Raw genomic sequence first — 144,179 nt, forward strand, 5'->3', positions numbered from 1 at the left:
CTACTTTTCTTTGAGAGCCTTGTCTCCCTGGACTGTTTTCCTCTACGCTTCTTGGTTTTTGGCAGCTGCTTTCCATCCCCAGCCTCCAGTACTGGTGAGACCCGTTTTCTTTACTGGAATGGTAATAAGTATTTTCCATCCCGTATCCGAGGCTTATGCTGAATCTTCGCAACTGTTTCTTTTTACAGCTGGGAGTTAGCAACCCTGTGTCATACCTCTCGAGGACCAGGATCTGTATCAAGTTTACTCCGTTAGGAAATCTGGCTTCACTGCCCCTCAAGTGTCCTTCGCGCCCTATATCGTCGGAAATCCTTTGTCCGGCTCGTCAATCAAGACCACTCAGGCTTGAGGGATCCTTTGCCATTAAATTTATTATTTACAGTTCCAAGATTTGGAGATAGATTCACAGTCACGAACTCATCTGACGTTTCGATTTGCATAAATTGTAGTCCGAGCTGCGTCAAGTTAAAACAATAATGATCTAATTCAGTTCTACGAAACAAATACTTTCCAACTAAAACTGTTCCCCACATACTTACCCCCCCCCCCCCCCCCCCCGTTCCATGAGAATGAGTTATTTATAAAAGTTTTAATAATACACAAGCATCCATTGTTGACAACTTCAAATGCAATGAAAGCTAGTAATTTACAAAGAGTTTTTAATTTCCCGTAGTATTTTTGTGAGAATAAATCTCAGTCTTATTGTCTGAAAGTATTACTGTATGAAAATATAGAAAAATAACTACATACGTGGGTTATTCGGAAAGTAAGGAACGCTCGGTCGCGAAATGGAAACCACAGTGAAAATCGGAAGAAGTTTAGCACAGGTGTGTTGGGAAGTGTCTCTAGTATGGCCGTCGATCGCGTTACGTCGTTCTTCTCAGTTCTGAGCACACAGGCAGCACATAAAGATACCTAGAACAATAGTGTCGTCCGCCCCCGGTAGCTGAGTGGTCAGCGCGACAGAATGTCAATCCTAAGGGCCCGGGTTAGATTCCCGGCTGCGTCGGAGATTTTCTCCGCTCAGGGACTGGGTGTTGTGTTGTCCTGACCATTATGATTTCATCCCCAACGACTCGCAAGTCGCCGAAGTGGCGAACGGTCTACCCAACGGGAGGCTCTAGTCACACGACATTTTATTTACAGTAGTGTCTCCCGCCAAGAACGAGGGCCTGGTGAGTAATTTCACCTGAAGCTATGCAGCCAACATTACATAATAGTCGTGCGTTTTCTTCTTCAAGATAATTCTCAGCAACATTCTGCAGGGGCAATGAAGATGCTCCTGCATCGTTTTCAATTGGAAATGTATGATTACCCACAATACAGCCAGTAATTGTTCCCCTCTGAGTTTCATCTCTGCTCACATGAACCGTTGGCCATGAAGACAACATTTCGGCACAGACAACGAGCTGTAGACAAGTGAACAGTATTGGCGGAAAGCACTGGCGGCTGCCTTCAGCAACGAGGGTATTGTAAAGTTGGTACAATTCTACGACAAACGTCTAAGTCGGAACGGCGACTATGGAGATAAGTAGCTGGAAGTTGTAGCTAACTGTTGCCAATAAAACAGTTTTCATTTTCACTGTGGTTTACATTTCGTGATCTATCGTTCCTTACGCTACGAATAGCCCTCGTAAATACGTAAGTGATTAACAATTACAGAAACTTATTTTGAACTGATAATTTTAAATGTAAATTATTTTCGAAGCGGGTATTAATGTTTTCACAAGGATTTGACTGGTCATTGTTCACAATTCTGTAGAAGCGATTTTTTAGATAATTTCTTTATTTTTCCAGAATGTTTATTCGAAAGTACTGAAAGAATCAGGGCCTTTTATTTACGTACAAATATTAAAGCATCGTAAAACTGTGATATCGCCCAAATATTGAGGCGCCTCCCCAAAGCCAGCAATGCACAACGATACTACATGCGTTACCGAGGACTCACTACAATCATACGTCGCCGCCTACAGCTCGCCTGCTACGAGCTTGGAGCTTGGGCCACCAAATGGCGGCTCAGATTGAACACAGGCAAGAGGCAGGCGCTAATTTTCACAAGGAAGAATGAGCCAGCGGACATCCGGCCGGTGCAGATCACGGATGGCCTCATCCCATGGACACGCACAGGTCGGTACCTTGGCGTTACATTGGACAGGCGCCAGACGTGGAAGGCGCACATCCAGGAGTGCGAGCAGAGGCACTGGCCAGGGTGCGCCTTCTGTACCCACTACTCAACCCAGAGTCGACAGAACCCCCAGAATACGGCAGGACGCTGTACCTAACATTCAACAGGCCAGCGTTGAAATACGCCGCCGAAGTCTGGGGAAGGCGGCCGACACATCAGTGAAGTTGCTCCAAACCGTGCAGAACAAAGCCGTCAGGTTTGCACTGCATTTGCCATGTTTTTCCCCACGACGGAACTGTACCAGCTTGCTGGAATATCGGCGCTTAAACAGCACATTTGATAGCTAGCTACGAGATTCTACGCAGCAACGAGAAAATCCGAAAATCGTCAGTGGCCTGGGAAACCAAGTCCACTGGCGGTCTACCACGCGCTAACCGGACCCGCTGCGCGAGTAGCGAACACACACGAACAGTAAAAGAAGCAACGAAATCAAAAAATCAGTGACACCGAGAAGAAAAACCGAAAAGAGAAGAAACAAAACCCATAAGCAGTTGTAGGAACAGCAGTATAGGCTGCTTAACCTACGGCAGACCGAGGCAGGAGGCTTAATTCACGACAGCGCACTGCAGTCCGTCACGACGAGAGGAAGAGGCTGAGGAAGACATTCTCCCTCTCTCTCTCTCTCTCTCTCTCTCTCTCTCTTCTCTCTTTCCCTCCCTCTCTCTCTCTCTTGGCACAGCAGCGTCCTCGCACAGAGGTCAATAGAATGGCTCTGCCCAGTTCGTGACCTCATCAGAAGCAGTCATCATCATCACCCTCATCAACATCATCGAGTAGGACTAAAGAGTTATTCTAGTAACAGATGTAAATATACTTTGGAAATGGTCAACACTGTACGTCCAGCTAAGATTTTGTGATTCTATCAAGTCAATATTACTACTGTGACAAAGGATTCAATTTTTTAAGTAAATCTTTTTATCGTTCATGTGTTAATGTGAACTAAAATGTCATATTTTGGCAGTTTTGATGAGCCATCTCCCAGAGCAATCAAAGAACCCACAGTTACAGCCGGACAGATGTAGTTTCGTTTGGTCAAAGCGAAACCCTGTAAGACGTGTATATTTCTATTGTCTATTGTCAAACCAAAATTTATGAAAGAAGTTTACATTTTATTAATAGGATTAAGTACGAATAATTAATATTTGTCATGTTGCAAATTATTGTGGTAGCAGGGAATGTCTGCACCAAAATATTGTCGGCAGGAGAGACCGAACATTGATATGATTTTAAAAAGGGCGGGAGAGACCGCGTATGGATACATTTTAAGAAAAGAGCGGGGAAGACCGCGCATTGATACATTTTGTAATGGTATCAGGGAGTGTCTGCACTAGAAAACATTGTTGGCGGGAGAGACCGCACTTTAGCATTCGTAGGAAGTCAGTAGTAGGCGAGATGTGAAGCGAGTCGGTAGCAGGTCTGAAGCGAGGCTGAGAGGAGCGGTGTGCCTGCCAGCGTACAGCTATGATTTACACGAGATTATAAACGGATGTACAGAGACATCAGTTAATTAATATCATAAGAGGAACTAATATTATTGAATTTCTTTTAATTTTTTTTTTATTTTGGGAAACTCAAGACTACTGAAGTTATCTTTGCGCAATGCTAGTTGTAAGATTAATCTAATAAGTAAGTCCCATTTGAATGTTTGTAAAATCATTTCATTCAGAATATAATTAATTTTTGCCAGCAATATTGCATTACTGATTATAATCCATCCCAAAAACCATCAACGTAAAACTTTGCAAAATTTTATTGTTGTCAAGAAAAAGTTTAACTATGAATTACGTAACTTCAGTCAAATTAATTAAAGAATAACGTCCGCTTTGCTATTAAAGAATAACGTCAGCTTTGGTAATAAATACAGCCACTTATTATGACAGCCCTCCAGCAGCTAATAGAGTATAGTAAAACAGAGTAAATATATTCATGTTGCAGTTAGATGTAGCAGTCAGATGCCGATCCAGTAACAGTAAAAAAGGTAAGGAACAGTTTTGGGTTATTGCAGGTAACGACTGAGGGCCACGACGACGACACGTTCTATGTTTCGTCGAAATAATCAGAAAATCACTTTTCATAAATAGCATTTAAATTTGTATGCGAAGATTGAGAATTAATTTCAAAGGGAAGGTTTCATAGGTTATTGTAGAAGGGGAGGTTGCGTAACAAAAGAGATATAGAGGAGACGGGAAGGTTTCGACCCTTGCAAGAAATATTAGAACAAAATAAATATAAATCATACAGAAAACACTACATCACAGCTCAGTGCGCTAAAATGAAACATCTTTTGTTAGTAAATTAATCTACGTACACCAATAAATTCAGGTAGTGTCGCGTTAATTCTCTTATACTACGTACATTGATAGTTGCGTTACGCCACTCAGACTGGTAATAAACTGATCCTACCATTGAAGTACTTTTTTTTAGCAGTCACACATTGTATTCAAATCAGGGTTTTGAATATGGCCGGTCCAAGTTCTGCACTGCTCCCAGAGACCATTGTCGGCCCGAGGTTGGGGCGCGCCTCGGCCGCCCCTTGCCGCTCGGGCCCTACGCTGCGCCACCCCCGCCCGCCCTCTGTGTTGTGCGCCGCGTCCGCTGCCTGAGTGTGAAGAGCCCCGCGCTGTTAGGAAAGCGAAGCCCGCCTGCACGCATTCCGTCCTTTCAGAAGCAATCGAGAAGTCTCGCAGGCTGTCACCCCAGCAGCGAGACGTTTTCCATGCGAGCTCCTCTCCACTTACCCACTTCAAGGAAAACGTTCCGCCAGCGCCGACGGCAGCCTCCAGGAGGGGAGCGACAGCACATATAGGTTCAAGAAAACGTCGCAAATACAACGCCGTGCATTCAGCATACAAATGGCCAAAGCGTGGTCCCCAGATGTTCAATACATTTGACGATCCAAGTACGTAAACATTGCGAAAACTATAAAATTGCTTTCCTAATCTTTATCTACATTTCCATCAACACTTCGCAGGACACCTTATAGAACGTGAAGGAGATTACTTCTAGTATCATTAACTTTTCCCCGCTCAATTGTTCCATTTATGATCAGCGTGCTGAAGATTTGAAGTCGGTGAAGCTCCGTATGAGCCCCAAAGTGTGATTTACTTGTCATGATTATTTTTCGACATGTACACTACTGGCCATTAAAATTGCTACACCAAGGAGAAATGCAGATGATAAACGGGTATTCATTGGACAAATATATTACACTAGAACTGACATGTGATTATATTTTCACTCAATTTGGGTGCATAGATCCTGAGAAATCAGTACCCGGAACAACCACCTCTGGCCTTGATACGCCTGGGCTATGAGTCAAACAGAGCTTGGATGGCGTGTACAGGTACAGTTTTCCATGCAGCTTCAACACGATACCACAGTTCATCAAGAGTAGTGACTGGCGTATTGTGACGAGCCAGTTGCTCGGCCACCATTGACCAGACGTTTTCAATTGGTGAGAGATCTAGAGAATCTGCTCGCCAGGGCAGTAGTCGAACATTTTCTGTATCCAGAAAGACCCGTAGAGGACCTGCAACATGCGGTCGTGCATTATCCTGCTGAAATGTTGGATTTCGCAGGGATGAAATGAAGGGCAGAGCCACGGGTCGTAATACATTCGAAATGTAACGTCCACTGTTCAAAGTGCCGTCAGTGCGAACAAGAGGTGACCGAGACGTGTAACCAATGGCACCCCATACCATCACGCCGGGTGATATGCCAGTATGGCGATGACGAATACACGCTTGAAATGTGCATTCGCCGCGATGTCGCCAAACACGGATGCGACCATCATGATGCTGTAAACAGAACCTGGATTCATTGGAAAAAATGACGTTTTGCCATTCGTGCACCCAGGTTCGTCGTTGAGTACACCATCGCTGGCTTTCGAATGGAAACCGCAAATGTTTGATGACAAGTCAACTGAATCTTCCACCGGATAACACATCTCTTATGTCACACAGGGCATTATTGATAGTACGTATGTCATATGATAGGAATCTCTTATCGACGCACCTAATTTGTACGCCTGGTAAGTCAGCGAGATATGTCTCCATGCCCAGTTTATATGTTCGCATAAATGTGAATGTGATCACTCCCAACAAAACGATGAAAATGTTATAGTTTGTCATACAAGCTGCAAACGAAGGCAGCAGTTTCACAATCACACAGTTTCTCTGTGCTCTGTCAAAACACATGATTTTAACGTTTTGAAGAAGCATTCCGTTTTGGGAACTTTAACTCTTGAATTCCTTTGTTGTAACATAGCTCACACCCGTTTATTTGTTCTTTTAATTACTGTGAGACTTCTGTGTGGTATCTCGCCTGCTGTCACAATTCATTACGTTTACTTGCGACGATAACGTGTTCTTACCACATGACTGATATTCTATAACCAACTGCCAAGACTAAAGAAAGAGAACAATCATTTCAATGACCGGATGGACAGTTCATAATATTAAAAAAAAGCAAATGGAACGAGGGAGTATTGAACACGGCTCACCCGCTTGTAGTCTAACACAGTTATCACTCAACAGCGACGCCATTACGCTCGGAGGGAGCTCTATATTGTATTTCTCATTCTTAGATCATTCAAAGTTTCTATTTTACTTTTCTTCACAGTTCAGTACAGCTTCTTCCTGTTCTCGTACTTGATCTGTGTTTTGTTTTCGATAGGCTATCCACTGGACCATCTTACCACTAAATCCCGTGTCTATCAAATTTTATTGCTCTTTGTTGGATCTTCTCTATCTCTTCTATTAACCCTACTTGGCAAGGGTGACACTGTCGAGCAATAACTCAAGAATGTGTCTAAGAACTCGTTTGTAAATCATATGTTTCCTGGATCAGTTACAGTTCCGTAGCATTCGCCCATGAAACCCGTGGTCTAGGGGTAGCGTCTTTGATTCATAATCAAAACGGCTTCGGTCCCGGGTTCGATCTACGCCACTGCCTTAATTTTGATAAATAATCAGTATTGGCGGCCGAAGACTTCCGGCATAAGAAGTCAGCCTCAATCTGCCAACGGCCTTGTCAAAGAGGGCGGAGGAGGGGATAGAGGTTCAGGACACTCTCTTGTCCTAGGGGTGGGAAATTGCCCCTAAAGGCGGAAGAATAAGCAATGATCAACGACATGAGGGTGCAGAAGGTAATGGAAACCACTGAATTAAAGACACGTAACGTGTCTCCACAGGACATGTGGCCTGTAATTGAAGAAGTGTCATGATGATCTCTCCATTGGCAAAAGATTCCGGAATAGTCCCCCATTCGGATCTCCGGGAGGGGACTGCCAAGGGGGATGTTACCATGAGAAAAAGATTGAATAATCAAAGAAAGGATAACGTTCTACGAGTCGGGGCGTGGAATGTCAGAAGCTTGAACGTGGTAGGGAAACTAGAAAATCTGAAAAGGGAAATGCAAAGGCTCAATCTAGATATAGTAGGGGTCAGTGAAGTAAAGTGGAAGGAAGACAAGGATTTCTGGTCAGATGAGTATCGGGTAATATCAACAGCAGCAGAAAATGGTATAACAGGTGTAGGAATCGTTATGAATAGGAAGGTAGGGCAGAGGGTGTGTTACTGTGAACAGTTCAGTGACCGGGTTGTTCTAATCAGAATCGACAGCAGATAAACACCGACAACGATAGTTCAGGTATACATGCCGACGTCGCAAGCTGAAGATGAACAGATAGAGAAAGTGTATGATGATATTGAAAGGGTAATGCAGTATGTAAAGGGGGACGAAAATTTAATAGTCATGGGTGACTGGAATGCAGTTGTAGTGGAAGGAGTAGAAAAAAAGGTTACAGGAGAATATGGGCTTGGGACAAGGAATGAAAGAGGAGAAAGACTAATTGAGTTCTGTAACAAGTTTCAGCTAGTAATAGCGAATACCCTGTTCAAGAATCACAAGAGGAGGAGGTATACTTGGAAAAGGCCGGGAGATACGGGAAGATTTCAATTAGATTACATCATGGTCAGACAGAGATTCCGAAATCAGATACTGGACTGTAAGGCGTACCCAGGAGCAGATATAGACTCAGATCACAATATAGTAGTGATGAAGAGTAGGCTGAAGTTCAAGACATTAGCCAGGAAGAATCAATACGCAAACAAGTGGGATACGGAAGTACTAAGGAATGACGAGATAAGTTTGAAGTTCTCTAACGCTAAAGATACAGCAATATGGAATAGCGCAGTAGGCAGTACAGTTGAAGAGGAATGGATATCTCTAAAAAGGGCCATCACAGAAGTTGGGAAGGAAAACATAGGTACAAAGAAGGTAGCTGCGAAGAAACCATGGGTAATAGAAGAAATACTTCAGTTGATTGATGAAAGGAGGAAGTACAAACATGTTCCGGGAAAATCAGGAATACAGAAATACAAGCCGCTGAGGAATGAAATAAATAGGAAGTGCAGGGAAGCTAAGACGAAATGGCTGCAGGAAAAATGTGAAGACATCGAAAAAGATATGACTGTCGGAAGGACAGACTCAGCATACAGGAAAGTCAAAACAACCTTTGGTGACGTTAAAAGCAACGGTGGTAACATTAAGAGTGCAACGGGAATTCCACTGTTAAATGCAGAGGAGAGAGCAGATAGGTGGAAAGAATACATTGAAAGCCTCTATGATGGTGAAGGTTTGTCTGATGTGATAGAAGAAGAAACAGGGGTTGATTTAGAAGAGATAGGGGATGTAGTATTAGAATCGGAATTTAAAAGAGTTTTGGAGGACTTACGGTCATATACGGCAGAAGGGATACATAACATTCCATCAGAATTTCTAAAATCATTGGGGGAAGTGGCAACAAAACCACTATTCACGTTGGTGTGTAGAATATATGAGTCTGGCGACATACCATCTGACTTTCGGAAAAGCATCATTCTCACAATTCCGAAGACGGCAAGAGCTGACAAGTGCGAGAATTATCGCACAATCAGCTTAACTGCTCATGCATCGAAGCTGCTTACAAGAATAATAAACAGAAGAATGGAAAAGAAAATTGAGAATGCGCTAGGTGACGATCAGTTTGGCTTTAGGAAAAGTAAAGGGACGAGAGAGGCAATTCTGACGTTACGGCTAATAATAGAAGCAAGGCTAAAGAAAAATCAAGACACTTTCATAGGATTTGTCGACCTGGAAAAAGCGTTCGACAATATAAAATGGTGCAAGCTGTTCGAGATTCTCAAAAAAGTAGGGGTAAGCTATAGGGAGAGACAGGTCATATTCAAGAACGAAGTGCTCGTATTAAGAAGGGTGTAAGACAAGGCTGTAGCCTTTCGCCCCCACTCTTCAATCTGTACATCGAGGAAGCAATGATGGAAATAAATGAAAGGTACAGGAGTGGAATTAAAATACAAGGTGAAAGGATATCAATGATACGATTCGCTGATGACATTGCTATCCTGAGTGAAAGTGAAGAAGAATTAAATGATCTGCTGAACGGAATGAACAGTCTAATGAGTACACAGTATGGTTTGAGAGTAAATCGGAGAAAGACGAAGGTAATGAGAAGTAGTAGAAACGAGAACAGCGAGAAACTTAACATCAGGATTGATGGTCATGAAGTCAATGAAGTTAAGGAATTCTGCTACCTAGGCAGTAAAATAACCAATGACGGACGGAGCAAGGAGGACATCAAAAGCAGACTCGCTATGGCAAAAAAGGCATTTCTGGCCAAGAAAAGTCTACTAATATCAAATACCGGCCTTAATTTGAGGAAGAAATTTCTGAGGATGTACGTCTGGAGTACAGAATTGTATGGTACTGAAACATGGACTGTGGGAAAACCGGAACAGAAGAGAATCGAAGCATTTGAGATGTGGTGCTATATACGAATGTTGAAAATTAGGTGGACTGATAAGGTAAGGAATGAGGAGGTTCTACGCAGAATCGGAGAGGAAAGGAATATGTGGGAAACACTGATAAGGAGAAGGGACAGGATGATAGGACATCCGCTAAGACATGAGGGAGTGACTTCCATGGTACTAGAGGGAGCTGTAGAAGACAGAGATTGGAATCCGTCCAGCAAATAATTGAGGACGTAGGTTGCAAGTGCTACTCTGAGATGAAGAGGTTAGCACAGTAAAGGAATTCGTGGCGGGCCGCATCAAACCATTCAGCAGAAAAAAAAAAAAAGGCATTCTCCCAATAAATCTCGGCCTGGTCTCTGCTTTCCCTGCGGTTTGTTTTATGTGTTACTTACATATTAGATCTTTCCGGATGAATACTGCCAGGTATTTTACCGAAGTTACTATTTCCATTGATTTGAAGTCAATAACGTTAACGTGCAACATAAGATCTCTTCGTCTATTTAAGTACAATACGTTACATTCATTTATCTGAGACAAGACTGCTAGTACTTACATCTATTCCCGACCCTCTGCAGGTCTTCCTGCATTTCACTAGGCTATTCTGGCGTTGCAACTATCTTACAGGCATCATCATCGTTCTCAAATTCCGCCAGCTAGCTTCGAATGGTGCCACCTAGAATATTAATATAAAATTTAAGTAGTATTGACTTTACCTCTGTCGATTTCATTCCGTTAACAGTGGCTTAATCACGCACCCCAAAGGTCTTGACGACAGATACGTACGACATCTATTACGCAGTCAACAGCTAATAGACCCAAGGTGTTAACGGGAAGAATGAATAGACGAATTTAAAAGAAGGTTTCAGATCTGTTAGATGTAAGCAGCTTGGCATTTTTCCTAATGCAAAAGAAACTGTGCAAGACTTGTAGAATCTGAGATTGGAGTGAACGGTCTAATGAGTACGGAATACGGACTGAGCTTTAACCGAACACAGACGGAAATCTCAACATCTGAACTGAAGACCACAAAATAGATGAGGTGAAAGAATCCTGTTACCTTGTAAGCAAAATAAAACATGACGGACAAAGCAGTCAACATATAAACAGCAGAATAGAACATGTAATTAGGGAATACCGGCGCAAAAGAAATCTGTTTCTATCAAACACTCGCCTTCATTTGAGGTACACACGTCTGGCAAAGAACGTTCGGAGTGTAGTACTGTATGAAACTGAATCATAAATTGTCGGTGAAAAGGGTAGAAGAATATCGAAGCATTTCAGATGTTGTGCTATAGAAAACGCGTAAAGATTTGGAAGACTGATGTAAAAAATGATGAGGTACTTCACAGAACAGACGAAGAAATGAACACAGAAAACACTGACAAGAAGAAAGAGAAGGATGATAGATTACGTGTTAATACATAAGGGAATAACCTCCATGTTACTGTAGGGAGCCGTAGAGGGCAATATGTTTAGGGGAAGGCGCATATTGAAGCACAGCCAACAAATAATTCATGATATTGAGAGCCAGTGCTGCTCTGACATAAAGACGTTGGCAAAGAATAGGAATTTCTGGCGGACAGCATGAAACAGGCTAGACATATAATGGTGCATAAAATAAATAACGATAAGTTGTTCACTAACGTAACAGTATCAAATGCGTTTCGGAAGTCAAGAAACTCGGCAGCAATCTGGACATCTTTGCCTCCAGTGCTCTCCACCTCATGCACGAGTTGTCCGTTTTGAGTACCGTGAGAACTCTGTTTCAGGAATTCAAGCTGAGTTTTATAGAAGATGATTTTTGATGACGTATTTGGAACAACCACGATGTAAATTCGACTGAAACAAAAAATCAGTCTTCATCGTAAAAGGATGATCTTTTATAAATGGGACCGGTTTCAATCTATACAGATCATCTTCAGACCACAATACGTCTCGTTCAGTGATCTGAAGAGACACTTAGCAGAGCCGAATTGGATACCGGGAGGCACATTCGAAAACTGATCAGTTGATCAAGTTGCCTTCCAATAGTGTACGCACATGTAGGTCACATTACAAACAAGCTGTGAAAGGCTGGGAATGAAAGGCATATTACTTCATCCAGGACCTCACCTGCAACAAAATTTGAAACAGTTACAAGCCGAAACATTAAACGACTAACATGAATACGTTATTTACTACGTTAGTGCTGTACTACACAACCACAATCAAACTACATACCCTGTGATGAGATTGAGTTATTTGAAGAAAGTAGTGGGAGCAGGGAGAATTAGGTGGGGCAGGTAATAGATAGAATTTGCCTGAGAAAATTTAGTGCATTGCTTTTGACAGATTACGGGCATAGGCCATTAAATAAGTGAGAGAACTAATTTAATCACAAATTCGGCACCCAGTTTATTTCAGATAAACAGAGTATATGAAATGGAAACACAGCAGACGTCTTGCAGCTTATTCGAATATATTCCGCCGTTACCGTCATCTCCAGTTAAGAGCAACACATCAGGTGTACGGTAATTAATTCTGCACCTCTCTGCCTACACACCCTCCCCCTCCAAGAACTGCCATAACGCCGACGCCAACGCCACCGTAGCACAGCCAACACAGGTAAACTTTATTTCGTGGAAAGCGCAGTTCGACAAGCCTACGCGATTTGCACGCTCACGCGTTGCCATTGCCGAGTAGCGCAATGCACCGTCCGGCTAAATACCCACATACAGGGTGAGTCAGTTGCCCTACTTACGGGTTTTACGCAACCCGCAACGCCTTCAAATGCCACGCACGAGGTTTTGATATTCTCTGGCTCGCTAAGAGCAAACTATTAGTCCTGCAGAAGAAATGAGCAGGACCTTTTTGTAGGAAATTCGATTTAGTTAAATTTTGTACCAGGATACATTTTCGCTAGAGGCCGCGGTTTTCTAATTATGCAAGAGAAATGTATAAGAGTGACCATCAAGTGGGATTTTCTTGAATTACTTGAAAACCGTTACTTCCAGTGAAAACGTATCCAAGTACAAAATTTGAGTACATTAAATTTCCTAAGAGAAGATCCCATACATTTTTTGCACATGACGAACAGGAGAAAATGAAAATCTTGCACATTGTTTTTGAAGGTGTTTTGGGTTGCATGAAATCCATAGATACGGGCAGCTGAAAAAGCGTGCATAGCTTTGTACAGCAAATCACACACCACCATCGTACATCCCTCCCATAGGACCGCCCCCCCCCCCCGCCCTCACCCCTCTACGCCAAGGTGCTTGGAACTATGGACTGCACAAAATCCGTATCTGTCACAATACCACAAGTTGCCAATACACGCTGACAACGAGCAAATACTACTAAGCTAAACTAAACGAAACTCCATCTGAAGAGGCATTGGAAGTCCCAATGGCATCGACCGGCCGCCGTGTCAACCTCAGCCCACAGGCGTCACTGGATGCGGCTATGAAGGGGCATGTGGTCAGCACGCCACTATCCCGGGCGTAGGTCAGTTTAAGAGACCGAACGAGCAAATACTGGTAAATAAAATTGGTGAAACCGCTAGCAAACATTTTTGTACCGAAGTTTACCCGCATTTCACATACTGCTTGGACATCATTTGATAATACCAAACAACTTGTCAAGTTGTCTCCTTCGGAAGAAGACAGAAGGCTCTGGCCGGTTAACAACGATTTGTTTGAGAACGACCATCCATCTAATTGAATGTGTACAATGTAGAAATAAACCTACTCGTTGTATCAGTTTATATGACCAATTACGTTCACAAAGACTTATTTTAATATTAATGCTGACAATATTTGAGCCGGCCGGTGTGGCCGAGCGGTTCATGGCGCTTCAGTCTGGAGCCGCGCGACCGCTACGGTCGGAGGTTGGAATCCTGCCTCGGGCATGGATGTGTGTGATGTCCTTAGGTTAGTTAGGTTTAAGTAGTTCTAAGTTCTCGGGGACTGATGACCACAGCTGTTAAGTCCCATAGTGCTCAGAGCCATTTGAACCATTTTGTCCTTAGATTAGTTAGGTTTAAGTAGTTCTAAGTTCTAGGGGACTGATGACCTCCGATGTTGAGTCCCATTGTGCTCAGAGCCATTTGAACAATATTTGAATGTAGGCAGATCAGACGAATACGAAAACTCTGATATCCTAAATAAGCATTGTATACTATAAAGCCTAATTCAGCTACGTCTTTAACATTTGAAGTGGAGGGTGCCAAAATTCTGCACGAGTGCTTTCACGGCGAAAGGGGAGGATTTGTGCATAAACCCCTTAGATCAGTTGTCAAAGCATGAACTGACATCAGGCGTAACTGCAGTAGACTGCGTTAATAATGGAGGACCTCAATGGGCATCATAAACTCACTGTGCAAAAAACTAGTCGCCGCAGTGAAGCAGAGATGAATCGTTAACCCTTTATAGTTGTCACAGCGATCGAGTCAAATGCTCAATCGTACGCGCACTGTCTCTAACGTGGGGTAGTGGGGTAGTAGCAATCAGTGAAACATTTATGTTTCAAGTGGTCGTTATACATAAACATAGGAACTGACTGGTTGGCAACGAGGAAAAACTGTATTTTGCTTTATCCACGGCCATACGGCGTGTGAAGCTGCTGGATTTACTGGTGTTTTGCGGTGGACTGTTCGGCGTGTCTACAAGCAGTGGTGTAAGACACGTGGCCACGAAACACGCCCTCAGAGGTGTGGTCGGAAGAAAAAATACTGAGAGGGACCGGGGACGCGCGCGACGGCTTGTGAATCAAACTCGTTTCCAAACCAGACAGGAATTGCTGCAGGCGGCCAATGTCGGTCCATTCCCAGTTGTTATGAAGAGAATATTGCTAAGGGAACTGCATTAAACCAATACTTGGAGACGTTTACCGCGCAAGAGGCCATTGCTCACGTAAGCACATAAACCTGCGCGTCTTCAGTCAGCTGAAAATCATCAAAAGTGGACAGCAGTTGACTAGTGGAACGTAATGTTATCTGATGAATCTCGCTTTTGCCTACATTCAAATTCCACACGTTGTTGACTGCACCGAAGTCAGAATGAAGCATTTCTTTCTGAAAGTATACAAGGTCATGTGCAAGCCAGAGGTTGATATGTGATTTCTTAGGGGTGTTTTTCTTATAATGAATTGGGCCCGATTACTGACGTGACCACTAAAAGGAACCAGCATGTTTGTTTCAATACTCTGAATGACCAGCTGTTGCCTTACAGTCAACATCTGCATGATGAGTATGCTCTCCGTACCCCTATTCTTCAATACGGTAACAGCAAAATTCATTGACCAGGAAGACTATGTGACTGGTTTTCTGAACACTCCCTCATCCTATTGTATCTCGACTAGCCTGACAAAATCACCTGACTTGCACCCAGTACAAAACCTGCAGGACGTGTAGGAATAATGGGTAATATGCTTACATCATCATCATCCCCGTAGCGAGTCCATTAACCTGAATGTGACGCGCCGCACAGTCTTTTAAACTCACTTCCAGGAGGCTATCAAATCCAAGGACTGAATTACACGGTATTAAATTATGCTTATAACGATTTTCTGTATGTGATTAATTTTCAGTCCTCTGAGTTAACCAGCAGCGATAGCCGACATTAAGACAGGCTATGAAAATTAAGAGCTGTTGTATTAGAAGAGGAAAACGATGGATCATCGACTAGAATAAATCATTGAATAGAAATCAGCATAGCTGTAGGTGCATGTTTCGCCTCTCCAATTGATACTTTGGTATGGAACATCCACATCCCATGCTATATGACAATTACAAACGGGACAGTTTCAGTTAATACAGTCCCAGGGCCTGAAAGAATATATTGTCTTCTACACTGCAGAGCCTAAGAAACTGGTACACATGCCTAATATCGTGCAGTGCTCCCTCGAGCACGAGACGTGCCGCAACACGACGTGGCACGGAATCGACTAACGTTTGAAATAGCGCTGGAGGGAAGTGACACAATGAATCCAGAAGTGCTGTCCACAAATCCGTAAGAGTACGAGGGGGTGAAGAGCTCTTCTGAACAGCACGCTGCAAGGCATCCCAGATAACCTCAATAATTTCCATGTCTGGGGAGTTTGGTGGCATGTGGAAGTGTTTAAACTCAGAAGAACGTTCCTACAACGACTCTATAACAATTCTGGACGTGTGGGGTGACGCATTTTCCTGCTTCCAAGTCCGTTGAAGTGCACAAAGGACATGAATGGAAGCAGATATCAGACAGAATGCTTACGTACGTGACACGTGTCAGAGTCGTACCTAGACGTATCTGGTGTCTCATATCACTCCAATTGCACATGCCCCACACCATTACCGAGCCTCCACCAGCTTGGACAGTCCCCTGCTGACATACAGGGTCCATGGATTCATAAGGTTGTCTCTATACACATACATGTCCAACCACCAGATACAATTCGAATATAGACTCGTCCGACCAGGCAACATGTTTGTAGTCATCAACAGTCCAATATCTGTGTTGACGGGCTCAGGAGAGGCGTAAATCTTTGTGTCGTGCAGTCATCAAACGTACACGAGTGGGTCTTCGGCCCCGAAAGCCGATGTCGATGATGTCGCGTTCTTGCAGGATCTTTTCCGGCCGCAGCGATGTCGGAGATTTGATGTTTTACCGGATTCCTGATATTCACGGTACACTCGTGAAATGGTGGAACGGGAAAATCCCCACTTCATCGCTACCTCGGAGATGCTGTGTCCCATCGATCGTGCGACACCTGTAAGACCACGTTCAGACTCACTTACATTTTGAAAACCTGAACTGTAGCAGCAGTAATCGATCTAACAAGTGCGCCACACACTTCTTATCTTATACAAACGTTGCCGACAACAGCTCCGTATTCAGCCTGTTTACATATCTCTGTGTTTGAATACGAATGCCTATACCAGTTTCTTTCGCGCTCCAGTGTAGTATGTCAGCCGCAATGGAGTCGACCAAACACTTGTGTAATATAAAAACTTTTACCTGCTTGGATCGCAAATCTGTGCAATAATATGACCAGTTTCGAGTGTGCTGGCAATTATCTTTAGATCTGAAACAAACAGAAAAAAATATTGTTCGTAAAATGTTCTGCCTACTTACATAATAAAAAGGAAAGAAAGTGACCGAGAACGTCAAGCCGTGAGTGGAGTTACACCGATTCCTGTGCGTGTGCAAATTCTTTGTCCAGCTTTTCTTAGCTACCGTTTTCTTTGGGTCGGGAGTGGTGATGCGTTTTCGCTTCAAATGGCTGGTTCAAATGAATCTGAGCACTATTGGACTCAACTGCTGTGGTCATCAGTCCCCCAGAACTTAGAACTACTTTAACCTAACTAACCTAAGGACATCTCACACATCCATGCCCGAGGCAGGATTCAAACCGGCGACCGTAGCAGTAGCGCGGCTCTGGACTGGAGCGCCTAGAACCGCACGGCCACAGCGGTCGGCGTTTTCGCTTCGGTAAGGGATTTAAGCACATGCGCTGCTAATACGTGGTCCTCTGGGGTACGTATGTTTTCGTGTAACCTCCTATGGTATCGCGGCTTGTACCAGGTGGTTGTAATTAAAGGGCAGCTTCTCACTCTGAGGTCCAGTGCGGGCTGTATTTTCGTATGGCAGCGAAACTTGCTAGGTGGGCTAACGCGTTAATGCAGAACAGATTTACGCTGGAGAAAATTAGGTCCAATTTTGGCCACCAGGTGCAATCTCATGTTGCACGGCATCTTGTCGACATCTCCGGTACTCATATTGAAGTATTTGTATAATCAGTGGTTAATAATGAAATCAACATTATGCCTTTCTCATACGTCTGACCTTTGACGCCCACATCCCGTTCCTAATCCATTACTTATGAAACCATTTCTATATGCGTTTATTGGATTCAGAGTGCCAGTTTGCAACTAGTGGCCAAAATCGTAACTAAATTTTTTCCAGCGTAAATCGATTCTGGATTTTAGGATATTTACCAAGTTTCGCTGTCATACGACAATTACAGCCCACAGTGGAAATCTGCGAGTAGCTGCATTTCAATTATAACCGTTCATTACCTGTGAGCCGTGATGGTTTTTCAACGTGCCTGCAGGGCTGATGTTTCCTTGTGCGGTGACATACCATATTCTGGAACTGAATATCGTGCCTGTTCCTGTTTAGTTGACAGGAGGATGTGGCCACATACACCGCCCCAGACGCGCTTCGGCCAAATACAGGAACGACAGTGAGCACCATGTTATGTGGGCGTTAAGTATATGTTATGATGCGCGAGCTGACACCAACCCTCCTACATTGTGCAGTCAGTTCTCAGTGTCGTTTGTTATTTGACGGTGAAGTCATTTGTATCGTTCTACTGGGCCTGTTGCCGATGCCTTTATCCGGGTCAGCAGCCTCTCTGAATTTAACACTTATTTAATTGTAAGAGGGTATCAATTTCAGAACTTGTATGTGTTCTTTAAATTAAAGACATTTCCTGTTTTTAAGTGCTTTTGTGTATACATTGTCTTATGTTTGATACAAGGGGCCCCAACGTACCCGGTTGTAAGCCCTCATGCTTCTGTTGTGGTTGGGAGTCCGCGTACTGCCTTCCATTCGCTAGTTGTGTATATTTTATTTGTACTCTGTGTGTGTGTTTTAGAAATCGTTGACCAAGTATCTGGAAGACTTGCCAAAGTTGTACCGTTACTGTAATTACTTAATTAATGTTCGCCAGGCCCTTCGATCGGGTGAGATTTTGTTGCTCATATGGGGGTTGCTGACGTCCTCCGTCTCCTTCAGTGATCTTCACATCTACACCGTCATCAATACTTCGCAAGTCACTTGAGGGTAGGTGGCAGAGGGTACATGTCGTATCATTAACTGACTCCCTCTTATCTCATCCACTTGCGAATGGCACATGGGAACACTGATTGTCGGTAAGCCTCTGAATTTGCTCCAAATTCTCGAATTTTTTTGACATGGTCATTCCGCGAGATATGTATGGGAGGAAGTAATTTGCTGTCAAACTGTTCCCGGAAAGCACTCTCCGGAAATTTACAATAAACCTCTTAGTGATGCACAAAGGCTCTGATGTACGTCTGTTGTGAGCATATCTGCAACGCTCTCGCACCAGCCATACGATTCCGTGACTAAGTGCCACCTTTCGTTGGATCTTCTCTGTCTCTTTTAATCACACTATCTGACAATGATCCCAGAATGATGAACAATACTCAAGACTCGGTCGAACAAACCCGTTGTAAGCCACTTCTTTCATAGATGAAATACATTTCCTTAGACTCTTCCCATGAATCTGCTGTAACTCCTATTTGTCGTTCCACTTAAGGTCGCTCTGGATAGTCCTACATAATGTGTGGTGCATACTTTGTCCAGTGGGGCAACAGCCTTGCCGCAGTGGCTACACCGATTCCCGTGAGATCACCGGAATTAATCGCTATCGGGCGTGGTCGGCACTTGGATGGGTGACCATCCAGGCCGCCATGCGCTGTTGCCATTTTTCTGGGTGCATTCAGCCTCCTGATGCCAACTGAGGAGCTACTCGACCGAATAGTAGCGACTTCGGTCAAGAATACCATCATAACGAGCGGGAGAGCGGTGTGATGACCGCACGCCCCTCCTATCCGCATCCTCCACCGAGGATCACACGGCGGTAGGGTGGTCCCGTTAGGCCACTCGTGGCCTGAAGACGGAGTGCTTTTTTTTAAATACTTTGTCCAGTAATTTTTCGTTAGTAGTGTACCCATACGTTAGTGGATTTCTTTCCTTCCTATGACTTCCTTGGCCAACTCCAAGAGCCTGCACCATTCATTAAATCCTCTTACGTCATTCTGCAAATCAAAAACTGTCTTCTGGCGTTTCTACTTTATTATGGACAACCCTTTCAGTCTTAAGTAACTTCCTACTAGATTATTTATAAAAGTTCTGTAGTAAGCAGTGAAGGTTCTGTAAGGATTCCTTGGGGTACTCAGGATTTTGCATCCTTAGAGACGACGTGTTGAGTTCTGCCTGCAAGGAAGTCTTGAATCTAGTCACAAATCTGGACCTATACTCGCTGAATTATTTTTTTCTACACTAGATGGCAGCGTGGGACTGTGTCAAGGGGCTTCCTGAAGTAAAGGAACACAACATTAACCTGAGCGCCGTTGTCTGCAGCCCCATGGATGTCATACAAGAGTAGAGTAATCTGAGTTTAGCAGGATCTTTGTTTTTGGAATCCACGCTGATTTTTATAGACGTGATTTTGGTTTTCCAAAAACGTCATAATCCTGAAAGTAAAACATGTTCCGTAAGTCTACAGCGGGTTGACGTCAACAAATTATAAATTTTCTTTGATCTATGATTGGGCACATTAGTGAAACAGTAATTTCCTCTCGTGGTTACAAAATTCTAACACGAATTCCTTACAGAAGAATGGAAAAACTCGGAGAAGATCAGTGTGGGATCCAGAGAAATGTAGCCACACGGGAGACAATAATGACCCTACGAGTTATCTTAGAAGGTACGTTAGGGCAAGGAAAACCTATGATTATATCATCTGTAGACTTATAGAATGATTTTGACAATACTCTCTTTGAAATTCTATTGGTAGCAAGAGTAAAATACAAGGAGCGTAATGCTGTTTACAGATTCTACAGAAACCAGACGGCAGTTAGAAGAGTAGAGGGGCATGAAAAGGGAGCAATGATTGAGAAGGCAGGAAAAGAGGGCTGCAGTCTATTACCATTGTTATTCAATCTGTACATTGAGCAAGCAGTTAAGGAAGCCAAAGCAATATTAGTAGACGGAATTAAAGTTTAGGGAGAAGAAATAAGTCTGCTGATGATAATGTAATTCTCTCAGGGACAGTGAAGGGGTTGAAAGATTAGTTGAACGGGTGGTGCAGTGCCTTGAAGGATGGATGTAAGATGAACATCAACAAAAGCTAAACAAGGATAATGGAGCAAAGACGAATTAAATCATGTGATGCTGAGGGAACTACATCAATAAACGTGACAATTAAAGTAGTAGATGAGTTTTGCTATTTGGGCAGTAAAATGACTGATATTGGCCGAAGTAGAGAGGATATAAAATGTAAACTGGTAATGACAAGAAAAGCGTTTCGAAAAAGAGAAATTTACTAACGTCGAATATATTTTCAAGTGTGAGGAAGTCTTTTTTGAAAGTGTTTGTATGGAGTGTAACCATGTATGGAAGTGAAACATGGACAATAAATAGTTTAGACATGAAGAGAACGGAAGCTTTTGAAATACGGTGCTACAGAAGAATGCTGAAGGTGGGTAGAATAGTAACTAATGAGGAGATACTGAATATTACTGCGGAAAAAAGAAGTTAAGGGCACAGCCTGACTAGAAGAGAATAGCGATTGATAGACAACATTCTGGAACCTCATGTGATCATCAGCTTAGTAATGCAGGGAATTGTGGGGATATAAAATGTAAACTGGTAATGACAAGAAAAGCGTTTCGAAAAAGAGAAATTTACTAACGTCGAATATATTTTCAAGTGTGAGGAAGTCTTTTTTGAAAGTGTTTGTATGGAGTGTAACCATGTATGGAAGTGAAACATGGACAATAAATAGTTTAGACATGAAGAGAACGGAAGCTTTTGAAATACGGTGCTACAGAAGAATGCTGAAGGTGGGTAGAATAGTAACTAATGAGGAGATACTGAATATTACTGCGGAAAAAAGAAGTTAAGGGCACAGCCTGACTAGAAGAGAATAGCGATTGATAGACAACATTCTGGAACCTCATGTGATCATCAGCTTAGTAATGCAGGGAATTGTGGGGTGAAGTGGTAAAAGTCGTAGAGAGAGACCAAGGGATGAATACAGCAAGCCGAATCCGAGGGATATAATTTGCAGAAGTTATTCGAAAATAAAGAGTTTTACACAGGATAGAGTAGCATAAAGAGCTGCATAAAACCAGTCTTCGGCCTGAAGACCGCATTAACAACATTCATTCCCTTCCATTAGTTCATAGCTGTGTAAACAAAGTTTTAAATTCACTTTTAAAATAATTTTCTCTGATTCAAAAGTTGTTTCACATACGTGGGCATTTCAAATGATCTGCGTTCCAATTTAATGAGACAACTACACCCTTTGATTGCTTTACAGCTCTCCACGTAAATATTTTTAATTTCTGCTAGGAATTCTAGCTACGCACTTTGGCTGTTAATGACTATACTCCACCTTCTCTGATTCACAAACGTGTGTATTATTTCTTGTTTCCTATGCGTGTTAATGCATTCTGCAGAAATTGTTATTGTAAGGTGCAAACATTTCTTAGAATTTTCTGCTGTACATATTAGCAGGATAACATTCCCCTGGCTGGTTCACGGCCACGTATGTAAATTAACTGCAGTTAATCCTATCACCTTTGTGTTTTGACTTTTACTGGTGCTACAGCCTATTGTGTCTGTTACAGACGTATATGTTATTTCCAGTGTCAGCTATATGCTGATGTGTATTGCAGAAAGGAACATTACAGAATTTTTCGATAAAATTTGGGTTGTTGTTGTTGTGGTCTTCAGTCAAGAGACTGGTTTGATGCAGCTCTCCATGCTGCTCTATCCTGCACAAGCTTCTTCATCTCCAAGTAACTACTGAAACCTACATCCTTCTGAATATGCTTAGTGTATTCATGTCTTGGTCTACCTCTCTGGTTTTCACCCTCCACGCTGCCCTCCAATACTAAATTGGTGATTCCTTGATGCCTCGGAGAGTGTCCTACCAATCAATCCCATCATCTAGTCAAGTTGTTTCACAAATTCCTCTTCTCCCCAATTCTATTCAGTACCTCCCCATTAGTTACGTTATCTACCCATCTAATCATCAGCATTCTTCTGTAGCACCACATTTCGAAAACTTCTATTCTCTTCTTGTCTAAATTATTTATCTTCCCACGTCTCACATCCGTACATGGTTATATCCCATACAAATACTTCGAGAAAAGACTTCCTGACACCTATACCTATACTCGATGTTAACAAATTTCTCTTATTCAGAAACGCTTTTCTTGCCATTGCCAGTATAAATTCTGTGTCCTCCCTACTTCGACCATCATCACTTATTTTGCTCCTCCAATAGCAACACTCATCTACTACTTTCAGTGTCTCATTTCCTATTTTAATTCCTTCAGCATCACCTGATTTAATTCGTCTACATTCCATTATTCTCGTTTTTCTTTGGTTGATGTTCATGTAATATCCACCTTTCAAGACACTTTCCATTCCCTTCAACTGCTCTTCCATGTCCTTTTCTGTCTCTGACCTTCTCGCAGTTTATTCAGTTTTAATCTACAGTTCATAACCAACAGATAGTCGTCAGAGTCCACATCTGCCCCTGGAGATACAGTTTAAAACCTGTTTCCTAAATCTCTGTCTTACCCTTACATAATCTATCCGAAACCTTCGAGGGTCTTCAGGCTTCCTCCATGTATACAACCTTCTTTCATGATCTTTAAACCAAGTGTTAGCTATGATTAAATTATGCTCTGTTCAGAATTCTACCAGGCGGCTTCCTCTTTCATTCTGTATCCCCATTCAATATTCACCTACATTTATTCCTTCTCTTCCTTTTCCTATTATCGAATTCCAGTCCCGCATGAGTATTATTATTATTTCTTTCCTTTCTCAGACGTTATGTCTGGTTAAAAATGGAAAGTGACGCGGACCTTGATCAAGTGTGACATCCTTTTAACTGTACGGTATATGTTACATTGCATTTAGGGGCTTTCGGGTAACTGCACATGTATCAATAACTATAGATTTCTGTAGTTGTATATATACGTATGGATGTAGCTGTATTGCCTTGATGTACTGGTGGATATTGTGTGGTATGACTCCTGTAGTTGATAGCATAATTGGTATAATATCAACTATATCCTTGACTTCCTTAGCCAGTTGGATGTATTTTTCAATTTTTTCTCCTGTTTTCTTCTGTATATTTGTTGTATTGGGTATGGATATTTCGATTAGTTGTGTTAATTTCTTCTTTTTATTGGTGAGTATGATGTCAGGTTTATTATGTGGTGTTGTTTTATCCGTTATAATGGTTCCGTTCCAGTATAATTTGTACTCATTATCCTCCAGTACATTGTGTAGTGCATACTTGTATGTGGGAACGTGTTGTTTTATTAGTTTATGTTGTATGACGAGTTGTTGAAGTATTATTTTTGCTACATTGTCAAGTCTTCTGGGGTATTCTGTATTTGCTAGTATTGTACATCCGCTTGTGATGTGGTCTACTGTTTCTATTTGTTGTTTGCAAAGTCTGCATTTATCTGTTGTGGTATTGGGATCTTTAATAATATGCTTGCTGTAATATCTGGTGTTTATTGTTTGATCCTGTATTGCAATCATGAATCCTTCCGTGTCACTGTATATATATCCTTTTCTTAGCTGTGTGTTGGATGCGTCTTGATTGATGTGTGGCTGTGTTACATAATACGGGTGCTTGCCATGTAGTGTTTTCTTTTTACAATTTACTTTCTTCTCATCTGTTGATGTTATTTGATCTAAAGGGTTGTAGAAGCGGTTATGAAATTGCAATGGCGTAGCCGATGTATTTATATGAGTGATTGCTTTGTGTATTTTGCTAGTTTCTGCTCGTTCTATAAAGAATTTTCTTAAATTGTCTACCTGTCCATAATGTAGGTTTTTTTATGTCGATAAATCTCCTTCTTCCTTCCTTTCTGCTTAATGTGAACGTTTCTGTTGCTGAATGTATGTGATGTATTCTATATTTGTGGCATTGTGATCGTGTAAGTGTATTGAGTGCTCCTAGGTCTGTGTTAATCCATTTCCCTACTGCAAATGAGTAGGCCAATATTGGTATAGCATAAGTATTTAATTTTTCCAGAGGGCATGCAGCTTTACTGTAAGGATAAATGATGATGGCGTCCTCTTGGGTAAAATATTTCCGAGGTAAAATAGTCCCCCATTCTGATCTCTGGGCGGGGACTACTCAAGAGGATGTCGTTATTAGGAGAAAGAAAACTGGTGTTCTATGGATCGGAGCGTGGAATGTCAGATCCCTTAATCGGGCAGGTAGGTTAGAAAATTTAAAACGGGAAATGGATAGGTTAAAGTTAGATATAGTGGGAATTAGTGAAGTTCGGTGGCAGGAGGAACAAGAGTACTGGTCTGGTGAATACAGGGTTATAAACACAAAATCAAGTAGGGCTAATGCAGGAGTAGGTTTAATAACGAATAGGAAAATAGGAATGAGGGTAAGATACTACAAACAGCATAGTGAACGCATTATTGTGGCAAAGATAGATACGAAGCCCACGCCTACTACAGTAGTAAAAGTTTATATGTCAACTAGCTCTGCAGATGACGAAGAAATTGAAGAAATGTATGATGAAATAAAAGAAATTATTCAGATAGTGAAGGGTGACGAAAGTTTAATAGTCATGGGTGACTGGAATTCGGTAGTAGGAAAAGGGAGAGAAGGAAATGTAGTAGGTGAATATGGATTGGGGCTAAGAAATGAAAAAGGAAGCCGCCTGGTAAAATTTTGCACAGAGCGGAAGTTAATCATAGCTAACACTTGGTTCAAGAATCATAAAAGAAGGTTGTATACATGGAAGAATCCTGGAGATACTAAAAGGTATCAGATAGATTATATAATGGTAAGACAGAGATTTAGGAACCAGGTTTTAAATTATAAGACATTTACAGTAGCAGATGTGGACTCTGACCACAATCTATTGGTTATGATCTGTAGATTAAAACTGAAGAAACTGCAAAAAGGTGGGAATTTAAAGAGATGGGACCTGGATAAACTGACTAAACCAGAGGTTGTACAGAGTTTCTGGGAGAGCATAAGGGAACAGGTGAGAGGAATAGTGGAAATAAATACAGCAGAAGAAGAATGGGCACCTCTGAGGGATGAAGTAGTGAAGGCAGCAGAGGATCAAGTAGGTAAAAAGACGAGGGCTAGTAGAAATCCTTGGGTAACAGAAGAAATATTGAATTTAATTGATGACAGGAGAAAATATAAAAATGCAGTAAATGAAGCAGGCAAAAAGGAATACAAACGTCTCAAAAATGAGATCGACAGGAAGTGCAAAACTGCTAAGCAGGGATAGCTAGAGGACAAATGTAAGGATATAGAATCGAGTGTCACTAGGGGTAAGATAGACACTGTCTACAGCAAAATTAAAGAGACCTTTGGAGATAAGAGAACCACTTGCATGAACATCAAGAGCTCAGATGGAAAGCCAGTTCTAAGCAAAGAAGGGAAAGCAGAAAGGTGGAAGGAGTATATAGAGGGTCTATACAAGGGCGATGTACTTGAGGAGAATGGTATGGAAAAGGAAAAAGGATGTAGATGAAGATGAAATGTGAGATACGATACTGCGTGAAGAGTTTGACAGAGCACTGAAAGACCTGAGTCGAAACAAGGCCCCTGGAGTAGACAACATTCCGTTAGAACTACTGACGGCCTTGGGAGAGCCAGTCCTGACAAAACTCTACCATCTGGTGAGCAAGATGTATGAAACAGGCGAAATACCCTCAGACGTCAAGATGAATATAATAATTCCAATCCTAAAGAAAGTAGGTGTTGACAGATGTGAAAATTCCCGAACTATCAGTTTAATAAGTCACAGCTGTAAAATACTAACGCAAATTCTTTACAGACGAATAGAAAAAGTAGTAGAATCCGACCTCAGGGTAGATCAGTTTGGATTCCGTAGAAATGTTGGAACACGTGAGGCAATACTGACCCTACGACTTATCTTTGAAGATAGATTAAGGAAGGGCAAACCTACGTTTCTAGCATTTGTAGACTTAGAGAAAGCATTTGACAACGTTGACTGGAATATTCTCTTTCAAATTCTAAAGGTGGCAGGGGTAAAATACAGGGGGCGAAAGGCTATTTACAATTTGTACAGAAACCAGATGGCAGTTATAAGAGTCGAGGGACATGAACGGGAAGCAGTGGTTGGGAAGGGAGTGAGACAGGGTTGTAGTCTCTCCCCGATGTTATTCAATCTGTATATTAAGCAAGCAGTGAAGGAAACAAAAGAAAAATTCGGAGTAGGTATTAAAATCCATGGAGAAGAAATAAAAACTTTGAGGTTCGCCGATGACATTGTAATTCCATCAGAGACAGCAAAGGACTTGGAAGAGCAGTTGAACGGAATGGACAGTGTCTTAAAAGGATGGTATAAGAAGAACATCAACAAAAGCAAAACGAGGATAATGGAATGTAGTCGAATTAAGTCGGGTGATGCTGAGCGAATTAGATTAGGAAATGAGACCCTTAAAGTAGTAAAGGATTTTCGCTATTTGGGGAGCAAAACAACTGATGATGCTCGAAGTAGAGAGGATATAAAATGTAGGCTGGCAATGGCAAGGAAAGCGTTTCTGAAGAAGAGAAATTTGTTAACATCGAGTATTGATTTAAGTGTCAGGAAGTCATTTTTGAAAGAATGCTGAAGATTAGATGGGTAGAACACATAACTAATGAGGAAGTATTGAATAGGATTGGGGAAAAGAGGAGTTTGTGGCACAACGTGACTAGAAGAAGGGATTGGTTGGTAGGACCAGTTCTGAGGCATCAATGGATCACCAATTTAGTATTGGAGGGCAGCGTGGAGGGTAAAAATCGTAGAGGGAGACCAAGAGATGAATACACTAAGCAGATTCAGAAGGATGTAGGTTGCGGTAGGTACTGGGAGATGAAGAAGCTTGCACGGGATAGAGTAGCATGGAGAGCTGCATGAAACCAGTCTCAGGACTGAAGACCACAACAACAATTTATAGATTCTGTCTGGTTTCTTGCTGTCAATTCTGTTTTCAGTATTTTTTTAGTCTTCGTCTATATTTTTCTTTTAGTTGTTCTTTAATATTTGTAATATGTATTCCTATTTTTTTGTCTGTATCCTAGATATTTATAGGCATCTGTTTTTTCAATCGCTTCTATGCACTCGCCGTGGTTATCCAATATGCAATCTTCTGGTTTAGTGTGTTTTCCATTGACTATGCTATTTTTCTTACATTTGTCTGTTCCAAAAGCCATGTTTATATCATTGCTGAATTCTTCTGTTATCTTTAGTAATTGGTTGAGTTGTTGATTTGTTGCTGCCAGAAGTTTTAGATCATCCATGTATAGCAAATGTGTGATTTTCTGTTGGTATGTTCTAGTAATATTGTATCCATAATTTGTATTATTTAGCATGTTGGATAGTGGGTTCAGAGCAAGGCAGAACCTGAAAGGACTTAATGAGTCTCCTCTGTATATTCCACGCTTAATCTGTATTGGCTGTGATGTGATGTTTTTTGAATTTGTTTGGATATTAAGTGTGGTTTTCCAATTTTACATTACTATGTTTAGGAACTGTATCAATTTAGGATCTACTTTGTATATTTCCAATATTTGTAGTAACCATGAGTGGGATACACTATCAAAAGCTTTTTGGTAATCATAGTATGCGTAGTGTAGTGACTTTGTTTAGTTTTAGCTTGTTATGTCACCTAGACATCTATTATCAGTTGCTCTTTACATCCTCGTACTCCTTTGCAACAGCTTTTTTGTTCTTCAATTATAATTTTGTTCTGTGTTGTATGTGTCATTAATTTCTGTGTAATGACTGAAGTTAATATTTTGTATATTGTTGGTAGGCATGTTGTGGGGCGATATTTAGCTGGGTTTGCTGTGTCTGCTTGATCTTTAGGTTTCAGATAAGTTATTCCATGTGTAAGTGTATCATGAAATGTGTATGGGTCTGCAATATAACTGTTAAATAATTTAGTTAGATGTGAATGTGCTGAGGTGAACTTCTTTAGCCAGAAATTTGCTATTTTATCTTTTCCAAGGGCTTTCCAATTGTGGGTAGAATTAATTGCAAAATTATCACTTCAGGCATTTGTGGTATCATCTTGTATGTGTCTGTTTCTGCTTGTATCCACCGAGCATGCCTGTTATGTTGTACCGGGTTTGCCCATATGTTGCTCCAGAAGTGTTCCATGTCTGTTATGTTTGGTGGATTGTCTAATTTAATGTGTGTGTTATCTATTGTCTGGTAAAATTTCTTTTGTTTTGTGTTGAATGTTTGGTTTTGTTTCCTTCTATTTTCACTTTATTTGTATCTTCTAATTCGTTTGGCCAATGCTTGTAATTTCTGCTTCTTTTCGTCTAATTGATCTATCGCTTCTTGTTGTGAGATTTTACCTAACCTTTTTCATCTTTTGTCTGATATTTCATTTCTTATAAATTGTGTTAGCTGTCCAATGTCTTTTCTCAGTTTTTCTATTCTTATCTGTAGCCTGTGTTGCCATGCTGGTTTTGTGGGTTTCTTCTGTGTGTTGGTCGGTTCTGATCTCTGCCTAGTGTGTATATTTAGTATAGTGAGTGCTTCTATATAAACCAGTAGTTGTAACTCTTCCATAGTTGTATTTTCATTTATTTTGTTGTGTATGATTGACTGATAGTCGTTATTGTTGTTTCGACTTGTGGGTTATTTGGTGGTCTATGCAAGAATGGTGTAATGTCTGTATTTTTGTCTTTGTATTCTATATATGTCAGCTGAAATTTTTCTTCTAAATCTAACATGTGTGTCACTTGGTGTTCTATTTGTGCTTGTTCTGGTGGCTGTCTTAAGATTTCGTTTTCCTCTGATTGTTTAATTGATGCGTGTTGTTCTTTGTTTGTTTGCTCTAGGATGTTTGAGTCCATTAGTGTATTTTCTTCTTCTTCTTATTGCGCATTATTTTGTTCCAGTATTTGTTGTACTTGTTGTTCGATGTTTTCTAATTCTGACTGGGGTATCCTGTTATTTTTGATTACTACACGGATCTGATCAGCTAGTCGTTGTTCTGTTAAAAATTTTAATTCTGGGTATCTGATAATAAATGTTGTGTATACTTGAGATCTGTATCCAGTTGTGTTGGTTCCTACGTTTGTTGCTTGGTAATAACAGAACATGAGGTGTCGGTTAACTTCATCCGACTATTTCATCCTCTGTCTTTGTTTTCCTTCTAGAGTGGTTGCAGGAAGCTTACCCTGCAAAATACCTCTATTTGGATTTAAATCATTTTCAGTGTGGCTAGCACTGTCGTTACCATTGTGGACGGGCATAAGGTTCAAGCGTCGCCCCGACCATGACAGCGCTTGTCCGAGGCTTCATTAGTTCTGTCCTGAACCAACTAATCACACTACAAGGGGGGTTAGCCCTATTCGTGGTTTGTTCTTTCCGTCGCCTTTTACGACTGGCAGAACATACCGGAGGCCTATTCTTTTCCCGGGCCTCCACGGGGTTTGTTATTATTATTATTATTATTATTGTTATTAAATGTATAAATTCCTAAGGAGCCAACCTGCTTAGGACTTCGGTCCCTAGACCTACACACTACTTTAACTTAAACTAACTTATGCTAAGAACAACATACACATACATGCCCGATTGAGGACCCGAACCTCCGGCGGGAGGGGTGGCATGGCTATTAAATTATCGTCTCCCTTCACTATGTGAATAATTTCTTTCATTTCATCAAACATTTCTTCAATCTCTTCGTCATCTGCGGAGCTAGTTGGTATATAAACTTGGACCACTGTGGTAGGCGTGGGCTTCGTGTCTATCTTGGCTACAATAATGCATTCACTATGCTGTTCATAGTAGCATAACAGCATTCTTATTTTTTATTCATTACTAAACCTACTCCTTCATTACCTCTATTTGATTTTGTATTTATAACTCTGTATTCACCACACGAGAAGTCATGTTCCTCCTGCCACCGAACTTTACTATTTCCTCTTTCTAAATTTTCTAACCTACTTACCCGGTTAAGGGATCTGAACTTGGGTGGGGACAATTAATACTTCCAGTTGTAAATTGGATCTTTGGTAAATAAATAAACATCTTTCTCTCAGACATTATTTATTTACGCTCAGGACCTTACCACGACAAGATCCTATCTCTCTATCGGTTCAAACATTCCATAAAATATCGTTACTGTGTGAAACTCATCACAAATACAATTACGTACTGAGCCGTTAAAGCTGCTGTGTATTCTATGATGCTGCTGTTAATGATAAAGAAAAAAGTACGTCTCCTAGATGGCACCACTGTATAAAAAAATTATTAATTAAATTTTCTTACGAAAACAGTAAACGCTAGAAAAAGAAGGCCACAACTCCAGGCGTTAGCTCAGTTATTTCCCCAAATGGCATCGGTGTCATGGTGGCGCACCAGTGAAAACTGACCCTCGTTTGTGAGCGGGAAGGTCAGTTATGAGCCAGAGTATGTCTTCCTGGATACCGGTATCCCGGTAACCACGATAAATGAGAAGTGGTTCCGAACACGCCAAGCAGAGTGCGTACGACATATCTGAGTCAGGTGGCCGTCTCGTATGTTGCTGCTAATTCTAATTCGTTACATTTTCTGGGCTGGGTTGATGTGAAATTAAGAATTCATGATTTAATTTGGAGAATTAATTTGAGGGTTGCTGTAGGTTACTTTCGACTCATCACATTTTGAGGTCTAATGTTATTTGATGGGGTCAACTCCTAGATGGGGAGAGGACCATTTTACACTTCCGTTCTGCAGGAACAGAACATTCTTTTCTTTGTCAGCATTAAAAATTCTCAGTAGTTAGAGTCTAACAGGATGGAGATGGGAGTGATAAGGTGCAATTACATCATTTACTTTTGGGACAAAGGGAACAATTGGTTAAGTTTTGCAGTGAGTCACAGATGTCTTCACAGTCAGGTTATGGCTTTTGAACCTCACGAAGTATTGTATTGAGGTGCCGGATACGGGACCTGTCAGAGTGCCAATTTATTGTTTGTCACTGCCTTACGCGAAGGAGTGGAAGCGGATAGTTGGGTAATTGTTAGAAGGGGCCATCTGACCATCTAACTCGCCGTATTTTTCACTCATATTTTCTACGTCCAGACCCTTCGGTAAGTCAAAACTGGTGGTAGATTATAGGGATCTGAAGACGTTATCCTCTACTCCATACCACTAATGGATTTGCATACCTGTTTTATGTGGTTCGCTGGTACACAGATATTCACTACCATGACCTTTAACCAAACATACTACTAGTGTCTATTGCACAAGGATTCAACTAACATTAAAGTATTTGCACAAACTGGAGCCCCTTCGATGATGATTATGTGCCGTTTGGTCCCACCACAGGTGCTGCCAAACTATCTCTGTTATTGTACTTGTTGTGTTGTGACAAACATAAATGCTTGATGATCTATCCGCCCCCGGTAGCTCAGTGGTCAGCGCGACAGACTGTCAATCCAAAGTGCCTGGGTTCGATTCCCGGCTGGGTCGGAGATTTTCTCCGCTCAGGGACTGGGTGTTGTGTTGTCCTAATCATCATCATTTCATCCCCATCGACACGCAAGTCGCCGAAGTGGCGTCAAATCGAAAGACTTGCACCAGGCGAACGGTCTACCCGACGGGAGGCCCTCGTCACACGACATTTCATTTCATTTCACTTGATGATCTGGTGATTTTTAGTAAGAGTAGGAAGGATCACGTTCGCTAGATTAGGTAGGCGGGACTATTGTCAGATCAGACTAGGTTTAAAGCACATGTCAGGAAAAATTTGTTTTAGTATATCGCCACCCCAGGGGAATTGAGATCAGATTCGGATTCAAACCGAGGCTACTCGAATATCCGCCACTTCAGAAATGTGAGGAGGTGGCTAGAATTGTTAGGATGGTGAAATTTTTCGGGAAAATTTATTTCTTATTTAGCTTTAGTAGTCACACCACTGAATGAACTGCGCAAAAAGTGGTGCAGGTTTGATTGGAGGCAAGCTCGATTGCAGTGGGCAGCCTTGCTTCTACACTAATATCAGTATGCGTCTAGGGGATTATAGCCGATAAACAATGGCCCACTTACGAGGTGGAAGTCTTGGATGTACTAGAAATATAGTAGACATTTACGTTCTACCTAGGACGTAGACCATACCAGTTCGAGATCAACAGTCAGACTCTGAGCTGGTGTTAATGTGACATGGATAACTATGGATGAGAGGCAACAGGCAGATTCCATATTTTTAGATTTCCGGAACGTATTTGACACGCGTGCTCCACTGCAGGCTGTTAACGAAGGTACGAGCATATGGAATAGGTTCAAAGATTTGCGACTGGCTGGAAGACTTCTTAAATAATACAACCCAGTATGTGGTCTTTGACGGCAAGTTTTCATCAGAGACAACGGTATCATCAGGAGAGTCCCAGGGACGTTCGATAGGACCATCGTTGTTCTCTATACATCATACATAAATGATTTGGCCGACAGGGTGCGCAGCAGGCTGCGGTTGTTTTCTGATGATACCTTGGCGTACGGTAAGGTGTCGAAGTTGAGTGACTCTTGGAGGATACAATACGACTTAAAGAAAATTTCGAGTTGGTGTGGTGAACGGAAGCTAGCCCTAAGTGTGGAACAAAACAAGTTAATGCAGGTGAGTAAGAAGAACAAACCTGTAATGTCCGCATACGTAATACTAGTGTCCAGCTTGACACAGTCAAGCCGTTTAAATATCCGGGCATAACGTTGCAAAGCGATATGGGATGGAACGGGAATGTGAAAACTGTGTTAGGGGCGGCAAATGGTCGACTTCGATTTATTGGGGGAATTTTAGGAAAGAATGGTTCACCTGTAAAGGAGACCACATATAGGAAGCTGGTTCGACCTATTCTTGAGTATTGCTCGAGTGTTTGGGAACCGTACCAGGTCGGATTGAAAGAAGACATCGAAGCAATCCCGAGGAGGGCTGCTAGATTTGTTGCCGGTAGTTTCGAACAAAACGTAAGTGCTACTGAGAAGTTTCGGGAACTCAGATGGGAATACCTGGAGAAAAGGCAGCGTTCTTCTTAAGCTATTTGGAGAAGGCATGTGTTTTTACTCAGTGCGCTCGTAAATATAGGTGTTTACCAGTGGAGAAACAATTTATTAAGGCCATATTGTAGCTTACATAATTAAATTAGTATCTATTGTGGTCAATATATTGAAGGTTTCGCTTTTACTTGAGTAGTTTTCTTGAAAAGATAAATGTTGTAAAGTCCAAACCGTTGGCGTGGGTATGATTTGTTATCATCCGCAGGGGAACGTCAGTCTGCAGTAAAGTCGTTAAGTCGTATTTCTGTTTCCATAAGAGAATTTATACATAATGCAGTGATAGCACCTGTTCAAATTTGTTTTTATAAAATATCGATCCTCTTCAGTTTCTTACTCGTTTCGTGATTTCCGCCACTATAACCTACGTCAGCAATTAACTTCGCGTTGTTTACATTCGCCTGCTGCTACTTTCGCATGACGTCTAGAAGTTCTCTGCTCATCTGTAGCAGTATCCAAATAAATAAAATTTGCGTGTTTCACCAAAACATTAGAGGACTGAAAAATAAGATAGATGAGCTTCTTGCATGCCTATAAAATGCGGTAAATTCTGAAGGTATAGATGTTTTGTGTCTCTCTCTGAGCACCATGTAACAGCAGGGAGGGAGAAGTTAAATTTAAGGGATTAAAGATTAGCATCCTATTCATATAGATCAAAATTGAAAAAGGAGGAGTTGCTACATATATAAAAACTGGTCACAAAGTCAAAAATATTGGAGCAAATAGTTTTTGTGTAGATCAGTTCCTTGAGGCATGTGTTTGTGATACGCTACTGCAATATACTTCTATAAGAATTGTAACAATCTACAGATCCCCTCAAGGTAACTTTCAGCTATTCATGAAAAATCTAGAGGCATTATTGAGCTAGCTGTCAGACAAAAAGAAGCAGTTAGTGGTTTGTGGTGATTTTAATGTAGATTTCTTAAATGATACGGATAGGAAAAATAACCCAGAATCTTTGTTTGGTTGTTTAAATCTAGCATCTGTTGTAAATTTTCCAACTCGTGTGCAGCAGGATAGTAGGTCACTTATCGATAACATTTTGGCTCAGGCAGAAACAATTAATGTGTACCCAGTTCTTAATGGGTTATCTGATCATGATGCACAATTAATGGAAATAACACACATAGCACCTTACAGGCTTCAGGCAGGTTCATACAAGGTAGGGAGGCTTATTGATGCGAACCTGATACAGAGTTTTAAGAGCTACCTAGAAGAGGTGGAATGGGATGAAGTATACACATAAAATGATGCTGATGTCAAATTCAATTTATTCCACCGTAAATTTGTCTCAGTATTTGAGAGCTGCTTTCCTGAAACGTTATCCAAAAAAGACATTACAAAGTCAATTAAGCCATGGATTACTAAGGGAATTAAGATATCGTGTAAGAGGAAGAGGGAAATATATGTGCAGGCCATAATAAGTCAGGATCCGACGTTACTTGCTTACTACAAAAGATACTTTAATGTTTTAAGGAAAGTCAGTAAGAAGTCGAGAAACTGATGTGTTCTGACAAAAATTAATAATGAGGATAATAAGATTAAAACGATATGGAATATTGTCAAACGGGAGACGGGGCAACCTGACAATGCACAGCATACTATAGCAATAAAGCGAAATGATGATGTTGTGAGTGATAATGCAAAAGTTGTAAGTGTTTTTAACTATCACTTTCTGAATGTAGCAGCAAAAATAGGGTTTACAGGTTCAGTTGAAGAAGCAGAAAAGTGTCATTCCCCAGGACTCTAGGCTTTAGAGATAGCACCAACATCTCCCACTTAAATAAAGGGAATTATAAATACACTGAATAATAAGAGCTCATGTGGTGTTGATGGAGTCTCGAACAGAATTTTGAAGTGTTGTTCTAATTTAGTAAGTAGACTCCTTAGTGACATACGTTATGTTTCGCTGGCAAACGGAATTTTCCCAGACATATTGAAATACGCAATTGTCAAACCCCTTCATAAGAAGGAAGACAAGAGTGACTTAAATCATTATAGACCAATCTCATTGCTGACTTGATTTTCTAAGATATTCGAAAAAGTTGTGTATTCAAGTGTAGTATCACATTTAAGTGAAAATGATATACTCAGCATGTCACAGTTCGGATTCTGGAAGGGTTACTCGACTGAGAATGCTATCTACACATTTACCCATCAAATAGTACAAGCCTTAAATAACAAATTATCACCAGTTGGTATTTTTTGTGATCTTTACAAGGCATTTGACTGTGTGGATTATGTTAAACTCTTAGAAAAACTCAGGTTTTATGGAATTGAAGGCTCCACACACAACTGGTTTGAATCATACTTAACGAACAGAAAGCAAACAGTTGTGCTGAATAACTCAAATAATGCTGGGAGGATGGTAAATTATATTGAATGGGGAGTTATCACAAAGGGAGTCTCACAGGATTCAATTTTGGGTTCTCTGTTGTTCCTTATTCATGTGAATGACCTCTCACGTAACGTTCAGCAAACAGCACTAGTACTTTTTGCAGATGACACTAGTGTTATTATAAATCCCATTCCAGAAAAAGCAGTTGAAGACATTGTTAAGGAGGTCTTTCAGAGAATTATTAAGTGGTTCTCAGAAAATGGACTCTTCCTTAATTTTGAAAAACTCGCTATATCCAGTTCTGTATACTGAACAGAGTCACACCGACAATTGATGTGGCATATAATCAGGGCTCAGTCAACAGGGTAGATTTCTCCAAATTTTTGAGTGTTCACATTGATGACAACTTGAACTGGAAGAAGCATATTACTGCTTCTTTCGCTCTTCGTATAATCGCTACTCTTGGTAATAAACAGATCAGCCTCCCAACGTACTTTGCATATTTCCACCCAATAATATTTTATGGAATAGTTTTCTTGGGTGACTCACCACATAGACATAAAGTATTGATTGCACAAAAGAGAGCAGTGAGAATAATTAGTGGTGGTAACCCAAGGACGTCATGTAGGCACCTATTCAAGTAATTAGGTATTCTAACTGCACCATCAGAGTACATATATTCGCTAATGAAATTCGTTATAAATAATCCATCTGAATTCCGGAAGAACAGTGATGTTCATACGTTCAACACTAGAGGGAAAGGCCGGTCGCTGTGGCCGAGCGGTTCTAGGGGCTTCAGTACGGCCGCAGGTTCGATTCCTGTCTCAGGTATGGATGTGTGTCATGTCTTTAGGTTCGTTAGGTTTAAATAGTTCTAAGTCTAGGGGACTTATGACCTCAGATGTTAACTCCCATAGTACTTAGAGCCATTTGAACTAGACGTAAAAATGTCCTTTACTATCCGTTATTGAAGCTGTCAGTTGCTCAAGAAGAGTACATTATTCAGCAACAAAAATTTTGATCACTTGCCCAATAACATAGACGGTCTGGCAGGTAGCAGATCAAGCTTTAAATCTAGCTCAAAATCATTTCTTTTGGACAACTCCTTCTGTTCCATGGACGAGTTTCTGTTTCAAAACTGGTAAAAAGAATTGTACGCCTAAATTTAGTTGCATGTGTAGAACTAAAAATTTCAGTAATATTAATTTTAGCACTACTCATGTGTGTATATATATCTTGTAATCTGACTTGTCGCACATCATATCGATTAAATAATCGTGAAAATTATCTACGGAACATGACATAACTAAAATAAACTCAACTTTTCTGGAAAAATTATTATGAACGTTTTAGAGAACAGACATTTGAAGGTGACTGCCGAACAATTCTACTGGCGCCAACATACACCACGCGTAAGGACCACTAAGATAAGATGCGAGAAATTAGTGCTCATACGAAGGCGTGCAGATAGTCTTCCTTCGGTCGCTCTGTTTGCGAGTGGAGCAGAAGGGAAGTAAGTAATGGTACAGGGTACCCTCCGCAACGCTTGCGGAGTATCAATGAAGATGTGGATGTAGGTGTAGGTACACGGGAAGATTTAGGTATACGGATGATTCCATTATCAGCATTTCAAAGTCAAGGGAATCATGTAAGGGGAACTGATTACGTGATCACAGACGGTGTGAGCAGAATCTTCCAAGATGCTGCGGAGGATGGCACCGAGATATTAGAAGGACAGTAAAATAAGGCATCTGTGGTAATGCATAGAAAGTGTATTTTTTGCGAACATTTTCTTTTTTTGAATGGAACAATGCCTATTGCCACTAACAAACTAAAAGTAGGGAAAAATAGAATGAAAGTGGTGTTTGTATCAGGATTGTAGTGCGAGTGGGTTACGGGATATCGTATTTTGAAAAGAGCGTGCACTTACACTTGTGCAATACCTGTGGTAGCACACACTAAATAACAACACAAGTGCATACACTAGTTGTATGGATTCCGACCAGTAAAGAGACAACTGACCATCGCATGTAGTGTTCAAAATTGCGGAGACACGGCTGTCTCGAAGCCGTGTCTCCGCAATATCCTTTCTTTCAGGAGTGCTAGTTCTGCAGGGTTCGCAGGAGAGCTTTTGTAAAGTTTGGAAGGTAGGAGACGAGATACTGGCAGATGTAAAGTCGTGAGGACGGGGCGTGAGTCGTGCTTGGGTTGCTCAGTTAGTAGAGCACATGCCCGCGAAAGGCAAAGGTCCCCAGTTCGAGTATCGGTCCGGCACACAGTTTTAATCTGCCAGGAAGTTTCATATCAGCGCACATTCCGCTGCAGAGTGAAAATCTCATTCTGGAATTGCAGAGATGATTGACGTCCGCTGGGATATCTTGCCGCACGCACTGTACAAGAACGGACTGGTTCTTCCTACATTCTCCATACACCATGAGCATATTGGCTGTTTGTCCGTTGGTAAACCCCATCGTCCACTCACAACCTACTGCTTGAACTGTCACACACTAACTGAATAACAAGTCGTGACGCACTCAAGGAACGCACAAGCTCACTGATAGCAATATAACAACACCGTACCTAGTAACTAGGAAGGTTTAATTGCACAAACAAGTGCTGGTGTAGAAACTTTTGAAAATACGGAATCTCGTAATCGACTTGCCCTAGAATCCCGTAACAAACTCTACAGACATTATGATTTACCCTAGTTTTAGCCTGTCAGTATCAATAGGCATTGTTCCGTTTAAAACAGCGTATTTTTTTACAATAGATTATTACAATCTGTTTATTGGCTAACAACACGACTGCCTGAAAACCAATCCATTGCGTGATAACAGCACATCGATAGCACATTCCATTTCCGCCATACCTGCGGTGTAACTCTTAGGTGAAACACACTGTATACGTTTGAACTTAATCGTTTGGCTCCCTGACGTGCGACGGGGGCTGTGAGGAGTTTCGCTGCTGGAGATGGCGCCATGAACCGCAGCACATTTGTCGTTTCTACTGCTGGCAGTGCAAGGTCAGATTGATTTAAAACGTTGGAGGTATGAAGTAAACAACGCCTTCAGTCACAACTTTTTCCTGTTTTATTAACTACACGATGCATTTCGGACCCTGGTGTAATTTGTCTTAAAACATGTTTTACTTCTTCTCTTTAATGACGTGAAATGCTTATTCCTATCACGAAAAGGTTCGATGTTAGGTTATAAATACGTATTTCTCCTCATTCAAGAGAAGAAATAAAACATGTATTAAGACAAGTTACAGCTGACAATGGACCCACAGGATCCGAAACGCATCGTGTAGTTAATAAAACACCCAAAAATTGTGACTGAAGGCGTTGTTTAGTTCATACCTCCAATGTTTTGAATACAGTCACGATTTAAGCTGCAAAATATGATAAAATTAAATCAAATTGATTTGCCAACGGAACTTGCGAGCGGTAGCGACTTGAGTGTGGCAAGTGCTCAGAACACCAATCTCGGTTGGCGACCGCTAATGGTGGTGAAACAGAGGCAGATGGGAATCAGCCAGCAAACGAGACACTATTAGCAGCTTCTACGAAGAAGGCCACATCTTGGAGAGCTGAGGCAGGAAACGTGTGACTGGACAGATGCCCAAGGCTGGAAGGAGTTTGCTGACAACACGAGGCAGCGGTTAGGCTGGAGAAGCGGGTGGTGCTGGGCTACGCAGGTTTAAAGAATGCACCACGGCCAGGAGAGAGCAGCTGATTACTGCAGCGTGTGTTCGGCCACAACAGTTAGAACAGTTCTGTGGTAAATGCTGGCTATAGTGCATATGAATGAAGCAGAACTCCCTTACTCGATTTCTCTCTCGATTACGCAGCGAAACGCAAGGAGTCCGCTGTTGTGCCTAGGTTAAGTTCCACTGTGAGTTCCGCACACTGATAATGAACGGATGTGCCTAGGTAGCCAGGCACAACTGAATTTTATCAACACATAAAGCAAGTTTAGCATAAAACAGCCTCAGTATAATGCAACCTACAAATTGTTCAGAATGTGAGAATGTCACAGTACACAGTAACACTGTCATAGAAGGTGTGAGTTTTCACGTTTATTTTCTTAGGAGAGGATTGTATTGTAGTTGACGGGTTTTGGTAAAACTCTGTTACCATCATCAGATCTTCGAAGATCTGATGATGGTAACATAGTTTTACCGAAACAGGTCATGCACAACACAGCATTATATTGTGATCTTGGCTAAGAAGTTTATCTTCTCCTAATGAAGTAAATACTGATCGCCGTTTCATTCTCAGTAAGAGTAAACTAATTAACGTTTATGCTAAAGGTATTCACTGAGTTATGTACTCGCATATTGGTCTGTCCTAATAGGGTACCACTGACGTAGCCCATGGTTTATGAGTATGCGATGACTTGGCGTCTGGACGTGGTACACGGCTGTAGGCTCCTACGGGTTGGCCAGTAAGCAGAGCTGGCACATAACCCAAAGGATACTGCGTGCTCGACAAATGGAATTGTGAACTAGCGATGTCAACTGCCTGGAGAACAGCCAGGTAGCTTCGTATATAGTCTTCCGGCAGAAGAATACCAGGAAATTGTGTTGATGGTTCATGACTCGCAGAAGCGAGATGGTACTGACGATAGCACCACAGCGTGTGGCAAATGTAACGCCACCTAGTACCACAGCGGCTGCTAGGGTGTGATCTTCCGCAATAGGTTCATGGCATACTGAAAGTGCTGCAACCTGCAGTACACACCTGAATGGTTGATGGCTGGCCGCTAGTTACTGCGCCCCTCTTTTCGATGGAGGAGGTAGTGGAGTCATCTCGGAGTAGTCGATAGCTGTGACATAGGTGACCAATTAGGTTACTGCGCTTATTTGGATCTGAAAGGGTTCTAGTTGAAGCAAATGCGCATAATCAAAATTACATAGCTGTTGCTGTTAGATTTCATATTATTATACATTGTGTGGGACTAATGTATAGATCGTTTTCTAGATTGTCAGTGTTCTTTTTTATGTTTCTTGGTATTAAGCATAGTGACAGCTCTGGCTTTGTACTTCTGGAAATTTTTGGGAGAGATCTGTTATTGAGTATCCAATATACTGTCACTGAGTATTGCCATTTGCATTTCTTGTTTCATGACCTAGTCTGCAGCATGAAAAAACTCAGAGTCTGAGTTATTGGCATTGAGTCTATTGTATTAGGTAGTATTGGAGTCGTTAAACATGTATATTCAGTTGTGCGACGTTGTTGGAACTTTGACTGATTCGATTGGGCAATTTAGTTAAAAGTGGTTTATCTGCATTAGTTCGTAAGGCATAGTTTGTCATCATGAGCACTGAGCACTTTCGTTGTGTCTCGTTCTGCATTCACTCTGGTTTGATTATACTTTCAGCGCTGCGTTCTTTGGTTGTTGTTCATTCTGTATGTGCTCTGAATCGGTAATATCTCTTAATAAATGCGAGTACACTGTTACGCCAGCTCAACCTCCAGCGTTAGTTCCTATACTACAGTGATATTTCTGTTCTATGACTTTGCACTATTTCGTTGTGCTGTTCTCAGTAAGGGACATCCCATGTGCCGGTTGTTAGAGAAGGGTTGAGTAGGCCTCTTAGGTTGTTATCTGTAGAGAAGCCCCTGCAGGTACGGTGTCAGAACTTACACAACAGCTACAACAAGCGGTAGTGGAGTTTCTGCAGTTCGTAGCACTACCATGACGTGAGTAACGCATTAGTAAGATCTAGTTAGTTGTGAGTGAATGAGAGTGGAGTCATCAATTTAAAGGACACAGATATACATTGTACTCGTGTGAGACAGCATTACGAGCACCTTACAGAGTTTTACATGGGGCTCATTATGACCTCATTGACCAGTTGGTTGAATAGCGCAATACCCAGATTTTTGGACTACATAGGAGTGCACATAAACGAGTAATGGTTCCTTCCAACATCCTGTGTCATCCTTTTCCTTTGGATAAATACTAAGGTCAAATAGTAGCATCAAGCAGACATACTAGATTGTAAGGCGTACCCAGGGGTAGTTAGGTCACAATTTGGTACTGATGAAACGTAGGTTGAAGTTTAAAAGACTAGTCAGGAAGAATCAATACGGAAAGAAGTGGGTTACGGAAGTATTAAAGAGCAAGATGTTCGAAAGTCTGAGAAAAGTTGGGATAAGCTATCGGGAAAGAGGGTAATATACAACGTGTACGAGAACCAAGAGCGAACTATCATAGTGGAAGAACAAGAACGGAGTTCACTTGTTACGAAGGTGTTGGACGGGGTTGTAGTATTTCGACCCGGCTCTTCAAACGGTACGTAGAAGAAGCAATGACGGAAACAAGAGAAAGGTTCAATAGTGAGATGAAAATTCAAGGTGAAAGCACATCAACGTTAAAATTCGCTGATAAGATTGCTATCCTAAGTGGACGTGAAGAAGAATTACATTATCTATTGAATGGAGGGTTATAAATACAAAATCAAATAGGGGTAAGGCAGGAGTAGGTTTAATAATGAATAAAAAAAAATAGGAGTGCGGGTAAGCTACTACAAAAAGTATAGTGAACGCATTATTGTGGCCAAGATAGGCAAGAAGCCCACGCCTACAACAGCAGTTATATGCCAACTAGCTCTGCAGATGATGAAGAAATTGGTGAAATGTATGATGAGATAAAAGAAATTATTCAGGTAGTGAATGGAGACGAAAATTTAATAGTCATGGGTGACTGGAATTCGACAGTAGGAAAAGGAAGAGAAGGAAACTTAATAGGTGAATATCGATTGGGGCTAAGAAATGAAAGAGGAAGCTGCCTGGTAGAATTTTGCACAGAGCTTAACTTAATCACAGCTAACACTTGTTTCACGAATCATGAAAGAAGGTTGTATACATGGAAGAACCCTGAAGATACCAAAAGGTTTCAGACAGATTATATAATCGTAAGACAGAGATTTAGGTTCAAATGGCTCTGAGCACTATGGGACTTAACTGCTGTGGTCATCAGTCCCCTAGAACTTAGAACTACTTAAACCTAACTAACCGAAGGACATGACACACATCCATGCCCGAGGCAGGATTCGAACCTGCCACTGTAGCGGTCACGCGGCTCCAGACTGTAGCGCCTAGAACCGCACGGCCACTCCGGCCGGCACAGAGATTTAGGAACCAGGTTTTAAATTGTAAGACATTTCCAGGGGCAGATGTGGACTATGACCACAATCTATTGGTTATGAACTATAGATTAAAACTGAAGAAACTGCAAAAAGGTGGGAATTTAAGGAGATGAGACCTGGATAAACTGAAAGAACCAGAGGTTGTACAGAGTTTCAAGGAGAGCATAAGGGGACAATTGACAGGAATGGGGGAAAGAAATACAGTAGAAGAAGAATGGGTAGCTTTGAGGAATGAAATAGTGAAGCCAGCAGAGAATCAAGTAGGTAAGAAGACGAGGGCTAGTAGAAATCCTTGGGTAACAGAAGAGATACTGAATTTAATTGATGAAAGGAGAAAATACAAAAATGCAGGAAGTGAAGCAGGCAAAAAGGAACACAAACGTCTTAAAAATGAGATCGACAGGCAGTGCAAAGTGGCTAAGCAGGGATGGCTAGAGGACAAATGTAAGGATGTAGAGGCTTATCTCACGAGGGGTAGAATAGATAGTGCCTACAGGAAAACTAAAGAGACCTTTGGAGGAAAGAGAACCACTTGTATGAGTATCAACAGCTCAGATAGAAACCCAGTTCTAAGCAAAGAAGGGAAAGCAGAATGGTGGAAGGCGTATATAGAGGGTCTATACAGGGGCGATCTTCTTGAGGACAACATCATGGAAATGGAAGAGGATGTAGATGAAGATGAAATGGGAGATATGATACTGCCTGAAGAGTTTGACACAGCACTGAAAGACATAAGTCGAAACAAGGCCCCGTGAGTAGACATCATTCCACTAGAACTACTGACAGCCTTGGGAGAGCCAGTCCTGACAAAACTCAACCATTTAATGAGCAAGATGTATGAGACAGGCGAAATTCCCTCAGACTTCAAGAAGAATATAATAATTCCAATCCCAAAGAAAGAAGCTATTGACAGATGTGAAAACTAGCGAACTATCAGTTTAATAAGTCACAGCAGCAAAATACTAACGCGAGTTCTTTACAGACGAATGGAAAAACTGGTAGAAGCCGAGCTCGGGGAAGATCAGTATGGATTCCGTAGAAATATTGGAACACTTGAGGCAAGACTAACCTTACGACTTATCTTAGAAGAAAGATTGAGGAAAGGTAAACCTACGTTTCTAGCATTTGTAGACTTAGAGAAAGCATTTGACAATGTTGACTGGAATATTCTCTTTCAAATTCTAAAGGTGGCAGGGGTAAAATACAGGGAGCGAAAGGCTATTTACAAATTGTACAGAAAGCAGATTGCTGTTATAAGAGTCGAGGGACATGAAAGGGAAGCAGTGGTTGGGAAGGGAGTGAGAAAGGGTTGTAGCCTCTCCCCGATGCTATTCAATCTGTATATTGAGCAAGCAGTGAAGGAAACAAAAGAAAAGTTCGGAGTAGGTATTAAAGTCCATGGAGAAGAAATAAAAACTTTGAGGTTCGCCGATGACATCGTAATTCTGTCAGAAACAGCAAAAGACTTGGAAGAGCAGTTGAACGGATTGGACAGTGTCTTGAGATGAGGGTATAAGATGAACATCAACAAAAGCAAAACGCGGATAATGGAATGTAATCGAACTAAGTCGGGTGATACTGAGGGAATTAGATTAGGAAATGAGACACTTAAAGTAGTAAAGGAGTTTTGCTATTTGTGGAACACAATAACTGATGATGGTCGAAGTAGAGAGGATATAAAATGTAGACAGGCAATGGCAAGGAAAGCGTTTCTGAAGAAGAGAAATTTGTTAACATCGAGTATTGATTTAAGTGTTAGGAAGTCGTTTCTCAAAGTATTTGTATGGAGTGAAGTCATGTATGGAAGTGACACGTGGACGATAAATAGTTTAGACAAAAAGAGAATAGAAGCTTTCGATATGTAGTGCTACAGAAGAATGATGAAGATAAGATGGGTAGATCACATTACTAATGAGGAGGTATTGAATAGAATTGGGGAGAAGAGGAGTTTGTGGCACAACTTGAGTAGAAGAAGGGATCGGTTGGTAGGACATGTTCTGAGGCATCAAGGGATCACCAATTTAGTATTGGAGGGCAGCGTGGAGGGTAAAAATCGTAGAGGGAGACCAAGAGATGAGTACACTAGGCAGATTCAGAAGGATGTAGGCTGCAGTAGGTACTGGGAGATGAAGAAGCTTGCACAGAATAGAGTAGCATGGAGAGCTGCATCAAACCAGTCTCAGGACTAAAGAGCACAACAACAACAACATTAAATGGAACAAACAGTCTATTGAGTACAGATTATGGATTAAGAGTAAATCGAAGAAAGATGAATGTTACTCGAAGTAGAAGAAATGAGAACAGCGAGACACTTAAAAATGGGTTCGGTGATCACGAAGTAGATGAAGATAAGGAATTCTGCTAACTAGGCAGCATTATATTCCATGACTGATGGAGCAAGTTGACATAAGAAACGGTCTACCACTGGCAAGGAGGACATTCCTGGCGAACAGAATCATAGTAGTGTCGAACAAGCCCTTATTTGAGGGAGAGATTTATGAGAATGTACGTTTGGAACAAGCATTATATGGTATTGAAACATGGACTGTAGGAAAACCAGAAAACAAGAGAATCGAAGCATGCGAGATGTAGTGCTACAGAAGAATATTGAAAATTAGGTGGATTTATGAGGGAAGGAATGAAGACGTTATCCGCAGAATCAGCAAGGAAAGGAATGTATGGTAAACATTGACAAGAAGAAGGGCCAGGATGACAGGATATTTTTTGAGACACAAGGGATACTTCCAGCAAAGAATTCCGGACGTAGGTTGCAAGTGATACTCTGAGATCAAGATGTTGGCTCAGGGGAGCAATTAGTGGCGGTCAGCATCAAACCGGCCAAAGAAAATAAGTCTAACAGCAGTCGATCTACGGAATTTCCACAGCACAAAAGCGGCATTTGGATTGGTGCCATGACAAGGAAGTATGAACCACAGGTGAATGCCGTTGCATTGTGTTCATCGATGAATCACGATTCTACACTAACCAGGAAGACTATAGAAGGCGAGTGTGACAGCGGACCTGAGGATATGGCCCTCTTCCAATATGTTGGTGATATACAGTGGTGTCGCTCCAGGCATCATGGTGTGGAGAGCTATCTGGTGTGACAGAACGTAACGGACGTCCAGAGTCCTGGTGTGTTACCTCTCATGCAACATTATCGTGAAGCCATTTTTCAACTGGACAAAGGTAAGCCACACATGGCATATGTTTCTACGAACTATCTTGGTGATGTCTAGACTTCCTTGTGGCCAATAAGACCTCCAGATCTGTCCCAGATAGAATGTGATTGTGACCACCTCAGACATCAACTCTGTCCCATTTGCAGTAACCAGGATAACAAGGGCCTGTTACAGCAATTGTGTGGCAACTTGGCTCAGGAATGAATACAATGGCTTTGTGACACCCTTCCCAACCGAATTACTACATGAATACATGCGACTGGTGATGATAGGCACAATATCGTACTAGTATAATCGTTACTAGTATTTAACATCCATAGCCGTGAAAACACGTTTTGTGTCAGTATCCGAACATGCCGCACATCATATTCATGTATTATGCTAAAATGGGAAAGATAGGACTGAGGAATATTTACGTCATTCATTCACCGCTCTTTGCATGGTAATATCAATATTATTTTCTAGGCAATGAGGAAAGAGAGTGGGAAAATGCATGAGACAGCATATGGAGAGGAAACATTTGTCTCCATAGATAACAATATCCACTTTGAGTGTTATTTGCAGTCCAAAGTGCAATTGCGTTAAGAGGTCTGATTAGGAAAAAAGTGAAAAATAATAGTTTTATTTTACGTGTACACTATTTCCGGAAATTCATTACATCCTCAGGATATATAGTTATGTAACCGCTTTAGTGAAAAACATTTGAATGATTGTCAGAGGAAGATGGTGTTTAGAGAAGATTACCTGAACGTTATATTTTCGTAAACCTTCGTCCATCAAGCATAAAAGAAGGAGTCTTAAAAGAATTCAACGCGAGATGCGCAATGAACTGATGATTAAATTCTTCATATTCCAGAAAGTTTTCGCTATTTTTTCCTTTTTGTCTCAAAGAACAAAATCTGCAGACCCTTTGCGATAGCAAATTCTGTAGAAAGCCAATATCTGAGAAATATCTTTTAAAGTTATAGTTAAACGCAATAAATAAGGCATAGAGAGTTGTAAGACCGCAAAAATTGTGCCATCGACTAATCATTTCTTCTCGTCAGATCTACATTATGAAGCAGTTTTTAACCAACTGTTTCGCTTAGTTAATCTTGATATGAATCGTGTTCCTTAGAAATAAAGCTAACTTGAAACTTCACCATGTTGAAATTTCAATACCTCTTCTGGTGCTAGTATTAATAAGCAAATACGAGTGTTTACTGAGTCTTAGAATTTGATGCACTTAAGTACGTGGTATTTAGTCTTTGATGATACATCTGAATAGATTCAATAAATCCTGGTTGAACTGGTGGACTATGTATTAGAAGTGCGTGTTTCTATGTGTAATTTACAAATTGTGATACGGCGTCACTTCTGAGCGACGAATCACACGTTCGGCTATTGTACTCGGTCGCATGGTAGGGACGACAGATCTTGATTGAATTCCGTTGTGTTCGTAGTTTGCCGGTCTTCTTCTTCCGCGCAATGCTGAGGGGAAACTCCATTCCGAAACGAATGGAACTGTTGGGTCCATATTGTCTGCGTGCGGCCGTTATCTCGGGCTGGTAAAAAGAAGTTCTCCGTACGTACGCCGTTTATCATTTGTCGATGACGGCAGGTCTGTATTTCCTCGACAAAGTGTTTCTCATTCAGTTATTCAGTTCCGATACAGTTACTAATAACTGTATTCTAAAAATCCATTTCTACACTTCGTAAAAAAAAAAATCTCATCCGCGATGTTTGTTCGTTTTTCATTCCCTTACTTCCTACCTATATATATATATATATATATATATATATATATATATATATATATATATATATATATATATATATATATAAACCCTAATCAGCTGTTCTATCACTGTACCATACTCTTATTACGAGAAAGGACAATTTAGTGTATAGCACCCCGTCGAACACCACGTCATTAGAGAGAGAGAGCAAAAGTCCGGATCAGGTAATGATGGGGGGACAAAATCAGCTGTTCCCTTCAAATGGAAATATCCAAGCAATTTCCGTAAACGGTTTACGGAACTCATGATAAACGTAGGAGAAAGCGGACGGGTGTCATCTCGTATGTGAGTGCAGCGTGCTAGTAAGTGTGCCATCTCGTTCGGTATTTTCCAACTGGTATTATCATACATATAAGCAGTGGTGCCATCGCATAGGTACGTGCAAACTCTCCTCAGAGAACCAATCGTCAGCATTCCCGAGACATACATCGGGTAATGAAGATCTCCAAAAATTGGGAAAGGCTCGTACATCTGGACAAATCAACCATTTCTACAAACACTGAAGCATTATCAGAACCTAAGGAAGAGCAGTTACACAGTCTCTGCCACACTAACAAATGTGACCTACTATGCATCCAAGAATCTTATACGTACTATAACCACCAGCACCGTGCTGTGGTTCCAGGAATGAAACTAATCCAAGGAAGACTTCATTATCACTATGGTGGTGCCACTTATGCCAAACTAGGCCACAAGATTCTCTCAACTTTAGTTACAGAGCACAGTAACATTGAAATTATCACGACAGAAATCAGTAAATTCGTAGTTCCATCCATTTACAAACCCGCATACGAAGACTTTTCTTTCAATACTCCTCCTAATTTCTACAGTAGAAAACATCTCTTGCCATTGGCGATTTCAACAGTCACGGTACGAGGATACCCTGAAGACGACGTAAATGGAGAGGTTATTCTAGAACGGCCAGAACACATCAGCTGTCACTTATCCATGACATAAACTACCGCGATCCTTCAACAGTGGATGATGCCTACGTTGTTATAATCCTGACCTCATTTTAGTTAGTGAAAACATCTCCCAACTAAGCATCAAATCATTATGGTTACCAGTTCCACATGCACAACACTGTCAAGTAATGTACCAGTTAGTACCAGCAGTCCGACCACAAACTATAAATTTCAAGCATACATACAATTTCAAAAAGTCAAAGCAAATTTAATGTAGGATTAGAAGACCAAAACTATACATCCTGTTCCTGGATTACATGAATAATTTGTGAACACTGTCTGGTTCTGCTCCAGCAAAGTTACCCATAGCGGCTGCAGAAATATGCAGACGCGGAATTTCTCCAGAAATGTCCTTTCTGTTGAATGAATGTAAAGACCAATTCGAAGAGAACCCTTTTAGAGCTGCAGCCACTGCAAGCGTCAAAGGCTTCATTTTCTGTATTTCTGAGTCGAAACGTACTTAGTGGATTAAGTTAATGGAGGAGGTGAACATGGGAGGAAGTAGTGACAAGGCTTGGAGGCTACTGAAATGTCTCTGTAATAATCCCCCTAAGATCCAGGTCCAACCAACTTATCTCAAAACAATATTGCAAAAGAACTCATTCAATATTGCAAATGAACTCATTCAAACGGGCAATCCAAACAATACTTCAGACGAATTTAAGTCAAAACCTGCAACATTTAATGAGCATAATGGCACTCTGCATGACTTTCCACCACGAATGTTCCTATCAGAAAACTTAAGAAATGCACAAATAGCAAACCGGCAGGGCTAGTTGACATTTGTATCGAGCAGCTCAAAAGATTTGGCCCCACCAGAAAACTACGGCAAGTGCAAAAGACAGCTGTAAAATTTTCCTGGTAAATACCATAGATCAGAAAATCTCTTTGTTATGTCATCTGTACGAAGTTCTCGAGTGAATGATATTAGATAGACTGTCCCAAATAATAGAACTAGTACTTATACCAAGAAAAGCAGGTTCCTTACCTCGGAACAGCTGCATTTCCGAACTATTACGCGGAACGCAACATATTTTGAAGATGGTTCTGAAAATAATAAAATCACGGGTGTAGTTTTCATCGATCTGACGGCAGCATAAGGCATAATTAACCACAGTGTGGCGCTAAAGAAACTATGAAATAAAGGTTATAAATTAAGCCAAGTACCGGAATGCCTGCTACACAACAGAAGATTTTTGTAGAATTCCAAGGTTATAGAAGTAGATGGAAGAACTACAAAAATGGCCACCCACAAGGAAGCATCTTAGGTCTTATCCTGTTTAACACTTATACTAATAACCAACCATGACAAAAAATAAAAAATCACCCGTGTTGAAGTTGTGACAAACACGAAAAGACCTCAGCGTTTACTAGTGTGACCCCAGTTCATCAAAAACACAGGTGTGCGTGCTCTACGTAAGAAATACACAAGCAAAAACGAAAGTTCAGGTGACATGGAAAGACAGTCAGTCAGAACACAGCACTACATCCCATCTCCTAGGAGTCCCCCTTGCTCGAACACAGTCCACAGAACACCAAAAGAAATGCACCAGAAAGAAATAATATCGTCCGGAAAGTGGCTGGTACAACTGGAGGCACACAGCCTCATGTTGCGACAGCATCAGTCTTAGCCCTCTTTTACTCTGAAGTGGGATTCGCCTGTCCTGCCAAACATAATGACGTTGCCTTAAACGATACTTGGAGAATCATCACTGGCTGCCTGAGATCAACTCCACTCCAAAATATCTCATGTGTGGAAGACATCCTACCCCTGGACATCCGCCGTGAATCTACCGCCCAACTAGAGAGAAGTAACACAATAAATCTGACCCATTGTCTGTGTGGGAGTGTCCGTCTCAGATCAAGTAGTAGTTTCCTCCACACCAGAGGAACCCTCAGTGAACACCGACAGCTTTCAGACTAAATTCCTGGCGTAACCGAGACTGCAGCACCACAAAATACGAGGTGTGGCTAGAAAAAAACCGGACTAGTACTGGTGAAACAATAAAACGAATGCAATAAGGCTGAAAGTCGTGTGGCCTGTCACGTGACTCTCGCTCCGCCTACTGCTCGAGTTTCATCTGCCTCCTGCACTCAGTCTGCCCGTGCCGTCTGTTTTAAGTAGTTGACGTTTTGTCTGTGCGTCGGAAAATGTTGAGTGTACAGAAAGAACAGCGTGTTAACATCAAATTTTGTTTCAAACTAGGAAAATCTGCAAGTGAAACGTTTGTAATGTTACAACAAGTGTACGACGATGATTGTTTATCGCGAACACAAGTGTTTGAGTGGTTTAAACGATTTAAAGATGGCCGCGAAGACACCAGTGATGACACTCGCACTGGCAGACCATTGTCAGCAAAAACTGATGCAAACATTGAAACAATCGGTAAACTTTTTCGACACTTACCTTGTCAACTCCTGTTAACTCAGACACTGCTCTGATTGTTAAACGGCGATCTTGTCGAACAAGTTTACCGATTTTTTCAATGTTTGCATCAGTTTTTGCTGACAATGGTCTGCCAGTGCGAGTGTCATCACTGGTGTCTTCGCAGCCATCTTTAAATCGTTTAAACCACTCAAACACTTGTGTTCGCGATAAACAATCATCGCCGTACACTTGTTGTAACATTACAAACGTTTCACTTGCAGATTTTCCTAGTTTGAAACAAAATTTGATGTTAACACGCTGTTCTTTCTGTACACTCAACATTTTCCGATGCACAGACAAAACGTCAACTACTTAAAACAGACGGCACGGGCAGACTGAGTGCAGGAGGCAGATGAAACTCGAGCAGTAGGCGGAGCGAGAGTCACGTGACAGGCCACGCGACTTTCAGCCTTATTGCATTCGTTTTATTGTTTCACCAGTACTAGTCCGGTTTTTTTCTAGCCACACCTCGTAGATGATACCACGTGAGTACCTACCGTCCGGCCATGAAGAAAGCTGGTCCACATGGAAAACAGCAAGCTACGATCTGGAGTCAGTAGGTGTAAGACCAACCTGAAAAAGTAGGGATTTTCTTGTCAGTCCACCCTATGCGAATATGGAGAAGATTAAAACCATGGATCATCTCCTCAACTGCAAGCTGTGTCCAACTACATGCTCCCTAAAGGAAATGATAGCAGATACCCATGAAGCTCTGAGCTGGATAAATATTGGTCACACAGCTTTTAAAATGCATATTATTATCTAACGTCTATTTGTAGAGAACCTGTCTCATGCTTAAAGTAACAGACTGAAATTGTCTATGTATTGTTTTGACAATATATTGTACGTTTTGTGACACTATTAATTAAAATAAATGCATTTAAACCAGTGTAGTGCGCTGTAATACCTGCTAGCTCCAATAACTGGGGCCTGAACAGATCTTCGTGTAACACTTGTGAGAGAAAGAGAGAGAGAGAGAGAGAGAAGGAGGGAGCCTAATTAAAACGAGATGAGGGGCATATCATAGCTACGAAAGACACAAGTTTTTTAGTACTAGGGAGGAGTTTCATGACGAGATTCCAGAGCTCAGTTGTACCAGTCCGAAATGGTTCGCAGTCTGGAGACACAACCCACGCTTTCAGCACAAAGTTGGCCTGGTATTCCTGATTTCTATTCACACTACCGGCGCGGCACAGCAAGGCTACAGTAAAGGTGCTCTCTGTAGTTTACTATCATCATCTTCCATTCTAGACATTCAAACAATGTGAATAGTAAATTTCGACACAGCAGTACAGATACAGAGGTCAAATAGAATTTATTGAATGAAATGTTCCATTGTACTGACTTGGCTTGAATATTATTAACTTTTTTAATAATATTCTAATATTAGACTGTCGAGCTATGGGCAGGGAGGTTGTAGAAGGTCGCATGAAATCATCGGAGTGAACCATTGTGAGTTCCGAAAGAGTACCAGCAGTCCAGCTAGTACAGCGACTGTGCGTAGGGAGTCAAAAAAAGAATGAGATGCAGTGGTCGAGCAGACCCTCATTAGCCACACATTTCTACAGTCAGTGTTCAGCGACGTTTCAAGTTGCGTAAAAAGTGACATTGAATGATTGGAAACGAGTGATTTGGGGTGACGAAACACGCTGTATTCGGTGGGAATGTTTGGGTTAGGCGAATGTCTGGAGAGTATTACCTACCACCACATTCAGAGCCAAAAATAAAGCACGGATGAGGTTGCGTTACAGTACGTCGACGTTTTCCGTGCTTAAAAAACCGCTAAATGAGGAATGATATGAACAAAGGTAACAGTAGGGTATGCTGCGCACTGCAGAGCCACATTTAGGAGACAAAAATTGTATCAGCATGATAATGCACCCTGTTATAAAGTGGCATCTATAAGGGAATCCCCTGCGCACAATAAAATTCCTGAAATGGACTGGCTTGCCCAGAGTTCCGATCTGAATGCAGTGGAACATGTTTTCGATTAATTCAAAAGTCGATTTTGCTCTAGACCCTTGTGTCTTACACCACTACCTACTCCAGTTTCAGCCCTTGACGAGGAATCGGCTGCTATTCCTCAACAGGTATTAAGACATTTCGTTGAAAGTGTCCCCAGCAGGATTGTGGCCATCATAACATCTACATCTACGTGATTAATATGCTACTCACAATTAAGTGTCTGGCAGAGGGTTCAATGAACCACCTTGAAGCAGTTTCTACTGTTCCATTCCCGAGTGGTGAGCGCGAAAACGAGTGTAATTCTATGGGAGCCTCACTGTCCCCTTTTTTTTAACTTATTTGTGTCTGATTTTATTCTCAGAAGCTCAGAAACGTATGTAAATACCGTAAATGTAAATTTGATTCAAAAAGTACTTGAAGTGAAGTGAAGCGCAGCTGGACAGCACAAAACTCTTTAGCGCGCAATCCCCGCAACGAAAGTAGTTGTGAATTCCTGAGTATTGACTCTAAAACAAAGTCAATTGATTTATTAAACAAAAAGAGAACTGTTAATCTGTATCTTGCGGAAAGAGGACGTGTTGCTAGGCTGTCGCTCAGAACGTATTGTTACTTTTAATGATAAATGATATTTTAGTGATAAAACCGAGTAAGGGATGTGTAAGAGTTGCCAAACATTTATGTATATAGATTTTCTGGAAATGAAGAGTAGAAATATCTTTTATTTGGAAAAGGAGGTGAACTTCATTGTCATTGCCGGCTATCAATCGACAGAACTGTAAGTGTACAAAGTTCACTAAAATACACACCACGCGACCGCTACGGTCGCAGGTTCGAATCCTGCCTCGGGCATGGATGTGTGTGATGTCCTTAGGTTAGTTAGGTTTAAGTAGTTCCAAGTTCTAGGGGACTAATGACCACAGCAGTTAAGTCCCATAGTGCTCACAGCCATTTTTGAGCCACTAAAATACAGGAATAGAAATGCATTCTCTATAGTTTTCATTCAATAAGTAACCATCTCTCATAATTTTTTAATTACAGTAACTGGATTATGTTCTTGTACAATAGTATGGTGCTGAACTCCACTGACCAGTTTTGATGTAGCAGGACGTGTAGTTTGAAGGAAGTTTGTGTGCTAAGCAATCTCCTTTTCTCACGAACAGCAGATTGCTCTTTGATCTTACATACTTAACAACAGTGGCCCCTTAGGTATGAAAAGCTACGAGAACTTTGGCTCAAAGCTATCCGCAATACGGCCAAGTAACTAACAGAATCGTATTTTAAACCCTGAAGAACAATAACTTCCTCCAAATTGTAATACGTCACCAAACACATATATAAATATTCATATTATTTTAAAAAAGTTATTTTATACGAGCACTTAATTTTTTCTGTGCGAGCCCTGATTTCTCTTATTTTATCGTGATGATCGTTTCTCCCTACGTAGGTGGGTACCAACAGAATGTTTTCGGAACCGGAGGGCAAATCTGGTCACTGAAATTTTATGAGAAGATCCCGTCGCAAAGAAAAACTCCTTTGTTTTAATGATTTACACTCCAATTCATTTATCATGTCTGTGGAACTACCTCCCCTGTTTCGCGATAATACAAAACGAGCTGCCATTCTTTGAACTTTTTTGATGTCATCGTCAGTCCCACCTGATGCGGCTCCCACACCGCAGAGCAACACTCCAGAATATGGCGGACATGCGTGGTGTAAGCAGTCTCTTTATTAGACCTGTTGCACCTAAGTGTTCAGCCAATGAATCCCAGTCTTTGATTTGCTCTACCCACAACATTATCTATGTGATCGTTCCTATTTAGGTTATTTCTAATTGTAATCCCTAAGTATTTAGTTCAATTTACAGTCTTCATACCTGTGTGACTTATCGCGTAATCGAAATTTAGCGGATTTCTTTTAGTACTCATACTTTCCTTTATTTAGGGTCAATAGCCTCTTTTCGCACCACACAGATATCTTATCTAAATCACTTTGCAATTTGTTTTGGTAATCTGATGACTATACAAGACGGTACATGACAGCATCATCTGTAAACAATCTAAGAGGGTTACTCAGATTGTCTCCTATGTCGTTAATATACATCATGAACAATAGAGGGCATATAAGACTTCCTTGGGCAACGCCGGATATTACTTCTCTTTTACTCGATGACTTTCCGTCTATAACTACGGACTGTGACCTTTCTGACAAGAAAACACGAATCCTGTCGCACAGCTGAGGCGGTATTACATAGGCACGCAGTTTCGTTAGAAGATGATTGTGAGGAACGGTGTCAAAAGCCTTCTGGAAATCTAAAAATATGGCATCAATTAGACATCACCTGTCGACAGCACTCACTACGTCATGAGTATAAGGAGCTAGTTGTGTTTCACAAGAATGATGTTCCCTGATTTCTCTTATTTTATCGTGATGATCGTTTCTCCCTATGTAGGTGGGTGCCAACAGAATTTTTTCTCAACCGGAGGGCAAATCTGGTCACTGAAATTGTATGAGAAGATTCCGTCGCAAAGAAAAACGCCTTTGTTTTAATGATTTACACTCCATTTCATGTATCATGTCTGAGGAACTACCTCCCCTGTTTCGCGATAATACAAAACGAGCTGCCCTTCTTTGAAATTTTTCGATGTCATCGTTAGTCCCACCTGATGCGGCTCCCACACCGCAGAGCAATACTACGGACTGTGACCTTTCTGATAGGAAATCGCGAATCCTGCCGCACAGCTCAGGCGATATTACATAGGCACGCAGTTTGGTTAGAAGATGATTGTGAGGAACGGTGTCGAAAGTCTTCTGGAAATCTAAAAATATGGAATCAATTAGACATCACCTGTCGACAGCACTCACTACATTATAAGGGGCTAGTTGTGTTTCACAGGAATGATGTTCCAGGAATCCGTGCTGACTATGTGTCCATAAACCGTTTTCTTCGAGCTAGTTTATGTAGTGGACTGACAAGGCAGCCAGTCCACAGTGACGGGTAACCGAAAGGCACGCGTACACACACGCCGACTGGCGTTAAGTCTGAAACAGGATACGTGATGAAAGCTATAAAGAAAAGAACGGAGCTTCTCGTATACTTAACTTTAATTCATTGTGGTACATTTCTCTTGATAATACAAGTGAGACTCTCTCCAGATATGGTTAATGGCGCCTTGCTAGGTCGTAGCCATGGACTTAGCTGAAGGCTATTCTAACTGTCTCTCGGCAAATGAGAGAAAGGCTTCGTACGTGTAGTCGCTAGCAATGTCGTCCGTACAACTGGGGCGAGTGCTAAGTACGTCTCTCGAGACCTGCCTTGTGGTGGCGCTCGGTTTGCCATCCTGACAGTGGCGACACGCGGGTCCGACATGTACTAATGGACCGCGGCCGATTTAAGCTACCACCTAGCAAGTGTGGTGTCTGGCGGTGACACCACAGTTTATAATGTTCGAATACAGTATACGTTCCAAAACCCTACTGCAAATCTGCGTTAGTGATATGCGCCTGTAATTTTCCTTTTTGGGTATTGGTGTGACTTGAGCAATTTTCCAGTCTTTAGGTACGGATCTTTCTGTGAGCGAGCGGTTCTACATAATTGCTAAGTATGGAGCTATCACATCATCATACTCTGAAAGGAACCTGACTGGTATACAATCTGGAGAGGAGGCCTTGCCTGTATTAAGTGATTTAAGCTGCTTTGCTACACCGGGAATATCTACTTCTATGTTTCTCATTTTAGCAGATGTTCTTGACTGGAATTCAGGAATATTTACTTCGTCTGCTTTGCTGAAGAAGTTTCGGAAAACCGTGATTAATAACTCTGCTTTAGTGGAACTGTCATCAGTGACTTCACCGTTGTTATCGCGCAGTGAAGGTTTTGATTGCATCTTGCTACTGGTTTGCGTTATGTATGACCAGAATCTCTTTGAGTTTTTTTCCAGATTCCGAGACAGAGTTTCGTTGTGGAAATTATTAAAAGCAAATCGCATTGAAGTACGCACTGTATTTCGTACTTCTGTAAAACTTTGCCGATCTTGGGGAGTTTGCGTTTTTTTAAATTTGGAATGCCTTTTTCGTTGCTTCTGCAACAGCGATTTAACGCGTTTTCTATACCATGGTGGATCGGTACCATCACTTATTAATTTATGTGGTATATATCTCTCAATTGCCATAGATACTATTTCTTTGAAAACATTCCACATCTTTTCTACGCTTACGTGATCAGATCGGAAGGAGTGGAGACTGTCTCTTAAAAAGGCGTTAAGAGCATTTTTATCAGCTTTTTTAAATAGATATACTTTGAGTTTCTCTTTGATGGTTGTGGGTGTTACAGTATTCAGCCTAGCAGCAACTGCCTTGTGATCGCTAATCCCTGTGTTCGTCATGATTCTCTCTATTTGTCCAGGATTAATAAGGATAAGGGTTCAAGTATGTTTTCGCATCCATTTACGCTTCGAGTGGGATCATGAACTAATTGTTCAAAATAAGTTTCTGAGAAAGCATTCAGTAAAATTTCGGATGACGCTTTATTCCTGCCACCGGCTTTAGGCGTATAATTTTTCCAGCATATCGAGGGTAGATTGAAGTCGCCACCAACTCTAATTGTGTGAGTCGTTTGCCTGTTAGAAATGAGACTCAAGTTTTCTTTGAAATGTTCAGCTACTATATCTTCTGTGTCGGGGGGGGGGTCGGTAAAAACAGTCCAATTAATACTTTAGTACGATTGTCACGTATAGCCTCTACCCATACTATTTCGCAGGAACTATGTAATTCAAGTTCACTACAAGTTAAACTACTTCTGACATCAATAAACGCTCCACCACCAACGGTATCTAATCTATCCTTTCTGAACACTGTTAGGTCGTTTGAAAAAATTTCGGATGAGCTTATTTCCGGCTTTAGCCAGCTTTCCATACCTCTAACTAATTGAGCTTCAGTGCTTCCTATTAGTGCTTGAAGCTCTGGTTCTTTCCCAAAACAGCTACTATAAATTACAACTACAATAACGATCGTTTCTACAACTACCTTAATGTGTTTTACTTGCCTCTTTTTAGACGGACGCCCTATCTGTGGTTTCCTGAGACCCTCTGACCTAAAAACCCGCCCAGTCCCTTCCACACAGCTCCCGCTACCCGTGTAGCCGCTTCCTGTGTGTAATGTACTCCTGCCCTATTAAGCAGAACCCGGAAACCCACCAAATGATGGCTGAAGCCAAGGAATCTGCAGCCTACAGAGTCACGGAACTGCCTGAGCTTCTTATTCAAACCTTCCACACGGCTCTGCGCCAAAGGACCACAGTCGGTTATGTCCACGATGCTGCAGATGCTGAGCTCCGCCTTAATCTCGCAAGCAAGACTGGCAGTCTTTACCATTTCCGTTAGCCACCCGAAACTAAAGAGATCCGAAGCAACACACGTCATTGGTACCGACATGGACCATCACCTGCAGTTGGTTGCACCCCGTACTCTTCAAGGCATCCAGAAGCACCCTTTCCACATCCGGAATGACTGCCCCCAGTTTTCACACGGAGTGCGCATTGGCTTCCTTCTCCTCCATGGCAGCCATGTTCCTAAGGGGCCCCATTACGCGCCTAACGTTGGAGCTCCCAGCTACCTGCAAACCCACCCTCTGTGAATGCCCAGACCTTGCAGGCCGAAGAGCTTCCTTTGGAACAGGATGGCCGACTGCATCCGGCTCAGAGACTTCGTCAGCCGAAACCTGTTTGTCAAACGAACCGGGGAGGCCCTACGATCGGCCCATCGGAAGTTTTTCGCTGCCTGACAGACTCTGGAACGATCTCCCCCTCGACCACAAGTGAGGGGTCAACCTCAATGCAGGCAGTACCCGAGGCGGTCACAGAAGTCGACTGATGGGGAGACATATGGGATGTGCTCGACGTCCCTCTCACCTCCGCTTGCGAATTACCACAAAGATGCCCCTTGGCAGCAGCCTCAAGCTGTGTGACGGAAGCCAACACTGCCTGGAGCTGTGAGCGAAGGTTCACCAGCTCAGCTCACATCTGTTCACAGGAATCATAGTGCCTGTCCATTACTGAAATCGCTCCTGTTTCAAACTCATAAAAATGTGTAACAAACGAATGGTGTACTCGCCTTATTAGCAGCAGGAACTCGTGGTAGTCTCTCACTGACAGTCTAATGGACAAAGTGATGGGTGGGCAAAACGCCTATTACTGTCGAACAAAAAATTTCCTGATACTTTTGGTCTTGTAGTGTAGATGTTTTTATGAAAAAAGTTCGAATTCATAACCGCATAACTGACATAAAGTCTTCCGCAATACATTTTAATACTTTTAGAATGTTTCAACAAAATTAAAATACTATGAGATATCGCGCATATTTTGTCATACATCACTGATTCCGTACGTGTTGTCATTCTTCAAGGATATTCATTTAAAAATACCTTGGTTAGTTGGGTTTTGTTGCTCCCATCGGTTTATGTGTAGAGTTAGATACTATGGGGGTTTTAGGAGCACCTACAAATATAGTGGTACATCCAGACAAAAGTCTGCTGTCTAGACTAGCATTATACAACCGGAATGAAGTAAGTTCCCCACAATTTGTCCGTCGACTACTGTTCCACCTCTAAATCCATTCACGTCATAGGTACATGTCACGCAACCAGGATGAAATTTTTTATTTCCTTTTGATACCGTTCTCGCGATCCGATCGCTGGAACCATGATGCCATTGTGACTGTCAACATTTGAACGCCTTTGCGCATGTTGGAGCATGCACAGAGGATAGGGTTGCACAGGAATGTCTGTGTTAACAGGCGCCAACTCACGAATTCTGGTTCGCCAGACCTAGTCCAAACCAAAACAGTGTGACGTCTACTAGGCGTTCGCCTTTTAATGTGTGGCGCAAGCATGTGTGGATTAAGAAGTGTTACGGGTGAATCGATCATAACCTCAGGCCATGTTTTCTGCTGATATACTATTCTATGAGCTATTTGATAAACTATTAGCTGTCGAAGTCCAATTACATACTACGCACTTTCTAGTAATTTTCAGTAGTGGTTAAGATTCTATGATGTTCTTGGCGTGGAGGATCTTGTGGAAAAGTGGGACCCGTTTGAATTCAAGGAATAGATTTCTTGTACACTTTCAGTTCCATTAGGTGGAAGGGTCATACTAAGCGTCGGGTGTTAAAATCTCTGCAAAATACCCGCAGAAACAGTTATTGCTGCAAAAAAGGCAAACCGAAGCTGACACTTTACTGGAAAATGTGTTTAGAGCTATTTTGCAACCACTGCAGATATTGGGACACCTATTCTGAAGGAAGGTAGACCAAGAGAAGATGAAGCCAAAGGAAACAATGTTGCCATTAAAACAGAAGGAAAAGGTGTATGCGATGTGAAAGATCGTGAAATGATCATGTAGCATCATTTTTTGTTAAACCAAAAGACAAAACACATAAGGGTAGATGGTAGGTGATTCACTGTTATATGAAAGTGGAGATGATTTGATAGTCCACAATATAGGATACCAGGGAACGACTGGATTATATAATCTACTGTTTAAAATTATATCTACTGAGAAGAGTTACACAACACAGTATCTTCAAAATTGTGGTAAAATTCCTGATCCTAGATATGTGCATAAAAATACAAGTAAATTCCAAAAGGGATTATAAATGTATACTTATGGCTGAGCCTGTAGTAGATAAAACTGGAGGATAACTACCTACATACATATACATATCGGTACGGGAGAGAACACAACTTGAGGCCCTGCTGTGGTTGCGCCTGATGTTGCGTACAAAAAATCCCGGCCAGTTTTGCCAGAGGAGACGGTGCAGTTCAAGAAGCATGCACTGCAATTTCCCATCAAACCAGTTTTTCAGAGATTGGCTACTTCTAAAGGAGGCATATCAAGACGAAGAAGATGAAGAGGATAAGTTAACGAGAACAATTTATTTACGAAAGCAGAAAATGGAAAGAAGAAGAAGAAGACGTGCAAGTGAGGAATATGATGCTAATTACAATCCGCAGAAGGAGATTCTGGTTATGATGGCACTTCCTATAGGAAGACGGTCTCCAATGATACAGACACGAATTAATTAATAGAGGAATCAGTCTTCTTGCTAGATTAAAAATCCGTTTCCAATAATTCACATCATAATAAAGTACTGTGAATCTTAGAGGATCTTCGCAAATCGTCAGTTATTGATTCTAGTAACGGATAATAAGACTAGGAAGTCGCCTATGAGCACATTCCAATGGTTGAGGTAAATTCGCAAAAATCGTGAAAAAGTTCACGTACGATTTTGTAGCATGCATTGAATATTGGGCAAGGGATCGCATTCTCTCCCAGATTAGAACTTAAAATATTGTCCCTGTCACGATTATGTCTAAAAGGGTGCAGCGAGCAGCATCCAGGTGCGAGAGGTTATCTCATCACAAAAGGCGGCAACTACCACACAGTGATCTTACGGTTTCTTAAGACACCACCGTATGTGCTAAAAGCGTGGAAAAAATCACTTTTACCGCAAAAATTACAACATAGGGGTGGACGGTTGGTATCTGTTCCCTTCCAGTTGCATGAGATTCACCACACACATTTGTGAGACTGTGTTTCTGGATATATAGGAGTTTTCAATTCGTCTATCTTGTAATGTGTTAAACAACAAGAACGGAAACTTGCTGACTATTGATTAGTAATCACAATTTTTGCTTAGTAATGATTATCTTACCTGTCACCACTTCATAATCGAGCTTAATAAATGCAGGAAGATTCGCTGCAATAGCTTATTCGTTGATATTGCACCATCAGGGACTTTGCCACTATCCTCATCATCCTATCGTCATCTACGCAAAACGATGCAATTACAACGTGCACTACTATTACTGATAGACTTTATATATTTTTTGCTTATAAATTACTTGCTGTATTACAGGAAAACAGGGATTCCATGTTACAGAACAGAATCTGGCCGAGGGTTTGACTGCATTGTGCACTGCGAGACTGTCGACAGTAGAGAAGTGGCGGCGCCATCGAATACCGAGCGCGAGACGCGTCAGCACTAAGTCTGGAGTGGCAGTGCTGGTTCATTTGGAGGCGTGCATAATATATTTACCCTCACGATTCTAGGCCTTGAGTCCTGCTGAAACTGGCTTTTTCAGAAACGATAGCGTGTGAATGATATATCAATGAAGAGTGAATAACAAGGACACAGTTCATTTCGAAAACATCGATAAGTGATTTATTTTACCTAGTAAATGAAAAAAAGGTTGCTGCTTTCTATTCACAGTGTACTTCACAGTGGATCCGTAGGAGATATTAAAATCTGATATCTAAAAGGAGATCATTGTGGCCCCTTGTTTAATTCGCAAGAGCGTTTACTCCTCACACATAAGGTCAATGGTGATCTAAATGTACTTGGGATATGAATAAGAAATTAATCCACATTCTTAATAGGAAGTGCTTAACGGAATTACACTTTATTGTTTTTGAAGTGTACGATAGGTATGAATGTATTTACTACATACAACTGTTTATGTATCAGTATAACAAACTGGTTGACTGTTACATTAACGATATATTATTCATACTTCGCGAGGTAGATAAAATTTTTAAAAGTAACTAAGACGATGTGAGATTTGTGTGAAATGTTTCCACTTTGTGTAACACTATAAATTGTCAAAGTTCACTCAGAAGAATTTTTAAAATAAAATAAGGTTTTAAATATATTTCGTACGTGTTTCCGTATATTCCCTCTGTAATATTTTATAATAAAGAAGGAGATGTGGAAAGAGAGAGGAAGGGGGAGGGGGGAGGGAGAGAGAGAGAGAGAGAGAGAGAGAGAGAGAGTGAGAGGGAGACAGAGAGAGAGGGGGGGGGGGGTATATAGAGCGAGAAATCACAAGTGTACCGGGAACAGTATTTGACATATGAGTTGCTGAGATGTGTGTTTGTGTGTGTGTATGTGTGTGTGTGTGTGTGTGTGTGTGTGTGTTTGCGTTTGCGAGCTCGCGCGTGCGCGCTCGTGCCTCTTTACATGACGTTTACTTAAATATCTTTGAATTTCACTGAAATAATGTAACTTGACCTCATCTATCATTTTAATAAAATGCCAAATGTATGTACGTGCACGCAGTTATCTTTCCATTTCATAGATACACTGCAACTTTGCGCCATTCTTCCGCACCATTATAATATTGCTCTCACATTAGCTGGTGAGGGGCACGGTGTGTGGCGTGTGACTCAAAGCACAACTGGGTGAATTCCGCCATTTCGTAGTTCTCAAATTCTACAACTAGCAGAAATTGGGCTATTGGCGCCATCTTGGTTTTTGACTCGTAGTTTCATTTTAATACTACCCTACGACTACCTGAAGAGACGAGAGGGGGCTTTAGATTTCCCATCAACACAATTCGGCTGGATCCACCATCTAGGATATTGTTTGGCTACTTCTTGATGCCACTGATAAGGATGATGATGTCGCTCATAACACTGTTGATGTCACTGAAAAGGAAGGTCGGGTTGTGAGATCATGGGAAACCGGTAAAATGGTTTGGTTCAGTGTTAATGTTGGTCCCCAACTCTCATTACCAAGCCGCTTCAGTCCGGAACCGCGCAGCTGCTACGTTCGCAGGTTCGAATCCTGCCTCGGGCACGGATGCGTGCGATGTCCTTAGGTTAGTTAGGTTTAAGTAGTTCTAAGTCTATGGGACGGATGACCTCAGATGTTAAGTCACACAGTGCTTAGAGCCATTGGAACCATTTGAACCATCTCATTGCCATCTTCCCTCAGTAGCTGTTTTTTCGGACTTTTGGTTGACTGGTCTGTGGTGTGACTCTGTAGAATCTTTAGGCTGGGTGTTGTGTTCACCACGTCAAGGTTTGGACTGTTCTGACAGCTACCAGTGTATTTTGTTTCATGTAAAGACTAATGAAAGTTACACTTTTGGCTCAGCGACAAGAGGCGATACATTGTTATTCAAAATTCTGCGTGGATCTGTGTGGTGGCCCGCTGTGCATAGTCGTTACCGTTCTGTTTCGCAATCAACCGCTCATCAGCATCTGCCGACAACACTTTTTCATTCATATTTCACCATCCGACGCAGTGTACCGTTCACTGAGGCTCGTACCTGAAACTCCTGTTCCTCTTATGGTGGGGAAACAGATTTAACTGTCACAGTCAGAACGTCAGCAGCAAAGCAGTATGAACTAGGTTTCCACGTGACAAATGAATAATAGGGTACTGCTAAGAGTGTAATTACAACGCACGTAACTGCCGTTCCTCCACAGCTTTCAAAGGAAAATGAAATACTGTATTTCGCTTTAAGCCCTGCCGACAATGAGTTAATTAGAGACGACAGATCACAGGTTCATATTTCATACGGATGTGGAAAGACATCCGCTGTATCCCTTTCAATAGAATCATCTCGAGGTTTACATTAATCGATTAAGAAAAATGACGGAAAAAGGAAACCTCCTCGGTTAGAGATGGGACACGAACACTGCTACTCCAGATAGCAAGGATCTTAACAATTTACAATCTCGGTTTTCGCTCGCGTTTCTTAACTTCATGAAGGCCTTATAACTCATCATAGATGATGATACTGATTTTAGGATCCTGAATGGCTTGGTTATGAGCCCTCGATAAAAATGAATGAGTCATTTTATGTAATGACCGAACATGCTGTTCCTTACCCGTATATACAATGGAATGTTGTATACAATCTGTTGCTTCCATGACAGGATAATTGGTGTCTCGGGATTAATTTATATTTTTTTTCAACAAGCAAGCTGTTTTCACACTTGCTTTCCACACAGCTGTGTGCAGTCGATTTAGAAAAATTTTATGGCTTCAGCTTCAGGCACTTACCCACAGTTATCGATGTGAAATGCACTCGCAAGTTTACGCTTTTTTTTCTGTACCACAGCATCTTTTACCGTAGTAAATTTAAGACGAATGCTCATGATCTTACATTTGCAACAGTAGATCAAAGAAATTGTAAATGGTTGAACAACCAGAAAATAATTACTAAGTCGTTAGAACTCTTTATAATTTAAAATAAGATATATACTAAAACACAAAATAAAACTATGAATGACTGAGTGCATGACATGGTGCACGTATCCTCATACTTACATATTTTTAAGGTTCTCTTACCATTAACTATTACTTCGTGAAATGCAAAGAGAGAGAGATAAAACCACTGTTTAAATATGGTCACTAACTACTTTGGGGTGAGTTTTTGTTTATCACTAAAATTTTAAAACCCTTGATACGTTCGTTCAATCATCACTTCAAATAAAACGAGTTTCTCGCGTCAAACCATCTAAGGCTCTCAGGTCAGATTACGGATAAAATTCAGCTCAAATTCGCAGCAGTGTACCAGTGACGCCACATAAATTACGCTCTGGAGTCTCTTCGTAATGCAGAAGACAGGTGGGTCAAAGGATACTATCCTATACGAATCCGAGCAAAAACGATAATGTTTCGTCTTCGTCTGAGTGACTGGGACGATCATAAAGATGAGCTGTATCTCGAGATGTTTTCCAACAATTCCAAGAGATTTCAAAACGTTCCGTCAACTCTTTGAGTATTAAATTACAATCAACAGCAAGGAAAGATACTCTAGAGTAAGAGGCAAAACAACAGATTTGTTTTTAACCTCAGTACATCTTGATATCGGTTACGGCATCTAACACTGGGTAGGTCAAGGCAGAGATTAAACGTGTGTAAGCTACTGTAATTTTGTGAAAGCTGTGATGCCCGTTTCACTGAGGCCGTCAGGAAAATAAATTAGGCTGTGATGGCATGGACACACTAATGAACATAATTGTGTTTACTAAGGCTGGGTTTCATACGTCTTCGTTCATCGAGCAACCAGCTAATAAGGCAAATCTCTCGCAGTTTCAACTACTACCTTGTACTTAAGCCAGCCCTTCAATCCTAAATTTATACAAGTAAATTCAGCGTAACAGTGTCAGTTCGTAACACAAAAAAAAATCTTAGACTGTTTGGCCACATTTAAAGGGCACAATTGAAACATCGCTGATGAAAACGTATTAAGTTTTATGTTATCACCGTTTGGTAATGAATGCTATTTACTTTAGTAAGGCTTTCTATTATAACACTGACGTTAACACAGTAGCTACGCATCTGTCTTTCTGACTTACAGCAGTGAAATAAAGTGTATGTGGAAACGCCAAACACAACACACTACCAAGCCTATTAAGGTGTATCAAAACCGATGGTCGCCGCTCGGGATTAGCCGAGCGGTCAAGGCGCTGCAGTCATGGAATGTGCGGCTGATCCCAGCGGAGGTTCGAGTCCTCCCTCGGGCATGGGTGTGTGTGTTTGTCCTTAGGATAATTTAGGTTAAGTAGTGTGTAAGCTTAGGGACTGATGACCTTAGCAGTTAAGTCTCATAACTAAATAAAAAAAAAACGATGTTCTTCAAAACAGCTACCAGTCGACCGGAACGGATAAATACAGGACCCGTATGGTTTTCAACTTAATCTTGCACCATTATTTCTGTAAAATAATTGTAAGCTCAGATGACGATGATGTATGTGGATAGGGATCACATGACCTTCTCTCCAAAGTAGAGCCCTAAGGCTCAATAGTATTCAGAAATTGCGAGTGTGGGGCCCCAGAGAACGCGTGACAATTCATCCTCATGCTCACTGAATCAGTCTCGGACGATGCGAGCATTGTCGGAAGGTCTTGGAACACAGATCCACTACTAGTGAACAAACATTGTACGTGGGATGGACGTGATCAGCGAAAATGATCACGCCAACCCTGAGAGTAATTCAGCCTTGGAGAGTGATCATGGGTCAATGGAACACCGTGATATGGTTGCCAAAATCATCACTGAATCCCAACCATATTTCACTCTTGGGACGTAAACTCTGCGATAAGTTGGAAACAGTGTTTAATAAGACTCAGTCGTCCAAATGATTTTTCACCATTGCTCCATAGTCAAGGTCCTATGGCTTTGGAACCACGTTTTACCATAACGTGTGTCGTGAGTCCTTTTGACATTCGAGCTCGCCCTGCAATCCCCTGCTTATGGAACTCGTGTTTTTTTTTGGTGCTGACTGGGTTCGCGAGTGCGATATTCAGTTTTGCGATCTCTTTTGCAGATTCCGCCCCTTATTTTTCGTCATAACCCTCTGAAATGACCGTCTGTCAAGATAATAAACACTTTCGACCACGTTATGACTTACAGGATGATGCGGGATCTACCATGTGTGGGGCACCAAATCCTTAAAATGTATTGCGGTATGGTATAAAAATTCGACACGGTGCCTACTGAAACACCAAACATTTTGACTACCATGGTTTCAGAATCACGCAGCATACGAGCCCTAAAGATTTTCCTGCGTTCGACGTAACGCACTAACAACCACGCAAAACACTTTCTGATCACGACTGACGCATTGAGGATATTGCAGAGGTAGGTGTAGACAGGACACAACAAACTTTCAATAGGAAATTGAAAAAGAATGTAGGAAAGTCATCGAAAAGGAAGAAAGTTTTGTTGTTAGGCAGTTCTCATGCCAGAGGTGTAGGCCAACTTCTGCAGGAGGAATTAGGACCAGAATACCAGGTCACAAATTTTTTCAAACTAAGTGCTAGTCTGGATCAGGTGACAGAGGATTTAGGTTCACTCTGTAAAGGATTTACCAGGGAAGACACCGTGGTTATTGTGGGAGGGCCAGGGAACAGCATCGACAGAGATCCTGGGTACAGTATAGAGTGTGACCTGGTAAAGATTGCGTCGGCATCGAGACACACCAATGTTGAATTTGTATCTGTCCTGAGACGCCATGACCGGCCTCATTTGAACTCTTCTGTTGGGAGAGTTAATTTGGAGTTGGAACGGCTGCTTGGGTCGGGTGCGGGGGCTCATATTGGTGTGGTTCCTGTTGATTATCTCAGTAGGTGGGACTATACCAGGCACGGCCTACATCTCAACAGGAAAGGGAAGGGGAAACTGGCTGGGGTAATAGCAGGAAATTTAAGGGGGGGGAGGCACTGCCATGAATGGTAAAATACCAGTGGTTACAGGTGTTGGAGCAGCACCTTTTTTAGGATAGGTAAGACAGAAAGATGTCAAGTTCTACGAGAGGTCAGGATTGAAACAAATCTTCAGTTTAGGAAAGAAATTAAACAGCACAATTCTAGCACATTGGATCACCAATCACAGCTATCAATTATAAATTTTCACCAATCACCAGAAATTTTATCTCCACCAAGTTGTATCTCAGTCCTAGGTAATTGCATTGATGAATTAAAGTCACCCAACCCAGTTGACATAATCTGCCTCTCTGAACACCGTGTGACCACTGGTATAGGAACTAGGCCTAAGCACAATGAGAAACTCAGACAGGAGAGTACTGCAAATGTTAGAATAAGGAAAGGTTCTCATAAAAGTATAATTAAAAATAATATAAGTATATTTCATCAAAATATTGGGAGTTTAAAGAATAAAGTAGATGAGCTTCTGGTTTGTTTAGAAGATTTAGAAGCTGAGAATGAAATAGATATACTATGCCTGTCTGAGCATCACATTGTTACTGATATGGATAAGGTAAATGTAAGTGGATATAAGCTCTCTGCACATGTAATGAGAGAAAATATGGAGAAAGGAGGAGTTGCCATATATGTCAAAAGTTATCATTGTGCAAAAAGTATAGAAACAAAAAAGTTTTGTGTAGAGAAACATATAGAAGCATGTGCCTGTGAGCGTAAATTAAATAAAGGCACATTTATAATTGTAACTGTATATAGGTCCCCATCAGGAAATTTTCATATGTTTGTGAAAAATTTGGACTCCTTGTTGTGCTATCTGTCAGACAGGGGGAAGCAAATTATTATTTGTGGGGACTTCAATGTAGATTCTCTGAAAGAGGGTAATAGGAAAAATGACCTTGAAGTACTACTCGGTTCTTTCAATTTGACACCCGTTATTGATTTTCCTACTCGGATGGTAAAGGATAGCAGCTCACTGATAGATAACTTCTTTATAGACCAAGATAAGTTTAACCAGATAAATGCTCAGCCTGTTGAGAATGGTCTTTCTGATCATGGTGCACAGCTAGTTACAATATATGACATAGCTCCATTCAGCAATACTAAACAGTCCTCCAAAGTAGTACGTTCAGTCAACGATTTAACAATTGCAAATTTCAGGGAAAGCCTACAGCAGTTAGACTGGGATGAGGTGTACCATGAACCTGATGCCAATTTAAAATATAATTTATTTCATGACATTTTTGTAAAGGCATTTGAAAACTGCTTCCCCAAGAAAATAGTTAAATATACTCGTAAGAAACCTTGTAACAAACCATGGCTTACTAAGGGTATAAAAATATCTTGTAACCGGAAAAGGGAAATGTATCTGACAGCAAGAAAGAGTAGTGACCCAGAAACTATCAAAAATTATAAAAACTACTGTGTTATATTCAGAAAAGTTATTAAAAAATCCAGGAGTATGTGTATCATGTCTGAAATCAGCAACTCTGATAATAAAATTAAAACAATTTGGAATATTATTAAAAGAGAAACAGGTCAACCAAGAGCAGAGGAAGACAGTATTACCATCAAATTGAATGAAAACTTTACGAACAAAATGTCAGAAGTTGAAAATATTTTTAATAATCATTTTCTAAATGTTGTGGATATAGTAGGATCCAGGTGTTCATTAGAAGATGCTAGGCTGTTAATGGAAGAGGCCATACCTATGCAATTTGATACAATTGAAATCTCACCCACTTCTCCCTCTGATATTAGGAAAATAATAAACTTGCTTAAAAGCAAAAACTCACATGGAATTGATGGCATTTCCAGCAAAATACTAAAAGCTTGTTCTCAACAGATAAGTTAGATTCTCAGCCACCTGTGTAATAGCTCTCTGGAACAGGGCATTTTCCCTGATAGACTGAAATATGCTATTGTTATACCTTTGCATGAAAAGGGGGATAGATCTGATGTCAACAATTACCGTCCAATCTCCCTTCCAACAGCTTTATCCTACATTTTTGAGAAAGTAATGTATTCAAGAGTAGCTTCACATATCTGTAAAAATGAAGTACAAACAAAATGTCAGTTTGGTTTCCAGAAAGGTTTTTCAACAGAAAATGCCATATATGCTTTCACCAGTCAAATTTTGAATGATCTGAATAACCGAACACCACCCATTGGGATTTTTTGTGATCTCTCAAAGGCTTTTGATTGTGTAAATCATGAAATTCTGCTAGACAAGCTCAAGTATTGTGGCATGAGTGGGACAGTGCACAAATGGTTTAATTCGTACCTAACTGGAAGAGTGCAGAAAGTTGAAATAAGTAGTTCTCGTAACATGCAAAGATCAGCACATTCCTCAAACTGGGGAACTATCAAGAATGGGGTTCCACAAGGGTCAGTCTTGGGTCCTTTGTTGTTCTTATTATATATTAATGACTTGCCATTCTATATTCATGAAGAGGCAAAGTTAGTTCTCTTTGCTGATGATACAAGTATAGTAATCACACCTGACAAACGAGAATTAACTGATGAAATTGTCAATACTGTCTTTCAGAAAATTACTAAGTGGTTCCTTGTAAACGGACTCTCACTGAATTTTGATAAGACACAGTACATACAGTTGCGTACAGTGAATGGTATGACGCCATTAATAAATATAGACCTTAATCAGAAACATATAGCTAAGGTAGAATATTGCAAATTTTTAGGTGTGTCCATTGATGAGAGATTAAATTGGAAGAAACACATTGATGATCTGCTGAAACGTTTGAGTTCAGCTACTTATGCAATAAGGGTCATTGCAAATATTGGTGATAAACATCTTAGTAAATTAGCTTACTACGCCTATTTTCACTCATTGCTTTCATATGGCATCATATTTTGGGGTAATTCATCACTGAGGAATAAAGTATTTATTGCACAAATGCGTGTAATCAGAATAATAGCTGGAGTCCACCCAAGATCATCCTGCAGACATGTATTTAAGGATCTAGGGATATTCACAGTAGCTTCTCAGTATATATACTCTCTTATGAAATTTGTTATTAACAACCAAACCCAATTCAAAAGTAATAGCAGTGTGCATAACTACAATACTAGGAGAAAGGATGATCTTCACTATTCAAGATTAAATCTAACTTTGGCACAGAAAGGGGTGAATTATACTGGCACTAAAGTCTTTGGTCACTTACCAAATAGTATCAAAAGTCTGACAGATAACCAACAAGTATTTAAGAAGAAATTAAAAGAATTTCTGAATGACAACTCCTTCTACTCCATAGAGGAATATCAGATATAAATTAAGAAAAAAAACAAAAAATATTAAAAAAATAAAAAAAATAAAAATAAAAAATAAAGAAAAACAAAAAAACACAATACAATAAAGTTGTTATATTAACGTAAGTATGTTGTTAAATTAACCTAATTATGTCATGTATTGGAAAATTCGACTCGTTCCACATCATTACGAAATATCGTATTCATGATCCATGGAACTAGTATTAATCTAATCTAATCTAATCTAATAAGTGCTGTTTGGGTCAAATGCCACAGTGTAACATATAGGACTTGTCTAGCACCTGCAATTGTGTTCAAGTGTGCATTCCTCGCGGCGTCTCCATAACATTTTTTCCAAACGTCTATCTGCAAGGACCTGGCATTGTCTTGAGCTTCGTCTTGCAATATGAGTTAGATGTAACTGTTTCCACTCATTACTACACTTACATTTCATATCCCTTTCTGAGACCGATCCGTGAAGTCATTTACACACCCAGTAATAGAGGGACCTACTTTTTAACGTGGAAACCAGAGCGTTGCTCAATTTGCACTTTTTTACAAACGAAGCGTTGCGAGAAATGAATGTAACTTATGACAGAATACATCCCAGGCCCAGTTAAGACCCTAAAACCAGATATGCGAAGTTTTCATCCTAATGTAACATGTAACCGCACATTGGCTCCTTTAACGAAGAAATATATTACGGAAATAAACACGTAAACATTCAACTGTCAATTTTACTGCTGTTCACCGGATACTACGTACACTTAGAATATTGTACAATTAGTTTAATTGTGAAAATTGTTTCCTGCACGCCATACAACTGCGTGTAATTCTTCCGTTATAATCTCCGAGTAAAGTCATTTATCCAATGCAGAATAATTTGTTTCAGAACCAGCACAATAACTATATTGCATTCACTGTCAAATAACAAAGAAGTGGAAGCAAATTAGTGAATCATAAATTTGACCTACACAATATACCTGATTTAATCAAAACGTTAGGTGTAATCGAACGTTTCACAGCCAAGCGACGACAAATAGTCACTGTGTGAAATGTAGCTGCTGTTGCAGGCGTGAAATACAATTACTCTCTCCGCTTATGGATGGGAAGCTACCAAACAACTGCCGCTGTGAGCCACTAAAAACCGTTAGTTCGCAGACACTAACTGTTCTCATCGAAGATTCGTTTTTTAAAATCCGATCACTGCTTCGAAAAAAGTAAATCTTATTGTCTCACTAAAGTAACAGGCATGGAAGGACTACTACGTGAAACAAAATGTAAGGAAAACAATCAGGCTCTTTTTTCGCTTACCAAATTTCGGAGGGCGGAACACCACAAACTACACATCTTTTAGTATCACGTAACACCATACAAAATCGAATTTTGGCACACCAGAACCTCAACACATAACAAGAGGCTAAAAATCTAACATCCATAAAGTAAATACGGGTAGATCAATTGCATTGTGCACGAGTTTCACTCTTGTCCTTCAACGCAAGGGCTGAAGTGTTCCTTAGTATACAATATCTTTACAGAGCGCTGCAGTTTTCGTAGGCGTCTCCTTCATTACATGACTATTTCAGCTCTTAACAGTAAATAACTAGACCCGGTAGTCAATCACCTCTATCAATTGCCGTGCAAACAAAGAGTTTAGAAAGATAAGGTTATGAACTACGATCATAGGATGACTGCAAGGATTAAAAAACAGTAGAAAATAAAGGAGGCGAAAGGAAATACTGACGTATAAAAAAATGAAACAGGCAGGATTTGCAATATGACTAAGCAGGAATGGATGGAGGCAAAACGCAATGCTTTGGAAGCATGCATGAGTGGGAGAAAAACAGATACGACCTGTGGAAAAGTTAAAGTAACCTTTGGAGAAAAGAGAATTGAATATCATGAGCTCAGATGGCAAGCGAATACTAAGCGAAGACAGAAAATCCGAAAAGTGGAAGGAGATATCGAAGGCATATACAAATAAAATGAACCTGAGGACTATATTGTAGAAAGGGAAAACGAAGTATATGAAAATTAGATGTGAGATACGAAACTGCGAGAATAAATTGATGCATCTCTAAAATAGATAAGCCGAAACCAGTCCATGGAGTAGATGATATTTCCTCAGAATTGTTCAGTTTTTGGAGAGACAGCCATGACAACTATTCCAGACAGATGAAATACCCTAACACTTCAGAAGACTGTAATGATTCCAGTTCTAAGGAAGACAGGAGCCGACAAGTCTGAATTTTACCGAACTGTCGGTTTCATAAGTCGAGCTTAAAAAATCGTTACACGAATTATTTACGGAAGAACGGGAAAAGTGGCTCACATCGACAACAGTGACACCTGTGCCTTGGATTCTGAGGCCATCCTCAGTTCATACTGACAGCTGGCGGAAGTGGTGAAGACTGCTGACCTCTCTCGCGGGCAAGCAGAGCTCACAATTTTCAGAACTGATCAATGATTTTTGGTTTGAGTGGAGGCTGTTAACCAAAGACTCCGTCGACTCTGTGACGGCCTTGGCTGAAAATGTCTCAACCTGCGCTAAGAGGTGAAGAATTGTAGGACTTTCCTTGATAAGTACAGGGTGCACTACACAAAGTATGGAACTACTCGGCTAGCAGAGTACTTGCGAAGTGCACTTGGTGTTTTTATAGTCTAGACCATACTCTGAGGTGCTCTCATAAACGCGCGCCAGTGAATACTCAGAGAGCTATATCAGGCCGCGTACGAAGTAGAAACTTCGACTGCCAAAATTTTAACGGTAAATTGTCGAAGTATTCGTAACGAAGTTCCTGAATGTACTGCCGTCCATTAAAATTGTGTCGCTCAAATTATTCTCGGAACCGAAACATACCTGAAATACGATGCAGAAAGCTCTGAAATATTTAATGAGCATTGGAACGTATATCGAGAAGGCTGATCAGACGCCACTCGATGGGGACTATTCACTGCATTTGAAAAAAAATATTGTGTATAACAAGGTCGAAACTGAGTCTGATTGTGAGATTATCTGAACAAGTGTAACAGGTCCAGATGAACTTATGTTGATTATCGAATTGTTCTACCCGATTCCGCAGTGACAGTTTTACAACCAATCGAAGAACGCCTATGCTCAAGTCTGGAATACCCAGATCATAGAATACATCTTTCAGCGACTCCACCCGTGGTTTAGGGGTAGCGTCTTTGATTAATAATAAAAAAAGGCCCTGTCTCGCGTTCGAAACTCGCCACCGCTTACATTATGATTAGTAACCAGTAAGGAGTCACCCTTATTCTGCCAACGGCCTTGTCAAAGAGGGCCGAGGAGAGGACAGAGGTTCTGGGTACTCCCTTGTCCTAGGGATGGGTAACTGCCCCTGAAGGTGGATGAATCAGCAGTGATCAACGCAATGGCATGAGGGTGCAGAAGTCAACGGAAACCATTGCATTAAAGACATGTAACGTGTATCCATCGAATATGTGGCCTCTAATTAAAAAAGTGTCGTGATGATCTCTCCATTGGCAAAAGATTCCGGAAAGCCGCCCATTTGGATCTCCGGGAGGGGACTGCCAAGGGGGAAGTGACCACGAACAAAAGATTGAATAACCAGCGAGAGGATATCGTTCTACGAGTCAGGGCGTGGAAAGTCAGAAGCTTGAACGTGGTAGGGAAGCTAGAAAATCTGAAAAAGGAAATGCAAAGGGAGATGAAAATCTAGTGGAACGCAATAGTAGGGGGAGTAGTAGAAAAGCCGCTTACAGGAGAATATGGGCTTAGGTCAAGGAATGGGAGAGGAAAAAGGCTCATTAAGTTCTGTAATAAATTTCAGCTTGCAATAGCGAATAGTCTCTTTATGAATCACAAGAGGAGGAGGTATACACAGAAAAGTCCGGGTGATATGGGAAGATTCCAGTTAGATCAGGTCAGGCAGAGATTCCGAAAACAGATACTGGATTGTAAGTCATACCCAGGAGCAAATAGAGACTCAAATCACAATCTGACAGTGAAGGTTAAGAGATTAGTCACGAAGAATCAATACACAAACAAGTGGGATACGTAAGTATTAAAGAATGGCGACATAAGCTTGAAGTTCTGTATAGCTACAGCAATAAGGAATAGTTCAGCAGGCAGTACAATTGAAGAGGAATGGACGTCTCTGAAAAGGGCAATCACAGAGGCTGGAAAGAGAAACACTGCTACAAAGAAGGTAACTGCGAAGAAATAATCGGTAACAGGAATATACATCAGTTGATCGATGAAAGAAGGAAGTACAAAATGTTAAGGAAAACTTAGGATTGCAGAAATACAAGTCGCTGAGGAATGAAATAAATAGGAAGTGCAAAGAAGCTGAGACGAAATGGCTGCATGAAAAATGTGAAAAAATCGAAAAAGATATGATTGTCGGAAGGACTGACTCATAATATAAGAAAGTCAAAACAGTCTTCTGAAAATATTAGCAAGGTTGGTTGGTTGATTTGTGGGCGGAGGCTAAACAGTGGCGTCATCGGTCCCATCGGATTATGGAAGGATGGGGAAGGAAATTGGCCGTGCCTTTCGAAGGAACCATCCCGGCATTTGCCTGACACGATTTAAGGAATCACGGAAAACATAAATCAAGATGGCCGGACGCATCTTTGAACCGTCCTCCTCCCTAATGCGAGACCAATTTGTTAACCACTGCACCCACCTCGCTTGGTGTGCAAGATTGATAACATTAAGAGTACGACGGGAATTTCACTGTTAAATGTAGACAAGAGAGAGAATATGTCGAAAGATTCATTGATGACCTCTATGAGGGGGAACATTTGTCTGATGTGACAGAAAAAGAAACGGTAGTTGATTTAAAAGAGGTAGGGTATCCAGTACTGGAGTCAGAATGTAAAAATGCTTTGGAGGACTATAGATCAAATACGGCAGAAGGGACAACAAAACGACTATTCACGTTGGTGCGTAGATTGTGAGGGTTAGCCGACATACCGTCTGACTTTCGGAAAAATCTCATCCACACAAGTTCGAATACTGCAAAAGCTGACAAGTGCGGGAATTATCGCACAAACAGCTTAACAGCTCATGCATCTATGTTGCCGACAAGAATAATATACAGAAGAATGGAAAATAAAATTGAGGAAGAGTTCGATGACGATCAGTTTGACTATAGGAAAGGTAAAGGCACCAGAGAGGCAATCCTGACGTTGCAGTTAATAATAGAAGCAAGACTAAAGAAAAGTCAAAACACCTTCATAGGATTTGTCGACCCGGAAAAAGCGTTCGATAATGTAAAATGGTGCAACATGTTTGAAATTCTGACAAAAATAGGGGTAAGCCATAGTGAGAGACGGATAATATGTAATATATACAAGAGCCAAGAGGGAATAACAAGATGAGAGGACCAAGAACAAAATGCTCGGATTGAAAAGTGTGTAAGAGTGATGTAGCCTTTCACCCCTTCGTTCGCCCCTACTGTTCAATCTGTACATCGAAGAAGCAATGATGGAAATAAAAGAAAGGTTCAGGAGTGAATTAAAATTCAGAGTGAAAGGATATCAATGATACGAATCGCAAATGACATTGCTATCCTGAGTGAAAGTGAAGAAAAATTACACGATCTTCTGAATGGAATGAACAGTCTAATGAGAACAGGATATGGACTGAGAGTGTGCCGCAGAAAGACGAAAGTAATGAGAAGTAGCAGAAATGAGAACAACGAGAAACTTAACATCAGGATGTATGGTTACTAGCCAACGAGATGCATATGTAGATGAAAGCGACCGCTTCCTCGATCATTTCAGGTTCCTGAAAAATGCGGAAGTACGTGAGACAATAATGACTTTATGATTTATCTTAGGCTGAAAAAAGACAAGCCTACATTTAGTGCATTTCTAGATTTAGAGAATGTTTTTTTCAATGCGGACTGGGGAACATTATTTCGAACTCTAAATGTACCAAGGATAAAATCCAGGGACCGACAGGCTATTTACATTTAGTACAGAAACCAGTCTCCAGTTACAAGAGCCGAAGAAATAAAAGGGAAACTATAGTTGAGAATGGGATGAGAGAGGGTTGTAACCTGTCACAGATGTTATTTAATCTGAACAGTGAGCAAGCAGTAAAGGAAACCAAGGAGAAATTCTGAAAGGGAATTAAAGTTCAGAGAGAAGAAGTAAAATTTTGAGAAGTGCCGACAACACTATAATTATATGCAAAGGTTCAAAATTGTGCATCAGCAAATGTAAAATAAGGGTAATGTAACGTAGCCGAATTAAAACAGAAGATGGTGAGGGATTTAGATTATAAAATAACACACTAAAAGTATTTATTGTCATTGAGTTTTGCTATCTGGGCAGCAAACTATCTGATGATGGCTGAAATAGATACTGTTAGACGCAGAGTAGCTACAGCAAGAAAGGCATTTCGGATAAAGAGGAGTTTTCTTACGTGTGATATAATTTTAAGTGTTAGAAAGTCTTTTATGAAGGTGTTTGCCTTGTACAGAAGTGAAACAGGGACGATAAAAAGTTCAGACAAGAAGATAATAGAAGCTTTTGCAATGTGGTACTAGGTCACAGTTACCTGATTGAAGTTGAAGGTCTGGAAAAAAAATGGTTCAAATGGCTCTGAGCACTATGGGACTTTACATCTATGGTCATCAGTTCCCTAGAACTTAGTACTACTTAAACCTAACTATCTAAGGACAGCACACAGCACGCAGTCATCACGAGGCAGAGAAAATCCCTAACCCCGCCGAGAACGCTACCGCACGACCACGAGCTGCAGACATAGGTCTGGAAATTGGGAATTAACTGACTTACGTGAAACAAGAATCAAAATTAATTCGGGTTAGCCCGTTGAAGAAAATATATGACCAGGAATGGTAATATTATTCTAGGAAAACCTTGGCACATCCGATGAAAGGGCCTTTGATAAGATTCCAATAATCGCGTAAATGAATCAACTGCAATCGTGATGTTGTACCACGACGTTCGTAGAAAAGACCGTACTACCGAAAGGAATGTGTTGAGTCTGTGGTCATAGTTGAAAGCAAGCTGGTTATTGAATCTGAATGCAAATTTTCTGTTGAAGTGGCTGCAGACGCATTCACTGGTGGCACACAAACGACCCTCGCCAACAGCTAAGTGCAGAACAGTCTAAAATCTCTCTAAAATCCTGGATACATCTGTTCTGCAGCATGGTGTCCAAGACTCTCAGAGACGAAGCAATGATAGCTCTCTACGAAAAAGAAGTAATTTCTTACAGAGGGTTCCCTACAAGGAAAACCCGGATTTCCGCGTTTTTGCACATTGCTTTTATAGATGGACTGGCCTGAGGAGCTCCTGAATGCTGACAGGCAAAAATAAAGCCTAGAAAATGTTACTCCTCTTCCCTGGCCAATCATTTAACACTGAAACAAGACATCTCATTCTGTTACCATCTCACTCTGTGTAAAGTGAGGTGGGTCCTCGTCAGCACAGTTAAGTTTCTGTCTAACCCATAGTCTACTCATGTTAGCCTGGCAAATTTTATTTTCCTTAAGCTTTGGTTTTTGTCATCATTTGCAGTGTCTGGCTCCTCCAAAGCATCCCAGAATAGTGAGGCCCCTTTTTCAAAATAGCATCCTTAGAATCTGTCTCGGACTTTTCTAAAAATGATGTTGCTTTTCGTTCCACTTATGGTTTGTAAAAACGGTCATGGCTCGGGACTCGCACCAGACGAGATCCGTGTTTGACTGCGGGGCGTCGGACGCCCAACTGCTCCACTACGAAAGACTGTCCGGTGGCCTGTGGGCCATTGATCTTCATGCATCCCAGTGTGCTTCCCATGAACTGCTCCAAGGCTGGAGGGCTATTTGACTCCAGGGCACGTCGCCTCATCCCTGTCGGCATTCAACATCCACTCATTTACATCCGGCTTGGAAATTTGAATAACAGACTGAATAAAAAGTAAATTACGTTAGTCAACTGCCAACAATCACTAGTATTGTTATACATAACATTCCTCGTTGACGACTGATTATTCCCATCAAGTGGGTCTTTGCATCATAATTTTATGTGTGTAACGGGACTGTTTACGAAAGAAAAGTTGGGGGACATGGTGCTACAGAAGAATGCTGACAGTTCGATAGGTAGGTCGAGTTCATTTGTTACTGTGGCCTAGGGCAGCCTGCACGGTAGCTCAGCGTGTTCGATCAGGATGTTAGCTACCGTCTGCAACAAAAAAAGAAAGAAAAAAGTGAGTGAATGGATCAACGATGAATTTGAACGGATTTCATGGGACGTCCGCTCCGAACAATAACTAACAGAATGAGACAAAAAAAGCATTAATGTCTTTGATCGGTAAACGAAATGTCCTCTGTCCAGTGTCAAAAACACACCACTGCTAAAATCATCAGCAATGGCTGTCGAAGACTTCCAGCATAACAAGTCACCCTCATTCAGCAAACGGACTTGTCAAAGGGATGGGAAGAGTGGGGGGGGGGGGGAGGAGCAGACAGAGACTCTTGGCACTTTGGCACTTTCTTGCCCTAGGGTGGGAAACTGCCCCTAAAAGCGAAAGAATCAGCAGTGACCACTGCATTAAGGACACACAATGTGTATCAACAGGACAAGTAGCTTGAAATTGTAGAAGCTTCATGACGATCCTTCCGTCGGCTAGTCCCCTATTCGGATCTCCTGTAGGGGACAGCCAAGGGTGTAGTGACCATCAGAAAAAAGACTCAATAAACAACAAAAGGATAACATTCTACGAGTAGGGGCGTGGAATGTCAGACCGTTGAACCTAGTAGGGCAGCTAGAGATATCTGCAAAGGGAAATTGTAAGGCTCAAACTCGATATAGTAGGGTCAGTAAAGTAATATGGAAAGAAGACAAGGATTTCTGGTCAGACAGGCATAATCAACAGCAGCAGGAAACAGTACAGTGAGAGTAGGATTCTTTTGAATAGAGGGATATGATAGAGAGTGAATTACTGTGAATAGTTCAGTGACAGGGTTGTTGTCATCAGAATCGATGCCAGACTAACGTCGACAATAATAGTTCAGGTACACATAACGATGTCGAAAGCCGAAAATGACGATATAGTGGAAGTATATAAGGATACTGAACGGGTAACTCAGTACGTAAAGGAGAATGAAAATCGAAAAATCATGGGGGATTGGAATGCGATTTTTGGGGAAAGAGTAGATGGATGGATTGTGGAACAATATGGGCTTGGTAGTAGGAGCGAAAGAGGAGAAACACTAATTTAGTTTTGCAGTAACATTCAGCTAGTAATAGCGAATAATCTCTTCAGGAGTCACAAGAGGACGAGGTATACTAGGAAAAGGGGAAGATATGGGAATGTTACTGTTAGATTACATCATGGTGAGGCAGAGATTCCCTAATCTGATACTGGATTGTAGGGGATACCCGGGAGCAGATATATACTTAGATTACAATTTAGTAATGATGAAGTGTAGGCTAACGTTTAAGAGACTTAGTCAGGAAGAATTAAAGCGCAATGAAGTGGGATACGGAAGTACAAAGGAATGAAGAGATATGTTTACGTTCCCTGAGGATAAAATTACTGCGATAAGAAATAGCGCAATATGCGTTACTGTTGAAGAGGGATGGACGTTTCTAAAAGAGGCAATAATATAAGCTGGAAAGGAAAACACAGATAAAAGAATGTAACCACGAAGAAACCGTGTGTAACAGAGGAAATACTTCAGATAATCGATGATAGAAGGAGGTACAGACATGGTCATAGAACTTCAGGAACACAGAAATACAAGTCATATAGGAAGTGCAGGGAAGCTAAGGCGAGCTGGGTGCACACAAAATGTGAAGAATTCGAAAACGGAGATCACTGTGCGGAGAACTAGAACTGATTCAGCATGAAGAAAAGTCAAAACAACCTTTCGTGAAATTAAAATCAAGGGTGGTAACATTAAGACTATAGTGGGAATTCCACTGTTAAATGCAGAGGAGTGAACGGATTGGTGGAATGAGTATCCTGAACGCCATAGTGAGGGAGAAGATGTTCTGGCGTAACCACAAACGCCGGAACGAAGATGATTAGATTGATAATAGAAGCAAGACTAAAGAAAAATCAAGACAGGTTCATCGGATTTGTCGACTCAGAAAATGCTTTCGACAGTGTAAAATGGTGCAAAATGTTTGCAGTTATGAGAAAATAGGGGTAAGCTTGAAAGGTGGCTACACTGAGCCACAGCGCCAGAGATCGCGCTAGAGAGTATTGTTCCGCCGCCTCCACTGGCTGTGATTATTGAGAACTCGTAGTGGGCAGTGCTTTGGGAGAACTCGTGGTAGTCAGTGCTGAGATGTCGTAGTGAGGAGTGTTTGTTGAGATGAGCTAGTAGGCAGTGCTTGCTGAGAAGTGATACTGAAAAGTTCTTGTTGAGATGTGATAGTAGCGAGTCGGTGTGGAGAGATTGTAATGTCTAGAGTGCTTTTCATCAATATAAATTAAGGTAACAAACTACTTTTCTTTCTCATTATTTCAATGTCCTGAATAATGCGTCATTACAGGTTCAGTCAACAAAGCATCTGGCTTGTGTTCTTGTATTAGAGTGTAATTCTGGTTTTCTTGAGTAATTATGGTATTTCTATTTTCTTTAATTAATTCAGTATAAATGATATTTAAAATTTCTTGTGTTGTTGAAGAAGAACCGTGCCAGATGCGTACGTTGAGTCATACTTCCACACACAGAACCGTTATACTTGTGCTTTGGTTTCGTAGGATTTATAGTTGCTGGGGACTTAATTAATTAATTGTGTTAATGAAAATTTCCATTTCATTCTTTGTTGTTGTTCTATGCAGTCAGATTGCGTAATAGTACTAGTCAGGGCCAACCGTTTACGATACTACGTAATCGAACAGACAGCTACTAAAACAAAAAATTAAAATTATTTGCATTCTATTTTAATTAAGCCCCCATGCACGTGGCGACCGCTGCTTCGGATCGTCCCTTGGAATTCTTCTGATTGTAAAAATAGTAGACAGTAGGATTGTTGTAGTAATTTGTAGTTTTGTAATTGTAGCCTATATTGCATGTGTAGATTTGGTAACTGTCATTCTTCTAATGGTATTTTTTTCTGCAGAATTTAATTTTGTTATCTTGTATACGGGTTTGACAATGTTGTGCAGTTAGGAAGATTTCAATTGTTCGATTAATCGTGGTTGAGGGAAGCATTTCGTGTGAATGGTATTGTTGGAAATAAGGAGGCATTGTGTGTAATTTTCGTACAGTGACGAGTTTTGTATGTTTTGTAAATGATTACGCGATCAATGAAAAAGGCGAAAATCATGGATAGTGAGAATGACGAAATTGTTAACATGGCGAACTCGCCAACACAGGATAACAGTATGATGAATAATGAAGTTGAAAACAATTTAATAAGTCGGGAAAATAGTCCGGAACCATTTCAAAATTTTTCTCAATCAGAAAATTCACAGAATACGAGATTAACGATAGAAAATTCTGGAATAGTATCGAACACAGATAGCTTTACAGCTATGACGAATGAAACTGGTTTTGCGGGAAATGTTAGGGGCGAAAAGAGTTTCGAACCAGTTACTATGGAGCAGTTGATGAGTGCAATATTAAATTTGGGATCTGAATTAAAAACAGAGATAGGAAGAATTAACACGAAGAGTGAAATTATGACAACACGGATATGCTCAAAAACAGAAACAATTAAAACCGAATTAATAACAGTGGGATCACAGTTACGATCTGAAATTAAAACCGAGATGGAGACAATGGAAACACAGTTAGGCTCACGAACAGGGACATGTTTCAAAATCACGAAAGATGAATCAAGGAAAGAAATTAGAGAAGAAGTACAACCGATTTTGAATGGTCACAATAATAGCTTAATTTCAACAGAAATCAGACAAGAGGAACAGGACAGAGAACGGGAAGAAAAAGATCGCGTGATAGTACAAAAATTTTCAGAGTTAAATTTACAACGTGCACACGATAAGGAAGAAATATTTGAGAGAATCGAGGAATCCGTACCAAATGACTTAACGCAACAGTGTGAACAGTTAACTACTAAATGTGACAATACCGAAACCCGAGTCGCGACACTTACGGAAGACGTAAACTTATCGGAAAGAGTTGAGGAAATTTCAGATAAATTGACAAATCTTAGTTTAAATGTGGACAGAGATTCGGATGATACAGCTCCATTACCATTTGCTGAAACCGAGGAGTACCAGAACATAAATAAGCATGTTGAAATTCAGGGAAAATTTAATGTTCGCGTTAAAATGGAATTTGAGGCATTACGAAAGCAAGTCAAACATATTGAAGGCGAAATCGTAGGAAAAGACAGCAGAAGAAATTTGGAATCATAGATAGCAGAGGGCTTTGAAGAAAATAATTTATTTCATTTACGGGATGCAACAAGAGAGCGCCAGGCGCGCGAACTTGACAATAATCGACATTGGGACTGGGACAGACGCGGTAGGTCTTTGTCGCCACGAGGCGAAAACTTTGACTATAAACACTTTTTGACTGTCCGGAAATTTCAGATCTTTCGTAATTCTAAGAATGACATACATCCATGTTCATGGCTTGATCAATTTACGTGCGCACTTCCGCCAAATTTGCCACTAAGTCACAAACTGAAATTTATGTGCAGCTATTAATGTCCTCAGGGGATTCACTACACTAAGTGAATATGTGCCGTAGCGTTCACAGGGCCCCGAGCTGTAGTGGTGCTATTTCACTTTTAGTTTTCTGCACCGCTGCCTACTCTTTTACTATTCTTTGCATCTATAAAAACAATTCTTCTACTATCCATCTATCTAGACAGTAGGTAAAGAATAACCGGATTTGACTGTTTTACCCAAAAGTGACTTTGGAAATTACCGTTTGGACTTACTATATTTTCTGCAGCATTAATTCGTAGCTTAAATGAAATGTTACCTGTTTATCTTCGTGACAATATTACTTCATATGTTGACGATATTCTTATTGCTAAACGTTCTTGGAGTGAGCACAACAAAATTTTGGATTCATTATTACGTATTTTTGCAAGAGTTCGCATTACAGTGAACTTGGAAAAATCTGAATTTGGTCGTTCTCAGGTGAAATTTCTCGGTACATTATTTCTACAGAAGGTATTCTTCCTGATCCAGAGAAGGTAGACGCTATTCGTAATTATGCTGTTCCTTCCACAAAACGTGATGTTCGTAGTTTCCTTGGTGTCTGTAATTTTCTTAGACGCTTTGTTAGATTGGATGATTTGGCCACACCTCGTTTACACATTTCAGTTATTCGCACTTTGGTCCCAGAAAATGCTTTCATAAATTACGAGAAAATTGCTACTTCAGTAATATGGAAAAACGTATTCGATCTGTTCTTGCCAAATGCAAATTATGTCAACACGCAACGTTAAATTTTTTGTGGAATGACATACTTGTGAGAAACTAACAGCTACATGTAAACATGCAGAGAATACAAGGATACCGTGCTGTGTTTTGGCGGCGGCACATACTCAAAGCAACAGTCAGTCTGCGCGCCGCACAAGGCAGTCGTTGACCGCAAACAATCACTTTCTACGTCACGCGCCTACAGCTGATCGAGCGCTCAGTGCGAATGCACTGACAGACGTAAACAAATACACAGTCTAATTTCTCCGACTAAATTCTGTATAAAGCTATGGTGACTTTATAAATTATGTTATTAACGTTCAGTATTTTTCAGGATACGGTTGTATAAAATATTTAAGAACTTCAGGTAAATTCTGTGTGTGTCCGACGTTAAGAGGACTTGCTATCGAGAAAATTTCAGGAAGAATGTAATTTCGAAGAAAAAAGTAATAAACTAAAAAAAGGTAACTGTTAATTGTGTTTATTTTTCAGGTAACATAATTCCATCTAGGTACGTACTTTAGACGGAATTTGCTGCTCGCGATTACGTGATTCATACTTTGTGCTAATTTCATGTTCTATGAATTTACTTGTGAAGCGACGTGCTTGTGTACATTTGCTGATTTTGACAATTATTGGTTAATGAACAGTGTTGTTACTTACGTATATTATGCATCGCTTGGCTGCTATGCCTTTTCACTGATGTCATATTTTTTTTTATTATGTGCCTGCTGTGCTTATTTATTTAAATTGTAATTGTCAACTGATTAATTGTGCTGACTGTGGTTATGTATGTAAGTTATACTTTATGATTTATCTGCTTGCGCCTTCATGTTTACTTATTAAGATTACGTATGAACATTTATTTGCTTATGCTGATGTGATGCTAATGACCTGTTTATTGTGTAAGATATGTACTTGCTGCTTTGCGTATGGATTGCATATTTACACATTTCTGTTTTGTTGTCATAACTACTCTTTAATTTGGTGTATAGAAATGCTGATATACTGTGTACGAACATAGAGTTTAGGTCACACTATGGTATTAATTATAGATTGTTCGCTTGGCAGAGCCTCGTTGTAGGGATTGTGCTGCATCCACTTGTTGACATTCTGTTCTCTACTGGTATATTTACTCGCTATTGCTTGTTTTGCTTATGCTCAGTGCCTTATATTTTTAAGATAAGAAAATGAACTGCAGTAATTCGACGAACGACATTAGTACAAGAAACTTCATAGACGTCACATGAGCTGGAGGTTTTATGGAAGCTGTATAAATTTATGCTAATAGGAACGAAGCTAACGACATGACACACCAACATTAGGTTTAGACCATTGACAGTTATTACACTGCATTCTTCGTGAGCAATTGAAATAGGAAGTGACACTTGACACAAAAAATACTCCACATGTTTGCTTCTGCCATGATTCTTGAAGTGGTGTACACACTGTGAAATATTGTGATCATTCACACTCCGTAATCGTACTTAATTACTGAGAGTTATTCGAACAAAAGGCTGTTAGAGGTCATGTATGCATTTCTTTTATTTAATGATGAACAAGGAAACGAAAATGTATTTTATGATTCATAATGAGTAGAATATTTGGATTAGATGGATTACACATAGGTTGTGTGTTGACGTTGTGTCTTCGGATTGTATGGGATGATGAATTGAAGTTGCACTAGGATTTTGTCTGTACTTGTTCGAGGAGACTGACTAGAGGAAAGAGTTGTTATGGAAGTGAAATGATATTGGTGCTGAGGTTTATATGTATCAACGTATTGAAGAGGTACACTCCTGGAAATTGAAATAAGAACACCGTGAATTCATTGTCCCAGGAAGGGGAAACTTTATTGACACATTCCTGGGGTCAGATAAATCACATGATCACACTGACAGAACCACAGGCACATAGACACAGGCAACAGAGCATGCACAATGTCGGCACTAGTACAGTGTATATCCACCTTTCGCAGCAATGCAGGCTGCTATTCTCCCATGGAGACGATCGTAGAGATGCTGGATGTAGTCCTGTGGAACGGCTTGCCATGCCATTTCCACCTGGTGCCTCAGTTGGACCAGCGTTCGTGCTGGACGTGCAGACCGCGTGAGACGACGCTTCATCCAGTCCCAAACATGCTCAATGGGGGACAGATCCGGAGATCTTGCTGGCCAGGGTACTTGACTTACACCTTCTAGAGCACGTTGGGTGGCACGGGATACATGCGGACGTGCATTGTCCTGTTGGAACAGCAAGTTCCCTTGCCGGTCTAGGAATGGTAGAACGATGGGTTCGATGACGGTTTGGATGTACCGTGCACTATTCAGTGTCCACTCGACGATCACCAGTGGTGTACGGCCAGTGTAGGAGATCGCTCCCCACACCATGATGCCGGGTGTTGGCCCTGTGTGCCTCGGTCGTATGCAGTCCTGATTGTGGCGCTCACCTGCACGGCGCCAAACACGCATACGACCATCATTGGCACCAAGGCAGAAGCGACTCTCATCGCTGAAGACGACACGTCTCCATTCGTCCCTCCATTCACGCCTGTCGCGACACCACTGGAGGGGGGCTGCACGATGTTGGGGCGTGAGCGGAAGACGGCCTAACGGTGTGCGGGACCGTAGCCCAGCTTCATGGAGACGGTTGCGAATGGTCCTCGCCGATACCCCAGGAGCAGCAGTGTCCCTAATTTGCTGGGAAGTGGCGGTGCGGTCCCCTACGGCACTGCGTAGGATCCTACGGACTTGGCGTGCATCCGTGCGTTGCTGCGGTCCGGTCCCAGGTCGACGGGCACGTGCACCTTCCGCCGACCACTGGCGACAACATCGATGTACTGTGGAGACCTCACGCCCCACGTGTTGAGCAATTCGGCGGTACGTCCACCCGGCCTCCCGCATGCCCACTATACACCCTCGCTCAAAGTCCGTCAACTGCACATACGGTTCACGTCCACGCTGTCGCGGCATGCTACCAGTGTTAAAGACTGCGATGGAGCTCCGTATGCCACGGAAAACTGGCTGACACTGACGGCGGCGGTGCACAAATGCTGCGCAGCTAGCGCCATTCGACGGCCAACACCGCGGTTCCTGGTGTGTCTGCTGTGCCGTGCGTGTGATCATTGCTTGTACAGCCCTCTCGCAGTGTCCGGAGCAAGTATGGTGGGTGTGACACACCGGTGTCAATGTGTTCTTTTTTCCATTTCCAGGAGTGTATTATAGAGGTATTGAGATTATGTGAAGTTGATGATTATTGGAGTTTTCGTGGACAAGAGGTAAGGTAAATGATATTGATGATAAGGTTTATATGTATCGACGTATTGAAGATGTTTTATTGAAGTATTGAGATTATGTGATGCTGATGATTATTGGAGTTTTGGTGGATAAGAGGTGAAGTAAGTGAGGAGCATATTTTTTTGTTGGTCCAAATGGAACAAGGAGGATGAAGATGGCAGACTAGAACACTCAAGTAGAAGGAAGATTGTCTACACACACACTTTGTCAAATCACTAAGCAGTATATACTTTTTTTTTAGAGAGGAAGCATTTGCATATCTTGACAGTTGTTCATCAACCGTACATTTTGATCTGGCTTGGCAAACATTGGTCTTGACATGATGACTATGACGTTGACTAACTATTATTGACTGTTATACATTGCTGCCACTACTACTTGATACACATGATGAACATAAAATTTTGACAGAATTGCATTTACACAGTTAACACTATTCAACTACACAGTAGCACTAAATGTGGATGAAAGATGAGTGAGTGTGTTTTGTGTGTTTTCCTTTTATAATCCCAGAGAAGTGATCCCAACCTATCTCCTAAATATTATTTTACTTGTTTGTTGTGGCTTGCACTGACACCCATAAATATTATAGGTTTACTGTTATTGTGTACTGTAATAGTTAATGTGACAATTATGTGATATCATTTGTGTGTTTATTAGAATTTATATGTTTAGTGTGTAAAGCATTTGTATGTGCATTCAAACTATTGTTCATGCCTGAACTGTCTGATTAGTGATAGGGAATAATATGGACTGTTATTTGCACTTTTTCTACATGATTGGTGCCACTAGAACATGTTTAATTTCTGCTGATGAACAGTGTGATTAGTGAAAGTGAATATTATGGACTGCGGTCTGCACCTGTTCAACATTGCTGGTGCCACTGATGGACTGCTTCTACTGAAAAGATGTCACCTGTTGATATCTGCACCTGTTCAACATTGCTGGTGCCACTGATGGAACTGCTTATACTGAAATGGTGTTACTTGTTGATGTCTGCACCTGCTCAACATTGCTGGGTGCCACTGATGGACTGCTTCTACTGAAATGATGTCACTTGTTGGTGTCTGCACCTGTTTAACATTGCTGGGTGCCACTGATGGACTGCTTCTACTGAAAAGATGTCACCTGTTGCTGTGTGCACCTGCTCAACATTGCTGGTGCCACTAATGGAACTGCTTATACTGAAATGGTGTTACCTGTTGGTGTCTGCACCTATTCAACATTACTGGGTGCCACTGATGGACTGCTTCTACTGAAATGATGTCACTTGTTGGTGTCTGCACCTGCTCAACATTGCTGGGTGCCACTGATGGACTGCTTCTACTGAAAAGATGTCACCTGTTGATATCTGCACCTGTTCAACATTGCTGGTGCCACTAATGGAACTGCTTATACTGAAATGTTGTTACTTGTTGGTGTCTGCACCTATTCAACATTACTGGGTGCCACTGATGGACTGCTTCTACTGAAAAGATGTTACTTGTGGGTGTCTGCACCTGTTCAACATTGCTGGTGCCACTAATGGAACTGCTTATACTGAAATGGTGTTACTTGTTGGTGTCTGCACCTATTCAACATTACTGGGTGACACTGATGGACTGTTTCTACTGAAAAAATGTCACTTGTTGGTTTTTGCACCTGTTGACCACTGCTGGGTGCTACTGCTGGAACTGTCAACTGCTTATTCTTGAGCTATGGAAAGCGTTTATGTGAATATTTGTATAAACTGATTTTTTGTGTATTACTGTTTGTGAAAAGTTATGAGACTCTTACCTGCACATATTCGTCATTGCTGACGCTATTGATTGAACTGTTTAACCACATAATACTTGTGTAAACTGTTATGTAAAGTCACATGTATGAAAGAATTTGTATTGCTTACTGTATTTTATATATTAGGTTATTGAAAGGTCAGTGCAAAGCCAAAATTTTATCTAGTATGTGATATTTACGTATTAATATTATCTTTTATTTTTGTCTGTATTTTTTTGACGAATTTGGTGGTATTTTCACCACCAATGCTGGCAAAAATACCATCAAATTCTAGCCTGTGGAGGAAGGGCATATGAAAGGTGGCTACACTGAGCCACAGCGCCAGAGATCGCGCTAGAGAGTATTGTTCCGCCGCCTCCACTGGCAGTGATTATTGAGAACTCGTAGTGGGCAGTGCTTTGGGAGAACTCGTGGTAGTCAGTGCTGAGATGTCGTAGCGAGGAGTGTATGTTGAGATGAGCTAGTAGGCAGTGCTTGCTGAGATGTGATACTGAAAAGTTCTTGTTGAGATGTGATAGTAGCGAGTCGGTGTGGAGAGATTGTAATGTCTAGAGTGCTTTTCATCAATATACATTAAGGTAACAAACTACTTTTCTTCTCTTTCTCATTATTTCAATGTCCTGAATAATGCGTCATTACAGGTTCAGTCAACAAAGCATCTGGCTTGTGTTCTTGTATTAGAGTGTAATTCTGGTTTTCTAGAGTAAAAAAAAACGTGCATGGGGGCTTAATTAAAATAGAATGCAAATAATTTTAATTTTTTGTTTTAGTAGCTGTCTGTTCGATTACGTAGTCTCGTAAACGGTTGGCCCTGACTAGTATTATTACGCATTCTGACTGCATAGAACAACAACAAAGAATGAAATGGAAATTTTCATTAACACAATTAATTAATTAAGTCCCCAGCAACTATAAAACCTACGAAACCAAAGCACAAGTATAACTGTTCTGTGTGTGGAAGTATGACTCAACGTACGCATCTGGCACGGTTCTTCTTCAACAACACAAGAAATTTTAAATATCATTTATACTGAATTAATTAAAGAAAATAGAAATACCATAATTACTCAAGAAAACCAGAATTACACTCTAATACAAGAACACAAGCCAGATGCTTTGTTGACTGAACCTGTAATGACGCATTATTCAGGACATTGAAATAATGAGAAAGAAAAGTAGTTTGTTACCTTAATTTATATTGATGAAAAGCACTCTAGACATTACAATCTCTCCACACCGACTCGCTACTATCACATCTCAACAAGAACTTTTCAGTATCACTTCTCAGCAAGCACTGCCTACTAGCTCATCTCAACAAACACTCCTCACTACGACATCTCAGCACTGACTACCACGAGTTCTCCCAAAGCACTGCCCACTACGAGTTCTCAATAATCACAGCCAGTGGAGGCGGCGGAACAATACTCTCTAGCGCGATTTCTGGCGCTGTGGCTCAGTGTAGCCACCTTTCAAGCTGTAGGGAGAGACGGGTACAGCTATTAAAGACGTTGCTATCGTCAGTGAAAGTGAAGAACAATTACAGGACTTGTTGATTGGAATGAACAGTCTAATGATACAGGGTATGGACTAACAGTAAATCGAAGAAAATCGAAAATAACGGGAAGTAGTAGAAATACGAACAGCGAGAAACGTAACATCGGGATCGGTGATCACGAAGGAGATGAAGTTGAGAAGTTCTACTATCAGGGCAGCAAAATAACCTATGGCAGGGCAAATAACAAGCAGACAAGAACTGGCAAAGAGGGGATTCCTGGCTAAGAGGAGTCTACTTGTATGAAATATAGGCCTTAACTTGAGAAATTTCTGAGAACGTACGTTTGGAGCATAGCACTGTATTGTAGTGGAAGAGAATCAAAGCATCTGAGATGTGGTTCTGCAGAAGAATGTTGAAAATAATGTGGACAGGTAAGGTAAGGAATGAGGAGGTTCTCCGAAGAATTGCCGAAGAAAGAAATATATGGAAAACACCGACAAGAGGAAGGGACAGTTAATCGAGCATCTATTAAAATGACAAACTTACATGGCACTGGAAGGAGCCATGAAGAATAAAAACTGTAGAGGAAGACAGAGAAGCTGATGTAGAGGTTCTCAACTGAAGCAGGAGGAAAAGAAATCATTGGCACAACTTGACGAAAAGAAGGGCTCAGTTCATGGGACTGACCACTCAGCATGAGACGTGAAGAAATCGTCAGTTTGTCAATGAAAATGTGTGTGTTCTTGTGTGTGTGTGGGAGCAGGGGGGTAGGTGGGGGGGGGAGGGGAGAATTGGAAATTTGCGGTAAGGATATGAGACGAAACTGCTGAGGTCATCGGTTCCTAGGCTTACGCACTACTTAATCTAACTTAAACTAACTTACTCTAAGGACAACACACACAACGATGCCCGAGGACAGACTCGAACCTCCGACTGGGGCAGCCGCGCGGACCGTGACAAGATGCCTTAGACCGCATAGCTACCCCGTGCAGGAAGGCGGGGGGGGGGGGGGGGGGGGCTGGGGCGGGGCACTGTAGAAGGAACCAAGGGATGAATACGGGAAGCAGGTTCAAGTGGCTGCAGGCTGCAGCATTTATTCGAAGATAAAGACACTTGCACATGAGGGACGAGCTCCTAAAACTTCATCAAACCAGTTTTCAGACTGAACATCGCAAGAATAACAAAGATGTTTCTCCATGCTTAATGCAGACAATGTGCAAATGTAGTTACACCTACAGATGGCAAACTCTCTCATGGAAATTGCACAATTTTCATTTTCTTGTGGGACTGAAAGAAAGGTACAGCTCTGCAATATATGCAACATAACTGACAGCATCTTTCCGGTGTTTTATCCGCGTTGTAAATGTTTCTGGGTGTCTAATTTTGCAGAAGTCAGTAATTACCTGAATCTCAGCACAGATAACATGGACAATAGAAGAGAGCAACCCAGTGGTGAAAACAAGGCAACTAGTGCCAAGGACAATCTTCGTCTTGATGCCCCTTCCTCTGCAGCCCACCCCATCCCAAATGCTTGCTCCCATAGCACCATTCCATGTTTAACACCCAATGCAGCTTAGCCTGTTTGTTAGTTTAGATGAACATGATGAAGATGGACCAAGGGGAACAAATATCATTTATTCATTTTTGTATTATACAAATAAAAACATAGAACAACACAGTGTTTCATTGTTTCGTGATCTATCAACGTAAAGGTGTAAAAAAAAAAAACAGTCAAAAGATGCACTCTTTGGTTTCGTTGACCCACATGGCACAACGACAGTGGCTGCATTTATTCGCCACAAAAAAGAGGCAAATCGTCTAGATGCTAGGGCAGGGCAGATGTTGGTGGACCTGTTGTTCAACACAGTCCAGTCGGAAACTTCTCAAGATTCTCTTTGATACATGCCCGCCATTTTGCCATTTTAGTGTCCTTCAGTGCATTCTCTTCTCGTACTTTCTTGTACCCCTTCTACTATGCACTGTTCCCCTCTTTGTTGCCCTTCCTCAGTTTTTTGTCCCGTCACAATTTTGCGCCTCCAGCCCACTGAGCCTGGGGTATATGGCTCTTCTGCGTAACCCTATGTACGGCGCTGGAGCAGCCGTTTCCTCTATTTCAACAACGGTGAGTTAAAATTTCCTATATCGTAGTCATTTGTAAAAAATGCTGCAATCGAATCTCCATGACTGTATGTCACATTTTCACAGTTTGCTGACCGTGTAACGTTGGAATCATTCACTACTGTACGAATAAAAAACCTGTGGCTTCAGTAGCGACACAAAATAAGGAAAACAGTCATTAACTAGAAAGAAATCTGCGTATAATAAATAATTATTACTCAGCAACAACTGGGGCTTTAGTGTCATTCATCGCACCAAACGTAGTTCTGTACTACCATGTCTACTGTCGTGAATACGGCATAAAATGCAGGTAGACATTATAATTTACACACGCGCTAAATTCAGTTACTCTCTGTTTAAATTGCACTTTAAATATATCAAGCTCGAGGGACCGTGAAAGCCAGAACTATTTGATCATGGAACGAGTCAGTACTTCGTCATCCGGGATCAGAAAATTATATCGGCTGTAAACCGCGCAGTCATGGTGTAAAGACAGAATAAAAATTGACCAACAACGTCAGACAGCGTCTGAAATCGGTAAAACACAAAACAGACCCTATAGAAATGTCAGTATGCTACCCCATGCCGCGTACGTGTTGGAATAATTGTTAGCTCCATCGTAGAATAGAAACGGTGTTTCTCGATGGGACACTAAGAAATCAGCTGTATCGAAGCGTGCTGTGTGCGAGACAGACCAACTTCTCACTGTCTGTAAGTGCTACCAGTCCCCGTTAGTTCAATGAAGCGATTGAAATTCAAAACACGAATGTAGTTTTTAAGGGGGATGAAGAGAGTCTCAAGATAAATGTGGTCCTTGATTTGTGTTCTGGAGCAAACCTCCGTTTCGGGTAACAAGGCGAGAAAGAATGACCAGAGCAGGGCCCCCAAATATTGTCATAGTAAATACATATAATATTAAGACACGCGCTCGACTTGTGTCCGTCACCAGAAATGGAAGGTTACTCTTTGACAATGCCAGATACTTGTGCTGACGAAACATCATAGAAATTAAATAAACGTCAGCGGATGATCCCTTGATGAAAGTCAACAGGCAGTACTTCAACAGGTGACAACAAACCTCTCTGCAACTTTGAAGTTGGTATCGTTTATAGAATACTGGTCAGAAAATGTATAATCAAACACAAAATAAGTTGGCGTGGAGTTCACCAATAAACAACACGTTCCAGATAAACGTTATGAAGTAATTCGAAGAAATAGTGTACAGAATAGAAAAAGTGTGCCGCAAGGAAATCTTTCCATTTAGGTTTGAATACTTCAGGGAATATCATTTAATGTTTCCGGGTCTACAGCGAATGGCAGCGCTATAGTTCCAAGACATCTGTACAACGGCCTAAACGAACTTCGCTAAGTGACACGGCAGATCCATCTGACCGCTCTTTTCTGGGCTGGGAATATTTTTGGCGAGTCAACAGAGTTCCCACAAAGGTAGGGTGAATAAATGCAGTCTCTACAAAATTTCATACACTTTACAGAAGCTAAAAACGTTTTTTTATGTGACACAAATGTCACAGGTGTACTATTCATCCGCTAGATGTCCGTTTACATTCGAGCTCAACTGGTATCCGCGTGCTAGTTATTGTCTAACACGCTCAAAAGGTCTCTAAAGCAACGGCCATCATAAGGTACTTTAAACACCGTCTCTGAACATCACTAGCGACAAAAATTTCATGGACCAGTAGCAGAGAATCAGTGCTTTAGTGACAAAGAAGTATTTCTCTTTATCTCTTCGAAACACTAATGTTTCGTATACGTGGTTCTTCTACACGCTGTATGACACAATACGATATAACAGAGTGGAGCTTAGCGAAGTAAAGAAGCCTTCGTGTTAAAGTCTTCAATCTACCCTGTGTCCAAGAATTTTAAACAGTTTCACTGACTGTTCGACCGTCTTAAACCAATTTCTCGCTTATCAGAAAGTTTAATTTAATTTTCCCAATCTGACTCTGAGACTTACCGTGTTTTACATCTTATACACAGTCGATCTGCCGATCTAGTTTCCTTTTTCTCTCTGCGATCCACTTTCACAGCTTCTTTGACCATCTGTTCTAATGCAGTTGTTCGACATAGCCAGAATATTCCTGGTTGGTTGGTTGGTTGGTTGGTTTGGGGAAGGAGACCAGACAGCGAGGTCATCGGTCTCATCGGATTAGGGAAGGATGGGGAAGGAAGTCGGCCGTGCCCTTTGAGAGGAACCATCCCGGCATTTGCCTGGAGCGATTTAGGGAAATCACGGAAAACCTAAATCAGGATGGCCGGACGCGGGATTGAACCGTCGTCCTCCCGAATGCGAGTCCAGTGTCTAACCACTGCGCCACCTCGCTCGGTAATATTCCTGCAAATGGCTCTGAACACTATGGGACTTAACATCTGAGATCATCAGTCCCCTCAGAATATTCCTCTCTCTTGATAGCTTCCGCTATGTTTCCTACCACTTCCATCATTTCTCCGAGTTTTTCATGTCCGAGCTGGTGTCAAGTTGTGACTCTAGCAGTCCGTCTCTAGCAGTACATTTCCAATGCGAACGGTTGATCTTTTTCTCTCTTTCTTATTTCCCAAACTTATGAAACCCATACATATATGCCTTACACTTTTGTTTTGTTCATATTGTCACGCAGAGGAACGTGTAATTAGATGAATTACTAACACTAACTTCACTCAACGAAGGCTTATTCAGCACTTGCACATACAAGAGCGCTGAGCGAACTGCCTCCGGCCAGAACACACAGTATACAGGGTAGTCCTTTGATAGTGACCGGGCCAAATGTCTCACAAAATAAGCGTCAAACGAAAAAAATTACAAACAACGAAACTTGTCTAGCTTGAAGGGGGAAACCAGATGGCGCCATGGTTTGACTGCTAGATGGCGCTGTCGCGGCTAATCCGCACATCAGTAGCAGACAAATTGCGCGAGAATCGGGAATCTCAAAAATGTCGGTGTTGAGAATGCCACATCAACATCGATTGCACCCGTACTACACGAGTATGTAATAAAAAATGGGGGTTCCTATTTAAAAAAAAACGCAGTTGATATCCGTTTAACCTTTGACAGCGCCATTTAGCGGGCCAACCATAGCGCTACCTGGTTTCCCCCATCAAGCTAGACGATTTTCGTTGCCGCACTGGATTAACCGAGCGATTTAGGGCGCTGCAGTCATGAACTGTGCGGCTGATCGCGGCGGAGGTTCGAGTCCTCCCTCGAGCATGGGTGTGTGTGTTTGTCCTTGGGATAATTTAAGTTAAGTAGTGTGTAAGCTGAGGGATTGATTACCTTAGCAGTTAAGTCCCATAAGATTTCACAAACATTTGAACATTTTTTGAACGAGTTTCGTTCTTTGTACTTTTTTCGTCTGACACTTATTTCGTGAGATATTTGGCCCGGTCACGATCAATGGACCACCCTGTATATATAGCTACAGAACATTCCAGTACAATGATACTTGACATTGGTGGATACTTCTAGAATGTACTCGAACCGAAAATAGAAATTAAAATTTTACAGTCCACGTGAGTTTAGAACTCACGACCCTCCATGCAACAGTTTAGTATCATAACTACTACACCCCGGGCTTCTCAGATTCTTCTGCGACCGTAATTTTCGTTTTGTTTGTAATCCAATTGACTGAGGTTAAACGTTAAATAAGATGTTTCCTTTGTCCAATTTCCTTTTAATATCTCTTTATCAATGCAGGTACAGTTACACGTAGGTATTTAAAAAAAAGAGAAACATCGAATACTATAATTCCAGTATCTACGTTATGCTGTTCGTCACCAACCCGCAACATACATTTCCATTCCTTTCTGTTTAGTTTCAAACTTAGCTTCTCACATTCTTCAAAGTGCTTCCTTAGCACCAAGCTAGAGCCACCAACATCTTCGGCAACTATTACCTGGTCATCAGTGAATACAAGAGAATTATACATTCACTTAGCCATGTCTTTAATACTTCTTCCAGATGGAACTTCCTCTAAAATTCAATCTGTATGCCGGACCTAAATTCGGACTCGGAACATTTGCCTTTCGCGGGCAAGATCTCTACCAACTGACCTACCGAAACGTGACTCAAGGTCCCTCTTCAGACCTGTTCTTCCACCAGTTCGTAATCTCCTGGTTTCCAAAATTTCATGGATGTTCTACCGCGAAACGTAGGACTTGCGCTATAGGAAGAAGGGATATTGCGGAGGCATGGCTTAGCCACAGCCTGGGGGATGTTTCCAAAATTAATTTGCATACTGCAGTGGACTGTGCGCCGTTATGAAACTTCCTGGCAGCTTAAAACTAAGGTGAGTAGTGAATTGTCTTCGGATGGCTAAGTTGTTAAAAACTTGCCTTGCGAATGCCAAAGGTCCCGAGTTCGGCCGGCACACAGTTTTATTCTGCTAGAAATACAAGTGCTCTCTCCGCTGCAGACGGAAAATTAATTCTGAAATTCTTCCAGATAATTTTAAATAAAGGAATAACCAGTACACAATTCTGATGAAGTCTTTTGGCATTTTGAAATGCCTCTGTTAACACATTACCCACTATCACTCACCTGGTACACTCACTGTATAATTCTCCAACTACATTAATGTTCGGTACTGGCAAGCTATTATTCCTCAAGCTCGTCTAAGATTTTTTATAGTGACTCTGTGTGAAGTGCCTTTTACAGGTCTACGAATGTTAAATTGACTGTTAGCCGTATTTCAATACATTATTTGTTAGTTGCTTTAGTGTGAAAATGCCATCTACACATGACTGACCGGGGACGGTCTAGTTTTAGTCTGCCGATTCTTTAAACTTCTCAGAATTCTCTTTTGTATCGTTTGTGCATAGTGCTGAACAACGCAACAAATTACACTTGTACCTCTATTGTTTCTACAGTTCGTTCTGCTTCCTTCATTAAACACAAATGGTGTAATTGTCTTCCTCTATTCGAGAGTCGGGTGGTCGACATCCTAGTATTTAGTGAATTAAGAAGGCAACGAAAAAATTTGATTAACTTCTCGATGAAGGAATGCCAATGACAAGACTCGTTGATGGCATTGCTATCCTCAATGAAAGTAAGGAAGAACTGCAAGACATGTCAAATGGAAAAAAACGGTGTATCGAGCACACTATAGTAAACGGAAGAAAGACGAATGTAATGAGGAGTAGCTTAAACGAGGTTATTGAAATACTCACCATGTAAACGGGGGAGCACGAAGTAAATGAAGTGAGTGAATTCTGCTAGCTTGGAAGAAAAACGTCGTGTGACGGACAAAACAAGGAGCACATAGACAGCAAACTGGCACAGGCAAAGACGATATTCCTGATCAAAAGAAGATTGCTCATACCAAACATTGGCCTTAACGAAAAGAAGAAATTTCTGAGAATGTACGCATTGTGTGGAAGTTCATCACGTGTTGTGGGTAAGCCAGGCCAACCAGAAGAGGATCAAAGCGTTTGAGGTATGGTCCTATAGAAGGATGCTGAAATTAGGTAGACTAATAAGGTATGAAGAGGTTCTCCGTGGAATCGGTGAGGAAAGGGATACAAGAAAAACACCGAGGAAAGACAATAGTGCTTATCTTAAGACGTCAGGGAATAAATGTCGTGGTACTAGAGGGAACTGCAGAAAGTGAAAACTGTGGAAGAAGAAATCTGAACATATACAACAAATAACTGAGGGCAAAGAGAATGGCGCAGAACAGCAAGTCGTGGCAGTACACATCAAACCAGTCAGAGGACTGATGATCCAAGAAAAGGTGTTTACTAAACACGTTGGCTTCTACTTCCAGTAAAGCATCTGACACAGATTTTAGCTGTGCGTTGCTTATATTTCCTGGGTCGAAGATCTACCATTTTTCACTCGATTGACACTTTGGCTTTCTTTTCTAGTGAAGTGTGTTCTACAATAATTTCTTCGTTTTCTTTTGTGTTTTCGTCATGGAAAACTGTTCTATTCTCATTCGGAAGTTCTGATAACAAATTTTCCATTCGTGGACAACAATTAGACTTATCGTTGTGGTATTCTTATTCTCAGTCCTGAGCCCTTTACTGACATTCCAAGCGTTCTTCGGTCTTGTATTTGCAGTAGAATAATCTGCTTTCATACAAATATCTTCCCAGTAATTCTTTACGGTTCTTAGTTCGTTGTTAACTTTTCTTCACCGTTCTGTATATCAGGTATGAGCAACCTTTCGTGACTCGCGGGGCGCCTCATCACGTAACGCGACAATAGCGCTCTTAGCCCATAAACCTATAGCGTCCGTGATGTTAATGTTTATGGGAGAATGGCACTCTTTTCCTGACACCACTCGTCAACATATTATGCCTCAGAACATGCATTGTTGAGAGTAAATTCGTTTCATGTCAACCACATCTTCAGGTGTTTACGTTTATTTACGTGAGATGCACATCATTTCTTTCCTTCCGACCCTTTGCAATAGCTGTCTTAAAAACTTTCTTCACAAAAGTCTACAATACCCAACTTGTCACTAAAGAAACAATGTTCACAACAAGTAAATAAATGTAAATGTCTGAAGAGTGGGTGCCAGAAATCTGGAAATGTTACCATGGAAAATTAAAAGCCCGTAAAGGTAGCGGTTGTAGCAAATTCAATTTAAAGAACCTTCAGTTTCAACATTCCCAGTGCTCTGTTACGTCCATAACGGACAAGATTTATTTACTAATGTTAGTAATATGACAAAGTACAGAAAAACAAAATACTTCAATGAGACAGGAAATCCCAACTGACAAGCAGTTAGTAGCAACTTCGCGATTTTGGTCACAGACAAGTCATCCGACTGTTTGAAATTTAGTGTTTTAATATGCACAAACACTATTAGCAAGAATTTATTAAACATTTGTCCAAAATACTTTTGGTGACTGCTCACATAGACATGAGTTTTTTTCTGTAACACTAAATAAATTAAGCCAATAATATTTTGTTAATTTTAAAAGGTTTAAAAATGTATATCTCTTGCATTTAGCATACATCGGCTGTATTATACCGAAGCTAAACTGGAAAAATGCGAAATTCCACTGATCTGTGTCATGAGATGAAAATACGAGGCATGTCCAGGGTCAGAGGGCCGCCGGTTGTCCACCCGTGCTTTACATTATTCTCTCTCTGCTTCATTTCTTGAGCATAACCGCTTATTACAAGACACATTCTTCTATTCAATTAAGTCGTACAATGTTGCTTCCGCTAGGGATGTCTTTTTCTAGTACGTTTCTTTGTTGTTACTTCTCCTTTCGGACGAGCATCCGAGGTATTATTAATTCTTCCTCGTATATTTCGGCCGTCATCGGCAGTCATCGTAAACGGGACAACCGACGTAACTGTGTGGAGTTTATAGACGAGCGTTGGAGATAACACTTTTCAGCAACAAGATCATCAGTCATAGATAAAACTTGATGCATCTTTAAGTAAAACAAGCAAATGGAGTGTTAGCAAATCCGTAGTGCTTACGAATTATATGATGCATTATTAAAATGGATGACATGTCTCGGAATACCAAGCAATGAAGCATGAGAACAATAATTCATCTGAGACCGCAGATGAGGAAGGATTGGTTTCCATGATTTGTCGAACCATAAACCCTCTTCTCGGCTCAGCTGGTCATCTCCTAATTGCATTTCCACAGCTTCTTTGACCACTGAATCCCGGTAAAGTCACGCTGTGGCCACTATTTTAACTTTCCCGTACTCCTTAGAATGGCCAATGGGAATAGGATGACCAACCACGGCAGATTTGTTGTGTGTAGAAGGTGCAAGGGTCTCGTACAGTGAGTGTTTCTGCTGGTCATGAGTGTAAAATTACCAAATAAACAGCAAGCAGTCGCAAAATCGTGTTTTCTTTATTTACTTTAGCAAATCGATTTCAACTGATTAACAGCCACCATCAGTGCTTTCAACGAATTGTGCCCTGAGTAGTAACACTGTCTTAAGCAGACCTCTGTTTTAAAACAATGGTTCAAATGGCTCTGAGCACTATGGGACTCAACTGCTGAGGTCATTAGTCCCCTAGAACTTAGAACTAGTTAAACCTAACTAACCTAAGGACATCACAAACATCCATACCCGAGGCAGGATTCGAACCTGCGACCGTAGCGGTCTTGCGGTTCCAGAATGCAGCGCCTTTAACCGCACGGCCACTTCGGCCGGCAGACCTCTGTTTAAGGCAGTGTTACTACTCAGGGCACAGACCTCTGCTTAAGAAAGTATTACTACTCAGGGCACATATTCGTTGAAAGCACCGATGATGGCTGTTAATCAATTGAAATCGATTTGCAAAAGTATACAAAGAAGACATGATTTTGCGACTGGTTGCTGCTTATTTGATAATTTTATGGTTTACGGTCGCTGCACAACTTGGGAACCACATGGAGCCCACCATTCAGAAGGTCATGAGTGTCTCCGCTGGGTTCTAGGCGCTACAGTCTGGAACAGCGCGACCGCTACGGTCGCAGGTTCGAATCCTGCCTCGGGCATGGATGTGTGTGATGTCCTTAGGTTAGTTAGGTTTAAGTAGTTCTAAGTTCTAGGGGACTGATGACCTCAGAAGATAAGTCCCATAGTGCTCAGAGCCATTTGAACCATTTTTTGTCTCCGCTGGTCATTCAGCTTCGACGACTGCTGCTACAACACTTCGTTTTCTCACATGCACATTGCGTGGTTTACTGTTCTGACGAAGCCTGTTAGCTATGGACTGGTTTCCGCGATGTTTAGATGTACGTAACACTGTCGACTGAAGTAAGTGTTCCATCCTGTCATTTCTTGATTCTTCAAGCAAAAAAGTGCGGCTGTATGCTGACAGAAAATTGATTCTTCCAACTGTCTTATCTTATCCCTATTCTAACACTTTTTTACCAGGGATTTTATCGGGCACAGTATGGTACACAGGGTATGTGGAGCATCATATAGGTGGAAGATCAATATTTCCTGGAAACAGTGCGGAATGTACAGCTGTAAGGTGCTGTGGATTATTTTTCCATCATCAAGTTCTTAATATGGTTCCCCATCTCGCTCCAGTGCTTACTAACCCAAATTCGATCTGAATACACCAGACAGAACCAGCAACACTAAGAAGAAGCTGTCGAACTGGCTCCTCAGTAAATCACATTGGGCGCTAAGCAGATAGCAAGGGCTACTTACTGGTTCCTTACTGATGACCGTTACAAATGTGATATGGCCAGCCAAGCCGCTACTACATCGATACTAAAAAATGTTGAGAAGGAACAGTCTTTTCTCTTACTTACATTTTACTAAGAGAATAAGGCAGATGCGTCAGTGGCATTTTGAAACAAGGGATATATTTTGTCCATTTTCAGAAGGTTGTGATGTCTGATGTATTGGACAACTTATTTGTACCAACTGAAAACGTCTTTATACACAATGCGAACAAAAGTATCCGGACACACCCAAAAAAATGCTTTTTTCATATTAGGTGCATTTTGCTGCCACCTACTGCCAGCAGCTCCATATCAGCGCCCTCAGTAGACATTAGACATCGTGAGAGAGCAGAATGGGGCCTCGGCGGAACCTACGGACTTCGAACGTAGTCAGGAGATTGGGTGTCACTCGTGTCATACGTCTGTACCTGAGATTTCCACACTCCTAAACGTCCCTAGGTCCACTGTTCCCGATGTGATAGTGAAGTGGAAACGTGAAGGGACGCGTACAGCAAAAAAGCGTACAGACCGACCTCGTCTGTTGACTGACAGAGACGGCCGACAGTTGAAGAGGGTCGTAACGTGTAACAGACAAACATCTATCCAGATCATCACACAGTAATTCCAAACTGCATCAGAATCCACCGTAAATACAATGACAATAAGTGAGAGGTGAGAAAACGTGGATTTCATGGTCGAGCGGCTACTGATAAGCCCACATCACGCCGGTATATGCCAAACGATGTAAGGAGCGTAAATATTGCACTATTGAACAGTGGAAAAACGTTGTGTCGAGTGACGAATCACGGTACATAAGGTGGATATCCCATGGCGGGGTGTGGGTGTGGTGAATGCCCGGTGAACGTGATCTGCCAGCGTGCGTAGCACCAACAGTAAAATTCGGAGGCGGCGGTGTTGACCGGCCGGTGTGGCCGTGCGGTTCTAGGCGCTTCAGTCTGGAACCGCGTGACCGCTACGGTCGCAGGTTCGAATCCTGCCTCGGGCAAGGATGTGTGTGATGTCCTTAGGTTAGTTAGGTTTAAGTAGTTCTAAGTTCTAGGGGACTGATGACCTAAGATGTTGAGTCCCATAGTGCTCAGAGCCATTTGAACCATTTTTTTGCGGTGGTGTTATGGTTTGGTCGTGTTTTTCATGGAGGGGGCTTGCACCCCTTGGTATTTTGCGTGGCACTATCGCAGCACAGGTCTGCATTGATGTTTTAAGCATCTTATTGCTTCCCATTGTTTAAGAGTAGTTCGTTGATGGCAATTGCACCTTTCAACATGATCGAACAGCTGTTCATAACGCACGGCCTGTGGCGAAGTGGTTACCCATAAATAACATCCCTGTTATGGACTGGCCTACACGGAGTCCTGACCTGAATCTTACAGAACACCTTTGTGATGTTTTGGAACGCCGACTTCGAGCGAGGCCTCACCGACCAACATCGACAACTCTCGTCAGTGCAGCACTCCGTGAAGAAAGAGCTCCCATTCCCCAACAAACCTTACAGCACCTGACTGAAGTATTCCTGTGAGAGTGGAAGCTGTCATCAAGGCTAAGGGTGGGCCAACACCATATTGAATTCCAGCATTACCGATGGAGGGTGCCACGAACTTGTAAGTTATTTTCAGCCAGGTGTCCAGACAATTTTGATCGCATAGTATATGTGGACTAACAAGCCCAAATATACCGACATTTTATTTTTATTTTTGACGAAGGATTGAAGTCTCTGTGGTAGGATGGTTTCAACGCCTTCATAGTAATTGAAAACCTGAGGTCAGTAGATTAATACTTAAAGAATGATGCGGAGGAATATAACTCATCGCAAATGGAAAAACATTTGCCCTCCCCCCCCCCAAAAAAAAGTAAAATGGAGACAAGATGATCAAGTACTGCAGGTGTGTCAACCTCATCAACATAGTTAACAAGGTCTTCGCCGAAACAAATTATCCGCACAGAAAAATATCGTACTTTAATCAGCAAAAAAAAAAAAAAAAAGGCTTTAGCAGGGGGCTTAACAGAACGGAAAAAATACTTGCCAGGAACTAAAGCGTTCTCAGCAGGACTACCTGAAACATTATAACTGATTTGTAATACGTTTTAATGGGAGCCACTTTAGTTTTAAGTGCCTCTGGCGCATGGCGCATGTAAATCGTCTCAGTGCTTCTGACAACGAAACAGATTTTTTAAAAAATTACTTCCATTGTTTCTGGCATTTGCAATTATGTGTTTGAGGACGCTGTTTTAAATTGCGGGCATTCGCAGGCAAATTTCCACATTTTCAAAGAAATAATATGCACTGGCTGTAGAAAACGTTTTATTAAAAGTCACGACCGTTTCTGCGCCACTAGAAGGGGCATCCTCAGTTGATTAGGATTCTTTTTAACAAGTCGTGGCCGAAACGTAACTGCTTTATAGCCACTCCCCATCGCTCACGTCAAGTTGTGCATAAATAGTGCGCCAGAAGCTGTAGTCAATATTTAAAACGGAGGGGGATAGCACAATGCGCCACAACCGCGAATGTACATTGTTGAGCGGCAGCAGGCAAGGTAGTGTTAAAAATAATTTGCCACCTTACGATGCCTCTTCTAGTGGCGCGAAACCGTTCTTACCTTTTAATAAAAAGTATTTCGCAGCCAGTGCGCATTAGTTCTTTCATTTTGTATCTGAATTTTGCAGCCCTTGAGTATTACGAGTTTTGACTTACGACAGTTAGGCATGAGCTTTTAGTGCGAAGCCACCCAGAACAAGGTTTGTCCATGAGCACTTAAGAGATACATGTTAGAAATTTGTAGAAGAGGAAGGAAAACAAACAAATAAATCAGGTAACAAATTGGTGTGGAATACGTAACCATGATTGTAGCGGAAATGAAATAGGTGTCGGTAGCACATGTAAACCAATTAATTTAGTTTAAAACAATTTATATTTAAGTAACATTTCTCTGTATATATGTATGCTTGTATGTGTGTGTAAACGCCTGATAATCAACAGAATACGTTCGAAACGCGTTGTGTTATGTTTCATTAAACATAAAACTAAAAATAAAAAGTAACTGGCAGCAGAAATTACAAATAAATAATTATCCCACACAGTCAACATTCGCAACGTAGCCATTATGGTCTAATATAAGTTATATGGTGGATTCAAACAGATAATAAAAGATCGCAACGACGACCTGATGGTTGGAGAAAGGCGCGTAGATGACGCATTGGAGGTGTGAGGAGCAATGTGGATGTGTTTGCCTGATGGCTTTAATGTCTGGAAAGGTCACGACAAAAGCTTTTAAACCGAACAACAGCCGAACGCTGATATCTCGTACTGATGTACCAAGTACTAAAGACATATAGCGCTCTCAGTATCACAATATTACTTTGTGTGATGTATTTAAAAGCTTCTCGGTGTTCGAAGTCGCTTATTCGTTCACACTTTTCTGTAAGACAAGATGTCTGTTGGACATACGTATGTAACCTTACTTCCCCTCTAGCAGGATGTAGCAATTACCGTGACCACGTGAGCGTAATAGGATAACTAAATTAAGACAGTCATTTCCAAAACAATAACTCTGTAGCGATAAAAGTGTTCATGTTGCTCCTACAATTAACTTACTCCACTTGCTATGTAAATTTTGAAATATCATAGCAAAGAAGTGTAAATCACACACAACATGGACAACGGAAAGTATCAGTAATTGTTTTAGTAACCGACAACAGATCAGTGAAGTATATCTGCATAAATCCGTACTGAGTAAATAGATCAGACACTAAACCAACACTCACTTTACGAAATAACAAAGAGAAATCTTATTTATGGTCTTAAATTACTAATGATAACCAAATATAAGATTCTGGAAGAAGATGGGAAAAGTTGTTACGTAAATGCTTGAATAGTGAGCTTTCCATTGCGTTACTTCTCAGCAACGTTTACTTACACAGGAAAAACAACCTTAAGGATATCACTCAATTGTTTTAAATATTTTGGAAGTCTTTGAATGAAATAACATTAATCAAAATTAGGTCCTGTTACGACGCCAAAATACCAACAAAAAACCAATATTACCATTAACAATTTCAAAAGAAGTATAGGTTTGTTTGCCAGTATTACTGCATTTAAAGTATTTTACTGTTCTTTTAGTAGCGCTCTCATTCAAAGCATATACATTTTCAGTGTCTCTGATTATTAGTCTGAACAAACTAACTGGCTGATTAATATTATTACTGAACGATTTAAATAGACTTCCAACAAAACAATACTGGCATAATTTAGTTGTTTCTTTAATTGACAGGTTAGATACTCATCATGGACACTCGGTTCCATTACTACAGGAATGGTCAGGATCCTAGTGTAGGTTAAAATGGCTCAGGTTAATGACAATATCGAAGAGTTAAGATTTTAAATTAATAGCTTTATTATCCACTTAGAAATTTGCATTTAAATTTAATGGGTGTACACTGCAAAATTCTGAACTATTCTGATATGAAGGTTTACCATTTGTTTCGATTCTCCTGATACGACATTGTCGACGTCCGCTACAATGCTCCTCTAGTTCCAGTCACGTTACGACAACACCCTGGTTAACTACAGACGGTTTTAGGACAGGCTTTTGCTATTATTTGGGGTTTAATTTATCCAGTTTCTTATCCAGCATGTGGAACAAATAGGTAACGATTCAGCAACTGTGGTGATGATTCTGAAGAAAACGTCTGCGCCATTTATATTTTTTCTGTTTATGGAAAATCACGACCAGTTTTAGCCAACAAGGCCATTATTTAGCGGTATATGTCAGACCCCCGTGATCTCTCAGGACGCCTGACATATACCGATAGATAATGACCTTGTTGGTCAAAACAGATCGTAACGCCAAATAAACAGAAAAGTACAACTGGTGCAGACGTTTTCTTCAATATTGAGTCATATATCTAAGATCGCTCTCACGGTACCTTGTAGAACATGATTTTGGCTCAAACTGACTGACTTCTCGTCTACGTACACCCACTCAACATTCTAGCCTGTACTGGGGTGCCAAACATGAGCACTCTGAGGCAACGCCCAAAGGCGTTGCTGCCATCACCGTTAACTCTCTAACAAATATAAAACTCACTTGACATTCCCTAAAATTCTCCGACCGGTATAACTTAACTTACAAAAAATTACAAAGTTTGTAAAAAAAATAGTTATACAAAATGCAAAGTTCGAGGTTAGAGAAAAAAAATTGTTTGTACAGTATTAGACGATACTCAATAAACACATTTTAAAACTATATTAATTCAGTGTTGAAGTTGTACGTTAGTATGGTTCAAATGGCTCTGAGCACTATGGGACTCAACTGCTGTGGTTATCAGTCCCCTAGAACTTAGAACTACTTAAACCTAACTAACCTAAGGACATCACACACATCCATGCCCGAGGCAGGATTCGAACCTGCGACCGTAGCAGTCGCACGGCTCCGGACTGCGCGCCTAGAACCGCGAGACCACCGCGGCCGGCGTACGTTAGTATGTAAGTAATTTTTAAACTGGATTCTATGTCCGCAACAGGCAAGTAGAGACAAAAGAAAATTCCGTGTTTTAAAGAGGCAAAACCGAAAACTGTATAATACATCGAAATAATATTTTGGCCTTGTAACCCAACTGCCAGATCTTGATCAAAACTAAATGGAGCAGAATCAGAAATATAATAGAACCGGGTCTGCCTACGGCAACAAACTGAAAACTGACACGTCCAAAAGGTCAGGGGCTGCAGCATGAGACCTCTGCACTTCACCCTCATACGTACCAATATTTTAGACATTCCGATTACAGTAGAACAATGGAGCAGCCTACAGCTACTTTTAACGGTAGTGCTTATTGTATTTGTAAACCGTACTACGATAACTTTACAGCACAAGGACACAATACGATCCGATTCGGCTAAAAAAAAAACTGTTGTGGCCGAGCAGTTCTAGGCGTTACAGTCTGGAACCGCGCCATCGCTACGGTCGCAGGTTCGAATCCTGCCCCGGGCATGGATGTGAGTGATGTCCTTAAGTTAGTTAGGTTTAAGTAGTTCTAAGTTCTAGGCGACTGATGACCTCAGATGTTAAGTCCCATAGTGCTCAGAGCCATTTGAACCATTTTTTTTTTCAAAAAAACTTCAGATTAGTAAGTCGATCTCTTTAATCAAGGAAATGGAAAAAGAGCAGCTCTACCAGTGCACAGTGACCAGTTTCGTTATGCACTGCAGATGCATTCTCAATTGCGAATAATGACTATCATCAACTGTAGACCGGAAGGACGACGATGTAAATTTGTGCCAGACCGGGACTCGAACCCGGATTTCTCGCTTATCGCGAGCGGTCGCCTTACCATTTTTTTAACATTTTATTTTGTTCGGTAATGTTCGTTGTTTGGTCTGGGCGGACGTCACAGGACATCCGTTCAAGTTGATCGTTGATTCATTTACTCAGTTTTTTTATTACAGAGGGCCAGCGCCTCTCTTACAGAATACGCTGAGCTACCGTGACAGCATTTAATTATTACAATCCATACTATTTGGCTGTCTGTGCATCACTCACAGCCAGATTCAAATTTCCGTATGTTGTCAACCATACGTCTACGATCTGTACTCGCACATCCATTATACACTACTGGCCATTAAAATTGCTACACCAAGAAGAAATGCAGATGATAAACGAGTAGTCATTGGACAAATATATTATACTAAAACTGATATGTGATTACATTTTCACGCAATTTTGGTGCATAGATCCTGAGAAATCAGTACCCAGAACAACCAACTCTGGCCGTAATAACGGCCTTTATACGCTTGGGCATTCAGACAAACAGAGCTTGGATGGCGTGTACAGGTGCAGCTGCCCATGCAGCTTCAACACGATGCCACAGGTCATCAAGAGTAGTGACTGGCATATCGTGACGAACGATGCGGATAAGATGCCTGTCATCTCGACTGCTATAGATACGAGGCCCCTGGGCTCCTGCACGGCGTTCCGTATTACCCTCCTGAACCCACCGATTCCATATTCTGCTAACAGTCATAGGATCTCGACCAACGCGATCAGCAATGTCGCGATACGATAAACAGCAATCGCGATAGGCTACAATCCGACCTTTATCAAAGCCGGAAAAGTGATGGTACGCATTTGTCCTCCTTACACGAGGCATCACAACAACGTTTTACCAGGCAACACCGGTCAACTGCTGTTTGTGTATGAGAAATCGGTTGGAAAGTTTCCTCATGGCAGCACGTTGCAGATGTCGCCACCGGCGCCAATCATCTGCATATCACAGCATCTTCTTCCTGTCAGTTAAATTTCGAGTCTGCAGCCCGTCATCTTCGTAGTGTAGAAATTTTAATGGCCAGTAGTGTAAGCATTCCCGTACACATCAGCCGTTGTGTTTGACGGACGCATGCCCGTTATCGGCAGATACATACGATATTGCAGTGCCGCCTTACCATTTGGTTATTCGTGTACGTCTCACGACCAGACCCAAACTTCCATAAGTCGTCAACCATACGGCACTGCAATATCACATTTATCTGCCGACACCGGGCATGCGACTTTTAAACACAATGTCTGATCCGTACGGGAATACACATAATGGATGTGCGAGCACCGATCGTAGGCGTATGTTTGACGACATATGGGAGTTTGGGTCTGGCTCTGAGTCGTGCACGGATAGCCAAATGGTAAGGCGACCGCTCGAGATAAGCGGGAAATCTGGGTTCGAGTCCCGGTCTGGCACAAATTTACATCGTCATTCCATTCTACAGCTGACGGTAGCCATTATTCGCAATTGCGAATTCGTCTGATGTGTTTACGTAACGGCTGTGCTCGCCGCAGTGCATCGTCATCAGAATAACACCGGAACTGCAATATCGTAATGTCGTTATACGTCTTGCGATTCCCAACGTCAGTCGAAATGCAGTAAATATGTAATCTCCGGAGAATAGAAGCTGCAAACGAGATGCAGAGCGAATAGTAAATAAATGTGCGTTACGTAACGTGGAATAAGGCTGAGATTAGTATTTTACGACATCGCCGGCAAATTCGGAGCGGTAATTACGTAATTTCGTACCACAGAGGCGCCGTTGAAATTACAACTTTAAAATTGTTCCGCTTCTTCTGCCACTATATAAATATCTGTTTAATTAACTTCAAAACTTACGAAGGAAAAAACTGTTCGAAAGTAGTTGATGAGATCATATCTGTCGAGCAAGTTTAAAGCAATTAATTACAGAAAATTTCATTCAAGTGTTGGAAAATTTACACGAAACGAACTAACTGTTTCGATTGAATCAGTACACTTTACAGTATCATTCGTTTTCGAATGACGGTTGCTACCAATCAGTATTTTGTTTCTCTGTATGATCAGAAGGTTAAAACGATTAATATTGTCGGCCTCTAATACACCTTCTGAATACCTGCAACAATAACCTGCCGATGGAAATTATATTTTACTAATAAATCAACATTCAGTAATTCTGAACCAGAAATAAGAGTTTCCTTTCTCAATTTTTGTTGTTGGAAGGGTAAACCAATGCTCTACTATCTGCCATTATTGTGCCTGCTTAAACTAATGACGGGGCTGAACGTATTTTTCGGGTCTACCTCGAAACGGGTATGATAGTAGCACTATTTAAAATTTTTAGCTTTATCGGCTTCTGAATTTACTACGAGAACGTTCTCTCCGTCAGTCCTTTTTTGTTTTGTTTTGTTTTCTTTCTCTTTCGCAACTGACACACTAGTTTTTCGATTAGTGCGCTTTGGTCAAGTATATGGAGGGTAGAATCCACATCTAATGAAAATTTCTGCATTGTACTTAACTGGAATTCATTAACTGTTTCCATCCATCATCAGGGCCATTTTATTGAAAATTAGAGCCATTTTACCAACGTCACTTAAATACAGTGGTTAGTTTATGTATCTCGTTTTACGGATCTTATCGCTAACATTTTTCCGAGCAAAAATTTTTATTATTATTTTGTTATATAACAACAGTTGACATATTCGAAAATCACATTACTTCACTTCGACGAATAAAGCGTTTTAGTTGCGAGAAGAACAAGGGAAGTGCAATGACTCGATTTCTGACAAACTTCACTTTATGGAAGAGGAGGCAAAATTAGCGAACACATGTGTCGGCTCACCTGTAGGTACTGGACCGTTTCTGACAAAATGAGTGTCGGAGTTTTCGACATAATTTAGTGCGTTTTAGAGCATGGTAAGTGCAGCCAAATTGGCAGCATAGTTCACGACCTCTTACTTCTGCGTTCTGTGATCGAAACATAATTACTGCTTTACTTTTTTAATTATTTTTTAATTTTTTTTTCCGTGTCTGTAGAAGGTTGCTGTCTGAATGAGTTATCAACTCAGACGATATAGTGGCGTTATATTAACAGTAAAATTACACCTGGGTTTCACTGTCAGTGTCATACATTTGTTATAGAGCATATGTGTATATGTTACTTTCAAGGGTTACTATCTTTATAAATTCTCGTATTCTACATTTCTTTCTTATATCTGTTCTTAAGTGTTATATTTTATTTTTGTGTTTAATGTTCAGGTAGATCTGGTGCACTGCCTTGGATGATACCGATCGCAAAACATTCGAAAAACAGACATTCCGAACGCCACGAGTATCGCTCGAAGGGAGATTTGCCACAGCGGCTTTTCTCCATATGAATGTCACTTGGGGAAGAAACGTCGCTAACACTGCTGAAGATTTCACGTGTTGCCAATAATTTCGCGGTAAGCTACGTTTTACGGACCACTATTCGGAAAACTGGTCCTTGCATTTAATTGCGAATGAAGATGTACTATAGGCATTTCATCGAAAACAATTTTTCCTTTCCTATACTTTCTTTTCCTTTTTTTATCTTTTTTTAATTCATTTACCATACAATAAAATTAAAAGACGAATGCGGACAACATTATTTCAATAGACATTGGAAAACATTCGTGTAGTTTCTTCTAAGGCCTTGGCTAGATAAGTGAAAAACAAAAATAAAAATAATAATCGGGTTTCGAACTCGTTGCGAAAAGTGTGAAGCCGTGACGCTAGACACTGTGCCACCGTTTCGGTTTCTTTTTCTCGCTAAAATTGACATAAATTGTCTTGAAAGCTTTGACGTCCTTTCCTCAGAAACGGTCGAATATCTACGGATAAGCCGAGACACGTGTTCCCTTATTGTGACCACTCTTCCACTAAGCGAAGTTTCTCGGAAATAGGTTTAGGCACTTGCCGTGTTCTCCTCGTTGACACTTTTTACTCTCCGTGAACACTCTTAAGGCCCCCTCTTCCCCTCTTTAAGTGCTGGAAGCCAAATCCCAGGGGTAGGCCTGTTTGCACCAATCACACTTTGCTAGTTCAGTTGTTAAATCTGCGCTTCACCCATGGAAAACAAAATGTCGAATTTTCGTTGCCGTAACGACGACATTTTAACACCTCCACTCCTCTACCTGGAGTTCCAGCATTTACGTTGAAAATGTCGTTCATTCGTGAAAATATGGAGCGACCAGATGATGAGGTAATTTCCTATACTCAGCTGTCTCTCACATCACAGTCTACAGAACGGGAGATCATTTCCTTGCCGTAGTTCATTTCACATCAACATACAATTTTTCAGGTGACAATGCATGGCTTACTAAATGCATTGATTCAGTTTCATTAAATTAGGTTTGAGTTTTAAATATTCTCAGAGGAATAATTTAGATATACTTTAAAGTTTTTGTCTCGTATTTCACTACGGGCTTTAACTCAATAGTGACAATAATTAAAAACTGAAAGGGAACTCAAAGAAAGTCACCTTAGCACTTAGAGGACGTTAACAAACTCTTAAAGCGTAAAACAGAAAGTAATTTTGTGTTAATTGAACATATACAAATGAACAAAACTATAATGACCAATGCCCACCAGGAGACTGAATTGTGTCTGGTGAACATTCTGGAACATGAGTCGGTAAGGAAAACATATAAAAGAAGCAGAGACGAATGGGAAATCACTGTGGCAACGATACGAGTCACAAATGAAGAAATCCATTGCCATAAGCAACTTTGACAGGGGGCAGACTGTTAGGGTCAGGTATCAGGAAACGAGCATACCAGAGTACGCGAAACTGGTCAGCTGTTCGCCTGCTGCTGCCGTGAGCATCTACGGAAAGTGGTTGAAGGACGGTGAAACTAGGAGTAGTTGACAAGATACACAGAGATGGGACGCTTGCCCGCTCTGTAATGCAGGACAGGCGACGATCTGTGGCAGAGCTGACGACTCAGTACAATGCTAGAGTACGTACAAGTTTTTCGGAACGCTCCGTTCAACCCATTGTTCACATCTGTGCTCTTCAGCGGTCTACAGTTCTGTGTGTGCAGTTGACCCAACGTCAAGAGTTACGCTTGCAGCGGGCACGAGGTCATCGAATTTGAAGCGGACACCAAAGGAAACGCGTAGGCTCCTGGAATGATGACGTTTCTTGTTACAATGAGTGGCGCCAGCAGGGCGAACGACTGCTAGAAACGTCACTGCGCCACTAACGCAGGTAGTTGGGAACAGCGTTCTACCATGTGGGATTGTCACCTTGGCTTCAAAGGAACCTTTGGTGGTAGTAGTAGGCACTACAAGCTGTGTACTGTGCCAATGTTATTGTGCACCACCTGAACTCCTTAATACTCGATGTGTATCTCGAGGGTGATGGCATCGTCCAGCAGAATAATTATTCGTGTGAGAAGGCCAGAACCGTAATACAGTGCTGCGAGTAGCATGATTGTTAATTCACGTCATATTCGTCTGACATTAGCCTAAGGGGACTCATCCACTTATGCGCTCACTAACCACCTATCTGTAATTTACTTGAATTGCATTATCTGTGTGTAATATCCAGTGTCACATATCTTTGGGAAGCTCTCAAGAAACTGACAATTTCATGACATCTATAATCGCTGCTGTATTGCGTTGTAAAGGTGTACCACCAACGCGGTATTGAAGAAATGGTCATAATGATGATGATGATGATGTTTAGTCTGTGGGGCTGTCAACTGTGCGGCCGTCAGCGCCCGTACAAAGTCCCAGTTTTCACACAGCCCAATTTTTGTACACAGTCCATTCTAGCCACTTTCGAATAATGCTGATGATGATGACGATGAAATGATGAGGGCAACACAAAAACCCAGTCTCCGGGCAGAGAAAATCCCCAACCCGGCCGAGAATCGAACACGGGAACCTATGATCCAGAGGTAGCTGCGCTAACCACTAGACCACGAGCAGCGGACGATGATCATAACGAATTGGCTCATAACTATGTCTGAAACACCTTCGTTTCTCGTTATTGTTTCACTGTCTACTTGTAGTGCAGGTAATGGATGTGAAATTTCATATACTAAAGTTGACTATAAGCTGAAAAATCAACTATAATTTGACTGAACTGATTTGTAGCTGTCATATCAACAAGGAAATATTACTAATTAGAAATGAAACCATAGGATGAATTTCTTTTGGTGTAAAACCAGAGCATCACAGATATTCAGAGGCGGTTGCAGATCGTCTAAGGAGACCTAGCACTGAACAAAAGCTCTGTGAGTCATACGAAGCATCTGTCATTGTGGTATCGATAACAACGATGCCACGGCATAGTTTATCAAGTTGGCACTATGAGAGACCGATGAGAGGGCACTCTAGCCGGAGCGGGAGAGCTCTACGAGCTCCGCTGGAGATTCTCCCCATTTGATCAAGAACAGACGGCCGGGACACTTCGCTTCATTTCGCACCTCAGGGCAAAGTTATGTATTACTCTCGTTGCTAAAGTAAAGGTGATTCTAATCCACACTGCAGTACCGAGAGATTTTCACCTTTTCCTGTTACTACCCACGCGCCGCCTTCCAGGCAGGATACAAAAGTCATCATCGCAACCAGATAGCACAAACCTGTCTGTTCTCCAGCGTGATGGGCGGGCGCACACAGCTATGATCCCTGGAATACAAATCAAAATCTCGCTGCTCAGCTGCTCGTCCCTGTTGGTAGTGCAGACACACTCGTCCACCAGTTCGGCTTACTCAAAGGCGTGTGCCCTCACCACCACAAGACCATAAAGAGCAACGAAGGACCACGCGCACGAGGCTAATCGTGACCATCGAGCATCGTCACAGGCGATGAAACATGGGTTCATCTCTTCAAACTGGAAACAAAACAGCAATCCAAGGAGTGGCACCACACCTCCTCCGAATAAAAAGTTCAAAGCCGCATTCTTAGCCGTTAACGACTTGGCGACGGCTATCTGGGACTCTGAAAGGAACATTCTATGCGCTCCATCATGGTGCAACGATCAGCTCACAAGTGTATTGTTCTACCCTAAGGAAACTGAAGAAACAAGAGAGCTTCTCACCACAAAAATTCAAACAAACCTCTCCTTCCGCATGACAAGGCAAGACCTCAAACAAGTCTGCGCACCCGAGAGGTGCTCACAAAATTTCACTGGACATTTCTTCCTCATCCACCTTACAGCTCGAGTCTCGCACCTTCCTACTTCCATCTGTTTCGTCCTATAAAATATGCACTCCCCAGGAAGCAATGTGTGGACGATGGGGAGGTTATTGCTGCAGCAAGACATCGGCTCCCACGTCGACCAGTAGAGTGGTACCATGCGGACATACAAGACCAACCAGTATGGTGGCTTATTGTCGTCGCAATAAAGGAAGATTATATAGAAAAATAGTATTTTTGCAACCAAAACAGGGGGAATAATTTGATGTTTCGGAATCCTGAATAAAAGCAACCTGCTTTCAGGAAAAAAATGTTGCATTACTTATTGAACGCCAATCGTAGTAAACAGTACAGTTGTTTCTACACTACTGACCATTCAAATTGCTGCACCGAGAAGAAATGCAGATGATAAACGGCTATTCATTCGACAAATACATTAAACTATAACTGACACGTGATTACATTTTCAAGCAATTTGGGTGCAAGATCCTGAGAAATCAGTACCCAGAACAACCACCTCTGGACGTAATAACGGCCTTGATACGCCTGGGCATTGAGTCAAACAGAGCTTGGATGGCGTGTACAGGTACAGATGCCCATCCAGCTTCAACACGATACCACCGTTCATCAAGAGTAGTGACTGGCGTATTGTGACGAGCCAGTTGCTCGGCCACCATTTACCAGACGTTTCCAATTCGTGGGAGATCTGGAGAATGTGCTGGCCAGGGTAGCAGTCGAACATTTTTTGTATCCAGAAAGGCCGTAGAGGACCTGCAACATGCGGTCGTGCATTATCCTGCTGAAATGTAGGGTTTCGCAGGGAACGAATGAAGGGTAGAGCCACGGGTCGTAACACATCTGAAATTTAACGTCCACAGTTCGAAGTGCCGTCAATGCGAACAAGAGGTGACCGAGACGTGTAACCAATGGCACCCCATACCATCACGTCGGGTGATATGCCAGTATGGCGATGACGAATACACGCTTGAAATGTGCGTTCACGGCGATGTCGCCAAACACGGATGCGACCATCATGATGCTGTAAACAGAACCTGGGTTCATCCGAAAAAATGATGTTTTGCCATTCGTGCACCCAGGTTCGTCGTTGAGTACACCATCGCAGGCGCTCCCGTCTGTGATGCAGCGTCAAGGGTAACCGCAGCAATGGTCTCCGAGCTGATAGTCCATGCTGCTGCAAACGTCGTCGAATTGTTCGTGCAGATGGTTGTTGTCTTGCAAACGTCTCCATCTGTTGACTCAGGGATCGAGAGTGGCTGCACGATCCGTTATAGCCATGCGGAAGAGATGCCTGTCATCTCGACTGCTAGTGATACGAGGCCGTTCGGATCCAACACGGCGTTCCGTATTACCCTCCTGAACCCATGGATTCCATATTCTGCTAACAGTCATTGGATATCGACCAACGCGAGCAGCAATGTCGCGATACGATAAACAGCAATCGCAATTGGGTACAATCCGACCTTTATCAAAGTCGGAAACGTGATGGTACGCATTTCTCCTCCTTACACGAGGCATCACAACAATGTTTCACCAGGCAACGCCGGTGAACAGCTGTTTGTGTATGAGAAATCGGTTGGAAACTTTCTTCACGTCAGCACGTTGTAGTTATCGCCACCGGCGCCAACCTCGCGTGAATGCTCTGAAAAGCAAATCATTTGCATATCACAGCATCTTCTTCCTGTCACTTAAATTTCGCGACTGTAGCACGTCATCTTCGTGGTGTATCAATTTTAATGGCCAGTAGTGTATAATATCTGAAGAAATGTACAGCTCAAATGCGTCTCTTCGCGTTAATAGTTTTCAAAGGAGAGAGCTGGACTGTATTAACTTAATATTTTGTTACCTTACGTTTCCTTACATTTTTTTTGCTCGGGCGAAATTTTATTCCAGAGAAATCCATATTTTTCCAAGTAACAAATTTTCAGTAGTTTCAGTATTACTGGTATCATCTTCTAGAAATATCTGCTCAGTCATGCACATCACTTACTTCGCTTACAAGGCTTTCATGACCGCCTTCCCCATCTTTACTTTCACTATTTGGTATGTAGTCCGTATCTTGTCACTGAAGTCGCGGAGATTATCAGATTCTCCCAATACATGAAGAACTTCTTCATTCATCAATTTTGTCTTAGACATGTTGTAAGACTAACAGCTAATATGTTTTGTAGCTATCAGATATCATTCAACAGTAGGCCAGTACAATGCAGAAATGTACAGTCGACATTGAACTATAAATGACGCAAAGAAATGAAATAAACATGGAATAAGTCTGGGGGACTTGGCTGAGGTATTAATGAATGAATAATTTTAAAGACCATAATTGGTGGTATCTCAGTGAGTGCCCCAAGATACAGCTTAATGGTCGGCAGGAAGGTGCAGGTTCAGTTTACGGAAGGCCATCACTTCCTTCACAATAGTTGGTAATCCTTTATTTAGAAAGATATACTTAAAACCGTCATTAACATATAAAACAATAGCAACTATCAGACGCATTCCAGGAAGACGAACCCAAACGATCTAGCTTACAATAAATTCTTTTTCTTTTTCAGGACAAGTAATAGCTCTTTAAAATAACAAGTTTAATATTCGTAAGAATACAGTCCTAGAGTCCTTTAGGCGAAGGCAACCTTTCAACAAGCCAAAACTGTTTTCTCTATTATTACAGAAAGACCATTAGCATAAGCAAACGGTAAGGCAGCAATACAAGACAAGGCCTAGATGGTGGAAGCAGTGCTTGGCTACGATGACGTATCGTAGCAAATTTGATTTAAACTTAAGTCCGAACGCCATAAGATTAAGAACTTAGCTTATAAACAGATGCCGTGGTAAGCGACGAGGCCGCGCCGCTTCAGTGGCTAACGCAAGACAGGGGGCGGAACACCAAGCCGCACACACGTACACAGCCGACGTGGACTATCCACGACCAGTGAATCGGCGGATAGTGGATACCACGGCGTGGCAAACGGCTCCAACGCTACGACCAACTCACGCCAACAAACACACACATGAAACTTTCTGGCAGATTAAAACTGTGTGCCGGACCGAGACTCGAAATCGGGACCTTTCTGTTTCGCGGGCAAGTGCTCTGCCAACTGAGCCACCCAAACACGACTCACGCCCCGTCCTCACAGTTTTACTTCTGCCAGCACCTCGTGTCCTACCTTCCAAACTCCACAGAAGCTCTCCTGCGAAACTTGCAGAAATAGCACTCCTGAAAGAAAGGATATTACGGAGACATGGCCTAGCCACAGCCTAGAGGATGTTTCCAGAATGAGATTTTCACTCTGCAGCGGAGTGTGCGCTGATATGAAACTTCTTGGCAGATTAAAACTGTGTAACGGCCCGAGACTCGAAATCGGGACCTTTGCCTTCCGCGGGCAAGTGCTTTCCCAACTGAGCTACCAAGAACGACTCACGCCCCGTCCTCACAGCTTTACTTCTGCCAGTACCTCGTCTCCTACCTTCCAAACTTTACAGAAGCTCTCCTGCGAACCTTACAGAACTAAAGTTCTGAATTAATTATACCGCCTCTTGGAATCACATCACTAAGAATCATACATTCATAGTCCCACAACACGGTGATCATGACCTTACCGACGGAAGCAGTTACTTTGAAGTTTTTTTTTTTTTTTTTTGGGGGGGGGGGGGGAGTGGGAATGGCGGCATTCTATAGACTGTCGTTTTCTTTCGGGCTCAAAATGGTGAATACAGACTTCGTCACCTGTCAAAATCCGGGACAAAAAGGCTTCCCCCTCAGTTTAAGAACGTTGCAACATATCAAGACAAATGATTTTTCTGTGCGATTTGTGATCCGCTGTTAGACACCGCGGGACCCAACTTGCACACACTTTTGAATATCTGAAAGTACAGATAATGGCCTCCACACTTTCTTTGCTGATTGACAGATACAGCGCCAACTGCCGAATAGTAATGCGTCTGTCCTCGCGAATGACAACATCAGCTCGCTGCAACATGTCAGGTGTAGATGGTCCCACCGACCACTGCACATCGTGGAGCTCCACCGAACCGCCTTCTGATGACCTCAACATCCGTTCCCAGTGCCTAACTGTACTTCTATCGATAGCAGATGCTCCATAGACTTTGCACAAGAGTTTGTGAGTATTCTCCAAAGTTTATTTCTCTGCAGTTAGAAAGTGAATGACGGCACGTTGCTGGTAACGTACACTATGTGATGAAAAGTATCCGGATACCTGGCGCCTTCCATCGGTAAGGCTGGAATTCAATACTGTGTTGCCCCACCCTAGCCTTGATGATAACTTCCACTCTCGCAGACGTTCAATCAGGTGCTGGAAGGTTTCTTGAGGAATGGCACCCCATTCTTCACGAAGTGCTGCACTGACGAGAGGTACCGATTTCGATCGATGAGGCCTGGCACGGCAACGGCGTTCCAAAACATCCCAAAGGTGTTCGATAGAATCCAGGTCCGGACTCTGTGCAGGCCAGCCAATTGTAGGGATGCTACTGTCGTGTAACCACTCTGCCACAGGCCATACATTATGAACAGGAGCTCGATCGTGCTGAAAGGTGCAATCGCCACCCCGAATTGCTCTTCAACAGTGAGAAGCAAGAAGGTACTTAGAACATCAACGTAGGCCTGTGCTCTGATAGTGCCACGCGAAACAACAAGGGGTGCAAGCCCCTCTATCAAAAACACGACCCCACCATAACTACCGCCTCCGAATTTTAGTGATGGCACTACACACGCTGGCAGATGACGTTCACCGGGCATTCGCCATGCCCATACGGTGCCATCTGACCGACGCATTGTGTAGCGTGATCCGTCACCCCACACAACGTTTTTCCAGTTTTCAGTCGTGCCATGTATACGCTCTTTACACCAAGAGAGGCATCCTTTGGCATTTACCGGCGTGACGTGTGGATTATGAGCAGCCACGAATATACGCTTCCAATGTGAGTTCACCGCCATGTCGCCAAACACGGATGCGACCATCACGATGCTATAAACAGAACCCTGTATACATCCGAAAAAACGACGTTTTGCCATTCGTGCACCCAGGTTCGTCGTTGAGTACACCATCGCAGGCGCTCCCGTCTGTGATGCAGCGTCAAGGGTAACCGCAGCCACGGTCTCCAAGCTGATAGTCTATGCTGCTGCAAACGTCGTCGAACTGTTCGTGCAGATGGTTGTTGTCTTGCAAATGTCCCCATCTGTTGACCCAGGGATCGAGACGTGGCTGCAGGATCCGTTACAGCCTTGCGGATAAGATGCCTGTCATCTCGACTGCTAGTGATACGAGGCCGTTGGGCCCCAGCACGACGTTCCGTACTACCCTCCTGAACCCACCGATTCCATATTCTGCTAACAGTCATTGGATCTCGACCAACGCGAGCAGCAATGTCGGTATACGATAAACCGCAATCGCGATAGGCTACAATCCGACCTTTATCAAAGTCGGAAACGAGATGGTACGCATTTCTCCTCCTTACACGAGGCATCACAACGACGTTTCACCAGGCAACGCCGCTCAACTGGTGTTTGTGTATGAGAAATCTGTTGGAAAATTTCCTCACGTCAGCAGTTTGTAGGTATCAGCACCGGCGCCATCCTTGCGTGAATGGTCTGAGAAACTAATCATTTGCATATCACAGCATCTTCTTTCTGTCGGTTCAATTTCGCGTCTGTAGCACGCCATCTTCGTGGTGTAGCAATTTTAATGGCCAGTAGTGTATTTTCAGGTTTTGGACTTTACTTACATTTCAGTATCTTTGTAAAAGTTATGTTGTTATGACAATTTAGTAACAATTAACGAATTTTTTTAAATTTTTACAGGTGGGCATAAGGTACTCCCTTCCAGTTGGTAATGTGCGTTCTGGGTCAAAATTCCAATGGCTCTATGCACAATGGGACTTAACTTCTGAGGTCATCGGTCCCCTAGAACTTAGAACTACTTAAACCTAACTAAACTAAGTACATCACACACATCCATGCCCGAAGCACGATTCGAACCTGCGACCGTAGCGGTCGCGCGTTTCCAGACTGTAACGCCTAGAACCGCTCGGTCACTCCAGCCGGCTGTGCGTTGTGGAAAATGCCTTGGTATTGCTAGGATTAAGTGTGGATTGTAGTCATGTAAATGTAAATTTAAATGCAGGAGGTTACGTTTTGAAATACGCGGTAAAGCGTGACTGTATTTGGAGTCTGTTTCCATTCTGTGGCATGCAAATCGATTCCTGTATTACAAAAGATATTTTTTTTTCTTTTTAAAACAAAAAGCTCTTTGCAGTTGTGCGGGTGAAAAGGGAGTGTCACATGCCTCACATGTGGGGATGAGAAAGAGACTTGGAGTGTGTGGGAGAGGCGCCGGTGGGTGACAGTGGGGGCGGAGCGCACAGTGTTCCCGCCTGCGAGGAGTCCCCGCTCCCCGGCTGCGACGCGCCGACAGCAGACAAGAGGCAGGCAGGCAGCCGCTGTCACGCCAGCTGCCTCGCCGCCGCTTTATATTAATGGCGGCACTCCAGAAAGGTGGCGACTGAATGCCGCGCGCTCGCACAAAGACAGCGCCCGCGCCGTCGCCGCAGCCTGACGAGGTTTGCCTGTGAGCCGCAGGCTCGGCCCTCGTTACCCACAGCACAGTGCCGGTGACGTCGCCAAGTGGCGCCCCCCCCCCCCCCCCCCCTGCTGTCTGCCCGGAGGACCTCACAGGCGGCCGACCCCGGGCAGACCCCACCGTCTCGCTGTTTCCCCGGCCGTTTGATCGCGCATTAACTGCATCTGAATTCTAAAAATACCTCTTCTCTTTGGCGTACGCCTCTTTGGCGCGTCGTGGAATCCTATTACCGATACCGTATTTCGGTCAAAGAATGCGAACCGCGAACTCGTCATAAGCACATCAAAGACTCCATAGTCGTCCAGAGCGTCTGAAAGGAGGGGGGGGGGGGGAAGGGGGGGGGCAGAGTTCAGTGATACTCCCGCCGCAGTGTCGCTATTTGTGGGAATATAAATAAACGAAGCAAACGTTACCGCCGAGTATAAAATACAATATTCAAGCCAAAAGAAAATCTTGAAATTCTAAACTTAATCGCAAAAGTGTAATCAAAACTACCAGAGAAATGTTTGTGAGATACAGCGAGCCCTTTCATGATGTAGGAATCAGCATGGGTTTCGAAAAAGACGATCGTGTGAAACCCAGCTCGCACTATTCGTCCACGAGACTCAGAGGGCCATAGACACGGGTTCCCAGGTAGATGCCATGCTTCTTGACTCCCGCAAGGCGTTCGATACAGTTCCCCACAGTCGTTTAACTAACAAAGTAAGAGCATATGGACTATCAGACCAATTGTGTGATTGGATTGAAGAGTTACTAGATAACAGAACGCAGCATGTCATTCTCAGTGGAGAGAAGCCTTCCGAAGTAAGAGTGATTTCATGTGTGCCACAGGGGAGTGTCGTAGGACCGCTGCTATTCACAATATACATAAATCACCTTGTGGATGACATCGGAAGTTCACTGAGGCTTTTTGCGGATCATGCTGTGGTATGCCGAGAGGTTGTAACAATGGAAAATTGTACTGAACTGCAGGAGGATCTGCAACGAATTGACGCATGGTGCAGAGAATGGCAATTGAATCTCAATGTAGACAAGTGTAATGTGCTGCAAATACATACAAAGAAAGATCCCTTATCATTTAGCTACAAAATAGCAGGTCAGCAACTAGAAGCAGTTAATTCCATAAATTATCTGGGAGTACGCATTAGGAGTGGTTTAAAATGGAATCATCATATAAAGTTGATCGTCGGTAAAGCAGCTGCCAGACTGAGATTCATTGGAAGAATCCTAAGGAAATGCAATCCGAAAACAAAGGAAGTAGGTTACAGTACGCTTGTTCGCCCACTGCTTCAATACTGCTCAGCAGTGTGGGATCCGTACCAGATAGGGTTGATAAAAGAGATAGAGAAGATCCAACGGAGAGCAGCGCACTTCGTTACATGATCATTTAGTAATCGCGAAAGCATTACGGAGATGATAGATAAACTCCAGTGGAAGACTCTGCAGGAGAGACGCTCAGTAGCTCGGTACGGGCTTTTGTTGAAGTTTCGAGAACATACCTTCACCGAGGAGTCAAGCAGTATATTGCTCCCTCCTACGTATATCTCGCGAAGAGACCATGAGGATAAAATCAGAGATATTAGAGCCCACACAGAGGCATACCGACAATCCTTCTATCCACGAACAATACACTGGAATAGAAGGGAGAACCGATAGAGGTACTCAAGGTACCCTCCGCCACACACCGTCAGGTGGCTTGCGGAGTATGGATGTAGATGTAGACGCAGATGGTATGACCATATTTACTGAACTTTCTCAAAAAGTTGGAATTTAGCAATGTCTTGTTACTGTCCGTGACACAGTTATGAAGCGTCACTCTTAATATGCTAGAATAAGCTGATGACTTAGTGATTACGCAAAGCACTGAAGATGATCTTCAAAGAGCTGCCTACACCGACGGATAAAAAGCCGCAACACAAAAAATTATTAATGGCGAGTACTGAAATTTGGGGAGTAAATTTGTCCCTGTAACATAAGCACTCTGTCTTCAGGCCACAAGTGGCCCATCGGGACCATCCGACTGCCGTATCATCCTTAGCTGAGGATGCGGATAGGAGGGGCGTGTGGCCAGCACACCACTCTCCCGGTCGTTAAGATGGTTTTCTGTGAGCGGAGCCGCTACTATTCGGTCGAGTAGCTCCTCAATTGGCATCACGAGGCTGAGTGCACCCCGAAAAATGGCAACAGCGCATGGCGGCCCGGACGCTCACCCATCCCAGGGCTAGCTAGCTACGCCCGACAGCGCTTAGGTGATCTGATGGGAACCGGTGTATCCACTGCGGCAAGACCGTTGCCCATCCCCGTAACATACTGAAGAAATTAATATTGCAAGAAAGCAGGTCAATGTATGCGCGAGCCGGCCGCGGTGACCGAACGGTTCTAGGCGCTCAGTCCGGAACCGCACGACTGCTACGGTCGCAGATTCGAATCCTGCCTCGGGCATGGATGTGTGTGATGTCCTTAGATTAGTTAGGTTTAAGTAGTTCTAAGTTCTAGGGGACTGATGACCTCAGATGTTAAGTCCCATAGTGCTCAGAGCCATTTGAACCATTTTGTACGCCCGAGATAGCCATTTCAAACGTGGAAAGCTGGTAAATTAATAACGAGGGTAGACAGCAGAATAGTGAATGTAAGCATGCAAATGTGCATGCCTTGTGTTGTGCCGGTGCCGGATGTCAGTTTGTGGGATGGAGTTCCACGCCTGTAGCACTTGGTCACTCAAAAGTGCGAGGGTAAATGCTGTTTCTGGATGACGCTGGAGTTGTCTTCCGATAATGTCCTACATGTGCTCGATTGGGAACGGATCTAGTGATCGAGCAGCCCACGGCAGCATATCGTCACTCTGTAAGAGCATGTTAGATTACAACAGCGGTGTGTGGGTGAGCGTTACTCTGTTGGAAACATGCCCGGGAATGCAGTTCGTAAATGGCAGCACAACAGATCAAATCACCAGACAGACATATAAATTTGCAGTCGGGTGCGAGGGTTAACCACGACAGTGCTCTTGCTGTCACACGAATTCTCATCCCAGAACACCACTCCAGGTATGGATCCAGTTTGTTTAGCATGCGGACAACTTTGCTGCAGGCTTCAACTGGTCTCCTTGTAACCAACATACCGCCACTAACGGGACCGAGACATAACACGCTTTCATCAGAAAACGCATCTCCAACCTGCTCTCCAATGAGCTCTCGCAGGACACCGCTTAAGTCGGAACAAGCTGTGGTTTCGAGTCAGTGGAATGCTTGCTAGAGGCGTCTGGCTTGCAGCTACCCTTGAAGTAACTGACTGACAGTTCGTTGTGAAACTAAGGTTCTAGCTGTTGCTCAGATTGCTACTGGAGATACAGCACGATGCGACAGAACCACACGCCGAATATGATGTCCTTCCCTCTCGGCAGTGTCGCGTGGTCGTGCGGAGGCCGCTCTCCTTGCGGCCGCATATTCACATGACCACCGCAGCCAATAGTCATATAATGTAGCTACATTCGTGCCACGTCTTTCTGCAGTATCGCATAAGGCCCATGCAGCTTCTCGTAATCCTATTACATGACCTTGTTCAAACTCACTGAGGTATCCATGATGTCGTCTTTGTCGCTTTGAAGATACTCTTGCCAAACATCAACTCACGACGTCCAGTTCCAAAGGTAACTAATTCTCACGACAGTTACAGCAAGTATTTATAGCAAACCTGATTTGCATTCTCACAATACCACTACTAGCGCAACTCTTACGCGGCTGGAGTGAGAACTGAGTGTAGAAACACACCTGCCAACTTTCGTTTATGTAGCACAACTCCTTATTTGTGTTGTGGTTTTTTTCTTTCTGTGTATTTACTACATAACATACTTAAACAACATGATTTTTAAAGCCGGCCTGTGTGGCCGAGTGCTTCTAGGCGCTACAGACTGGAACCGCGTGACCGCTACGGTCGCAGGTTCGAATCCTGCCAGGGGTATAAATGTGTTTGCTGTCCTTAGGTTAGGTTTAAATAGTTCTAAGTTCTAGGGGACTGATGACCTCAGAAAATAAGTCCCATAGTGCTCAGAGCCATTTGAACCATTTTTTTTAATTTTTAAATTTCTACCTCAAAATCAGGAACCAAGGCAATTCAGGGCAAAGAGACAACAAGAGAGAAGGTTATTTGGGACGACAAAATTTTAGAACAGATTAAACATTTTACTTAGCTTGGCTTTGATATCTCATATGATTACAATAGAGATATAATTAATAAACCAGGAAGATACCAGGCAATTTACGGAACTACTCGAAGAACAGTGAAAACAGTATGGAATGAAACACGGCTGAAGCTATACAATATGGTGATAGTCCTGGCTATTTTATATGCGAGTTTGACGTGAACGTTAGGACAGAAGGACTACAACCATATACACGCAAAAGAACTGAAAACCTGAGGGCACCACTAGGACACATATGCCTTGATAAAATAAGAAGCCAGGATATTGAGAATCAGTTACTTGCGATACGATATAAAATGAACCAATAAAGAAGCAAGTGCGAAGAGCATTTTGAAGAAATCGACAATACAAGGGGCACTGTTATACAGACCTATTGGTCGACGAGACGAAGGAAGACCGACGCAAAGATGGACAGAGGCTGAACACGTTCAAGTGCTTAATGCCTGAAAGAAACACGATGATGACACAGACGGAATGTAGTTGTCTGGGTGTCATAAGACTGCTTGTTTAAGAACACACCTGTTGTACGCCAATTAAATACAAAGGAATCCCAAAACATAATAGATCCTGAGTCTTCTTGAACTTAAAGGAAATGAGTTATAGTGGTGAATACCTCTTTGCAACTAAAATACTCCGGAGATTTGCTGATAACTCAAGCGCTGGTGCTGGAGAACACTGTAACTTTATCTGGCTTGGAGACACTCTAACGCGAACCACTATATCGGTGCACGCTCACGCGGTCGGTGCACTGTCGACAGGCAAAACGTCGTAAATACGACGCCCGTTCAACATGTAATGGAACATTTTTTTCTCGGCCCGTTTCTGTTTAAGAAATTTCGAATTAGTTGTGAGACATCGTGAAATGTTATCGCTTCATCCCCTATAGTTCATTAAATTCCGCTAGGTGGAAGGGGGTGCTACACGTATGCTTCAAAACGGCGCTTGTAACAGAGGTGCGTTCCAAGCCGAGAGCTGTTATTTAGTTTCTTTTGGCGAAAAAGCAGAGCATAGAAGATGTTCACGAGCGCCTGTAAAATGCCTACAGAGACCCGGCAGTGAACAGAAACTCAGTGAGTCATTGGGCGAGGCATCTGTCATCATCGCAACGAGATCGCACAAACCCATCCAATCTCCCTTGTGGCAGCCGGTCGTACACGGATGTGACTTCTGCAATGTTGGAACGTGCGGACACTCTCATTCGAGGTGATCGACGGATTGCTATGGTACACCTCGCTACTCTACTGTATGCCTCTTTTGGTAGTACCGACAGTTGGGCAGCTAACTGGAAGTTGTGTGCTTGCTGAGATCTTCGCAGCCTAACAGAAAACTTCGATCTTTTTGGACCAGTTAAGGATGCACTCCTCGGGAAGCAGTATACAGCTGATGGGGAGGTTATTGATGCAGCAAGACGTTGGCTCTCACCTCGACCCATAGAATGGTATTACGTGGGCATACAGGCTTTCCCAGTATGGTGGTGTAAGGCTATCACATTGAAAGATTATGTTGCAAAATAGGATTTCGTAGTGAAAAGACTGAAGAATAATATGGTGATAAAACTAAACTGCTTCCAGAAAAAAAAATCGTGTTGCATTACTTATTGAACGCCCGTTTTAAGTACATCGTACAGGCAGCTGTACGCAACAGTGAACTGAGACAGGTGAGGCCGAGACTTTCTGTAGCAGCTGTTTATGAGTAACACATTAAAATAGTTTTTCTACTTACTGTATACTATGGTTTGCACTATTAAGTCACTGTATTCGAAGTAAAAGCCGCTGAGGTTTCCTAATAGTGTTGTCTATAATGTGTGTGTGTGGGAGGGGGGGGCCGGGGGGGGGGGGGGGGGCGGCTGGGGAAGGTCGCATCTGAAACACTAAGAAGTCAATAAAGGGGAAACTACAGGAAGAATTGGGGAAATGATAACAAAAGTAGAGTGAAAGGGATGTTATACTGCTCCGGGATGTAGAAGAACATATGAATGAAACGAGGATGAGTTAGAAAGAATAACGGTGAACTGAAGTCCGATCCAAATATTAGATTCCAAATGAAACAGAAAAACACATTAAAATGTCAACGAAGGTCTCACAAAGCACGGAAACGGCAGAAAGTACTTATAAAAACGTCAGAAACACTAAAGCTAAGAAGAATTGCCAAAATACATAAACACAACATTCCATTAGACCAGATTTGCGTTGCAAGAGTACTCCAATATACCACATTGCAAAGTTATGTACTAATATTTGTCTTATCAGTACAAAATTGGTATTAACAAAAGTGTATAAAACTCATTAGAGTCAATTCAAAAATAAAAGAAACACATATCACACAAATGGTGAAACTGATTTCCATTGTTTTTCTGGATTTGCACATCTTCATTTCAATCAGCGACACAACAATCATAAAAGAACAATTAGCAGGAATCCGAGAAATCCGAAGTACTGCTACAAGAGAACTGATACAAATCATAAAAGTAATCATCAACAAAAACTACATTCTCTTTAACAAAATAAGCTAAGGGGAAATACCTCCCAGTGGGAGGCCTAGACTCTCACATACTAGCAAATGCCTTAATGAACAACACTGAAAATAGAATTTTTACATAAATAGTAGAAACAAGAGAAATATAAACTCTTGTACTGCCGTATATTGCTTATTGATATCATAGGCCTTTTGGCAAATCAAAAGAACATTTACACTATTTATGTACATAGATAACACCACAACATTCAGTTCATTGTAGAAATGCAAGCAGGGGAAACAATACACTACCTTAACCTTCAAAACAAAATATGGCAAGAGATACGATTTCAAAATATTTATAAAAAACACAGCAATGGACAAAACAATATACAAGTAATCAAACCCACCACGCAGTAAAAAAGTTGAAGCCATCAACCATACGCTATCCAGACAAAACATAACACCTCTAAGCAGAACTAGTTCTGCTTAGAGGTGTTATGTTTTGTCTGAATAAGAGCTAAACGTGGTCACCAATACATCTCGAAGAGTGCATTCGACAGGAACATTGCACACAAGTTACACGACACCATTAAAATTAGATACAAGCAGAAGACCAAAAATAAGAATAAATTTCGTGTACTAACATATAACCGCAAGACGCAATGCACATTCACATCAGAAGACTCATTCGACAACTCAAAACCGAAAACAGCGCAACGTAACTTACCTCAATCACTTCACATACAAAATTGATAACATCTTAAAAATCAAAGCTAAACACCATGACGGAAGGGAAATGTAAGTAGAATAGAGTAGTTCAGGAATGTATGAATTAAAAGGTAATAGTTATATTGGACAACTGCAAGAAATTTTAATATCAGGTGCAAACGATAGATAAGGTACCATTTGCAATACATCTAATAAAAGAAACTTGGAACACCGCAGTTTTATGTTGTAATAACAACAGAAAAGGAATAATCACTCTCCAGAAAAAGTACTTCATACAGTGTGGCATACACAAAAACGGAAATAGGCTGAAGAACTAGACACTTAAGAGTCTGTGCATAATACACACACACAATTACACCAAATTATTTCATGAATATACACATGTAGCCCACATACTCGTGTATTATTTTTTTTTTTTTTTGAGTCATCAGTCTTCTGAATGGTTTGATGTGGCTCATGAGCCAAACTCTTCATCTCAGAGCAGCATGTGCATCCCTATGTCTTCAATTATTTGTTGCATGTGTTCAAACCTCTGTCTTCCTCTGCAGTTCTCGCCCTCTACAGTTCCTGCTAGTACCATGGATGTTATTCCCTGTTGACTTAACACATATTATATAATCCTATCACTTCTTATCAGTGTTTTCTATATGTTCCTTTCTGTACAGAGCCGCCTCATTCTTTATCTTATCAGTGCACCAACTTTTCAACACTCTTCTATACCACCACACCTCAAACACTTGCAGTTTGCCCACCGTCTGTGATTCAGTACCACAGAAAGCTGTGCTCCCAACGTACATTTTCAGAAATTTCTTCCTCAAATTAAGGCCTGTGTGTGATACTAGTAGACTTCTCTTGACCAGGAATGTCCTTTTTCTCAATGCTGGACTGCTTTTGAGGACCTCCTTGGTCCATATGTCATGGATTAATTTGCTTCCAAAGTGGCAGAATTTCTTATCTTTGATGTTTCATGATCACCAATTTTTATGTTAAGTTTCTCAGTATTTTCATTTCTGCAACTTCTCACTATTTTCATCTTTCTTGGTTTAATCTCATGTCATATCCTGCACTCATTAGACTATTGATTGCATTCTACAGATTCTGTACATCATAGACACTGAGGACAAAGATACTAATCCAGTTTATCCAAATTATCGCTTAATTTGTGTAAAACCCACAAGAAAGGATCAAATCAAATTGTAATAAATTAATCTCCTTCAGAAGGTGAAATGTTAAGTAGTAACTGTGATTGCCGATACTTCTTGCATGACGATTTCCTATGCTGAATTGCATATGTAGTCAAATGAGAAGCCACTATGAATTTCATTAACAGTAAAGAATAACCCACCGCCTTGAAATGTAAGGTGGGTGGGATGCTTCTGAATCGAACAGCAAAGACTTCTCATTGTTACAATCTTAATGGTATTCAGTTGTTAATGTTTTTTTTAATAATATAAAGAACATAATATATAAAGATTCCTCTGAGGTTAAAAGGAATTGAATGCTTAACAATTGTAAAATGTTTCCATATAATTAATTACTACCTAGTTGATGAGAATATAATTTATGTAATGCAAATGTCTAAGAAAAAAATGTAACATAGTGAGCGTGGTGAAAATAATTTGTAGTATGTAGAGGGAAATGATATGCTGTATTTGGACGTGTTATACGGTCTAAGTAGCATGTTGGTTAGTAATGGCCTATTTCTACCTGTTTCAGATGAGAAGATCTCGGTACAACCTAGAGGTTTTCTCATCTGAAATGGTTTGTGCTACTGTATGTTTACACAGATTATACAGATTAAATGCTGATTGAGCAATTCATACATGGAATACGTGAATTCCGTGAAGATCGAGGTAATCACTATAGGGCCATAAAATGCAGGGAGTCAAGCTCCAGTCCTATTCACAGAAAGGTCACTCACTTCCCATGAGACAGGTAATATGTTAGACCAGCCTGTGTTTCCTGGAACGAGAGTTAGAAACTAAGCCACCCTGGTGTCAAGCAGCCAAAGTCAGACAATGCACATTACATCTCTGGGATGTGGTGGAAAACAGTGTTTCTCACAAGCTGTGTGCCACAGGATACAAGCCTCTTAACAGCAGAGACCCGGAAGAACTGCAGTTCTAGGTAAAAACAGCAGGCAAACTTCGCCAAAACCTCAGGCTGTTAAGATAACTTCTTGGACCAGGAACAGAAAGTTTCAGGATTCTCTGAAGATCGTGGCATGTCAACACCTCACCTAGGTGCCGCAAACCAAATGTTTATAGAAATATAAAAAATGGTTACCATTGGTTCATGTAAATAATATAGAAGTGGTACTAAAGAGTGCGACTGTGCACAGAAAAGTCCTAATGTATTGGAGAGTGCATGAAAGTAGGCAGAGAGAGGGAAGAAGCATAACATTTTTGGAACAACAACACTAACAAGTTTTTAACCAGGCAACCACCTGAAATGTGAGTAAGGAAGGGAGATGACCATCTTTTAAGACAACCTCTTACTGATAGGTACTCAATCAGCCAATCAATATTACGAGAAGATGAAAAACGCAGAGCACCAAGTTTTCCTTGTTGGAAGTGCTATGCAGACAATCACTAGTCAAGCAGGCACCTTCTTGGGCATATTTCATTCTACACGACCTCTCCAGTCTTGTCTGGGACAAGAGGCTCCCATCCAGCTGAGTTGAACTCAGACAGACAGGAGCTGTTGGCACGGAGCCAGTGACTGATACTGCAACCACTTCAACAGCACCTTATGGATCAAAAGTATGGCGAGGTCTAGCCACAGCAGTGAAGCAAACTGCAGAGGAAGGAGACTCATTTGTAATTCTGTGCATTTAGTAGCATTTTACAGTTAGAGGCTAACATGCTTTTTGCTCCTGTAATAGATGCATTTATATAACCTTCATTAGCATTTCCTATCTCTATGCACTAATATTTGGCAATCATGGTACGACTTCACCGAATATAACTGTTTACTCCAGATACGCATTTACTTGCATCACAGGAGTGTTAAGTTTAGAGATTTCTGTTACGGCATGAGGAAATTTAAAAGGGCAGGAGCTCGGATTTTAGCGAGAACGGGCAAGGTAGAGATAAAACTTTCGGTTAACCATACACAAATTTGCCAAGCCACTAGTTTATTTATTTCAATGATTACTCATCCTGTTAATTGTGAATTTGATTATTCTGTATAATAAACTGTGTTCTTTGAGATCACTATTTAATTGGACAAATTAATTGCTTTAGCGCTGAGTTTAGGGTGATGATTTACTTGTCAAATATTACAAGGTGAAATTAGTACAATTAAGGAATTCATTTAAGGTATTCCACACACATAATAGGCAAGGGAAGAAAGAAACATCATACACTCACAAATTTGCGACTTAACCCTACACAAATTTGCCAAGGCACTAGTTTATTTATTTCAATGATTTCTCATCCTGTTTATTGTGAATTTGATTATTCTGTATAATAAACTGTGTTCTTTGAGATAACTATTTAATTAGACAAATTAATTGCTTTAGCGCTGAGTTTAGGGTAATGATTTACTTGTCAAATATTACAAGGTAAAATTGGTATAATTAAGGAATTCAGTTAAGGTATTCCACACACATAATAGCTAAGGGAAGAAAGAAACATCATTCACTCAGAAATTTGCGACTTTTCTCAGTATACTTTCACTTTCATCTCCTGGCACTGCAGCTTGATACATAGGAAACTTTTTTCCAATTACAACTTAATTGACGATGAAGGATTTGCAGATGTAACCTCAATAATTGTCAGGATTAATTATTTTTAAGTTGTTGGTGGATAACTAATTAATGTGTGCCGGTCGGTGTGGCCATGCGGTTCTAGGCGCTTCAGTCTGGAACCGCGTGATCGCTACGGTCGCAGGTTCGAATCCTGCCTCGGGCATGGATGTGTGTGATGTCCTTAGGCTAGTTAGGTTTAAGTAGTTCTAAGTTCTAGGGGACTTATGACCACAGATGTTAAGTCCCATAGTGCTCAGAGCCATTTGAACCATTTAAACCATAATTAATGTGTTTTGTCTGAGAAAAAGAGGAGCTTAGTATATGTCCATAGTTGCTCATCTGGAGATCATCATTGAACTACTGGAGGGAATTTTATTAGTTTTTTCTACTGCTTTATGTACACTCCTGGAAATTGAAATAAGAACACCGTGAATTCATTGTCCCAGGAAGGGGAAACTTTATTGACACATTCCTGGGGTCAGATACATCACATGATCACACTGACAGAACCACAGGCACATAGACACAGGCAACAGAGCATGCACAATGTCGGCACTAGTACAGTGTATATCCACCTTTCGCAGCAATGCAGGCTGCTATTCTCCCATGGAGACGATCGTAGAGATGCTGGATGTAGTCCTGTGGAACGGCTTGCCATGCCATTTCCACCTGGCGCCTCAGTTGGACCAGCGTTCGTGCTGGACGTGCAGACCGCGTGAGACGACGCTTCATCCAGTCCCAAACATGCTCAATGGGGGACAGATCCGGAGATCTTGCTGGCCAGGGTAGTTGACTTACACCTTCTAGAGCACGTTGGGTGGCACGGGATACATGCCGACCTGCATTGTCCTGTTGGAACAGCAAGTTCCCTTGCCGGTCTAGGAATGGTAGAAAGATGGGTTCGATGACGGTTTGGATGTACCGTGCACTATTCAGTGTCCCCTCGACGATCACCAGTGGTGTGCGGCCAGTGTAGGAGATCGCTCCCCACACCATGATGCCGGGTGTTGGCCCTGTGTGCCTCGGTCGTATGCAGTCCTGATTGTGGCGCTCACCTGAACGGCGCCAAACACGCATACGACCATCATTGGCACCAAGGCAGAAGCGACTCTCATCGCTGAAGACGACACGTCTCCATTCGTCCCTCCATTCACGCCTGTCGCGACACCACTGGAGGCGGGCTGCACGATGTTGGGGCGTGAGCGGAAGACGGCCTAACGGTGTGCGGGACCGTAGCCCAGCTTCATGGAGACGGTTGCGAATGGTCCTCGCCGATACCCCAGGAGCAACAGTGTCCCTAATTTGCTGGGAAGTGGCGGTGCGGTCCCCTACGGCACTGCATAGGATCCTACGGTCTTGGCGTGCATCCGTGCGTCGCTGCGGTCCGGTCCCAGGTCGACGGGCACGTGCACCTTCCGCCGACCACTGGCGACAACATCGATGTACTGTGGAGACCTCACGCCCCGCGTGTTGAGCAATTCGGCGGTACGTCCACCCGGCCTCCCGCATGCCCACTATACGCCCTCGCTCAAAGTCCGTCAACTGCACATACGGTTCACGTCCACGCTGTCGCGGCATGCTACCAGTGTTAAAGACTGCGATGGAGCTCCGTATGCCACGGCAAACTGGCTGACACTGACGGCGGCGGTGCACAAATGCTGCGCAGCTAGCGCCATTCGACGGCCAACACCGCGGTTCCTGGTGTGTCCGCTGTGCCGTGCGTGTGATCATTGCTTGTACAGCCCTCTCGCAGTGTCCGGAGCAAGTATGGTGGGTCTGACACACCGGTGTCAATGTGTTCTTTTTTCCATTTCCAGGAGTGTATTTTGTGTGTTCCATGTTATTAGGGCCGTGAATTGTGGTTGTGTAAGTGTGATTTGTGCAGTTTATTGAGAGTTCGTCAGGTTTATTCAAACGTTAGGTGTGTTGAGTTTAGAGATTTCTGTTAGGGCATGAGGAAAGTTTGAAGGGCAAGAACTCGGATTTTAGCGAGAACGAGTGAGTTAGAGACAGAACTTTCGGTTAACCCTCGTAGTACGGGGGTGGGGGTGGGGGAAGGGGGTTCTTCGTGCCCACATTTCGAAAGTATTCTAATATAGTGTGGTACTTTATTTTCTAAAATATTGAAAAGAATGTTTATTGTTTTTAATGATTTCTTATATCAGATTCTGTAGCTGTTTCAAATATTTCAATGAAACGTAATGCAAAAATTTAAGTCTTAATAGTGAATGTGACTTTCGGCGATATATATTCATATTCTCAGGTTCAATAGCCTTCTTACAAATGTAATCAACGATTGATAAGGAAACTGTTTTTTTTAAGCTTATTGTGGTGGTCATAAAATACACCTCTACTTAGTGTAAACATTACAGAAAATGCGTTGGTGTTACTAAGAGAGTCTTAAAAGATATTTTCAAGTTCTATACGCTACAAATACATCATAACCAATTTAAAGTATGCTGTTGATAAAATTTTAACACATTTAACGAAATTCGTTTTTTTAGTTATTTTGTTGGTGGGCACCCCCTCGCCCCGGATTAGACGTTATGGAAAATGTGTTGATAATGCTCTTGTTAAGTCATGAATAGCCGACAGTGGATGGAATGTGGATGTACAGGAGATTAATTTTCAGTATGTAGAGTTTAGTGGCCCGTTTGGTGAAGCACTGCAAATTGAAACGAATTTAGGGAATGAAACAATCAGTCGCAGAACAAGGGGGAAATTTTAGAAGCTGAATTTAGAAGTGAAAATGCTAGAGAAATTTTTCGAACAGTAGAACACCCATAGTAACACTGACGAAAATGCAGGACAGATTGATGTAACTTAAGAGTCCTTACCTTAACAATCCCCAGCATGCGGACTGCAGAGTTTTCTGAACGAACAATTCCAGAAAAGTGAACAGAAAAATGGCACGCAGTTTTAGAAAAAGAAGAAAAATTTCCAGAAAAATGAGGAAACATTTAAGAAAATAGTGGAAGAAGAAGACACACAGCACGAAAAACTAGAAGAGCGACTCAGGAATAGTGAGAGCCTAAACGGAAAGATAGTAGAAGAAATGAGACAGTAAGAAACTCGACAATGACGTATAAAAATGCGGGGAACAAATTAAGTTGTTACGCAAAAGGATTTGCAATCAGGTTACCGAAACACAGAAACAAATCACGAAGAAGGTAGATGATAGGCAGAAGATTTTGAAGGGAATATAGAGACGTTGACACCAAATACAAAAGGAGTTAGGCCTGTTTAAAGAAAGCTGTTAACACGAAAGCGTAGGTGATTGAAACAAGCAAATCAAGGAAGGAGAAGTATGAGAACTGGGAGAATAATACGTTGCGCAAAGTCATAGCGCAAGTTGAAGTGTTAACGAACATCACCGAGAAGTTGCCGGTAAGCAGTAAAACAATATCCGATATAACAGAACCTGTAAACCTATGCGAGCTTGCCGAAATTAGAGATTTAGTATAGTGCAAGGAGATGCAGGCCCACATCAACCGAAAGACGACAGAAACGTTTGATGCGCTAGTGAAAGAAAAAGAGATCAGTAGGAACTCGAGCAGTAACGAAAGAAGGCATGAAGGATCAAAGAAGATTAAAATCGATAGGAATTAACAGAACGTGCGTACACCATTATGTCGCATCAGGGGAGTAACAACACAAACTCCACAATAACGTGGGAACTTTATTGTATAATGTAGGTAAGGAAGAGATCAGAAAGCAATTTGAGTTAGTCCACAAGTATTCATTGTTTCTGCACGTATCGCATGCATCGAACCGCTTATACCCAAAGATTTAGTCTGACGAGTACGAAGAGGCTATCCCCTGATGGCTACCACCTTTTTTTGAAGATTATCTGTGTCTGAGCGCACTTCTGAGAAGGAAAGCAGTGCGAATGAAAGCGATTGCTGGAAAGTGTAAGGCGTGCGAAGAATTCACACGCACTTTCGTGAATACAGGTCAAAAACAAAGTAGGATTAAGTTAAACTGGGAATATTATTGATAGAACATTATGAAGAATCCAGGTGGCTCGATCATATACAGTTTTTCAAGGAGATGCCAGACGGAAGTCAATTCTTATGTGCTCCATATGCGTTAGTGGGAAAAACCCGATGTTTTTTTTATTTTTCTTATTTTTGATTGATTTATTTATTAATTGTGGAGATACGGTTCGAATACAGAAAAAAATTGTAACTGCCAGCAGAAACATGCAAGACACATGAGTATTCCTACATTTATTTGAAGAGTTTGGATACAATCGTGGAACAGAAGCAAGGGAACCTTTGAACTTTATACTGACGTGTTTTCGAACTGAACCAGTCACATGATCACCAAAACTGGAGACCAAGACGCCAACAGCAAACGCAGCGAATGAATGGAAATGGACGGGACAAGTGGAATGATGACAGGAGATGGGGACCACAGAAACTGCTAGATTAAATGAGAAACAATTGGAGACGTAACAATCAGTGAGAAGGAAGAATCAAAATAGTGGAGATCCGTGAACTTGAACCATGACGTAACTAAAGGGACAAGGAGTAAGGAATTATTCCGGAATTCACTATTCACACCCGCTCCTGCGGGTTGCGTGTTTATATGAGGTTTGTGGTAGGTAAAGGAGATGTCCAGTACTTAGAACTTATAGGCGTCGCCAGCACAGGAGTGCTGATGTTAAAGAACAAGTTAGGGCAGACTTTACAAGCATAACTTCTACGCATCTTTGTTGCCATACAAGGTTTTCATTGAAGAAATACTGGAATTAGACGTTTTTTGAATAGGTGTGAGACGGACTTGCACCTGCCAGAATAATTTGTTATCGCAAAAGTTGCAAGTAGACTAGTAAACCTGCACTTCCACAGTTACGGAGTGAGAGATGGAGGGCAACGTTTTGTGGCATTAAGACTCATGGATACAAATAAAAGTATTTTATAATCAAGCCGCGATGGAATGGAGGTGAAACTTCGGCACACCAAATGTGCAGACACCAGAGCAGCACTGGAAAATATATTAAAATCATATGTATAGATAATTTTGTATTCACCAGTGATAATCCGGATCATTCTATAAAGATTTAAAATAAAAGCTTACAAATTTTACGTTGAGCTCCACCAACAGTCACTCATCTTTCCTGAGATGGTACACAATGAAATAATGATATGGTAGGGAGAAGGCATGATATAAGAAGCTGTTAGTTCATACAATAATGTGCTGTGTTGCATCACCAAGAAAAATGCATCTCTGAGGCTGATTCTTGATTCACAATAAATGAATACCACAATCGAGGTGGAGATGGGTAGACCAGAGACACCTGACTAACTATTAAAGCGATTTCGTGGAGTACTTGTTCTCATATCAGTCCATTTACTGTATAGCTGTTGGCAAGTATAGCTGCACCCAGATTGTCGCCAGAATTATGTTAAGGACGATGCTCTCAGTACAAGAAATTACCTTGTTGATTAGAAGTTTCACCTTCTACTTGTTTTAGAGGACTAGGATCGGTGATTCCAGAGACGTTTAACGATTAAGTTACGCTGAAAGTAGAAAGCTGATGACATACTCATAGCAGAAAACACATGGGAAGAGCACAGCGAGATCTCACATCAATTATTCGAGGCTTTAAAGGAACAAGGGTGCTATTAATTGAGAAAAGTCAGAGTTTGGACACAAGGAAATAAGTTTATTAAGACACTTGATGTCTGACAGTCGAAACTGATATTACCCACGAAAGTTAGAAGAACCAGTTGATAAGAGTGTGTATTTTTGGGGTTTGACAATTTTTACAAGCGGTTTGTAAAGGAAACTATTATCACACCCAACTTGTGCTGGGAAAAAATGTGACACGGAAGTTGGCTGACACAGAACAGCGCGAATTTGAAGATTTAAAAGAAGCACTACATGGACTGACACTTTTATTTCATCCGGACCTAAGCAAGTAATGCTGGATGTGGACAGATCCACCAAGGACCAGTCTCATATTAACCTATACCAAGGTGCTGAACATGATGGAGGAATAAAGAAGAGGCCATTACGTTTCATATTAATATTTTGAATAAAGCTGAAAAATCAGTAACGGACTTAGAAGTGTTAACTGTAGTAAGGGGATTCAACATATTTAGGTACTTCTTCATATGATGAGTTATGAAAATATACAGTGATAAAAAAACCACGGAGTTCCCGATGAAACTGACATACGTGTTACCTTCACGCTCGACAGCTTCTTTCGAAGGTTTGAATTTTATGTAATACACATCTCGGGAAAAGAAAATATTGTCGCAAATACACTACCATAAGCACGTAAGGGTTTGATGCACGTGAGTGACAGTGGGATCAAGGAGGCAGATTTTGACGTATTATAGCTGAAGAAAGCAACATTTGAAAATTTTATGACTACAATGCTTACTAATGTTAGCAGAGAGCAGGTTAAGACCCTGTCTTGAGGAAGGTTAAGGAACAGGAATGACATTTTGTTCACGTGTGCCAAGTCGACTGGGAACAGTTGTTTACTGTGTACCCAGAGGAATGTATGAATAAGCTAATTTGGTGTACGCACCAAAGTCACACTCAGTTTCGACCCTGCGATTGCTACACCAAGCATAACCAGTCTGTGTACTTTATCAATAGGGTTAGAAGGGCAAGGAAAGTACTCAAAAAATGTTCATCGTATCAAAAGGAAAAGTCCACAACAACCTTCCCATGCTACCAATCGTACCAAAAAGACAAAGAGAGACGTTTCAGCCTCGAAACCAACCCGGCGGGCATGCCAGTCACTCGAGCAGTACTCACAAATTGATCTGACTGGTGTTCTGTACACTGTTCCCTTTATAAATGAGTTACACTTTCCTAAAGTTCTCCAAACAAAACGAAGTCGAAAATTCGCCTTACCTGCTATCAACCTGACACGCGAGTCCCATTTCATATCACTTCGTAACGTTACGCCCAGATATTTCCTCGATGTGACTGTGTCAAGCAGCACACTACTAATGTTGCGCTCGAAAGGTACAGGAATGGTTTTCCTACTCATCCGCATTAACATACATTATTCTAGATTTACAGTTCATTGCCATTAATCACACCAACTATAAATTCTGTCTAAGTTACTTCGTATCCTCCTACAGTCTTCCAAAGGCGACCCCTTGCCATACAGCGCGGCCTCGGCACCAACCAGCCGTAAAACGCTGTTTACCCTCTCCATCAGATCATTTATACAGGGCTATTACAAATGATTGAAGCGATTTCATAAATTCACTGTAGCTCCATTCATTGACATATGGTCACGACACACTACAGATACGTAGAAAAACTCATAAAGTTTTGTTCGGCTGAAGCCGCATTTCAGGTTTCTGCCGCCAGAGCGCTCGAGAGCACAGTGAGACAAAATGGCGACAGGAGCCGAGAAAGCGTATGTCGTGCTTGAAATGCACTCACATCAGTCAGTCATAACAGTGCAACGACACTTCAGGACGAAGTTCGACAAAGATCCACCAACTGATAACTCCATTCGGCGATGGTATGCGCAGTTTAAAGCTTCTGGATGCCTCTGTAAGGGGAAATCAACGGGTCGGCCTGCAGTGAGCGAAGAAACGGTTGAACGCGTGCGGGCAAGTTTCACGCGTAGCCCGCGGAAGTCGACGAATAAAGCAAGCAGGGAGCTAAACGTACCACAGCCGACGGTTTGGAAAATCTTACGGAACAGGCTAAAGCAGAAGCCTTACCGTTTACAATTGCTACAAGCCCTGACACCCGACGACAAAGTCAAACGCTTTGAATTTTCGGCGCGGTTGCAACAGCTCATGGAAGAGGATGCGTTCAGTGCGAAACTTGTTTTCAGTGATGAAGTGATGGGGTTATGTGAAAGATTCAGTGTTTAAACCTCCTCTACCAAGAAACGTGCCAGTACTGTGAGCTCGCATCAACGATGCTTTCGAACTCATTGATGGGGACATGCTGCGCCGAGTGTGGGAGGAACTTGATTATCGGCTTGATGTCTGCCGAATCAATAAAGGGGCACATACCGAACATTTGTGAATGCCTAAAAAAACTTTTTGAGTTTTTGTGTGTGTGTGCAAAGCATTGTGAAAATATCTCAAATAATAAAGTTATTGTAGAGCTGTGAAATCGCTTCAATCATTTGTAATAACCCTGTATTTACAGAGAATAAGAGTGGTCCTTTCACAGTTCCATGGGGAGCTCACGGCGATATCCTTGGCTCTGATGAAAACTTCTCATCTGGGACAACGTACTGGATTCTATTACTTCAAAAGTCCTCGAGCCACTCACATATCTGGGAACCTAAACTCTATGCTCGGATCTCTGTCAAGAGTATGCATTGGAGCACCAAGTCAAACACTTTCCAGAGATCTAGGAATATGGAATTGGCATGGTTTGTAGGATATCATGAGAGAAAAGGACGAGCTGAGTTTCAAATGAATGATATTTTCTCAATCCATGCTGTTTTGTGGACAAAAGGTTTTCTGTATTGAGGAAATTATGTTCTAACACAGAAAGTGTTCAAGATTTCTGCATCAAACCGGTGTTAAGGATACTGGCCTGTAATTATGCAGCTATGTTCTTTTATCTTTCTCGTTTACAGGAATCACATATGCTGTTTTCCTATTGCTTTGGACTTCGCAATAAATACAAGCTAAGTAAGTGGCCAATGGCGCAGAGTACTCTCTATAAAATCGAACTGGAGTCCCGTCTGGATATGTCGACTTATTTGTTTCTGCCTCTTTCAGTTGCTTCTCTACGCCCGTGATACCCATTTCCGTGTTCTTCATGGCAGTCTGTGCCACAGTGAAATGACGGTATATTTGTGCGTTTCTCCTGCCTTAACTGTTGTTATGTATAAGGATGAGTTGGGGGGGGGGGGAGGGAGGGTATCATGACGATTTTTCAACTACAGGCCATACATTCTATAGATGAAATGTATGTGTCTTTCTTGAAGTAGTTTCCATTGCCTTCTACACCCTCATGCCGTTGATCGTAGCTGATTCTTCCTTCTTCCACGTTTTAAGGGCAGTTTCCCACCTCAAAAGCGAAAGAGTACACTGTACCTCTGTCCATCCCCCGCCCTCTTCGATAAGACCGTTGGCAGTACTAGGGTGACTTATGCCGGAACGGCTAACATTGCTGATGTTTTTTATTCAAAATTTAAGCAATGGATAGGTTAGAGCTCGAGACCACAGATGCCTTCATTTATAGTCAGAGACGTTACACCTAGACACATGTCACCTCTTTCTATGTAATATGAGAAATATGACGTGAATATCTGAACATATCTAAAGTCCCCGTGACGCCACTCATTCAGCAAGTCTCGATTTGTCTGAGACCTTGTTGACTAAGCATTAATGACTATGTTATCACTACATGATATGTCACATATTCCATTGGCCAGCTTCTCTCCCTCTAGCTTCTGACATCATGAAGGAGTGCAAAGGCTTGTATCTTTGTTGATGCGGTGTTCCAAATGGGTTTGGAATTCATTGTAGGTCTCAAGGAGTGAGATGTTGTTACAGATAAGTTATTATGTTCGGAGACCAGTTACGAACACGAATTCTACCTCAGACAGAAGCAAATTGTGTACGATGGTGCATCATAGTCCTAGTCTTGTTTTGTGTTTTATATCATACATTCACGATACTTCTGACAAACGGTTCAGTGGAAAATTGTGGCTGTCTAGAGCTCATGTTTACCGTACATTTTTACTTTTTTTGGTCCTGAGTTGACGCTGAAGCTGGTTGCACACTTGTTCTATAAGCGACAGATATGCGCATTTTGCTGGCCATCTCAACATCACGTTGATAGTTCATAAAGATATGTACCATGCGTGGA

Source organism: Schistocerca nitens, chromosome 2 (assembly GCF_023898315.1).
Source record: "Schistocerca nitens isolate TAMUIC-IGC-003100 chromosome 2, iqSchNite1.1, whole genome shotgun sequence".
Taxonomy (NCBI): Eukaryota; Metazoa; Arthropoda; class Insecta; order Orthoptera; family Acrididae; genus Schistocerca; species Schistocerca nitens.